Source organism: Hylobates moloch, unplaced genomic scaffold (genome assembly GCF_009828535.3).
Source record: "Hylobates moloch isolate HMO894 unplaced genomic scaffold, HMol_V3 SCAFFOLD_9, whole genome shotgun sequence".
In the NCBI taxonomy this organism is placed as follows: domain Eukaryota; kingdom Metazoa; phylum Chordata; class Mammalia; order Primates; family Hylobatidae; genus Hylobates; species Hylobates moloch.
The window spans coordinates 124,997,100-125,138,708 of NW_026652284.1; the positions used below are offsets into that span (position 1 = coordinate 124,997,100).

The 141,609-nt window shown below is 48.3% G+C and overlaps 4 protein-coding genes across 22 annotated transcripts in view; 1 reads left to right on the plus strand and 3 right to left on the minus strand.

Annotated features, from left to right (window-relative positions):
- Positions 1–7,190: 7,190 nt before the first annotated feature.
- Positions 7,191–23,269, plus strand: LOC116813721 (zinc finger protein 7). 7 transcript variants are annotated; one of them, XM_032760847.2, is made up of 7 exons: positions 7,191–7,257; positions 8,694–8,741; positions 9,129–9,255; positions 10,667–10,765; positions 16,639–16,728; positions 17,335–17,451; positions 21,033–23,269. In XM_032760847.2, exons 2-7 carry the CDS (start codon positions 8,739–8,741, stop codon positions 22,841–22,843), a joined length of 2,247 nt encoding a protein of 748 aa, XP_032616738.1. In that variant the 5' UTR covers positions 7,191–7,257; positions 8,694–8,738; the 3' UTR covers positions 22,844–23,269. The 7 variants fall into 7 exon arrangements, with proteins under 7 accessions (XP_032616738.1, XP_032616745.1, XP_032616746.1 ...); XM_032760845.2 differs by lacking the exon at positions 7,191–7,257 and adding an exon at positions 7,570–8,007; XM_032760854.2 differs by lacking the exons at positions 10,667–10,765; positions 16,639–16,728 and having other exon boundaries at positions 9,096–9,255.
- Positions 23,270–30,136: 6,867 nt separating this feature from the next.
- COMMD5 (COMM domain containing 5) lies at positions 30,137–34,476 on the minus strand. 4 transcript variants are annotated; one of them, XM_032760874.2, is made up of 3 exons: positions 34,433–34,476; positions 33,337–33,545; positions 30,137–31,352 (listed from the first exon to the last, which is right to left on the minus strand). In XM_032760874.2, the coding sequence occupies exon 3, from the start codon at positions 31,293–31,295 to the stop codon at positions 30,621–30,623; it is 675 nt and encodes a 224-aa protein (XP_032616765.1). In that variant the 5' UTR covers positions 31,296–31,352; positions 33,337–33,545; positions 34,433–34,476; the 3' UTR covers positions 30,137–30,620. The 4 variants fall into 4 exon arrangements, with proteins under 4 accessions (XP_032616765.1, XP_032616764.1, XP_032616767.1 ...); XM_032760873.2 differs by lacking the exons at positions 33,337–33,545; positions 34,433–34,476 and adding an exon at positions 32,952–33,045; XM_032760876.2 differs by lacking the exons at positions 33,337–33,545; positions 34,433–34,476 and adding an exon at positions 32,387–32,895.
- Positions 34,477–36,396: 1,920 nt separating this feature from the next.
- ZNF250 (zinc finger protein 250) lies at positions 36,397–87,345 on the minus strand. Of its 8 annotated transcripts, XM_058443775.1 has the most exons (11): positions 87,226–87,345; positions 75,904–75,999; positions 75,529–75,655; positions 75,177–75,290; positions 72,454–72,516; positions 67,245–68,474; positions 66,016–66,109; positions 62,147–62,271; positions 50,723–50,893; positions 48,186–48,250; positions 36,397–36,529 (listed from the first exon to the last, which is right to left on the minus strand). In XM_058443775.1, the coding sequence occupies exons 2-10, from the start codon at positions 75,943–75,945 to the stop codon at positions 48,189–48,191; spliced, it is 2,028 nt and encodes a 675-aa protein (XP_058299758.1). In that variant the 5' UTR covers positions 75,946–75,999; positions 87,226–87,345; the 3' UTR covers positions 36,397–36,529; positions 48,186–48,188. The 8 variants fall into 8 exon arrangements, with proteins under 8 accessions (XP_058299758.1, XP_032616753.1, XP_032616751.1 ...); XM_032760862.2 differs by lacking the exons at positions 36,397–36,529; positions 48,186–48,250; positions 50,723–50,893; positions 62,147–62,271 and having other exon boundaries at positions 62,282–68,474; XM_032760860.2 differs by lacking the exons at positions 36,397–36,529; positions 48,186–48,250; positions 50,723–50,893; positions 62,147–62,271 and having other exon boundaries at positions 62,282–68,474; positions 75,529–75,670.
- A 25,480-nt stretch (positions 87,346–112,825) lies between these two features.
- The window catches only part of ZNF16 (zinc finger protein 16), a 75,388-nt gene continuing 46,604 nt past the window's right edge, over positions 112,826–141,609 (minus strand). The window contains exons 1-5 of one of the 3 annotated variants that reach the window (XM_058443962.1): positions 135,478–135,561; positions 132,584–132,652; positions 130,907–131,111; positions 115,079–117,361; positions 112,826–113,709 (exon numbers count right to left, since the gene is read on the minus strand). In XM_058443962.1, coding sequence (XP_058299945.1) covers positions 115,509–117,361; positions 130,907–131,102 — 2,049 coding nt within the window. In that variant the 5' untranslated portion in view covers positions 131,103–131,111; positions 132,584–132,652; positions 135,478–135,561 and the 3' untranslated portion in view covers positions 112,826–113,709; positions 115,079–115,508. Of the gene's footprint in view, positions 113,710–114,608; positions 117,362–130,906; positions 131,112–132,583; positions 132,653–135,477 lie in introns of those variants that run through there. The other 2 variants (XM_058443961.1, XM_032760877.2) reach the window with 2 other exon arrangements.

Below are 141,609 nucleotides of genomic sequence, written 5' to 3' on the forward strand. Positions count from 1 at the left end.
GTGACATGTCAGGGCTGTTCTGGACCCAGAGTTACTGCAGTGAACCAGACAGATTGTGCTGCCGGAGCCGAGGAGGTTGCCCTGACAGGCCTGGAGGTGGCTTAGGCTTGGATCCTCCATCCCTGGGCACCTGGCATTGGGCAGACCAGCCTCCCTGGGGCAATTCCCACTGAGAAGCCGCAAAGCATCCTCCTGGACCATCCGTACCCTGGGGGGACATCCCTTGGTCCCTCTGTACCCTTCAGACCGGCTCCTCTTGAGGGACACACAGACTCGGGCAAGCCAGGAGCCAAGGGCAGCGAAGCAAACCTGTCAAGGTGCTGCCCATTCCCTTGGGTGTCTCCCGCCAAAAGGCCTCCATTCTCAAGGAAGGGAGCACCGGCCACCTGTATGCACCCACCGCGCAAGTGCGCAGAGGCAGGCTTGCCAGGACGGAGTGGCCCTGCCACCCACTGCCCACGAAGGCATCCTGGCACACCCAGCATGGTCTGAAACCCTCGTATGAAGGAAGAGCTCCTCACGGCCTGCTGCTGCCCCAGCCACAAGAAGCACAGGCGCACAGGTAGGGCCCACGGAGTCCTTGGGGCCTGCTACAGGGGGCCAGTATCTGTGTTCACGCCAGCAGCCGTAAGCACAGGGACACAGGCAGATACCGCCAGCCTGGGAAGGATGGGCACGGTAGCCTTCTTGCTGCAGCAGGCCTGTGGCCACTCTCTGGCTCTGCCTGTCCCCGTGCAGGCTGGACCTGTGGGGCACTGGTCCCTGGAGGACTCGAGGTCATGGGAGGATCTGGCCCTGCCCCCCAGGAGTCTAGGGGAGCTCAGAGGTGCTCAGCTGGAGACAGGCCTGTGAGGGAGAACTGTCATTCACCCCGCAGGCCACATAAAAGTGACCAAGAGGTCACAGGTCTGAAAGGACACTGGTGAGGAAGATCAGGAGGGCACCAGATGAGGACACCGGGGCCCCGAGGCCTGAGGACAACCTTCACTCGCCGTGAGACACACCTGACAGCCGCACCTGCCACTGAAGTGGAGGTAGCGAGAGCTGCGGCCAGGAGTTCAGGACCAGCCTGTCGGCAGCTGCCAGAGAGGCCCCACCAGGCACACCCAGCGCTGCTCACCTGCCACGCTCTAAGCTCTGGAGCTGTGTCTGTTCTGAGTCCACCCCAGGGGGGCAAGACACTGTTGGACCTCACAAGCCCTGTGCCCCGGCCGTTGCCTGCATCGACATGGCCCAGCAACAAGCCGGCACGTCCGGCAGCTCCAGGGCCCCTCCGCGTTCGTGGGTCTTTGTGAGCTGGGGAGAGCTGGTGAGAGGCCCCTCCGTGTTCGTGGGTCTTTGTGAGCTGGGGAGAGCCGGTGAGCAGGCTCCCCTTTTGTGAAACAATCTGGGCCTCAGTGATGAGTCAAGACTCAGGTCCAGTCTCGACGGCCGGCCACCCTCCCTCCTCTAGAACACCCTCCTCTTGTCCATCACACCAGGACGTCCCCTTCTCCTCCCTCTAACTTCCACTGAGAATGGCCGGCCCTCCATGGGCTCCACTCCCCTAGCCAGGGCTACAGTCCTCACAACCCTACTTGAGGTCTGAGCTACTGGCTGAGGGTTTCTGCCGTGGGCTCTAGCCGTGGCCTCCTGGCTCCTTTGTTTTCTTTCTTTCTTTTTTTTGAGACAAGGTCTGGTTCCATCACCCAGGCTGGAGTGCAGTGTCGTGATCTTGGCTCACTGCAACCTCCGCTTCCCAGGTTCAAGTGATTCTCCTGCCTCGGCCTCCTGAGTAGCTGGGACTACAGGCGCCCACCATCACGCCTGGCTAATTTTTGTATTTTTTATAGAGACAGGGTCTTGCCATGTTGCCCCGTCTGATCTAGAACTCGTGAGCTCAAGCCATTTGCCCTCTTTGGCCTCCCAAAGTGCTGGGATTATACGCACGAGCCATCATGCCCGGCTGACTCCTTTTTCTGAAACTCTTGAAAACTTCTTGTCTCTAGACCTGCTCAAATTCAAAATCTACTCCCAAATCCCAAGACTGCAAAGAAACAACAGTCAAATCTCAGCCATCCCCAGGACAAGCTCAAGGCTGATGGACAGACCCCCACCTAGACCCAAACTGCGTCTCTGTCCCAGGGGGACAGACCCGGCCTGGACCCCTCTGTGCTGAGCCCCTCTGGTCCTGGGCACCTCAGCAGTCCCACCAACCTCTCACCACACCATCTCTGTCGCCCGTCGGGCGCCCCAGAGTCTACAATGGTGGTTGACTGACAGCTCCCCCTCTCCTCCATGGTACAGCCCCCAGCAGCAACGCAGCTGTTCCCATTCAACAACAGGCCCCGAATGACCAACATGACAACATGGAGGTCCTAGCAGCTGCGAATCGAACCCCAGGTTTCTCCTGCTTGAACCCAGGGAAGGATCCCTTGCCTCCTGAGATGCACTTCAAACGGCCGTGTGCTGCTGAAGGGCCTGGAAACCCAGCCTCGCCTGGCCTCACCTCTCCTCACCCTCACCTGGAATGACCACAGTCCCTGCACCAGGGCAAAGCCAATCGCTGTCATTCAGGCTGCTCCTCCCTGACCGACCGTCTCCCCTCAGGACCCCTGGTGCCCTGCACAGCAGGCACAGAGAAGACCCTCCAAGGTCACGGCAGTAGATACCCTCTGCCAGCCCATGTCACTGGGTCCTCAAGCCAGAACCCTCACTGTTGACTCATAACCAGCCCGTGTGGCACTGCTTCCTGAGGCTCCCTCCCCCTGGACATCCCTGGTGTGATGTCTGCACGGCCATCCCCAACGCACAGCAGAGCCTCCATCTCCAGGGCCTCCGTGCCAGTCCTCCTCTGTGTGTGCACAGCAGCCACCACCGCTGTTCCCAAAACCCCAGTCCCATGGCTGCTCTGGCACTCGTGGGTCTCTGTATGGCATGGTGCCCAGGTGGGGCCAGCTGTCTGCCCCGGCCCTCCGTGAGGTGGGCGCTGTGGCTCTTGGAGGCTCCTGGCTCCTAGTTCTCTGAACCTTCTGAGCTCCCAGGCCCACTCCAAGTTGTGGCCTGGCCTATGGCAGTGGGGCTGTGGCCACCCTGTTCACACTCACCCACCTCTGCTAGGGTCCCTTGGGAGCACTCTCCCCCGTTTCTGGCTGGGTGAGGATCCAGGGCGCCTCCCCTCGTTCCAGCAGGGAGATTAGCTCAGGTTTGGAGGCTGGGAATCCTGCTTGAGGAAAACAGTCCAGAGGCCTGGAGTGAGCCTGGGGAGGTGCAGCATGCAGGGCCTGAACCGGGGGAACCTCCCACACCCAGCTAGCCAGGCGGGCTGCCCACAGGACACTTGAAGGGTAGGAAGCGTCTGCCAAGATCTCACCCCCAGAGATGCCCAATTGTGGCACAAGCCTCCAGTCTCTCTTGATTTGGCTGTTAGAGAAAAGCAAATTCTGCTTGTGGTTGTCGTCATGCGGTCCCAAACAGATCATCACTACGGGGAGATGCGATCTCCTCTTTACTCTGATGGGTGTGGTGTGGGTGAGGACTGACTGTCCAGGGGGCCCAGGGTGCCTTCCAGGAACACCTACAGCACCCCTGACCTGATGCTCACCTCACCCCTTCCCACAGCAGCCCAGTGCCCTCCTGGCAGTGCCTGCTCCTCCCCAGCTCGCCCGTCAGGCACTGTTCCTCCCTAGCTGTCCTCTCCACTGCATAGAGGCTTGGACCCGACTTCACGAAGACATTTTGAAACCATGCACCAGGGAGTGTGTGTATAGAATGAAGAACCTTTTGTTTGCAGGGCTCCGTCCCTGCTCTCCAGGGTCACCCAAGCATTTGGGGCCTTGATCCTGGAAAGGCTGCCCCCTCCAGGGCTAGCTAATTCCCAGAGACAGCAAACACGCCCCTTCCAGTGCACCCTTTTTTTTTTTTTTTTTTTTTTTTGAGACGGAGTCTCGCTCTGTCACCCAGGCTGGAGTGCAGTGGCGTGATCTGGGTTCACTGTAGCCTCTGCCTCCCGGGTTCAGGTGATTCTCCCACCTCAGCCTCCCGAATAGCTGGGACCACCTGTGTGCACCACCACACCCGGCTAATTTTTTTGTGTTTTAATAGAGACGAGGTTTCACCATGTTGGCCAGGCTGGTCTCACCTCAGGTGATCTGCCCTCCTTGGCCTCCAAAGTGCTGGGATTACAAGTGTGAGCCACTGCGCCCAGACCCAGTGCACCTTTGACACAAACCAACCAATCCAGAGTCCACAACTATCTCCCTCCCTTATCACACTGTCACTCACCAAGCCGGTATTTCTCCTGCCCTAAGTCACCCAGGAGCCAGGTACCAGACAAGAAGGGGCCACCCCTACAGCCCCGAGCCTGCCACAATTGTTCAAATAGTCCCATTGTGAGCTCACTCTGCATACCTACCCTGCCTGCCCTCTCCTTCCAGGGAAAATAAAGGCTCCGGCCGAACTCAGTCCTCTCCCCCTTTCTGCCTCCTGGCCATCCCTGGTCCTTCTCACGTGGCCCTGTGTGCCCTGCCCATTTTCCAGGGACCCATGCCTGTAACTTCTTCCTTCACGACAGTCATTCTTACGTATGCATGCCTTACTACACCTGATTAAAACAAATCAATGGGGCCGGGCGCGGTGGCTCACACCTGTAATCCCAGCACTTTGGGCGACAGAGATGGGCGGATCACCTGAGGTCAGGAGTTCGAAACCAGCCTGGCTAACATGGTGAAACGCTGTTTCTCCTAAAAATACAAAAAATTAGCCAGGCGTGTGGCGGGTGCCTGTAATCCCAGCTACTCGGGAGGCTGAGGCAGGAGAATCGCTTGAACCCGGGAAGCAGAGGTTGCAGTGAGCCAAGAGACTGCGTCATTGCACTCCAGCCTGGGCAACAAAAGTCAAACTGTCTAAAAATAAAATAAAATAAAATAAATCCAGAGTACATTTGAACTCACCTTGAGATGTGGGTGTCTGAACTCACCTTGAGATGTGGGTGTCTGCAGATGGCAAGGGACCTGTGGAGGGGCTCTGTGGATTGGAGGCACCATTGCTCTGGGCCGTCCACGCGGATACGGAGAGTGCTGTTGGAAATGCAGCACCTTGAAAGTGTCTTTGTAGTTGAGATTTTTTCCCTGGAAACATTTACAGCTTGGAACTGTTCTATCTGGCCAAATATGAGAAAGCTAGAGTTGCCCCAAAAGTGGCAGCAAGGGAGTCGCCTCAAAAGACTTCCCCAAACAGTCCCGAGATGGAATTGGCTGGGATTCCAAGGAAAGAAGCGAACGCCAGGGTGATCAGTCCAGAACATTTCTTCCGGAAATTTTCACATGGAGCTTCAGCTTTCTTGGGATCGATGGTGAGGCAAGGGATGCTCCACCCAGGTACGTCTGCAGCAAGGGAGTCTGGCTGTGGAGCTTAGATGAGAGTTTAAGGGATTGGGCTCAGGGCAGGGCCAGTTTCTACGTGTTTAGCAATAGGGTTGATCGTGTTTTTAAGCAACCTAAACAGCTTTATTAGGGAATGTGCCAGGCCCCGGACTGGGTTCCAGGCTGCAGGGAACACGCAGTGGCCAGGTCCCAGAGCAAAGGACTCTGTTTCTCAATCAGTAGAGAAAGAAAGAGGGGGAACTGGAAGACCCTGTGAATCTCAATCTCAGACAGGGATGAGCAATCCAGGCTGGCCCAGAGCATAAGCGCCGTGACCATGTGAGGGCCGGAGCGGGCCTGGCTGTGGAGGCTCTGCTTGCTCAGTGGCCTCTAGACGCAGCCAGGCAGGGGATGCAGTGGATAGAGGAAGGCCCCTCGCCCCAGACAGGACCTCAGGGCCTCGGAGCCCTGGCATCTGCACCCTGGACACAAGGAAGGTGCCTATGAGGTGGATGCTCTAGACAGGCTCTCTCCCCTTCCTGCTCCTGTGTTACCCTGGTGTGCCCCCCTCACCTGCAGCAGGCCAGGTTGGGGCATAGGGTTGCGGGCCCCTACCAGCCCAGGGGGTCTGGAGGGCGGCTGGGGAAGCAGGCCCCCTGTCCTTCCCTATCCTTCGGGACATGCTCCCTGAGCAGCTGGGGTCCACTTAGGTGAGCAGAGAGGATGTGGGGCTGAGGGAGCCGAACTCGGGGCGGCAGGGGCGGGGGTGGGAGTGCCGGGATCATCCGCACCGGGAGAGGCGAGGCCGGCGTCTGTTTTTCACCTGGGCCTACCTGGAGGGCTGGGGGGCTGCCTGACTCTTCCCTCCTTTGGTTTGCGCAAGTTTCCTCGCGCGGGTTCGCATCAACACGCCGGGGGAGCCCGGCTTACGTCCCTCCTGGACCCCCGCCCCGTTCTTCCCGTGGGGAGGGGCGCGTCAGGCGGACCCGTCACCCTCCGGCTGCTGGGCTTCGCCGGGAGCCACGCGGGGAGGTCCAGGCAGCCGGGACGCAGGCAGCGTCCTCGCCGAGGCTGCGAGTCCGTGGCCGTCCGGGGGAGGCGCGCAGGCTCTGCCGGACGCAGAAGGAACCCGAGGGAGGCGGGGTGGAGGGCGGTGCGGGGCCGGGGAGGGGCGAGGCGAGTGGCGAGGGGACGGCCTCGGGCAACTCTCAGGGGCGCCCTTCCTCGGGGTTCCGGAGGCTCTGCGACCCCGCGCCCGCTCCAGCCGCCCACTGGGGACAAGGCCCGAGCCAGACGTCTCCGCGAGGCGCGGCCCGGAGCGCGCCCAGCAGGCGCCTCCTGTCGCAGGGACTCGGGCGAGCGGCGCCTGAACAGCCTTGGTGGGAACCAGCGCCCTTAGCTGGTGATCCGAGGTGCGCAGGGTACAGCCGGGCGACCCCCTGATCTCCGCCAGCCTCGCCCCGACGCCGCTCCTCCCACCCGCCAGCCAGGCCCGAGCCTAGGAGTCCGCAACTCCCGGCCCGCGTCCCCAGCTCCCGGCCCCGGCCCCGGCCCCGCCCCGCCCCTGCTCAGGCACCGCCCACTCCGGGCTCTGGGCCCTCCTCTCCCTCGCGGCTCCGCCCCCTGCCCGACTCCGATTGTAGCCCCGCCCCCCAGGCACCGGCCCCGCCTATCTGGGCTTCTGGTCCGGCCCAGGCTCTTGTCCCTCGGGCCCCAGCCTCGCCCCTCCTCGGCTCTGACTCCACCCCTTCGCCGGAGCCTGGGAGGCGGGGCTGAGGACCACAGAGATGGCCGGGCCTCCGAGCGGCCCAGGGCGGCCGGAAGTTGGCGGGGCGGGGCGGGGCGGACGCGGGTGGCCAAGGCCCGTTTCCGGCGGTGTCGCGCGTTTGCGAGCCTCGGGTGGTCCTCAGGGAGGGTGAGTCGGCGCGGCGGGCGCGGACTCGGGTTGTCCTCGGTCCGAGTGATCCCTGGTCGCTTCCTGCACCCTCCCGCCTTCGGCACTGGGGTCCTCGCGTCCCCGGGGCCTCCAGTCGGGAAAGCGCGGGGGCTTTGCGGGGCCCTGAGCGCCTGGCGTGGGAGGTGGTCGAGCCCAGACACCCTCCCCCGCGGCGGCGCCGCGAGGTGGGCTTCGTTTGGCCGAGTCTCGCAGCTCCCCGCAGACCCCGCTCGTGGCAGCCACGGTGTCAGGGGCCTGAGTAAGGCGAGCTCCAGCTGCGGGCTTTTCTCCAGGCCTGGGCCTACTCCCGGGGCCCGGACTCTCCCTCCTGCGAAGTCACCTTCTTCTAGGCCCTTTCTCTGTTTATTGCCCTGGAGGGCCTAGGATAAGTGACAGTGGAGGAAAGAACGGTGCCTTGGGTGGGGTAGGCTGTTTGTCTTCTCTAAATTCTGGCTGCTATTCCGGGCATTCCTACTGTCAGGAGCCAGGTGGGAGGATCCTCCTCCGGGGGTCACTGCTGCTTGGATCAGCCCACCTGTGCCGGTGACCTGGGGCTTCCACCCACAAACCACTTCCTGGGCCAGAAGCTGCCGTATGAAGACTCTTTTTCCCATTCCGACCTCCCGGGGGAATGCCTGGGCAGGTAGAGGGTCTGGAGTCATTGGCTTGATTGAGGTGAACGATTTATGTCAGATTACATCCCTGTGCCTGGTTCCATCCTGGCGACAGGTGAGCTGGAGACTGGAATTTATGTACTCGAGGGCAGGGGTTTCCATGTCCACTCTTGTCTTCCCTGCAGTTTGTCATTTTTGCTCCTGCCTTCTCCAACCTCCAGTCGCTCACTGCCTTCCCTTGCTGCCGGGAATTTACCCACACTGGTTCATCCAACCCCATTTCTTCTTGCTTCAGGCCCTTTCCCATGCTATTCTTACTGCCTGGAGTGCTCTCTCCACCTCCATCACCTTGGCCGAGGTCCCTGGGGAAGTGACCCATTACACTGAACGTTCTAGTCTAAGTGGCTTTCATAGTTCCCTGTACTTCAGCGCTGTCGTGGTTGCAATGTACTTATTTGTGTGGTTATTTAACTCTCTCCACTGCCAGACTGCTTCGCGAAGGCAGGGTCCTCGTGTCCACTACTGTATCTCCATTACTCAGTGCCTGGCACGTGGCATCCACTCCTTACAGCTTTGTGGAGTGAGTCACACATGCCACACACACGTACACTCTAAAGAAGAACAAGAGTTCAGTGGGCCTGCTTCACTCAAGTGCCACGGCTGCTTCAGCCCAGCCCCATGTCCCTGCTAGAGAAATCTGGGGCTGGAGGTAAAGGAGCAGAGAGCACAGTACCTCCTTGATTAGCCTGGAAGTTGGGCTTCTGGCACCCTGACCTCTAATCCTTTCATAATTGCCAACAGGTCTCTCGGCCAGAACACGTGGATGCCCACCCACCACTGAGCCTCATGGTAGGAAGCTTGACTGCCTCCTTGCCCTCGCTTGTCCTGTGAAGGCCCACCTCCTGCTCTGCCCACTGGCCCTGGGCCCAGACCCTACCTTGGCCCTTGCTGGGCTTAGGAAGGCCCCCTTGCCCCCATCCCCAAGGTAGTGAGCAAACCCCTGCCCAAACCAGGGCCTAATTGAGGCTCTTGAGGGGGGAGGGTTGTATGACCACCATGGACTGGGTTCCTTCCTCCTCCCCGAGACTGCCCCTCCCCAGAATATTAGAGGCAGAGGAGTCCTGGTGAGCGTCTTGCCCAGCCCCATGGTGCACGTCCCTGAGACATGTCATGAGGCAGCGCCAGAAGGGGGCTGGCACCCAGGGATTCCTGGGGTGCTGGTGTGTGTCCTTTCAGGAGGTGGTAACATTTGGCGATGTGGCTGTGCACTTCTCTCGGGAGGAGTGGCAGTGTCTGGACCCTGGCCAGAGGGCCCTCTACAGGGAAGTGATGCTGGAGAACCACAGCAGTGTGGCTGGACTAGGTGAGGCTGCACCTCGGGGCCCCTTCCCCTGCATCATCAGTCAGCACCCACCCAGCCAGGCCTCCATCAGAGGCTGGGATATGCAGGCCAAACGCTCAGACCCTCGTGGGCTCCACAGGGGGCTTGGACTCGAGTGGTGTGCCAGGCTGGTTCCTAGCTTTGCCCATGTCATGGGGTTCAGCCCCCAGGGAGTGGGTGGGATTCTGGGAGTTAGTAAAGCCTCTTTTTTTCCTAAGCTGTTAAATTGTGAGAAATAGAATCCAAACTTGAAATAGCTTAGACAAGAAAAGAGAAATTATTGGGTGGAGGAATCCAAGGAAAAGGTTGTGCAACCAGAGCAAGCGGTGGCAGCGACGCCCACATGGCCACTGTGCAGATGCTGTTATCCCCTTGCCCTCTTGTCCTGCCGTTAGTCTAACTCTCTGAACTCCACCACTGCCACAGGCAGCCACTACGGTGCTGTTTATGTCCGTGCCTGTGTTCTCACAAGGTGTGTACTGTCGGATTGCAACTTGGTGAAGGGGGGGTGTGTCTAACTTGGGCCTTGCTGGGCCTCTTGCCTGTGACTAAGCCCTCTGCTGCATCAGACCCCCGAGAGAGTGCCTGGGCTGGAGGATCAGGAGTGGAACTGATGGGGGCATCGTTGGTTGGCGAGGAGCTTCTTGGGGTGTTGGACCAGGCCTGTACCCCTCTGTCCCGGCTAGTCTGGCAAAGTCCAGCTTTCTGTTTTGCCAGTCAGATAAGTGTACAGTGGGAGGCTGTTGTAGTTTGAGTTTGCGTTTCTCTGATTTCTGCTGAGCTTGAGCCTATTTTCACACCCTCATTAGCTTGCCAGGTTCTTCTGTAAAATATCTGCTCAGGGCATTTGCCCATATTCTAGGTCCGCTGTGCCTTATTGCTTTGAAGGTGTTGTTTCTTCATTCTGTCTAAGGTGCCTTACGTTGTAAAACATGGAATTATGTACACATCATTATTTTAAGAAAGTTGGAATGCTACTGATTACACCCATTTTTTAATCACTTAATTTTACTTTATACTTTTTAAAGAGCCCTCTTAGACTCATTTAGGCGTGGTTTACCCCGTCTCACTGAAATAGGAAAAGACACATGTAGTGAAGGTCCGTTTATGCTGGAGTGTAATGGCGCGATCTTGGCTCACTGCAACCTCCGCCTTCTGGGTTCAAGTGATTCTCCTGCCTCAGCCTCCCGATTAGCTGGGATTACAGGCGCGCGCCACCACTCCTGGCTAATTTTGTATTTTTAGTAGAGATGGGGTTTCACCATGTTGGTCAGGCTGGTCTTGAACTCCTGACCTTGTGATCCGCCCACCTCGGCCTCCCAAAGTGCTGGGATTACAGGCGTGAGCCACCATGCCCAGCCGGAGTAAGGGTACTTCTAATGTTTCTTCACAGCTTTTAGTGACCCCACTCTCTGGTTTGGTTATCTGTGTCCGTGCTTTCCACATGATGGCAACCTGTGGGCCTGGCCATCAAGAGGTTCTGCAGCCTTTCGTAAGTGTTGTTGGGGTTTTCTTCATCCAGTGAGGTTGGTGCTTGAGCTTTCTTGCTTGGCATGTAGCAGCCATCCCTTTTAACAGCTCCATCTGCTGTGCCTGTCCTCCTCTCTCAGGCCCTGTGTGTACACAGTTGCTGATTTGCCAGTAACTGGAATTGCAGTCATTCCCCCAGTAACAGTTTGCTTCTCCAGGCTCAAAGGTACAGCTGCTGTTCTTTTTCCGTGGCGTCTGTCTATTTATAACATCCTGCTGCTGTGCCAAGTCACAGGGTAAAGCTTTTGAAGACAGTGTAGAGAGCAGCTGAATTCAGCATGTATTGTATGATGGCGCTGGTGACTTAACTGAGCAGCTGGGCAAGCTCGTGTGCACAGGCAGTGATGGTGTGTCACAGCTGCCACCTGGCGGATGACATCAATTCCTAGATGCGTCCAAGAGATGGGAAAGGGTTTTATAAAAACACTATCTTCGGGCCGGGCACGGTGGCTCCTATCTGTAATCCCAGCACTTTGAGAGGCCGAGGCGGGCGGATCATGAGGTCAGGAGATCGAGACCATCCTGGCCAACATGGTGAAACCCCGTCTCTACTAAAAATACAAAAATTAGCTGGGCATGGTGGCAGGTGCCTGTAATTCCAGCTACTCGGGAGGCTGAGGCACGAGAATCGCTTGAACCTTGGAGGCAGAGCTTGCAGTGAGCCGAGATCACAACACTGCACTGCAGCCTGGGCAACAGAGCGAGACTCCGTCTAAAAAAAAAAAAGACTATCTTAGAATTTATCAAATGTGATAAATACCAGGTTAGTTTTGTGTATGATAAATCACTTTTTCAGCCGGACATGGTGTTGCACGCCTGTAGTCCCAGCTACTGGGGAGGGTGAGGAGGGAGGATTGCCTGAGCCTGGGAGGTCAAGGTTGGAGTGAGCTATGATTGCGCCACTGCAGTCCAGCCTAGGCAACAGAGTGAGACCCTGTCTAAAAAAAAAACTGCTTCTTTCGTGAATTTTATTTTTATTTTATTTTATTTTTATTTTGAGACGGACTTCGATGTCGCCCAGGCGGGTGCAGTGCGATCTCGGTCATGCAGAGCTGGGACTACAGGCGCCCGCCACCACGCCCGGCTAATTTTTTGTGTGTGTTTTTAGAAGAGACGGGGTTTCACTGTGTTAGCCAGGATGGACTCGATCTCCTGACCTCGTGATCCGCCTGCCTCTGCTTCCCAAAGTGCTGGGATTACAGGCATGAGCCACCACGCCCAGCCTGTTAGGTCAGATTTTAACGTAATTACTGTGTTTTTGCCTTATGGATTGTCTCTTTGAAGTTTTATTTAAAAGTTCTGTCCAGGCACGGTGGCTCACGCCTGTAATCCCAGCACTTTGGGAGGCCATGGCGGGCGGATTGCCTCAACTCAGGAGTTCGAGACCAGCCTGGGCAACACAGTGAAACCCTGTCTCTACTAAAATGCAAAAAAAAAAAAAAAAAAAAAATTAGTTGGGCATGGCAGTGTGCGCCTGTAATCCCAGCTACTTGGGAGGCTGAGGCAGGAGAATCACTTGAACCTGGGAGGCAGAGGTTGCAGTGAGCCGGGATCGTGCCACTGCACTCCAGCCTGGGTGACAGAGCGAGACTCCGTCTCCAAAAAAAAAAAAAAAAGTTCTTCCTTGGCTGGGCATGGTAGCTCACGCCTGTAATCCCAGCACTTTGGGAGGCCGAGGTGGGCAGATCACCTGAGGTCAGAATTCGAGACCAGCCTGACCAACATGGTGACACCCCGTCTCTACTAAAAATACAGAAATTAGCCAGGCATGGTGGCGGGCGGTTGTAATCTTGGCTACTTAGGAGGCTGAGGCAGGAGAATTCCTTGAACCCAGGAGGCAGAGGTTGCACTGAGCCAAGATCACACCAGTGCACTCTAGCCTGGGTGACAGAGTGAGACTCCATCTCAGAAAAAAGTTCTTTCCTCCTCCAAGGTCACTGAGATGGGCTTCATTTTCTCCTGTGGATTTTATAGTTTATATTTCTCATCTGTATCCCCGCTCCACATTTGTATTTGGGTTATGTAAAAATCCGTTTTATTTTGTCCACACATAACTGTTTTCCCCAACATCACCTATTAAACAGTCTCCTTGGCCAGGCTTGGTGGGTCATGCCTGTAATCTCAGCACTTTGAAGTAGGCCGAGGTGGGTGGATCACCTGAGGTCAGGAGTTCGAGACCAGCCAGGCCAACATGGTGAAACCTTGTCTCTACCAAAAATACAAAAATTAGCTGGGTGTGGTGGCACATGCCTGTAATCCTAGCTACTCAGAAGGCTAAGACAGGAGAATCGCTTGAACCTGGGAGGTTGAGGTTGCAGTGAGCTGAGATCGTGCCACTGCACTTCGGTCTGGGCAATAGAGCGAGACTCCGTCTCAAAAAAAAAAAAAAACCTATCTCCTTTTCCGGTGGACATGTGGAGCCACCATTTTCATCTATGAAATGGGGTGTTTCTGAACCCTGTTCTCTTCCCTGAATCTCTCTCGTGGGCCAGCTTCCTGCTTTTGGTTTGTTTGGGTTTTTTTTGTTTGTTTGTTCATTTGTGTTTTTGGCTTTTTTTGAGATGAAGTTTCACCCTGTCGCCTGGGCTGGAGTGCTGTGGTGCGATCTTGGCTCACTGCAACCTCTGCCTCCCAGGTTCAAGCAATTCTCGTGCCTCAGCCTCCTGAGTAGCTGGGATTACAGGCATGTGCCACCACGCCCGGCCAATTTTTTGTATTTTTACTAGAGACGGGGTTTGGCCATGTTGGCCAGGCTGGTCTGGAACTCCTGACCTCAGGTGATCCACCCACCTTGGCCTCCAAAGTGCTGGTATTACAGGTGTGAGCCACTGTGCCCGGCCAGTTTGGCTTTGTTTTTTATTTTGGGGTGGTTTTTGTTTTTTGTTTTAATTTTGTAGTGTTTCTTAATACTACAAAAATACTAAAAGAATTAAACTCACCGGCTTAATTCTTTTTTTTCTGGGTCAGAGTTTCGCTCTTGTTGCCCAGGCTCGAGTGCAATGGCGTGATCTCGGTTCACTGCAACCTCCGGCTGTTGGGTTCAAGTGATTCGCTGCCTCAGCCTCCTGAGTAGCTGGGATTACAGACATGTGCCACTACGCCTGGCTAATTTTTATATTTTAAGTAGAGATGAGGTTTCACCATGTTGGCCAGGCTGGTCTCGAACCCCTAACCTCAGGTGATCCGCCCACCTCGACCTCCCAAAGTGTTGGGGTTACAGGTGTGAGCCACCGCGCCCAGCTGCGTACAAATTTTAGAATAAGTTGAGTTCCTAAAAAATGGCACTGGAATTTTTATTTGGAGTGCTTTGAAACTGTTTTCCGTCAATGTAAAAGTTTTGATTTTTTTGCTTTGTGAATGTATTTTTAGCTGATTATTGCTGTAGTACAAAAATGTTGTTGGTTCTGGAGGGTGATCTTACATCTGGCAACTTTGTGGAACTCCCTGGGTAAATCAGTGTTGCTCGGTGATTCTGCTGTTTACCAGCAGGAGGATTCCTGCAAATGAGAGTTTGGTATTTTCCCTCCCAGCCCTCACTCCTCCCATCTCTGCCTTTGCAGTGGCCAGCGCAGTGTTAAACAGGACCCTGTGGACACGTTGTGTTCCTGATTTTAAAGGGAATGCATCTACATAACCACAGAATTTGGCTAAGGAGTTTTGTTGTTTTTAATCATAAAGAAATATTGAATTTCAAGTTCTTTTTCTGCATCATTTGAGACACATGACTTATTTTCTTTATTAATTCGGAAATTACATTGTTATATTTTCTTGTATTCCTGGAATAAACCTTAAATCATGATATTTATATATAAATTTTGATACGCCTTTGGATTCAGCTAGCCATTATTGTATTTTGGATTTTTGTGTTTCTGTTCATAAGTGAAATGGATATATATATATATATATATGTATGTATTTATATTTCCTTTTTTTTTTTTTTTTTTGAGACAGTCTCGCTCTGTCGCCCAGGCTGGAGTGCAGTGGCGCAATCTCGGTTCACGGCAAGCTCCGCCTCCCAGGTTCACGCCATTCTTCTGCCTCAGCCTCCCCAGTAGCTGGGACTACAGGCGCCCGCCACCACGCCCAGCTAATTTTTTTATATTTTTAGTAGAGATGGGGTTTCACTATGTTAGCCAGGATGGTCTTGATCTCCTGACTTCATGATCTGCCCGCCTCGGGCTCCCAAAATGCTGGGATTACAGGCGTGAGCCACCATGACCAGCCTATATATTTCTTTTTGTGTATTGTCCTTATATAATTTTGACATGTTTGATAAATGGCATTTGGCATACAAGTAGAACGAATCTGTAAAACCATCTGGAGCTTGGGCTTTTGGGGAAGGAGAGTCTTGGATTAGCATTTATGCATTTATATTTCCTTTTTTTTTTTTTTTTTAAGAGTTGGGGTCTTGCTCAGCCTAGAGTACAGTGGTGCGATCATAGCTCACTGCAGCCTTGAACTCCTGGGCTCAAGAGATCCTTCCATTTGAGTTTCCCTAGTAGCTGGGACTGTAGGTGTGCACCACCATGCCCAGCTGTTTTTTTCTTTCTTTGTAGAGTTGGGGTCTGTCATGTTACCCAGGCTAGTCTTAAACTTCTGGCCTCAAGCAATCCTGCCTCAGCCTTCCAAAATGCTGGGATTATAGGCCATGAGCCACCTTGCCTGGCATTTCCTTTTGTTTTTAATCTATTTGTAATTGTGTCTCTTATTCTCTGTTTTTTGGCAGTATCTTCTCACTATGTTGACCTTGATTGGTTTTGTCATGAGACTGTCATATTCATGTTTTCAAATAACTGGCTTTTGGTTTTGCCTTTTTTGGGGGGTTGGGTTGGAGGATGTTTTTATATGTCTTTGTTCTCTAGCTCTCTGAATCCTGCCCCAGATTTATTATTTTCTTCCTTTTTATTTATGTGAGTTTGATGTGTTGGTGTTTGTTTTGCTTTTTTAATTTTTTGAGACAAAGTTTCACTCTGTTGCCCAGGCTGGAGTGCAGTGGCTTACTGCAGCCTGGACCCACCGTGTTGGCCAGGCTGGTCTCGAACTCCTGACCTTCAGGTGATCCACCCGCCTTGGCCTCCCAAAGTGCTGGAATTACAGGTGTGAGCCACCACGCCTGGCCATTCTCAACTTCTTGAACTTACTATTTATCTCATTTGTGTTTTAAAATGATCATTTCTAGTAAACGTATTAAAAGTATAAAATTTTTCTGGGTATAGTGGCATATGCCTATAATCTCAGCTACTTAGGAGGCTGAGGCAGGAGGATTGTTTGAGCCCAGGAGTTTTGAGGCCAGCCTGGGCAACATAGCAAGACCACATGTCTGCAAAGAATTTAAAAATTAGCTGGGTGTGGTGTCACGCACCTGTAGTCCTAGCTACTCAGTAGGTTGAGGCGGGAGGATTGGTCTAGGCTATAGTGAGCTATGATGGTGCCACTGCACTCCAGCCTGAGTGACAGAACAAGACCATATCTCTGAATAAATAACATTTTATCTTTACATACTGCTTGGGCTGCATCCTATAAATTCTGACTCATAATAAATATGGTTGCCACTTAGTCATTTGTTATTTAGTTTCCAAGTAGCTAATGGCATCTAAGCACCATTTTGTGGTCAGTTTCACACTGAGTTGCATTTGCCTGGGCGCGTGTCCTGTGGTATGTTCTTTGGCATGTCTGTGACTCAGTTTGTGGCTTGACCCAAGGCTGTTTCTTTGTTCCACATGTGCTTGGAGAGAATATGCGTTTTCTGTTGAGTGTGGAGTCCTGCCTGCATCTGGGGGTTTGAGCTTATTGGCTATAGGCCTTTGGAATCTCTGCCTGCCTCTTTCCTTCCAGCTGGGGGAACCCTGAAGGAAGCTTCCAACCAGAGGCCTTGGCTGGCCCATGGATCAACTGCTCATCTCTGTACCGACCGGCACAAAGAGGGTATGGGGGCAGGTGGCCCCAAGAAGGCAGGGTGCCAGGTGGGCCCCCACAGGTCTCTGCCACCCAGTCTGCAGCAAGGGAGGCAGGCCCTGAGGCATCCTTTGTGCAGGGACTTGAGGCTGGAAGGACACTGGCTGAGGACTGGACCTTGGAGCTTTCTGATGCAAAATGTGCTTCGTTTGTGTCTATTTGTCGTTGTTTGTTATCTTATTTTGTAACCACCCCTGCCTCTTGGAGCATCTCTGCTCTCTGAACTGAGGGACAGGCCCGGCTCTGCTAAGTGAAGCTTGGGCTTCTTCTCTCTCCCCTGAGTTCCAGGGATAGAGGCGGACTGTCCTTTGCAGACTGTTTGGTGACAGGGTCGCCTGGAGATTGTGGGAGTCAGGTATCCCTTGCTGTCCAGCCACAGGAGCTGGACAGATCTGGACAGAAAGGGCTGCTGTGTCCCCAGATTCTCCCCACCCTCCACCCCCTCTCCCTGCAGGAACTTGGCCTGTGCCTTGTAGCCCCCCTGCCCCTTTCCATTTGGAAACTGCGGAAGGCTTAGCCCTGTGCTGCACGCTCCCCGTCATGCTGACACTGTCGTCTTCTCTGCCGCACACACAGCAGGATTCCTGGTTTTCAAGCCTGAGCTGATCTCCCGGCTGGAGCAGGGAGAGGAGCCGTGGGTCCTCGACCTGCAGGGAGCAGAGGGGACAGAGGCACCAAGGACCTCCAAGACAGGTGAGGCTTAGACCCCGTCGCAGAGAAGCCCTGGGGTGAGGAGAAGCTGCAGGAGGGGCCTCACAACTGTGGGTAGCTGTGGGTGAGTCGCGGGGGCTACGCTGGGATGCCTGGGAATGCCACTGGGGAAGCAGCATCCAGCACGTAGAAGGGAGCATAGACCCGTTGTGGGGCTGCCTTGGGAGAGGCCAAACTGCAGAAGAGCCGAGACAAAAACCCATGCATTTCCACAAAAACGGAGCTTGTTTCTGAATCATGTCACATTTTGTTCTATTTTTAATTTTACTCATACTTTTATTAAGCAAAGATACAAAGCTATGGATCCAAGGAAGGGTTAGGTCTGGCATTCAGTAACCTCTCCTCAGGGAGCCTCTCTCAGGCTCCAGGAGTGCATTACTTCCCTGTGGCTGCCGTAACAATGAACCACAGACTAGGAAGCTTGAAACAACAGAAATTTATTGACTCACAGCTGTGGAGGCCGGAAATCTGAAATCGGGGGGTCAGCAGGGCTGTGCTCCCTGTGAAGGCTTTAGGAAAGGACCCTGTCCTGCCTCTCCGGGCAGCTGGTGGTTTTCTGGCAGTCCTTGGGTTCCGTGGTTTGTGGATGCATCCCTCACTCTGATCTCTGACTCCTTCACACGGCTGCCTTCTCCCTGCGTGTCTGTGTTCATGTGGCCGTCTCCTTAGAAGGACACCAGTCATGTTGGGTTAGGGATCACCCCAGTGACCTCATGGTAACTAATTAATCTGCAACGACTGTGTTTCCAAACAAGGTCACATTCTGAGGTGCTTCAAGTTAGGACTTCAGCCTATCTTGGGGTCCTCAGCCCTAACCAGGGCACCTGCTGCCTCCAGCATCCGCTCCTGCTGGGCAGGTGCCTGGCTTGGTGCTCTGCTTCTCTGCTTCGCTGGTGTGCTGCCCAGCGTGACAAGGGAGATGGGTCTGCGTGCATCTCAGCTGCAGAAAGGAAGCGCCTCACCTCCCCTTCAGTTGCTGCTGGGTCATCACAGTCACTTCTGCAGCAGGGCAGGACCAGGTCCTACAGAGGCCACCGGCTTGTAGGGGCCTCGGGAAGCAAGTTGGACAGTCCAAAGGTGTGAAAAGTAGGGTCTGTGGGGCCGGGCGTGGTGGCTCACGCCTGTCATCCTAGCACTTTGGGAGGCCGAGGTGGGCGGATCATGAGGTCAGGAGATTGAGACCATCCTGGCTAACATGGTGAAACCCTATCTCTACTAAACATACAAAAAAATTAGCCAGGTGTGGTAGTGCACGCCTGTAGTCCCAGCTGCTCGGGAGGCTGAGGCAGGAGAATGGCGTGAACCTGGGAGGCAGAGCTTGCAGTGAGCCGAGATTGCGCTGCTGCACTCCAGCCTGGGTGACAGAGCGAGATGACGTCTCAAAAAAAAAAAAAGGAAGGTAGGGGCTGTGATCTTCCTTCCATTCATATGACCTTAGGCAGCTTCAAAGGACAAGGAGGGTTTCTGGGCCTCTTCACACCCTGTGGGCCTTGCAGCCGCCCAGGAAGGCTGCATGTGATGTGGGAAGAGTGGTCGGGAACCTTGGCCTCACTGGCTCTGCTGGCTCCTCCCATGTGATCCTTTCTGCTCAGCCTCCCTGAGAAGGAGGTTCAGCTATAAGGTGGCCCAGTTAAAACCCAGCTGCCCAGTAAAATGTCTCCAACATGGACTGGAGAGTTTAAAGAGGCTGCCATGGCAGAAAAGCCAGCTACAGTTGGCAGAAATAGTTCAGTGGGTTTATATGTAGCAGGTGGTCCTTACTGTGATAAAGCAACAACAAAAAATAGAATCCCACAGTAGGTGAGAGCTGCTATTGATGGACCCAGCACTTGCTCGAAGACCCGAGACTCCGGGGCAGAGATGTAGCCTCTTAGATAAAATAAGCAGCAGCACAAAACCCGAATACATTAAGCAAGGCAGCAATGCCCAGATGTGTTACTTGTCCCTAGCTGGTACAGTCAGCATCAGATACTGGAGGATATTGGCCCAGGGCAGTGGAGGAGGGGCCAGGTCCCAGCTGTGCACCCCCACGCTTTTGACCACCACTGTGCCCCCTGGTGGGTGGTTCCTGGCATCCCCCAACAAAGCCTTGCTGTCAGCCTGGCTCTGCTCTCTCTGCCACTGCTCTTTATTTTTTTTTGAGATGGAGTCTCTGTTGCCCAGGCTGGAGTGCAGTGGCATGATCTTGGCTCACTGCAACCTCTGCCTCCCAGGGTCAAGTGATTCTTATGCCTCAGCCTCCCAAGTAGCTGGGATTACAGGCGTGAGCCACCGCACCTGGCCACCCTGCTCTCTTATCTTCACAGCAGGGGAAGGCTTGGGAGGAGTGTCAAGCAAGCCCTGTTGAAAGAGCAGGCATGCTGAGGTGGTGAGGTTGTGTAGGGAAAGCAGCATATGAGGACCAGGCCTGGAGGTGCCTCCTGTCCTCACAGCCCTTGAGCACCCCTGCTGCACAGTGAAGTTGAAAGGGCTTCCTGCTCTGATTCTCCAGGACTGACAGGAAGATCTTTGGAGATCCCTGGAAGCTGGAGACTCACCACCAATGGTTAGGAGTGGGCAGGAACCGAAGCTTGAAGCCCTGTAACTGGGCTGTGCATTCATGTGGGGTAGACGGGCTGGTTATAGCTGTGGCCACGTGGTTGTGGTTGTGAACATGATTGTGTCGTGGTGGGGACTGTGGTTGTCATGACCACAGCTGTGTGTTGTGGTTGCGTCCTGTCACGGTTGTGATCACAGACATCAAGGAGATGTCTGACCTCAACAGAGGTGCCCTCTAGGGTTACAGAGTAGGACAGAAGCCAGTGCTTACTTGGAGAGTCCAGAAGGAACGCAGATGTCTGGAAGGCCTCCTGGGGGCCTCCAGAAACTTGCAGCACCAGGGAAGAAATCAGTGTGGTCTTGGGGGGTGGCCATGCACAGCCCAGGGAGAAGCAGGGGAGGTGGCCAGGTGCAAGTTGGCAGCAGCAGCCAGGAGGCAGCTGAGGGGGCTGGGTCCTGCTCAGAAGCCCACCCCAGGGAGTAGCCATGAACGGCATAGGTGCCCAGTGCTCTTCTGAGCTCACCAAGTAAGTCCCTTGGCAGCTCTTCCAGCCCTGTTTTCCTCATCACAATCCATGTCCTCCATTCAGAACTCAGACCCTGTACTGTTTCCTCACCAGCCTGGATGCTGGAGCCCCAACCTAATCTGTGGTAGCTTCCCACCCTTCCGGTCTTGCTTTGTCTTCTTTGCCTCTGCATGGACTGTGCCCTACACCAGTGCCCTGTAGGATGGATCTCTCTGCTCACAGATGCCAGCCCCGCCGTAGGCTGTGTTGCTCTCAGCACTCTGCCTAGTGCATAATGAACATTCATTGCTATTGAATGAGTGAACAAGGTAAAAAGTATGAAACCAGGTTTGAGAACCGTCCAAGGCTCCGCCTTCTCTTGCACGTTTCCACCTGGGCCTTGCAGTGCCCAGTGCAGCCATCCCGGGAGCCTCGAGCCCTGGCCCCACATTTGTAGTCTTATCATTTCTCTGAGCACAGGGCCTAAGGAACGTCTTTGTTTGCTCCTGTTTATTTCAGATTCTACGATTAGGACTGAAAATGAGCAGGTCTGTGAGGACATGGACATCCTAAAATCAGAATCCTACGGGACAGTGGTCAGAATCTCCCCACAGGACTTCCCTCAGAATCCTGGCTTTGGAGACGTTTCCGATTCTGAGGTCTGGTTAGACAGTCACCTGGGAAGCCCCGGGCCGAAAGTGGCAGGCTCTACCTTCCAGAATGACTGTTTGAGTGAGGAGACTGTGGTTCCCAAGACCTTCAAGGATTTAGCCCAGGGATGTAAGGAGCTGGGAAGCAGTGGCCTGGATTGTCAGCCTCTTGAAAGTCAGAAAGAGAGTGCAGAAGGGACGTCCCGGAGATGTGAGGGGTGTGGCAAAGGCGTCAGAGCCACTTCAGACATCGCTCTGCATTGGGAAATTAATACACAGAAAATCAGCAGATGTCAAGAATGCCAAAAAAAGTTATCTGACTGCTTGCAGGGGAAACATCCAAGTAACTGCCATGGAGAGAAGCCGTATGAATGTGCAGAGTGTGGGAAAGTCTTCAGGCTCTGCTCGCAGCTTAATCAGCATCAGAGAATCCACACGGGAGAGAAACCCTTTAAATGCACTGAGTGTGGAAAAGCCTTCCGCCTGAGCTCGAAACTTATTCAGCATCAAAGAATCCACACTGGGGAGAAGCCCTACAGATGTGAGGAATGTGGAAAAGCTTTTGGTCAGAGCTCAAGCCTCATCCACCATCAGAGAATCCACACAGGAGAGAGGCCCTATGGTTGTCGTGAGTGTGGGAAAGCCTTCAGCCAGCAGTCGCAGCTGGTTAGACACCAGAGAACTCACACTGGGGAGAGGCCCTACCCTTGCAAGGAGTGTGGGAAGGCCTTCAGCCAGAGCTCCACCCTGGCCCAGCATCAAAGGATGCATACTGGGGAGAAAGCTCAAATTCTAAAAGCCTCAGACAGTCCAAGCCTTGTTGCACATCAGAGAATTCACGCTGTAGAGAAACCATTTAAGTGTGATGAGTGTGGGAAAGCTTTTAGGTGGATCTCGCGCCTGAGTCAGCATCAGCTGATTCACACTGGAGAGAAGCCTTATAAATGTAACAAGTGTACAAAAGCCTTTGGCTGTAGTTCACGGCTTATTCGCCATCAGAGAACTCACACTGGAGAAAAACCATTTAAATGTGATGAGTGTGGCAAAGGCTTTGTTCAGGGCTCACACCTTATTCAACATCAGCGAATCCACACTGGAGAGAAACCCTATGTGTGTAATGACTGTGGAAAAGCCTTCAGTCAGAGTTCCAGCCTTATTTACCATCAGAGAATCCATAAAGGAGAGAAGCCCTACGAATGCCTCCAATGCGGAAAAGCCTTCAGCATGAGCACGCAGCTTACAATACATCAAAGGGTTCACACCGGAGAGAGGCCCTATAAATGTAATGAGTGTGGGAAAGCCTTCAGTCAAAACTCAACCCTTTTCCAACACCAGATAATTCATGCAGGAGTGAAGCCCTATGAGTGCAGTGAGTGTGGCAAAGCCTTCAGCCGGAGCTCGTATCTTATTGAACACCAGAGAATACACACTAGGGCCCAGTGGTTTTACGAATATGGGAATGCCCTGGAAGGGTCCACCTTTGTGAGCCGTAAAAAGGTTAATACTATAAAGAAACTGCATCAGTGTGAAGACTGTGAGAAAATATTTAGGTGGCGTTCACACCTAATTATACACCAGAGAATTCACACCGGGGAGAAGCCTTATAAATGCAATGACTGTGGCAAGGCTTTTAATCGGAGCTCAAGGCTTACCCAGCATCAAAAAATTCACACGGGATAAACCACTTACATATAAATGTGTATATATGTGAATAAACCTACAGCCTTAACTTACTTATTTTATATGGGATCATTTATACTGAAAAACGTAGAATGTTGGTAAAGGTTCAGAATTGCTCTCAAGAATATCCAACTTCAGGCTGGGCGCGGTGGCTCACGCTTGTAATCCCAGCACTTTGGGAGGCCGAGGCGGGCGGATCACAAGGTCAGGAGATCGAGACCACGGTGAAACCCCGTCTCTACTAAAAATACAAAAAATTAGCTGGGTGTGGTGGCAGGCGCCTGTAGTCCCAGCTACTCAAGAGAGGCTGAGGCAGGAGAATGGTGTGAACCTGGGAGGCGGAGCTTGCAGTGAGCCGAGATTGCGCCACTGCACACTCCAGCCTGGGCAACAGAGCGAGACTCCATCTCAAAAAAAAAAAAAAAAAAAAAAGAATATCCAACTTCAGGCTGGGTGTGGTGGCTCACGCCTGTAATCCCAGCACTTTGGGAGGCCGAGGCGGGATCACGAGGTCAGGAGGTCGAGACCATCCTGGGTAACAGGTGACAACCCCGTCTCTACTAAAAATACAAAAATTTAGCTGGGCGTGGTGGCAGGTGCCTGTGGTCCCAGCTATTTGGGAGGCTGAGGCAGGAGAATGGCATCAGCCCAGGAGGCGGAGCCTGCAGCAAGCTGAGATCGCGCCACTGCACTCCAGCCTGGGCGACAGAGTGAGACTCCATCTCAAAAAAAAAAAAAAAGAATATCCAACTTCATACAAAGTGTATGTTTATTTCCTGAAATGTTTGACCTTAACCTGTTCAATAAAGCCTGTGTCCCTCAAAATCAGGGTGCAGTCTGCAGTTTTGAGTTCACAGGTCCCTGTGAATGAGGAAGCAGCACAAGGAAGGCTCTACGAGCGCTGCTAGACTGAGTAGGTTAAAATAATTTACCTAAACTGTTTTCCCTTAAGGATCAATGGCTCACACTGGCTTCAACAATAAGGAAATGCATTAGCTCATGTGGGAGGAGGTCCAGGAGTGCCTAGAATTCCAACTTCACATTAGGTCCTTATCTTAGAACTTAACCCAGCCACCCAGGACCAGAGAGGCAGGCTGGGCTAGCAGGTACACGCCATCATTACTGGTGTGGTTGGCATTCATGGAGCACATACCAGTGCCAGGCACAGAAGCAAGGTGTCACAGCAAGGGTTCTGAGGTCACACTTGTGTCCCAGGGGCTTGCTGTGTGACCCAGGACATCATTGCCCTCCCTGAAACTCAGAGCCTTATTTGTGTATCTGAAAACATGCACTGTGAGAGGGTACTGAGCAGAAACAATGTAGAGGAACACGCCTTACTGTGCCTGTCAGAGAACGAGCACGCAAACGAATGCAAGTACCCCCACCCCTGTCCATGCCAGCACCTCCAGCATAACCGCGTGTGCACAGGCCCTCAGGCTGATGACTGTCTTGTAATGGCCTAGTTGCCCCACTTTTTTTTGGTGGGCGGGAATGCGGTGAGGAGGAAATAGACAGTGGAGAAAAAGACGAAAGGGGGCTGGGCGCCGTGGCTCATGCCTGTAATCCCAGCACTTTGGGAGGCCGAGGTGGGCAGATCATGAGGTCAGGAGATCGAGACCACCCTGGCTAAGACGGTGAAACGCCGTCTCTACTAAACATACAAAAAAAATTAGCTGGGCGTGGTGGTGGGCACCTGTAGTCCCAGCTACTCGGGAGGCTGAGGCAGGAAAATGGTGTGAACCCGGGAGGCAGAGCTTGCAGTGAGCCAAGATCACACCACTGCACTCCAGCCTGGGCGACAGAGTGTGACTCTATCAGAAAAAACAAAAAAAAGGAAAGACGAAAATGGGATGGAAAGAAGGTGGTTGGGAAACAAATATGGGGAGAAGAACCTGAGAAGAAGAGGTGATGAGAGAGAGTGGGGAAAGAAGATAGTGGGAAGAAAAGATGGTTGAGCGAAGAACTTGGGGTGAGGGAGTGGGTTAGGAAGAAGGTGGGGAGGGAGTGGGGAAAGAGGACTCTGGGGAGAACTTAGGGAGAGGAGGTGGGGAAAAACGATGGCAGAGAAAAGAACTTGAGCTGCAGTGGGGGTAGACCAGCAGACCATAGGGTGAAAGGACAGATGGGAAGAGAAACAGGGACAGGGTCAGGGAGGAGAACCCCAGTTGCCTTACTTTACAGGGGAGGCCACACAGGTCTGGATGTAATTTATGTTGCGGAACAGCTTTCCTTAAAACTCAGCCTGAAAGACTGCCAAGAACTGAGGGTCTGAGATTTTATTCTTTGTAGAAGCTCACGAGGAATCCGGTAGCCGTTCCACCTAGGGGACGGCAGGCAGATTACTCACCGCGGTTGTCAGGGCCCTATCAGTTCCTTTTGCCCACCATTCCCATGACGCAGAGGCCCAGCAGGTGCAGGCACAGCTGAGAAACTCGGAGGTGAGGAGTTAGCCTGCTCTGTTGGGAGCTGGGGGGCCATTACCTCACCCCTCAGGTTTTCTGCTGCCGACACGACCTTGAGAAGTGGCCCAGGTGGAGCACGGTGGGGTTCTTGGCACATGCAGGAACATGGAGGGAGGCGTGGCTGATGGCAGGTGGCTTGCTCAAGGCCTGATGCTTTTTTGCTGAAATTGAATTTTCACGTGAATCTCCTGCTCAACCCTAATCTAACAGGCTGGGACCTTGTCCATTTGACTTTCTCACACAGCATCTAATTAAGGCTGATATTCACAGGCATGAGGCCAACTGTAAGACAGACCTCAACCCTGTCTCCACAGTCCTGGTCATTCAGGGGGAACCTGGAACTCCTGACTGGTGACCTCCCACCTGCCCCTTCAGGGGCTCCTCCCGGTGTACAAGGGTGATGGTGCCCTCCACAGCCATGGAATCAGTGCGTCCACTGTAACTGCCTCTTCTCCAGCCACGCCCTACTCACACCGGAACTTCTGTGCATGTGGAGTATGTGTGCAGTGTCCCTGCCTTGGGCCGCGTGGCTGCTGAGGAGGGTCTTGGCAGGTAATGTGCTTAGCCAGGTGGTCACCTTCAGGTCTAGCACAGGGGTTGCTGTTGCTTTTTCTCTACTTCAGGCTTTCTGGGCCACCCAACCATGGGGACAAGAGCCAAGGCACCCACATGCACCACCTGCCACTCCTGTTCCTGGCCTTCCAAAACACTGCTCACAAAGACTGACCCTGCCTCCTCCTGGGCTCTTGTCATCACCTCTTGGCCACTTCCTGGTTCATGATCAGGACAGGAGGGGAACGTCAGCCATACGGATGGTCTGAAAATTCCAGATTCTGTGCTAACCATAATGCTGTATTCTTTCCACTAATGGCAACCAGCCAAAAAGGGGCTGGGGTGCAAGCTTCATTCTGCTTCAGCACCTGGATTCTCTCTGGATTGACATGGTCCTAAGTCAGGGGCTGGCAAACTAGGCAAACCATTCGTAGCTTTTTACATTTCTGAATGGTTGGGGAGAAAATAAGAGACTTGTGACATTTGAAAACTATGTTAAAATCAAATTTGACTGTGCACAGTGTCCCTGGGCTTGGTGATGCCCATGCGTCTTCATGGAGCCTCTGGCGGCTTTCCTGCTGCAGCAGTGTTTACCACACCAACCAAATCACCTTGAACTTGGAAAATAACTTCATGCCCTCCAGCCACTGAAGGATTATTTTTCCTCTCAGCCCTTAGTGGTTTCTTTACCTAAATGTCCGGTACAACAGAGTAAGGCAGCTGGGTCAGTTCAATAGAAGTAAATCTAAAGTCCAACAATCCAGGTTAGACATTAGCCACGGAGGGAGAGGAGGAGGAGTCCTCTTTTTTTTTTTTTTTTTTTTTTTGACAGTCTCGCTCTGTCCCTCAGGCTGGAGTGCAGTGGCGTGATCTCAGCTCACTGCAAGCTCCGCCTCCTGGGTTCACGCCATTCTGCCTCAGCCTCCCGAGTAGCTGGGACTACAAGCGCCTGCTACCACCCCTGGCTAATTTTTTTGTATTTTTAGTAGATATGGGGTTTCACCGTGTTAGCCAGGATGGTCTCGATCTCCTGACCTCGTGATCCGCCCGCCTCGGCCTCCCAAAGTGCTGGGATTACAGGCGTGAGCCACCGTGCCCGGCTGAGTAGGAGTCCTAGCTGCACGATGTGGAAACACATCATGTCCATGGGGCAGCTTGCTGAGAGCCAAGGGTGTGAGCACATGACTTAAATTCAAGCTACTGCACAGCTTTGAGATCTGAGTATCACATGGAAGCATCCAGGTGGCCCCTGGCACACAGGCTGGTGGTTCTTTTGTGGAGAGGGACAGGAAGAGGGGCTGCTCATGGGGTAGTGCAGGTGCTAGAATATCCTGTTACCTGTTCACATCACACTGCACTGCAATTCGGGCTTTGGTAAGCTCATCTAAAGAGTTTCCAGGCCAGGCACGGTGGCTCATGCCTCTAATTCCAGCACTTTGAGAGGCCAAGGAAGGATCATGTGAGCCCAGGAGTTGGAAGACCGCAGTGAGCTGTGATTGCACCACTGCACGCTAGCCTGGGTGACAGAGTGAGGCCCTGTCTCCACAATATATAAATAAATAAAAACATTTTGGGTTTCTGTTTTGGAGACAATAAATTAAATCTATAACCTAGGTGTGGAATTGCTTTTTATCTCAACTATCAGAATAATCTTTCATTTATGACACTGAATTGAAACTATTTGGAGTTTTCTGGAAGCTTCACAAAGAGGAGCAGAGCAAGGGCCGAGTCCAGGCCATTTTATAAATCTCCAAGTCCCCAGTGCATGCAGCTTGACTCAGAGCCCCAGAAATGTTTGCTGAATGAATGAGTGATGCAGGTGGGGAGGCATCCAGGCTTTGGGCTCAGGACAGTGCCACAGGAGAGGGAAATCACCAGCAAGTTTCCACAGAGAACTAAGGCCAAGAAAACCAAGCGAGTAATTTCCTAGATGCAGACATCCGTTCTCTGTGCAAGGCCTTGTGCAAGCCACGGGGACAAAGATGGACAGGGCTGGCCCCTGCCCTGGAGTCCAGGTCTAATGGAGACTGACCACTGACAAGGATGGACAGGTACTCTGTATTGGAGGGGTCCAGTGGGCTCATGGGGTTGGCGCCAACCATGCCTGGCCTAAGAATGGTTTTTCAATGGAAAAAAATACTTTGTGACACATGAAATTAAAATTTCATGGCTGGGTGCGGTGGCTCATTGCTGTAAAACCAGCACTTTGGGAGGCCGAGGTGGGCAGATCACCAGAGCCCAGGAATTCAAGACCAGCCTGGGCAACATGGCAAAACCCCATCTCTACAAAAAATATGAAAATTAGCCAGGTGTGGTGTGCCTGTGAGCCCAGGAGGTTGAGGCTAGAGTGAGCCATGATTGTGCCACTGCATTCCAGACTGGATGACGGGGAGACCTTGTCTCAAAAAAAAGGAAAATTTCAATATCCATTAAAAAAATGTTATTGGAGGCCAGGCTCGGTGGCTCTTGTCTGTAATCCCAGCTGCTTCGGAGGCTGAGGCAGGAGAATTCCTTGAACCTGGGAGGCAGAGGTTGCAGTGAGTCAAGATCGCACCATTGCACACCAGCCTAGGCAACAAGAGTGAAACTCCCGTCTCAAAAAAAAGGTGGTATTGGAACACAGCCATATCCATTTGTTTACGTATCGTGTGACTGCTTTCAAGCCACCATGGCAGGGTGGACAGAAACTTCATGGCCCACAAAATCTAAAATGTTTACTCTCTGGCCCTTGTGGGAAGAGTTTGCTCACTGCTGAGTCAGAGGAAGTGGCCTCTAAGTCTGCTCCACGCTGTAGGGATCTCAAGTCCAACTGGATCATGCCTGCCCTGATTAAAACCCCACTGCTCCCCCTTGCCCCAGTGGAATGACCAAAATCCTGCGTGTGGCCTTGGGGCCAGCTGCTGTCCCTGCACTTGCTCCCTCTGTCTCTCAATCCCCTGCACTCGGGCAGTGCCAGCCCCAGTCCCCGGAATGGCCCACTCCCCTGCCTGTGTCTCATAAGCTGTCTTTTCATGGCTGTGTCTTGATTTGCCTGGGTCCCCGCTTGAGACAAGCCCAAGGGTTCACAGAGGAATTGAGGCAAACACAGATTCCCAACGAGAGACGGCGAGAGATCAGCCTGAGGACCGAGGGCAGGTCCGTGCTCTGGGCTCCACACAGGCTTTGCTAAGCAGCTGGGAGAAGCAGAAGGATGGGGCTGTCCCTAAAGCTGCTGTTCCTGCAGGGCCAGGGCCGGTGAGTGAGAAAGGCAACATGGTCCCAGCTGCCCCAGCCCCAGCCACATCCACATCTGGGGACAGAGAATGCAGGAAGTGGCTGGTCATATTCCTGATCCGATGACAGTGGTGGGGACAGTGCCTTCGGGGAGAGAGAAGGGCTGTACCTGGAACTCAGTGAGGGTGGGACAAAGCTGGATGAATGACCAGATGGCAGTACCCACAAGCATGCGCCTTAGAGGGCACCTGGGTCCCTCCCAGAGTCTACTGACCCCGCCCCCAGGTACTCCTCTGCACCCGACATGTCAGAACTGCCCATGGAGGGATGAGGAAGAAATCCAGGCTAGTGGAGGAGACAAACCAAAAACTGCAGACAAGACAAACAGCCAAGCAACCCCAGGCACTCAAAGACAAGGGGAGGTTTCTCGGCAGAAAACAGACTAGACATGCTCCAGAAGTGCTCCATGGAGGCAGGAGCAGTCAGCTGGAACCCAGCTGACCGAAAATGGCTCTGCAGAGACTGAGCCCCAAGGCCCCTCCCGGAACACAGTTATGCTGGAAGCTGCAAAGCTGGCTACGACCCCTGCACACACCTGCCCTAGAGGCACCCTGGAGAGGTCCCTGCCACCAACTCCACCCTGGTGACAGCCTCTCTGCTGGGTTCTAGCCTCCTCCCTTGCACCCCTTCACACAGCAGCCAATCACCAGATCATGTCTCTCCTCTGCTGAAAACTCTCAAAAGGGCTCCTCTGTCACTCAGAATTGAGCCAGTCCTTTAAAGTCCCTCAGGTCCTGACCTCTGTACCCTCCCCAACGTCGCCTCCCCACAACGATCTCCACCTGCTTGGCTGCAGCCAGGCGGGCCTTAAGCACGTCAGGCCTCCCCACACTGGCCGCCTGGGTCCTGTCCTCCCCCCCTTGTGCTGCTCCCCTCAGAGCGCTGTGCCCCCGGCTCCTTCAAGTCCTCGCTCAGATGTCACACCCTCAAGGAAGGTCACCCCATCAGCGCGCAGACCCCACCCTACTTGCTGCATCACGCGCCATCCTCTGACGAGCTATTCCAGTTAATTTTTATTATTTATTTTACAATGTTTCCCCTCCCCTCAGCTCCACTAGAATGTCAGCTCTGTGGGGTCAGGGATTTAAGGCAGAAGAATGAAAATGCCCAACGTAAAACACAAGATCTACAAAAGCACCTGGCTACACGGGGCCAGGCTGAGCAACTGTATGGTGTCTACAAAGGGCCTCAACCTGGCCTCACATGGCCACGCCCAGCAGCAAAGACAAATGTACAGGGAAGGGGAGGGTGTGAGGTTCAACGCCCACCTAGAGAAACATATTTTTAGCTGCTTTACTTCCAAAAAAGAAAAAAAAGACATAACTCTCTTTTTCAATTAAACAGAAAACTACACAATTACGTTCAAACACTCACTGAAGAGCCTGCCTCATGGGAAGGGCAGGGCTGTCGTGGGAAGAGTCAGCTGCACTTTGGCACCATCTCGGGTGCCTGTCCAAGCCTGACCTGAACGGGACTGGTCAACTGAGGGGTCAGTCCTGCAGTCTGCGCTCACACCTCTTCTCCAGATCTGCCATCTCCTTTAGGACCAGGGCCACGCTGTACCGCAGCTCCTGGAACTTGGCTGTGGGGACCTCGAAGCGGTATGCTGACCCATCTGAAAGCTTCAGCTGCATCAGGACGCTCGGCTGCAGGGAGCGAGCCAGGGCACTGGTGGAGATGGCTACATCCACCCGCCACCGAAAGTCAGCAACATGTGGCAGCCAGGCCCCCTGCTGCTGGGCCACGGAATCAAGGAGGGGCCGCTGGCTCCCAAATACCACGCTGGCAAAGTCCCCGACCAGGTCTTGGGGGATGCAGAGCTCCTGGAGCTGGTCCCTGAAGGTGTCAGGCTTCAGGCTGGTGGGGGGCAGACGGAGGGCCTGCTGGAGTAGCGTGTGCATGCCTGCCAGCAGGGCACCCAGCCGCTCCTCCGGCAGGTTGGCACTGACCCCAAGACGCTGCACAGCCTCTCGGCAGTCCTCCCCCTGCAGGCTGCTGACCACAAGCTTCAGCAACTTTCTGAACGTGCTCCTGTCTAGGTCCCCTAGTAGCCGGGCCATTGCTGCCACCTCTGGAGGAAGCTGGGCCCCCAAGAAACTCACTCGGCCACTGTGACTATCACCAGGATGATGCAGGTATGGAGCTGAAGCCCCCACAGCAGACATTGCTGCTGCTTCCTCCTTGATCAGCCAGCCCAGGAGGTCGGTCCCAGATGCAGATGCCTAGAGTGGGGCGGAGGGGAGAAGACCAGTGACTCTCGTGTCCTTTGGGCCAGCGAGTGAGGGTTGATATGGTCCCCATCATTAGGATGCTGACAGTGTGAACTACCAATGACAGTCAGTGCTGTGGAGGTGGCCCTAGGAGTAGGTGGCAGAGGGGTCCATGTCAGTCCCAGGAGGAGTGGAGGCCTCCCAGAGGAAGTGACATCTAAGGCATGAAGGACAAGCAAGAATTGGCAGAGAAGTGGGGGGCAGGGAGGAGGACCAGGAAACAGCACAAGTTCTCCAAGTAAATTAATAGATGAAAGAATGAACTAGGGGAAAGGTCCGGGGAACACAGGGACACGGCAGCTGGCGCCACAGACCACACTGAGACCATTTAACTATTCAACCTTGAATCCTTCACAACAGTGGGCAAGAATTACCATTCTCACCTGACAGAGAGAGGGGGGCGTAGATACGGCTCTAGGCCAGGTGCTGTGGCTCAAGCCTGAAATCTCAGCACTTTGTGAGGGTGAGGTCAGCGGATCGCTTGAGCCCAGGAGTTGGAGACCAACCAGGGCATCATAGCAAGACCCCGTTTCTACAAAAAATTAAAAAAACTAGCCAGGCGTGGTGGTGCACGTCTGTAGTCCCAGCTACTCAGAAGGCTGAGAGGACAGAGGATCCCTTGAGCCCAGGAGGTCGTGGTTGCAGTGAGGCGAAATCGAGCCACTGCACTCCAGTCTGGACAACAGGCAGATGCTGTGAGGAAGGAAGGAATGGAGGGAGGGGGGAGGGAGGGGAGAGGGAAGGGAGGGAGGGAGGAATAAAAGAAAAGTAAAAAGAAATCAAAGCTCTAAACACAACTGCCAAAGTCAAGGACTGGAGCCTAGACCTGTCTATTCAGAAGTCCCAGCTGTTTCCACCATAGCCCCCAACCCCCAGGCTGGAGGAGCTGAGCAACAGGTGGCAAGTGCGGCATCTAAAGAGGGTTCCGACGCACCTGAAGGGGCAGCGCAGCAGCACAAGCACCTGCTGTGCCGGAGGAAACGCACCTGCCCACCTCAGCACACCAGGTACTGGAGCAGAGCTCAACGGGGCACAGCTCCTGTCCTCGAGGCACTTGTCAGACCACTCTGCACAGCGCTGGGGGAGCCCAGGAGCTCCCCACGGGCTTCACGGCGCCCCATTCTCCTGAGAGTCAACGACCACCCACTGCCAACTCCACCGCCCCGCCAGCACCAGGAGCCACCCCAAAGAGCCATCCGGGAAGGCCTCTGAGCTGCCCGCTTCCGGTCACGCGGCTTGGAAGGCCGGGTTCGCACCCCGACTCGGTACCCGCGGCTCTGATGGGGACGCGGCGTCGCCCGTTCCGCGTCGCCCGTTCCGGGGCGCGGGGGCCTTGGTGCACAAAGTCAAGCTTGGCGCTAGGCCGTCGCCGCCCGCACGGTTCGCGGCCAACCTACAGGCGGGCCCTTCTCCGCGGAAAAGCCCCGCAGTATCGAGAGCTCCCGGAACGCAGCGGCGAGGCAGCCTTTCCTAGGCCCCCACACCCAGCCCGGGAGGGAGACTCCACCCGACTCCACCCCACGCTCCCGCGGCCCGAGTCGCCCCCAGCACCTGGCGCCGGCAATCCCCGGCTGATGCAGCCAAAAGCGGGCCTGGTCCCCGGAAGCGCCCCGAGAGACACTTCCGGGACGCTCTAGGAAGGCGGCAATGACCGCCCCACTGTGGTCCGCTGGCCCGAGGGGCGGAGCCGAGGCCGCGCCAGGCCCCGCCCCCTCCCCGCCTGGGGAAGTCGGGGGTCGCCGGCGGGGTCCCAGACCTCGTCTTAGACAGTTTTGTTTTTTTTTCTTTCCCCAAGGAAAAAGGAAACAGAAGGCGGTGTTGTGTTTCCGTTTCTGAGGTAGAAACTGCGGCCTGGGCCCGCGTCTCCCTCACCGCCCGCGCAGAGGAGGGTAAAGCGGAGACGCGTCCCGTGGTCGGGGGTCAGAATTCCAGTCACCTGAGGCCGAGGAGCTCGCTGGCTTTCGTCGGCGTCCGGGTGGGCGGCGGGGGAACGGCGGGACCTTGCGGATCAGCGCGGAGCGGAGCCGAGCGGGCGTCCCTGTCCCGTGTGGACGGTCTGAGCCTCCAGGGTTTTGAGAGCTGCCCGGTTTCCCCTCGGGTCGGGTGGCGTCCGGCGCGCGTGACTCGGTTCCGCTTTGGGCTGCTCTGTTGGGCCCCAGTGCAGGAGCTCGGTCCGAAACAATGGCCTCCCATACATTTTATTTAACATGTATTTTACCATAGTTAAAAATAATATGCCAAAATCATTGAATTGTACAAAATGGGTGAATTATATTGTATGTGAATTATAGCCCAATAAAGCTTTAAAAAAAAAAAACCGAAAAGAAGGGAAACAACCTAATTAAATGGGCAGAAGATTTGAGTAGACATCAAGGAAGATACAAGGTGGGTAATGGGTACATGAAGCCTTCAGCATCGTTGGCTATTAGGGAAATGCGAATGGAAGCCACAGAGAGGTGCCATTTCATACCATTAGAAGGGTTATAATAAAAATGACAGTTTGGGCGCGGTGTAATCCCAGCACTTTGGGAGGCCGAGGTGGACAGCCAGATCTCAGGAGAACTCTATCATGAGACCATCACTTAAGGGCATGGTACTAAACCATTCATGAAAAGCCACCCCCACGATCCAATCACTTCCCACCAGGCCCCACCTCCAGCATTGGGTATTACCTTTCAGCATGAGATTTGGGTGGGGACACAGATGCAAACCACAACAGCCATACAATGGAATAGTGTTCAATAATAAATAGGAGTGGAGACTTGGTGCGGTGGCTCATGCCTATAATCCCAGTACTTTATGAGGACAAGGTGGGAGGACCACTTGAGGCTAGGAGTTCAAGACCAGCCTGGGCAACATATCAAGGCTTCATTTTTACAAAATTAAAAAAAAAAAAAACAGCCAGGTGTGGTGGTGTGCCGCTATAGCAGGGGTCCCCAACCCTCAGGCTGTGGACTGCTACAGGTCAGTGGCCTGTTAGGAACTGACCTCACAGCAGGAGGTGAGGGTAACCTATAGTCCCAGCTACTTACTTGAGAGGCAGAGTGAAGACCACTTCAGTCCAGGAATTTGAGACCAGCCTGAGGAACATGGCAAGACTCCATTTCTAAAACAAAACAAGTCAAGTCTAAAAACGATGCTGAGGGAGGATTGTTTAAAGGGAATGGATCTGGGAAGTTTAGAAAGAGACTGCATCTGTAAGGTGTTATTTCTCTTTAAAATATCTGAAGCAAAAAGGTGAAGTGCTATCACTTGTGAGGTCTGGGTGGTGGTTACATGGCAGACCCACCTCCTCCTGAAGTGAGGAGAGCCAGGAACCTGGGGGTGAGTTTTGGAGACAGTTCCCACCCAAAGGCCAGAGTGCCTGGAGAACTGTCATCCTATTGTAGCAGGACGAGCCACAGACAAAACTTCTCAGACACTGGGTTAAAGAAGGAAGAGGTTTTATTTGGCCGGGAGCTTTGGCAGACTTGCGTCTTAAAAGCTGAGCGCCTTGAAAAAGAAATTACTGGCCCTTTTAAGGGCTTACAACTCTAAAGGGTCCACTTGAAAGGGTTATTATGATAGATGGGGCAAGTGTGGAGAACGTGACTGGGGGCTACATGCATCAGCTAACAGAACAGAAAGTTTGCAATGCTTTCTTATACAATGTCTGGAATTTACAGATAACACAAGTAGTTTAGGTTAGGGGTTGATATTATTATTATTATTATTATTATTATTATCCACCAGGGCCAGGTGATGGCACCAGGGTCATCTGGCTATTTATCTTGTGTTTCTTTCTAACTTTTTGTTTTCTCCCGTGTCTCCTGTCTTATAAACTAGGCAAGACAGGGGGAGAGGAGGGCAGCAGGAGAAGTGGTGGTCTCCTTCCTTACTATGACCAACATTTGTAAGTTAATTTAGCTTGAAACAATTTCAAGCTTAGATAAAAGGTTGCATGAATAGTGCACCTTCCCAGAGACCCCCATTCAAGGGTCACCGGGTGTCCCTGCAATGTCTCTGAAGGAAAAGAGCCTGTTGCCTGGCAAGAGTGGTGTCATCTTGAAGCAAAATCACTGTGGTGGCCGATGTTAGACTCCTGCATACCAAGGTCTTCACACAAGGCCTGTAGCATTGATAACCCCTCAGAAAGATGCTTACCTAACTTCCCCAGCAGTCATGAATTTTGCAATTAAGTCTAAGACACCACCAGCTGCACATGTTTTTACCAAAAAGCTTGCTATGTAAAGGATGCTTTCTGGAGGGCAGGTGCAGGGATCCACTGTCTTGTGGCTGCCTGAGATACTACTTTGTTCATAAGTTTCTATTAAATGTTTCTTTCAGAGAAACTGCGTTTGTCAGCCTCTTTTTTCAGCCTCTCAGCTCCCTTGGCCTTTGGGGGTAGGTTTGTGTGACCTGCTCACTGCGGAGCAATCCCTCAGAGCATGAGGACTCAGCCGAGGGTCACGAGTTGCACCCACTTGTCCTGTTTCTTGTCTCCTTCAATCTAGAACAGCCTCTCCATCTCCTGAACTTTCAGGACCCTGAAGTTTAACATTTATATGCAGTCCTTTTGGAAAATGTTTCTCAAATTATCATCATTCTCTTGGTCAAGGCAGTGACTGAGCCTGCCCAAATTCAAGAAGACATTGAAGACATTGCTCCTGCTCTCAAAGGGAGGGAGGCCAAAGAACCTGTGGCATCCTCAATCAGCCACAGCAGCCACCGTGATGGTAACTCAGGCAAGAAGCACCAATACCTGTGAAAGCCAGGTGTCTCCAGGGCATGAGGCTCAGGATGCTTACACAGTGTCAAAACATCACCATGCAATGTAATTATTATCAATTACAAAGGGGAATAAGGTAACTTCACAGGAGACAAACCAGGCAAACAGCACCCTGGTCAAATGATCTAAGACAAAACCACAAGTAATGGCACAAACCAATGTCATTCTCCAACTGTCAGCTGCAGTGGGAAGACATCACTGCACAGCTGCCTGAGACACTTCCACGCAAACTTCTCTCCACTTGGTGTCAAGCTTGAAGCCATCTGATGTCCCCTCCATCTTCCTGGTTACCTATTTTCTACCCCAGGCATTTCTCCAAACACGACGTTTGTATCCTTAATCCTGTCTTGGTGTCTTCTTCCTGGAGGACCCAGACCAACACAAGTGGGCCAGAAGCAGCTTGGGAAAACCGGTGATCAGATGGACTTTTGGGATTGGCCCACCCACTGTCTGCAGGTGAAGAGGGTGCTGTTCTGGTTAGGAGGTGGGGCACTGACGGTCCCTGGCACAAGGTGGTGGCTCCACTGCTAAGCTTTCCCTTGTGGTGACCTGGCAAAATGTCTCAGCAGAAGGGAGTCTGTGCAAGGGACAATGATGCAGGCATTTGAAAGGTGCAAGGATGGCCACGCAGGCCCCAGGATCCCAGAGCAAGTCTGCACCGCCCGCAGCAGAGAATAGAACACATGTCCATGGGACCCCCAAATGGCCCTGCATCCACACTTCCCAGTATGAGCTGAGCTCCGTCAGGCCTCCCCAGGCATGAAGTCAGGCAGCCCAGCAGCATCCATCAGAAGGTGGCAATGGCATGGCCAGGATGGCGTCCACGCAGGGCCAGAGCGCCAGAGTGAGCTGAGGGAGCAGGCAGCCCAGCCCACATGCCTCCCTCAGCTCAAGCCTATGGCTGCTGAGGGTTCCTGTGTGGCTAAAGGAGTTTGATTTGTAGATGGATGAGCCCAGCCCCATGTGCCTCCCTCAGCTGAAGCCTGCGGATGCACAGAGGTTCCTGCGTGGCTGAAGGAGTTTGATTTGTAGATGGATGGGTTCAGTGCATGCCACACGTAAAATGCAGCTCAAGCCTACAGCTGCAGAGGGTTCCTGTGTGGCTGAAGGAGTGCGATTTGCAGATGGATGGGCTCAGTGCATGGCACACGTGAAATGGACAGGAGCAGCTGTGTTACAGCCACTCTCAAGGGTGGGAAGGAAAACCTTCCCAGTGGGCAGAACTGCAAGCAGCATGCCCAGCCACCTCACCATCTGCAAACAGAAGTGGCCTGAGGTGAGAATGTCCAGACTTCTGGACAGTGGCCTTGTGTCCCCACCTTCTGTGGGGGCCAGAAGGAAAAGGAGCCTGCAGACCACGTCTGGGTTGAGGCAGTGGTGAACACAGAGGAGGGGCACAGAGTGGGGAGGTGTTCACACATATCAGTGCCCACCAAGGCATCCAGTACACTTGAGGCACCGAACAACCAAGTAGACAAAATAACTCACCAGTGGACACCAGTCCTCACCGTCAGCCACTCTGGAACATGAAAGGGGTGACTCTGGTGACAAAAATAAAGACTCCATATGGAAGACCTCCTTCACCCTGGGTCTCACGCTGCCGGGGCAGTAACTCATGCCTGTAATCCCAGCACATTGGGAGGCCGAGGCAGGAGAAGGAGCATGAACTCCCTTACCAGGGCCTGTCTGGCAGCTGCCACCTCTGGATGTCCAAATTTTCCATAACAGAGTTGATGCCATCATGCCCTTTCTGTCCTGGAAAGGCTGGCAGCTTGTTCTCACATGGATGGATGCCTATTTCAGGCACCAGCTGGCCTTTCCTACAGAGCCTCAGCCCACACCACTGTCTGGGGCTTAGGTTGCTTCATTCAGAGGCATGAATCCTCACACAGCAGCATCCTAATGGGACCTACTAGTACCTGTATTGTAGCAGCCAGCCTCATGCAACTCTGCACTGGCCTTCTAGAGGCTCAGCTGAAGGAGCAGCTTGGAGAAGATGCTCTGAAAGGATGGCACCATCCTTTGGGATGCCATGCATCAATTTGGATACTTTTTATGGTGCTGTGTTCCCAACAGAAAGAACACATGAGTCTGGGAAACTAAGATTTGAAGCAGGAGTGACCCAACTCACCCAGACTCTCCCATAACCTACTGGGAGATTTTGTGTTTCCTCTCTACATGGTTCTAGACTTTGTAGGGTTGGAGGTCCAGTTCCCCAGGAGCACACAGCAAAGATCCCACTGAATAAGCTACAGTTGCTACAAGGACATTTGGGATTCTCAATCCCAGGGACACACTGAGGTCCACTGTGTTGACAGTTGAGGTAATTTTAGGATGAGTAATGAACAGAAGAGAACATTTCAGCCCTGAGACCAGTTCCAGTGATGAAGACTGTAGCTAATCCGACTAACCACTTCCTTCTGAGTTTCTTTTCAGGAAGAAAGACCCATGGGAACCAGGGTTCTCTGAACTGGTAAGAATTAGAACTGGCTGGGTGTAGTAGTTCACACCTGAAATCCCAGCACTTTGGGAGGCTGAGGCAGGAGGATGGCTTGAGTCCAGGAGTTTGAGACCAGCCTGGGCAACATGGAAAACCCTGTGTCTACAAAAAATACAAAAAATTTAGCCAGGCATGGTGGCACGTGCCTGTAGTCCCAGTTACTCGGGAGGCTGAGGCGTGAGGATTACTTGAGCCTAGGAGGTGGAGGTTGCAGTGACCTGAGATCGCACCACTGCACTCCAGCCTGGGTGATGTTGGGTTTTGAAGGGAAGATAAGGGTTAAAGAATGACACACACACAGAGACAGAGGGTGGCTTAACAGCAACACAGGTATATTGCAAAAACCTGTGGAGATGGGAGACCAGCTTAGTCCCAGAGCCCATTGCCGCTTACAGGCTGGGGCAATTTATAGGCCTGGGTGGGAGGGGTCGGGGCAGGGGGTCATGGCCTGCTTCCTGGGAAAATGTTGATAATGTGTTCTTAGGATGAGGTGGTTCTGGCCCTTGTTCCGGCAGAATGTGGTGTTTCTTGCACTTTCTCCCAGCAGAATATAAGAGCCAGGCTGATTTCTCACCACCCAAACCCCTGTGGAATGTTTCATTTTGACCAAGGTCTGCGAAATGGTGGGGGACTTACAGAATTGTGCAGGTTGGACTAACATTCTTGCTTTATACTTTTTTATTTTTATTTTTTTGAGACAGAGTTTCACTCTGTCGCCCAGGCTGGAATGCAGTGGTGCAATCTCGGCTCATTGCAGCCTCTGCCTCCCGGGTTCAAGCGATTCTCCTGCCTCAGCCTCCTCAGTAGCTGGGAGTACAGGTGGCCGCCACCACACCCGGCTAATTTTTGTATTTTCAGTAGAGACGGGGTTTCACCATGTTGGCCAGGCTGGTCTCAAACTCCTGACCTCAAGTGATCTGCCTGCCTCAGCCTCCCAAACTGCTGGGATTACAGGCATGAGCCACCGTGCCTGGCTAACTTCTACTTTAATATAAAGGGAAGAGGGTGGTTGTTGATTATCTGGCTGCTTCCTGCTGAATAGTGGTGCTGTAATCAGGGTTTGGGTTTTGAAGCAGTGGGTGTCCGACTTCAGTCGCTTTCCTGGCAGCGCTGATACTGGACTTGGCTGAATGGGATGGTATCAGTGTCTTTCTGGGTGGCTGCCTGGACAAGGGAGTTCAGCCTTTGGGAGGTAAAGTGGGATATGAAGGTGAGTACACACAGGCCAACTGTTAGGAGGAAGAAAATTAGGGGCCCTAAGAAGAGGTTACCCAAGGCATCCACTTTAGGAGGGACGACCCCTGCCTCCAAGAGTTAGTGGCTTGATGTTGGATTTCTGCAGCCCTGTCTCGGAGCCTGGGGGCTGTGTCTCAAACAGTGCCATATTCCTGAACATTTAAACAGCCTCCTTCTTGGAGATACACACATGTGCGCCCCTTCTCAGTGGCTGACAGGTCTACAGCCCTTCGGTTCTGGAGAACAACTCCCACAGGGGAACCTACCTGCCTTTGGAGGCTTGTGATGGAAGTAGGCATGTCAAGAGGACTGCAGAGATCTATATATCTACATAAGGCAGCTGAGGCTGACACACCCGACCCGCCATTCTGGTGCCAAGTGAGACAGAGAGGCTTAATCCTGTTACCAGAGGAAGGAGATGTAGAGCCGGCTTAGCGTGCGGGGAGGAGGAGGAAATAGGGAGAGCCTGAATGGTTTGGTTGTTAGGCAAAATGTTAATGTTTGGAGATTGAAACACCAGGGTGTATGTTTGTACCCACCTGCCAGCAGACAAAGATAAGCTTGTTTCATACAGAAAGAAAAGCGGGGGTCGGGGGGTTGGCAGGCAAAAGTTGTAAACAAAGGTAGCGAGCTATGAGAAGATGGGGGGTGAATCCTGGACAAACGTTTTGTTCCAACTTTTTGTTTTTCCAGGTTGAATAGATGTTAACAAGGGTAACCCCTGTGAGGGCCGGATAGGGGATGTTGGTGGGGGAGGAGGTGAAGGCTGTTTTGTTTTGGAGAGAGAGAGAAATAGGTTTTCGTTAACAAGTAGCTATTGCAGTACGGGTAGGGCAAAAGGATATAGGTTGCAGCTGAGGGAATTGTGTGTGCATTTTTCCAGGGAGCGTCCTTGAGTTGGTTGCATGGAGAGCGGTGCTGGCGGAGAGGGGAGGGGTTGGTAAGAAGTGTTTTATGGAATCTAGCTTGTAACATGTTTAGATGTTAAGAGGCAAAGGAGGGTGACAGCCCTGTGTGTGACAGTATGGGTGGATTTGATGGATTGCGGGGAAAGGTGTTTATAAACAGGACAAGATTATAAACAGGTTTTGGGAATGAATTGGCAAGTAGGTGAGATGCAGGTTTATTTTGGACCAAGTTTCTGCAGTTAGGTTAACAGGAAGGGCTGTGAACTGCTGGATTTGTGTGGACAAACAAATTTGCAGTTGGAAGAAAGAGGGGAGTGTGACTGATTTAAGAGAAATGTGTGAGGCTGATGAAGGGGGCCCAACTGCCAGAGGTTGGGGGTGAGGACTTAGCATATCCCACAAAGGACAAAATGAAAAAAGGCAATTTGAGTAGGAGTGAAATTCTGAAAGGTGCCCTGTAGTCATAGCTCCTGGATTGATGTGAGGAATTCGAGTGGAGTATCCAGGGACGTGGGGAGGGAAAGATCTGAAACAAGGTATGAGATAAAAGATTTGAAATTGGAGGCAGAGAGTGTTACGGACCAGGGCCTTCTGGATAGGCAACTTCTGCACTCTTGTTAAGTGCAGTGAGGTTGGTCCTGTGAGGGAGGAAGAATAGTTTTTGCGGGGGGATAAAATTTCTGGATGTGGATCTGGAGTTTTTTTTAGTTCGGAATTGTGTATCCAGTGTGGGAAGGGTGTTAGCTTTGCTGCCGTGGGAGTAGCTAGAATAACCTGGTGAGGACCCGTCCACTTTGGTAGGAGAGGGGAGGAGGAGGGGTCTGTGATCTAGACCCAGTCCCCGCTGGTTGTAGGGACAGGGAGTGTTTTGAGGATGGACTTTCAGGTGGGGGCAAGTAAGCGTTAGTGTACTGTCTATTAGATGGTGAGTGAGGTGTAATGCTGGCCAAGTATCCCATGCAGAAGGGCGGGGAGATACAGGGAGATTTTGGAGGATAAAGGGATGTCTATACATATGTTCAAATGGGCTTACGCTGAGGGGCTTGTGAGGAATGGCTTATAAAGGCATGAGGGCCATGGGGAGTAGTAAAGTTTAGGCCATTTTAACCTCTAGGGAGAGTTTGGATAATTGTTGTTTTAGAAGGGCATTGGCCTATTCAATCTTACCTGAAGATTAGGGGCAATAAGGAATATGGAAGGCCCATTTAATGTTTAGAGCCTTTGCCAGCTGTTGGTTAACCTGTGAAATATATGTTGGCCCATTGTCTGACTGGATGAAAGAGGGGAGTCCAAACCGGGGGATAATATGGGTGAGGAGAATAGAAGCGACACTGTGCCTTTTCAGTAGTAGTAGTGGTGGTAGGAAAACCCTCTATCCATCCAATGTATCTACTATTGTCAGAAGGTTCTGGACTCATTTTACAGGGGACATGCTGGTGAAGGCGATTTCCCAGTCCTGCCCTGGCAGGTGTCCTCAGGCCTGGTGTGTGGGGAAAGGGGGTGATTTGATAGCTTTCTGAGGGGAAGTTTGAGTGCAAAGGGAACATGCCTTAGTAGTATCTTTGAGATTGGCGGCCATGGTGGGAGAATGTATATGTTTTTAAGAGCTGAAGTAGGGGGAGGCAACCAGCATGGAAATGGTTGTGCACATATAAAAGTACAGAAGGTTTTTTTTTTTTTCTCCAAGACAGAGTCTTGCTCTGTCACCCAGGCTGGAGTGCAGTGGCGCGATCTTGGCGCAATGCAACCTCCGCCTCCGGGGTTCAAGCAATTCTCTGCCTCAGCCTCCTGAGTAGCTGGGATTACAGGCGCCTGCCATCACGTCTGGCTAATTTTTGTATTTTTAGTAGAGATGGGGTTTCACCATGTTGGCCAGGCTGGTTTTGAACTCCTGACCTCAGGTGATCCTCCAGCCTCAGCCTCCCAAAGTGCTGGGATTACAGGTGTGAGCCACCATGCCCGGTCCAGAAGGTTTTAAAAATTTGGCCAAGACAATTTTAGCACTGAGGTATAACCATTTTTTCCTGAATGGCACCAGCCAGGGCAAGTGAGGTTTGTTCCTCCTGGGTATATACAGGGTATATGCTGGGAAAACTGGGCAATAATGATGGGGTTTAAGGGCTGCCTGCCGGGCTGCCTAATTTGCTAAAAGATTCCCCTTGGTGATGGCATTTGTAGTCTTCTGGTGTTCCTTACAATGGATAATGGTGGCCTGTAGTGGTAGGTTAGCTGCCTCCACCAGCTTGTGTATGAGTTTGCCATTTACTATGGGGGTTCTTTTTAGCTAGAAAACCCGTTTCCTGCCAGGTTAAGGTGTGAGAATGTAGGATGTGGCATGCATATTTGGTATTGGTGTAAATTTTTTTTTTTTTTTTCCTGTAACGGAGTCTCACTCTGTCACCCAGGCTGGAGTATGGTGGCACAATCTTGGCTCACTGCAACCCCCGCCTCCCAGGTTCAAGCAATTCTCCTGCCTCAGCCTCCTGAGTAGCTGTGACTACAGGTGCCCACCACCATGCCCAGCTAATTTTTGTATTTTTAGTAGAGACGGGGTTTCACCATGTTGGCCAGGCTGGTTTTGAACTCCTGAGCTCAGGTGATCCGCCCGTCTCGGCCTCCCAAAGTGCTGGGATTACAGGCGTGAGCCACCTCACCAGGCCAGGAATCAGTGTAAAAGTTATCCCTCTTTCCCTTTGTTAGGGTGAGCGCCCTGGTTAGGGCAACTAACTCTATCTGTTCAGAGGTAGTTCTGCCTGTTGCGAGGTAGTATGGGGTGGGAGAGCATTGGATTCTAGTTTATTTTGGCAATGATGTTGTAACCACATGGTGGACATGGCTCCTTTAAAGAGCTTCTATTAGTGAACCATGTAGTTGTTCCCTGCAAAGGGGCTTCTGAAATGTGTTGGAAGGGGGAGGAAAGGGAGTCTAAGAGGTCCAGGCAGGAGTGAGACAGCTCAGAGTCAGAGGTGTTTACAGGGAGGACAGTGGGAGGGTTGGGAGCTTTACCTTTCTGGAAGGTGATTAGAGGATTTCCTATGAATAAGGTGTGTACCTGCTGGAAGCAGGATGGTGGGAAGGATAGAAGAGACTGATGGCTCATGAGGTCCTGTAGGTTATGGGAGGATGAAATAGTAATGTGTTGGTAGAGAGTGAGTTTCTGTGCCTCTGACGCCAGCAATGTGGCCGCACCCAAGATTTTTAGGCAGGGTGGCCAGCCTTGGACGACAGAGTCTGGTTGTTTTGAGAGGTATGTGATGGCTTGTGTTTGGCAGGGCAGTTCAAGAGCAAGGCCTTATCAGAATGTACATGCAGAGTAAAGGGCCTGGTGGGGTTGGGCAGTCCCAGTTCTGGGGCCATTAAAAGGGTATTTTTTAGTTTTTTTAAAGTGTGAGTTGATGGGACAAGCTGGGTTCAGAGGCTCTAGGCTGGGCCCAAGTGAGGCCATGTAGAGAGACTTGGCCAGCAAACAGAAGTTGGGAATCCACAGCCGGAAGTATCCCATGAGGCCCAAGAAGGAGAGGAGGCCCCAGAACTGGGACTGCCCAACCCCACCAAGCCCTTTGTGTGGGGAAGGGGCAATGTCTTGAATTAGCTCCTTTTGTTGGGTTGGGATGGCCTGAGAATTAGGGGTTAGAACTCAGGTGAGTGATCTGGGTTTGGGTGAGTGACCTGGGTTTGGGCTACCTGAGTCTTTGTTGGTGAGACCCAATATCTTTACCTATGGAGGAAGTTTAAAAGCTGAGTGGTGTGTTGGATGGACAGGTTAAAGGAGGGGCTACAGAAAAGTAGGTCATTGACTTACTGGGGGAGGGTGCTAGGAGCAACGGGAAGGTCAGCTAGGTCCTTGGCAAGGGCCTGCCCAAATAGATGGGGGCTGTCCTGGAACCCCTGTGGGAGTATGGTCCACGTTAGTTGGGTGGACGTGTGGGTATTAGGATCTGACCAAGTGAAAGCAAAAATACTTTGGGAAGCTGAATTTAAGGAAATAGTGAAAAAGGCGTCCTTTAAATCCAATACAGAGAAGTGTGTGGTAGAAGAGGGACTATGGGAGAGTGGAGTATGTGGGATGAGAGTGGAGTGTTGGATGGATTGGTATTACCACCTGGTTCACAACTCAGAGATCCTGGACAAGTGGTAGGATCTTCAGAATATTAGCTTGTAAAAGTTTACAGATAATAGGTTTGAGGCCCCTGACGCTGCCTGGGTTAGGGGATATTGAGACTGATGATGGCAAACAGAGTGGTTTTGGAGGGTTATTTTAACTGGGATGTGATGTGTGGCTATTGTGGGTTTAAAAATGTTCCAAATTTCAGAATTAACAGAAGGTAACAGGGTGGATAACGAGGATGAGGGGGAGAGGGAAGCATCTGGCCACAGAGTAAAATAAAAGGAGCAGAATTGCAGGAGGCAGATTGTATGAAGGCCTGGGATTTACTTAGTATGTCCCACCCCAAGATAGGGGTAGGGCACTGAGGGATAATCAGGAAGGAGTGGGTGAAGGGGGTGTTGAATAGGTTGCATAATAGAGGACCAATCTGTTTGTGCCTAGAGGGGATTCCATCAACTCCCACAATAGAAATGAAGAGGGGTCCAGGATATTCTAATAAAACTGAGTAACTAGTCCTTGTATCCAATAGGAAAGACATGGGCTTACCAGAGACTGACCCTGGGTTCCGAGGAGGTGATAGCAGTTGGGGTGGCAGGCCCCTGGCCCCATCAGTCTTCAGTTAGAGGTGGTGAAGCGGGATGAAGAGTTTTGCTGAGCACAGTCCCACTTCCAGTGTTCCTTGATGCCACAGATGGGGCAAAGTTTTGAGGGTAGGCCTTTGCCCAGTGACTCTGTTGGCTGCACTTAAAACAGGCTTCTGGTGGAGTTTGTTGCAAGGTTGAGGATTTCTGTACATGTTGGGAACCCTGTCGAATGGCAGCTGCCAGCATCTGGCATTTAGCCTGGTCTCTTTTTAGCTTTTGGACTTTTAGTTTTTCCTCTCTATTGTTAAAGACCTTAAAGGCCACTTTGATTAAGTCTCTTTGGGAGGTCTGAGGGCTATTCTCCAGTTTTTAAAGTTTCATTAGAATGTCTGGGGCTGACTGGAAAATGAAGTGTAAATGGAGGTAGATTCTTCCCTTATTGGCATTAGGGTTCAACGTGGCATATTTAGTTATGGCCTCTGAAAGGCAGGAGAAGAAAAGAGCAGGAATGGCTTTATTTATTTATTTTTGAGATGGAGTTTTGCTCTTCTTGCCCAGGCTGGAGTGCAATGGCATGATCTCGACTCACCACAACCTCTGGCTTCTGAGTTCAAGTGATTCTCCTGCCTTAGCCTCCCGAGTAGCTGAGACTCGGACTGGCTCTCCTTGCTCCTCAAGCTTGCAGACAGCCTATTGTGGGACCTTATGTTGTGTAAGTTAATACTTATTCCCCTTTATACAGGCATGCACCACCACACCTAATTTTGTTTTTTTTTTTTACTACAGATGGAATTTCTCCATGGTGGTCAGGCTGGTCTCGAACTCCTGACCTCAGGTGATCCACTGCCTCGGCCTCCCAAAGTGCTGGGATTACAGGTGTGAGCCACCATGCCTGGCCAGGAATGGCTTTATTTATGCCAGCTAGGAGGCATATCATATGGCCTTATTTCTATCTGTCTGCAGAAGTTGCCTGATAATCCCAACTGGGGTCAGTTCTGGGGACAGTTAGGGTCCATATTGGGTTATGGGCAGCATCTTGTCTATGGGAGGGTGTCTACATGGGCCTGGGCAGCTATCCAGATGCATTTCCTGTCCTCAGGGGTGAGGGTGCAGGAGAGGATGACATATATGACATGCCAGGTTAAGGTCATAAAATTGAGTGACATACAGAAATTCCTTGAGGAAGCAGGTGGGATCCGTGCAAAAAGAGCTGAGTCTCTCTCTCTCTCTTTTTTTTTTTTGAGACGGAGTCTCGCTCTGTCCCCCAGGCTGGAGTGCAGTGGCGCGATCTCGGCTCACTGCAGGCTCCGCCTCCTGGGTTCACACCATTCTCCTGCTTCAGCCTCCCGAGTAGCTGGGACTACAGGCGCCCGCCACCACGCCCAGCTAATTTTTTATATTTTTAGTAGAGACAGAGTTTCACTGTGTTAGCCAGGATGGTCTCGATCTCCTGACCTCATGATCCACCCGCCTCGGCCTCCCAAAGTGCTGGGATTACAGGCGTGAGCCACCGCGCCCGGCTGCTGAGTCTCTTTTTAAGCTGAGAGAGGTTGACTAGGGAAAAGGGAACATGAACTCAGATTATGCCTTTTGTCCCTGTGTCCTCCTGCAAAGGGAGAACTTTGGAGGACCTTTGGCCGTGTGCCTGGTTTTTGGTGGAAGGGGGCTGGGCATGTGCCTAGTTTGTTGGCTAGGTTGAAATTAGAGGAGGAAGGTTTGTCTGGAGGAGGAGGTGTTTTTGTGGGTTTTTTGTTGTGGGGGAAGATTTGAAAAGGTGAATGGGATTGGCAGAGAGTGAGCCAGGAGCACAGATAAGCAAAGTACTTCAGATCATTTACGATTGTGTTGGAAGAAGTCTTTTAGATTATGTCAGATCTGGAAATTGAATGTTTTGGTTTTTGGCTATTGACTATCATTGTCTAGTTTACATTGGGGCTGGGCAACATTACAGAGGAAAGTAAGGTGTTCAGTTTTTTTTTTTTTTTTTTTTTTGAGACAGAGTCTCACTCGGTCACCCAGGCTGGAGTGCAGTGGCACAATCTTGGCTCACTGCAACCTCCGCCTCCCGGGTTCAAGCAATTCTCCTGCCTCAGCCTCCTGGGTAGCTGGGATTACAGATGCCGGCCACCACACCCGGCTAATTTTTGTATTTTTAGTAGAGACGGTTTCACCATATTGGCCAGGCTGGTTTTGAACTCCTGACCTTGTGATCTGCCCACCTTGGCCTCCCAAAGCATTATTACAGGTGTGAGCCACAGTGCTCAGCCAGCAAGGCGTTCAGTTTTAATGGAGTCTGCTAAGCCCTGGGCTTGGAAGTTCTGGATGAAACATCCAAGAGTGGTGTCTTGAGGAGGTTTTGAGGAGTGTTGCCCCATACTGCTGGCCAGAGGGTGAGAAATTTAGAGGAAGTACCCCAGAGGGAAGTGAATACCATGGACGGGAGTGAGTACCCTGATCCCTCCTGGGAGAAGGGACCTAGGAGAGCCAGGGCATCCCTACAGTTCTCTGCAGTCCCCAGGAGGCTGCCGTGGCCAGAGTGGTGAGCATTCTGATGGCGTCCCCTGAGAGGGCAGGCCACGGTCACCTGGTGACCAGGGAGACCTCTCACCCAATACTGGAATTTTCTGGTGAACCCCCAGAAATATGAGAGGAATCTGGAAAGGAAACAAAGGGAGACTCACCCACTAATTGGAGACGGGTGTTGGATGTGATGTCCAGCAATGGGATTGATACTTGCTGGAGCTGCCTGGAAAGGGGAAGGAAGGAAAAAGAGGATGGAGAGTTTGATCAGGATCCGGAAGTCAGCCCAGGGCCAGAGAAGAAGAGAGAATAAAGGAATGGGGCTGGGAATAGGGAGTCCACTCAGGATCTGGAAGCAGGACTGGGTCTGGTTTTTGCTGCTTGCTGCTTTCCAGGTTGCAAGAAAACATTTACACATTTAGAACCCAATCCCTATCCTGGGTTTTGGCACTAAAATGTTAGGTTTTGAAGGGAGGGCAAGGGCTAAGTACACACACACACACACACACACACACACACACACACACACACAGAGAGAGGAGAGAGTGAGAGAGAGATTGTTGCTCAACAGCAACAACACAGGTATATTGCAAAAACCTGTGGAGATGGGGGATGAGCTTAATTCCAGAGCCCATAGCTGCTTACAGGCTGGGGAAATTTATAGGTGTGATGGTTAATACTGGAGAAACGTGAAAAGGCCAGACTGGCCTACCCTCCCAGCCTACATCTTTCTCCCATGATGGATGCTTCCTGCCCTCCAATATCTGACTCCAAGTTCTTCAGTTTTGAGACTTGGACTGGCTCTCCTTGCTCCTGAAGCTTGCAGAGAGCCTATTGTGGGACTTCGTAATTGTATAATTTAATACTCCCCTTTTTATATATATTCCATTAGTTCTGTCCCTCTAGAGAACTCTAACAGAGATTTTTGTACCAGGAGTGGTTCTGGAGGAACAGAATATTAAGGATGGAGTTCTGTCATTGGTTTTGGGGTTTCTGGATTTGGTTGGTTAATATGATTAGACCCCAAAATGTTAAGGACTCTACTTCTAATAGTATGGAGAACACTGATAGTCATTGCCATAAACTGTTCAGAGAGTTATGCAAAATAAATGCATTTGACACTCCTGATTCACTGCTCATGAGAGGCAAGGAGTTTAGTGACCCTATACATAATACCTTTGACTATATGTGGAGAACCAAGGAACATGATGAAGCTGGTTGGTTTCTCCTAAGTTCAGTGGACAAAGTGATGAAAGAAAATGGTGGCTGGGCCAGGCATGGTGGCTCACGCCTGTAATCCCAGCACTTTGGCAGGCCGAAGCGGGAGGATCATGAGGTCAGGAGATCGAGGCCATCCTGGCTAACACGGTGAAACCCCATCTCTACTAAAAATACAAAAAATTAGCCAGGTGTGGTGGTGGGCGCCTGTTGTCCCAGCTACTTGGAAGGCTGAGGCAGGAGAATGGCGTGAACCCAGGAGGTGGAGCTTGCAGTGAGCTGAGTTTGCACCACTGCACTCTAGCCTGGGCGACAGAGCGAGACTCCGCCTCAAAAAAAACAAAAAACAAAAAAACAAGAAAGAAAACGATGGCTGGGCATGGTGGCTCATGCCTGTAATCCCAGCACTTTGGTAGTGTGGGCGGCAAGCCACCCAGTTGCCGAGGCAAGAGACCGAGGGCACAAGCTGTTCCAGTATAATAAAATATATAAAACAATAAGAGTTATACTAGATCTAGATCATAGACATGATTATATATGAATATCATTAATCATTAGTTTGTAGCAATTACTCTTTATTCCAATATTATAATAATCCTCACTCTATAATCATAACCTAGGAGAAACCAGGCCATACAGAGATAGGAGCTGAGGGGACATAGTGAGAAGTGACCAGAAGACATGAGTGTGAGCCTTCTGTTATGCCTGGACAGGGCCACCAGAGGGCTCCTTGGTCTAGCGGTGACGCCAGCATCTGGGAAGATGCCCACTGCCAAGCGGACTGTGGTTTAGCGGTAGCGTCAGTGCCAAGGAAAAACACCCACTGCTTAGCAGACTGGGAACGGGAGTCTCCCTTTCCCTGGGGGAGTTTAGAGAAGACTCTACTCCTTCACCTCTTGTGGAGGGCCTGACTGATGTCAGGCCCACCCACAGTTATCCAGGGGCCTGTCTCCCTGTGATGCTGTGGTTCAGTGGTCATGCTCTAGTCCGCTTTCATGTTCCATCCTGTACACCTGGCTCTGCCTTTTAGATAGCAGTAGCAAATTAGTGAAAGTACTAAAAGTCTCTGATATCAGAAATAATGGTGTAAGCTGTCTCTCTCTCTCTGCCTAGGCTTCCAGGCAGGGAAGGGCCACCTGTTCAGTGGACAGGTGACCCACATGACCTTACCAATCATTGGAGATGGCTCACACTCCTTACCCTGCCCCTTTGTCTTGTATCCAATAAATATCAGTGCAGCCTGGCATTCGGGGCCACTACTGGTCTCTGCGTCTTGGTGGTAGTGGTCCCCCGGGCCCAGGTGTCTTTTATCTCTGTCTTGTGTCTTTATTTCTATAATCTCTCATCTCTGCACACGGGGAGAAAAACCCACCGACCCTGTGGGGCTGGTCCCTACGGGTAGGCCAAGGTGGGTGGATCACCTGAGGTCAGGAGGCAGAGGTCAGGTAATTAATGGAGTTTTAGATCAGGTCCAACTTACAGTGGGTCCAGTGGGTCCCCAGATTCATCCTGTGGTCATTTTCCAAGTGCCAGGATGCATAATTGGCATAGACATACTTAGCAGCTGGCAGAACCCCAACATTGGCTCCTTGACTGGTAAAGGCTATTATGGTTGGAAATGCCAAATGGAAGCCATTAGAGCTGCCTGTACCTAGAAAAGTAGTAAATCAAAAACAATATTGAATCCCTGGAGGGAATGCAGAGATTAGTGCTACTATCAAGGACTTGAAGGACGCAGGGTGGTGATTCCCACCACCTCCCTGTTCAACTCTCCCATTTGGCCTGTGCAGAAGACAGATGGATCTTGGAGAATGACAGTGGATTATCATAAGCTTAACTAAGTGGTGACTCCAATTGCAGCTGCCGTCCCAGATGTGGTTTCATTGCTGGAGCAAATTAACACATCTCCTGGTGTTGGGAACAGGCCCCCCAAAATCTGGCCATAAACTGGCCCCAAAACTGGCCATAAACAAAATCTCTGCAGCACTGTGACATGTTCATGATGGCCATAACGCCCACGCTGGAAGGTTGCTGGTTTACAGGAATGAGGGCAAGGACGACCTGGCCCACCCAGGGTGGAAAACCGTTTAAAGGCATTCTTAAACCACAAACAATAGCATGAGTGATCTGTGCCTTAAGTACATGCTCCTGCTGCAGTTAACTAGCCCAACCTATTCCTTTAATTCGGCCCATCCCTTCATTTCCCATAAGGGATACTTTTAGTTAATATCTATAGAAACAATACTAATGACTGGCTTGCTGTTAATAAATACATGGGTAAATCTCTGTTTGGGGCTTTCAGCTCTGAAGGCTGTGAGACCCCTGATTTCCCACTTCACACCTCTATATTTCTGTGTGTATGTCTTTAATTCCTCTAGCGCTGCTGGGTTAGGGTCTCCCTGACTGAGCTGGTCTCGGCAAGTGGCGTCCATCGTGGGGGCTCGAATCCAGGTTGAAGGGTCACTGGAGCGATGGAGAACGTGGAACTAAGCTGGAGGACACCCAAGTACTCTTAAAGCCATCCCTGTGGTGAGATGGGACAAATGTGGGGTCTGGTGCGTTCTCCCTTGGAACTTTTTCACACTGATGATGAGGAGGAAGGAGAGTAAAACGAAGTAACAGAAGAGGTTACAGAGCAGGTTTATTTGCCAGCTAAATAAAGCTCAAGCGGCAAAGGAGGGAGAGGTTCATCCCTACCCTTCTGCACCCCCTCCTTATTTTGAAGAAAAAGACCCTCCAGATTTTTCTTTTCCAGAGGACATTGGGTGAAAACTAGTTGCCCCAGTGACTGTTTGAGCAACGCCTCGAGCGACTGCTCTTAGTTCTATTCAGGCAGGAATTCAGCAAGCTAGACGAGAGGGTGATTTAGAGGCTTGGCAATTCCCTGTTAGAATACATGCCCCGGATCAACAGGGAAATATTATAGCTACATTGGAGCCTTTTCCTTTTAAATTACTCAAAGAATTTAAACAAGCTATAAATCAGTATGGACCAGGTTCTCCTTTTGTAATGGGACTGTTAAAGAATGTTGCTGTTTCCAGTTGGATGATTCCTACTGACTGGGATGCTCTTACTCAAGCTTGTCTAACTCCTGCTCAGTTCTTACAATTTAAAACTTGGTGGGCAGATGAAGCTTCCATTCAGGCTGCTCACAATGCCCAGGCCCAAATTAATATAACTGCAGACTGACTTTTGGGGGTTGGCGGCTGGGCTGGTTTAGATGCACAAGTGGTCATGCAGGATGATGCCGTAGAACAGCTTAGAGGATTGTGCATTAGAGCTTGGGAAAAATCACTTCAGGTGGAGAAAAATACCCTTCCTTTAGTGCTACAAAACAGGGACCAAAAAAACCCTACATGGATTTTATAGCTCTGTTACGGGAGTCTCTTAAAAAGGCAATTGCAGATTCAACTGCTCAGGATATAGTGTTGCAGTTATTAGCTTTTGACAATGCTAATCCCAATTGCCAGGCAGCTCTGCGACCTATCAGAGGGAAAGCACATTTAGTTGATTATACCAAGGCCTGTGATGGTATTGGAGGTAATCTGCATAAGGCTACTCTGCTAGCACAGGCAATGGCAGGACTAAGAGTGGATAAAGGAAATACTCCATTTCCTGGAGCTTGTTTTAACTGTGGGAAGCATGGTCATACTAAAAAAGAATGTAGAAAAAATCAGCGAGTCAGGCCACCAGATAGGGGAAAAAAGAAAACTGCTGAGCCCAAAATATGGCCAAAATGTAAAAAAGGAAAACACTGGGCTAGTCAGTGTCACTCTAAGTTTGATAAAGATGGGAACCCAATTTCGGGAAACGCCACGAGGGGCCCGTCCCGAGCCCCATTCTAAACCAGAGCATTTGCAGCTCAGGCCATTCCCTCACCCCTGTACAATGTCTGTCCTCCACCACAGCCAGTAGTGCCACAGTAGATTTATGCTGCACAAAAGCTGTGAGCCTTCTGCGTGGGGAACCCCCACAAAAGGTCCCAACAGGAGTCTGTGGACCCTTGCCAGCAGGGATGATAGGATTACTTCTAGGCAGGTCTAGCTTAAATTTAAAAGGGGTACAAATACATACAGGAGTCATTGATTCAGATTACAATGGGGAAATTCAAATTGTTATATCTACTTCTGTTCCCTGGAAAGCAGAGCCAGGAGAGCGCATAGCACAGTTCCTCATTGTGCCATATGTGGGAATGGGAAAATGTGAAATTAAATGAACAGGAGGATTTAGAAGCACAAATAAACAAGGCAAAGCAGCTTATTGGGTAAATCAAGTTACTGATAAACGTCCTACCTGTGAAATAACTATTCAGGGAAAGAAATTTAAAGGTTTGGTAGATACAGGAGTGGACATTTCAATCATTTCTCTACAGCAGTGGCCGTTCACGTGGCCAATTCAACCTGCCCGATTTGACATAGTTGGAGTTGGTAAAGCCCCTGAAGTATATCAAAGTAGTTGTATTTTGCATTGTGAAGGGCCTGATGGACAACCTGGGACTATTCAACCAATTATAACTTCTGTACCTATACATTTATGGGGGAGAGATTTATTACAACAATGGGGAGCATAAGTTCTAATTCCAGAACAATTATATGGCCCTCAAAGTCAACATATGATGCATAAAATAGGGTATGTCTCTGGTATGGGACTAGAAAAAAAATTACAAGATTTGAAAGAAGCGCTTCAAATGGAAAGGCAAAGTTTCCGCCAAAGATTAGGATATCATTTTTGATGGTGGCCATTGTTAAGCCTCCAGAACCTATACCTTTAAAAGGGTTAACAGATAAGCCAATTTGGATAGAACAATGGTTGCTAAGCAAAGAGAAACTGGAGGCTTTAGAGAAATTAGTTACTGAACAATTAGAAAATGGGCACACAGCACCAACATTTTCCCCTTGGAATTCTCCGGTTTTCGTAATTAAGAAAAAATCAGGTAAAAGGAGAATGTTAACTAACTTAAGAGTCATCAGTTCAGTTATACAACCTATGGGACCACCACAGCCAGGGTTGCCTTCTCCTGCTATAATTCCAAAAACATTGGCCTTTAATAGTCATAGATTTAAAAGACTGTTTCTTTACTATCCCTTTAGCTGAGCAAGACTGTGAACGGTTTGCATTTACAATTCCTGCAGTAAACAACCTGCAGCCTGCTAAGCATTTTCATTGTTTTACAGATGGGTCTAGTAATGGTAAAGCTTCCTATTCTGGCTCGAAAAGTAAAGTTTTCCAGTCACTCCACACTTCAGCTCAAAAAGTGGAGCTTGTAGCTGTAATTGAGGTATTGACTGCTTTTAATATGCTTATTAATGTGATTTCTGATTCTTCATATGTGGTTCATTCCACGCAGTTAATTAAAAATGCTCAGTTATCATTTTCATACAGATAAACAACTGATGACAAAAACAAAAAAGGGGGAGAAATAGGGATTATGGGACAGCCCATACACAATTGAATCTAGCATTATTAACTTTAAATGTTTTGAGCCTGCCCAAAGGCCAGATGTTATCAGCAGCTGAACAGCATCTACAGAAACCAGCTGCAAAGACAGATGCAGAACAATTGGTTTGGTGGAGAGACCTGATAACAAAAAGTTGGGAAATAGGTAAAATAATAACTTGGGGTAGAGGTTACGTTTGTGTTTCTCCGGGCCAAAATCAACAGCCGATTTGGATACCATCAAGACACCTGAAACCTTATCATGAGCCAGATGCTGAGGAAGAGATTCTGGGAGGATCCCGAGGACCCCCCGGTTGCAGCCATGTCGAGACCGATGCTGAGGAGGACCCCAACTATCACGAGCAACACCCGCCGAACACAGCCACCCACCTGGGGACAGATGAAGAAGCTGTCACAGATGGCAGAAGAAAACCTGAGGAAAGCAGGACAGCCAGTCACAATGAGTAATTTAATGGTAGCTATGATAGTGATGATTGCCGTGAGTATTCCTTCAACAAGGGCTGACACAGAGAATAATTATACTTATCGGGCATATTTATCAATCTTCGCTGGCAATAATGCCTGGAAGTAATCACTCTATGATGCAGTTACACATGCTTTCTGATCTCAGTATTTACATTATAAATCTGCTCCTATAATTGAGGCATATCGCCCCTAAAAACCTATTCGTAAACAAAATAGAACCTGGCCAGAAATAATGAACGTACTTGTTTAGGAAGACTGCATTGCAGAACAGGCAGAGATGCTGCACAGCAATTCCTATGGAATCATTATTGATTGGTCCCCTAAGGGGATGTTTAGCTTGAATTGCACCTCTCAGTCTGTGTGCCACGGTCACACTATGTTCAGCTGATCTAAACAAAATGGTCAGATGGTAGAAATGATTAGAAGTATGGCAAGAGTTCCTATTATCTGGAACCATGGCAGTATAGTGGCACCTCAACCTCAAATGACATGGCCTGCTGTAGAAGCTAAATACAAGGATTTGTGGAAACTATTAATAGTTCTTAATAAGATCAAAATTTGGGAAAGAATAAAAAAGCATCTAGAAAGACACTCTACAAACTTGTCTTTGGATATTGCAAAATTAAAAGAACAAATATTTAAAGCATCCCAGGCACACCTGAGCTTAATGCCAAGAACTGGAGTGCTTAAAGGAGCTGCAGACAGATTAGCAACTGGTAACCCATTAAAATGGATAAAAACACTTGGAAGCTCTGTGATTTCAATGATGATTGTGCTTTTAATCTGTGTTGTTTGTCTTTGTATAGTCTGCAGATGTGGATCCTGACTCCTGCGAGAAGTAGCTCACTGTGACAAAGCTGCCTTTGCTTTTATCGATTTGCAAATCAAAGAAGGGGGACATGTTGGGAACAGGCCCCCTCCAAAATCTGGCCATAAACTGGCCCCCAAACTGGCCATAAACAAAGTCTCTGCAGCACTGTGACATGTTCATGATGGCCATAACGCCCATGCTGGAAGGTTGTGGGTTTACTGGAATGAGGGCAAGGAACACTTGGCCCACCCAGGGCAGAAAACCGCTTAAAGGCATTCTTAAACCACAAACAATAGCATGCTTTAAGTACATGCTCCTGCTGCAGATAACTAGCCCAACCCATCCCTTTATTTTGGCCCATCCCTTCATTTCCCATAAGGGATACTTTTAGTTAATCTAATATCTATAGAAACAATGCTAATGACTGGCTTGCTGTTAATAAATATGTGGGTAAACCTCTGTTTGGGGCTTTCAGCTCTGAAGGCTGTGAGACCCCTGATTTCCCACTTTACACTTCTATATTTCTGTGTGAGTGTCTTTAATTCCTCCAGCGCTGCTGGGTTAGGGTCTCCCCGACTGAGCTGGTCTCAGCATCCTGGTACCTGGTATGCAACCATTGACTTGGCAAATGCCTTTTTCTCCATTCCTGTCCATAAGGCCCATCAGAAGCAATTTGTCTTCAGCTGGCCAGGCCAGAAATATACCTTTACTGTCTTGCCTCAGGGGTATATCGACTCTCCAGCTTTGCATCATAATCTTATTCAGAGACAGCTTGATCGCTTTTTGCTTCTATAATATATCACACTGGTCCATTATATTGATGACATTATGCTGACTGGATCCAGTAAGCAAGAAGTAGCAAACACACTGGACTTACTTGTGAGACACTTGGATGCCAGAGGATGCAAAATAAATCCAACTAAAATTCAGGGAACTTCTACCTCAATAAAATTTCTAAAGGTCTAGTGGTGTTGGGCCTGTTGAAATATTCCTTCTAAGGGGAAGGATAAGTTGCTGCATTTGGCCCCTCCTACAACCAAGAAAGAAGCATAATGCCTAGTGGGGTTATTTGGGTTTTGGAGGCAACACATTCCTCATTTGGATGTGTTACCCCAGGCTACTTATCGAGTAACCCAAAAGGCTGCCAGTTTTGAATGGGATCCAGAACAGGAGAAGGCTCTGCAACAAATCCAGGCTGCTGTGCGCACTCTGCTCTGCCACTTGGACCACATGACCCAGCAGATCTAATGGTGCTTGAGACGTCAGTGGCAGATAGAGATGCTGTTTGGAGCCTTTGGCATGCCCCCATAGGTGAATCACAGTGGAGGCCTCTAGGATTTTGGAGCAAGGCCCTGCCATCTTCTGCAGATAGCTACTCTCCTTTTGAGAGACAGCTCTTGGCCTGTTACTGGGCTTTGGTGGAAACTGAATGTTTCAAGTCACCATGCTACCTGAACTATCATGAACTGGGTGCTTTCTGACCCATCTAGCCATAAAGTGGGTCATGCATAGCAGCATTCCATCATCAAATGGAAGTGGTATATACATGATCGGGCTTGAGTGGGCCCTGAAGGCACAAGAAACTTACATGAGGAAGTGGCCCAAATGCCCATGGTCTCCCCTCCTGCCACCCTGCCTTCTCTCCTGCAGCCTGCACTGATGGCCTCGTGGGGAGTTCTCTATGATCAGTTGACAGAGGAAGAGAAAACTAGGGCCTGGTTCACAGATGGTTCTGCACGATATGCAGGCACCACCTGAAAGTGGACAGCTGCAGCACTACAGCCTCTTTCTAAGACATCCTTGAAAGACAGCGGTGAAGGGAGATCTTCCCAGTGGGCAGAACTTCGAGCAGTGCACCTGGTTGTGCACTTTCTGTGGAAGGAGAAATGGCCAGATGTGTGATTATATACTGATTCATGGGCTGTAGCCAATTGTTTGGCTGGATGGTCAGGGACTTGGAAGAAGCATGATTGGAAAATTGGTGACAAACAAATTTGGGGCAGAGGTATGTGGGTGGACCTCTCTGAGTGGTCAAACACTGTGAAAATATTTGTATCTCATGTGAGTGCTGCTCACCAATGGGTGACCTCAGCAGAGGAGGATTTTAATAATCAAGTGGATAGGATGACCCATTCTGTGGACAGCACTCAGGCTCTTTCCCTCGCCACCCCTGTCATTGCCCAATGGGCCCATGAACAAAGTGGCCATTGTGGCAGGGATGGAGGTTACTCATGGGTTCAGCAACATGGACTTCCACTCACCAAAGCTGATCTGGCTACAGCCACTGCTGAGTGCCCAATTTGCCAGCAACGGAGACCAACACTGAGCTCTCAATATGGCACCATTCCTCGGGGTGATCAGTCACCTACCTGGTGGTAGGTTGATTATACTAGACCTCTTCCATCATGGAAAGGGCAGATGTTTGTCCTCACTGGAATAGACATTTACTCTGGATATGGGTTAGCCTATCCTGCAGGCAATGCTTCTGCCGAGACTACCATCTGTGGACCTATGGAATGCCTTATCATCCACCGTCATGGTATTCCACACAGCATTGCCTCTCACCAAGGCACTCACTTTATGGCTAAAGAAGTGTAGTAGTGGGCTCATGCTCATGGAATTCACTGGTTTTAGCATGTTCGCCATCACCCTGAAGCAGGTGGATTGCTAGAACAGTGGAATGGCCTTTTGAAGTCACAATTACAATGCCAACTAGGTGACACTACTTTGCAAGGCTGGGGCAAAGTTCTCCAGAAGGCCGTGTATGCTCAGAATCAGCATCCAATATATGGTACTGCTTCTCCCACAGCCAGGATTCACGGGTCCAGGAACCAAGGGGTGGAAGTGGAAGTGGCACCACTCACCATCACCCCTACTGATCCACTAGCAAAATTTTTGCTTTGTGTTCTCATGACATTACGTTCTGCTGGCCTAGAGGTCTTAGTTCCAGAGGGAGGAATGTTGCCACCAGGAGACACAACAACAATCCCATTAAACTGGAAGTTAAGATTGCCACCTGAACAATTTGGGCTCTCCTACCTTTAAGTCAACAAGCTAAGAAGGGAGTTACAGTGTTGGCTGGGGTGACTGACCCGGACCATCAAGATGAAATGAGTCTACTACTCCACAATGGAGGTACGGAAGGGTATGCATGGAATACAGGCGATCCATTAGGGCATCTCTTAGTATTACCATGCCCTGTGATTAAAGTCAATGGGAATCTATAACAGCCCATTCCAGGCAGGACTACAAATGGCCCAGACCCTTCAGGAATGAAGGTTTGGGTCACTCCACCAGGAAAAAAACCATTACCTGCTGAGGTGCTTGCTAAAGGCAAAGAGAATACAGAATTGGTAGTAGAAGAAGGTAGTCATCAATACCAGCTACGACCATGTGATCAGCTGCAGAGATGGGGACTGTAATTGTCATGAGTATTTTTCCTTTTTTGTTAAAAACATGTTTGTGTTGGCCAGGCACGGTGGCTCATGCCTGTAATCCCAGCATTTTGGGAGGCCGAGATGGACGGATCACAAGGTCAGGAGATCGAGACCATCCTGGCTAACACGGTGAAATCCCGTCTCTACTAAAAATACAAAAAATTAGCTGGGAATGGTGGCGGGCACCTGTAGTCCCAGCTACTTGGGAGGCTGAGGCAGGAGAAAGGCGTCAACCTGGGAGGCGGAGCTTGCAGTGATCTGAGATCGCGCCACTGCACTCCAGCCTAGGCAACTGAGCGAGACTACGTCTCAGAAAAAAAAAAAAGTTTGTGCATGTATACACTTGTACTAAGAATATTTTCATTTTGTTTCATTTTCCTTTATCATGTGACATAAGATTTATTGACTTCATATCAGCATTTAAGTATTGTTAACTTTATGTAATAGTATTTGGGTTGGGGATTGGTTTGTTTCCAGTTGTACAAAAGATAGTTGCATTATGTTAGGCATAATTATGACCTTAATAGTGTCTTTATTTGAAGATTATGTATGATCTCAGGAGATGTGTATGGGTTCAAGTTGACAAGGGGTGGACTTGTGATGGTTAATACTGAGTGTCAGCTTGATTGGATTGATGAATGCAAAGTATTAATCCTGGGTGTGTCTGTGAGGGTGTTGCCAAAGGATATCAACATTCGAGTCAGTGGGCTGGGGAAAGCAGACCCACCCTTAATCTGGTGGGCACCATCTAATCAGCTGCCAGTGAATATAAAGCAGGCAGAAAAACGTGAAAAGGAGACTGGCCTAGCCTCCCAGCCTACATCTTTCTTCCATGCTGGACGCTTCCTGCCCTGGAACGTCGGACTTCCAAGTTCTTCCATATATATATATATATAGCTATTAGTTCTGTGCCTCTAGAGAACCTTAATACACACTACTACCACCCAAAAGTTTCCCCCACTCCAGGGCAAGTCCAACTCCTAAACAAGAAACTCCCAGCCTCCATCACCAGCCCCTCTGTACACTGAGTGGCCGTTGGCCAGAGATTTCCCAGCCTGTTTTCTGGGAATGCCCCCTCTCTCTCAGGGATGCTTGAGGGCTGCCTGGCACATGCCAAGCCCAGTGTGCTGACATCTTCCTCCAGAGAAGGTGAGAGGTGACAGCGTGCTGGCAGCCCTCGCAGCCCTCACTTGCTCTCGGTGCCTCCTCAGCCTTGGCGCCCACTCTGGCTGTGCTTGAGGAGCCCTTCAGCCCACCGCTGCACCCTGGGAGCCCCTTTCTGGGCTGGCCAGGGCCGGAGTCGGCTCCCTCAGCTTGCAGGGAGGTGTGGAGGGAGAGGCGCAGGTGGGAACCGGGGCTGTGCACGGTGCTTGCAGGCCAGCACGAGTTCCGGGTGGGCGTGGGCTCAGCAGGCCCTGCACTCGGAGCGGCCAGCCAACCTGGAAGCCCTGGGCAGTGAGGGCCTTAGCACCTAGGCCAGCAGCTGCTGTGCTCGACTTCTCACTGGGCCTTAGCTGCCTCCCCGTGGGGCAGGGCTCGGGACCTGCAGCCTGCCATGCCTGAGCCTCCCCCCGCCCGCCAAGAGCTCCTGTGTGGCCCAAGCCTCCCTGACAAGCACCGCTCCCTGCTCCACGGTGCCCAGTCCCATCGACCACCCAAGGGCTGAGGAGTGTGGGCACATGGTGTGGGACTGGCAGGCAGATCCACCTGTGGCCCTGGTGCAGGATCCACTGGGTGAAGCCAGCTGGGCTCCTGAGTCTAGTGGGGACTTGGAGAACCTTTATGTCTAGCTAAGGGATTGTAAACACACCAATCAGCACTCTGTGTCTAGCTCAGGGTTTGTGAATGCACCAATCGTCACTCTGTATCTAGTTAATCTGGTGGGGACTTGGAGAATCTTTATGTCTAGCTAAGGGATTGTAAATACACCAATCAGCACTCTGTATCTAGCTCAAAGTTTGCAAACACACCTGTCAGCACCCTGTGTCTAGCTCAGGGTTTGTGAATGCACCAATCGGCACTTTGTATCTAGTTACTCTAGTGGGGACTTGGAGAACCTTTATGTCTAGCTAAAGGATTGTAAATACGCCAATCAGCACTCTGTATCTAGCTCAAGGTTTGTAAATGCACCAATCAGCACTCTGTGTCTAGCTCAGGGTTTGTAAATACACCAAATGACACTCTGTATCTAGCTAATCTAGTGGGGACATGGAGAACTTTTGTGTCTAACTCAGGGATTGTAAACGCACCAATCAGCACCCTGTCAAAACGGACCAATCAGCTCTCTGTAAAAGAGACCAATCGGCTCTCTGTAAAATGGACCAATCAGCAGGATATTGGTGGGGCCAGATAAGAGAATAAAAGCAGGCTGCCTGAGCCAGCAGTGGCAACCCGCTCGGGTCCCCTTCCACACCGTGGAAGCTTTGTTCTTTCGCTCTTTGCAGTAAATCTAGCTACTCCTCACTCTTTGGGTCCACACTGCCTTTATGAGCTGTGACACTCAACACGAAGGTCTGCAGCTTTACTCCTGATGCCATCGAGACCACGAACCCACTGGGAGGAACGAACAACTCCAGGTGTGCTGCCTTAAGAGCTGTAACACTGACTGCGAAGGTCTGCAGCTTCACTCCTGAGCCAGTGAGACCATGAACCCACCAGAAGGAAGAAACTCTGAACACATCCGAACATCAGAACAAACTCCAGACATGCTGCCTTTAAGAACTGTAACACTCACCGCAAGGGTCCGTGGCTTCATTCTTGAAGTCAGTGAGACCAAGAACCCACCAATTCTGGACACAAAGGGATGAGTCATACCATTGTCTCCTCACACCGGACATGGGATAGCCACAGCAGAAGCCACTTTATGGCCCAGAGAAATTCCAGGGAAAAAGGATTGTATTAATTGATAACATCATCAACAATGCATGAAAGCACACATCTCCTCATATCTGGTCATTACAGGATAATCTTTACTAACTGATTAGTGGGTAGCATGTTGTTATTTGTTTTGGGATTGGTAGACTTGCGCCTTTTCCAAGCTTCCATGGTTGTATATTCTCTTATTTGGAGTGGTCTGTTCATGTCCTATGGTCACTGATTTGTAGGAGATTTTTATGCCAAAGTTACTGATCTTTCTTCACTGCAAATACTTGTTCCAGTCATTACTTTTTTATTGGAAAGCGTCAGATTACACACAGAAATAATTTCCAGGCAGACTAAAATGTTTTCCAAAATAATAGAAAATTTGAAGAGAACCAAGTTTCAAATTCTTAGTACCTGTTAGGAGAAAAAATTTTAAAAGAAATATATATGTATTTTTTGTGACAAGGTCTCTCTCTGTTGTCCAGGCTAGAGTATGATCACAGCACACCAGTCTTGAACTCCCAATCAATCCTCCCACCTTAGCCTCCTGCGTATCTGGGACTACAGGCGCAAGCCACCACACCCAGCTAATTTTTTTTTTTTTTTTTTGTAGAGAGGGGTTTTCGCCATGTTGGTTTCGCTGGTCTCAAGGTCCTGGGCTCAAGCGATCCACCCATCTCAGCCTCCCAAAGTGCTGGGATTACAGGTGAGCCACTGCACCCAGCCAAAGAGAAGTATTTAAATACCTAAAATATACAGACTTCTGAATAAAACAAATCCAAAATAAAGGTGGAATGCTGCTGACAAATCAGGCAGAAGATAATGGTTGAGAAGACTGTTATCAGCATGTAAGTTCAGGGCCCTGGCCTTTGATGTTATATCCCAAAAAGGTAGACAGTCCACATGTTCCAGTAGGTCATGTGCCACCTCTTTCTCCTTGGAGAGGAGGAGGTGAGTGGCAAGAATATGTAGCCTGGGAATCCTCCTCAGAAAGCAGGGCACTGAAGCCCACTTCCTGGCCCCATGGACACCTGAGCCTGCATTCTCACCAGTGGATCAATGGCAGCCTGACATAGCAAGAACAGGCAGAATGATATTAAGCTCATTTTAAGACGGCAGGAAAAAAAACTATACTTTTTGGAAGGATTTCCCTGAAAACCCTAGGTTATTGGAATCCAGAATAACTTGTACTGTGTAACTTACGTTGTCCTGTGATACACAGTCTTTCTAAACAAATGTTCCTGTATATTGAATTTAATTATTCTCATCTTAATTGGAATATGACTTTGTCTTTAATGATTAGAAATTGGGGCCTGAATAGTAGTGGGCACTGAGCAGCTGCCACTGAGTCACATGCCAGCTGTGGATTCAGCTAACACGGGTTGGCAGCTTCCCTTCATAGAAGATTTAAGATAGCACCACAGTGTTCTCATTTTCTCTCAATTAATATTGAGGTGATCTCAGGTTTCTGGACTTTCATCTCAGTGATCTCATCTAGGTACCTGAGTGATCTCTTGGCTTTGCAGTAACACCTCAGTAATCACAGTTCCTCTTTCGATTGTTACCTCAGTGATCTCAGCTCCATTCTGAAGTAACTTCTCAGTGATCATAGCTTTTCCCTAAAGTAACCTCTTTCTAAAGCATCACCCCTAGTGATCTCAATCTTTCTCTGAAGAATCACCTTAGTGATTTCAGCCACCTCTGAAGTTAACACCTGTGTGATCTCAACTCCAGTGAACAACTCAGTTATTTCATCTCCTTTCTAAAGTTAACAGCTTAGTGATCTCATTTCCTTTCTGAAGAATCACATCAGCAGTCTCAGCCTCTCTTAAGTAACATCTCTGTGATCTCAGCTTCTAACACCTGAGGGATAACATCTTCGTCCTGAATAATACCTCAGTAACCTCAGCTCCTCCCTTAAGTAACATCTCATTGGTATCAGCTTTTCTCTGAAGCAGAACCTCAGTGATCTCAGCTCCTAAGTAACATCTCAGCATTCTCATCTCTTTCCAGCATGTACATCTCTTACGGATGGTAAAATATAGTGATTTCACTTCCTTTATGAAATAGCACTCAGTGACCTCCATTCTTCTAGAGTTTCACTTTAGTGATTTCAGCTTCTCTGAAGAAACACCTCTGTGATCTCAGCTTCTCTGAAGAATTACCTCAATGATCTAATCTCTAAAGTAATATCTTAGTGATCCCATTTCCGTTATTTCAGCTCCTCTGAAGTAAACCTCAGTGGTCAGAGCTACTCTGCAGTACCCATTAGTGATGTCAGTTCCTTTCAGAAGTCACACCCAGTGATCTCACCTCCTCTCTGATGAAACACCTCAGTGTACTCAGATCCTCTGAAGTAACACAAATTGTCTCACTTTCTTTCTGAAGTGACACCTCAGTGATCTCAGCTCTTCTCCAAAGAAACAGTTAAGCTCTTGTCCTCTCTGAAGTAACACCTTAGTTATTTCATCTATCCGAAACAACACCTCACAGAATGGCAACACCTCTAAAGTTAACACCTCGGTTATCTGAGCTATCTGAGGTTTCACTTCAGTGATCTCAGTCCCTCTGAAGTAACACCTCAGTATTAGTTCCTCTGGAATTTCACTTCAGTGGTTTCAGTTGCTCTGAAGTAAAACACCAGTGATGTCAGCTCCTTTCTCAAGTTAACAAATCAGTTACCAGTTCCTCTCTGGAGTTAATACCTCACTGTTGTCAGTGTCTGTACATAGAAGGGGGAACAAGCTCTTGTCTACATCGTGGTGTTTTGCTGTGGACTTAAGGGTCAATGCCTGGATGGGCACAGCAGATCATGCCTGTAATCCTAACCTTTTGGGAAGGTGAGGTGGGAGGACTGCTTCAGCCCAGGAGTTTGAGGCAGTGGTGAGCCATGATGGCACCACTGCACTCCAACCTGGTGACAGAGTAAGAACGTCTTTAAAACAAACAAACAAAAAAGGATCAATATCCTAGTGCCTATTTCCTCCCCACCAAGCTGACAGATGTTGGGGGCGGGGGCCTGGGGTGAAGACAGCCCTTCTCTATCTCAGGCACTTAACATGTTGAGAATTTCAAGTGGCTTGAATCTCATACATTTGTTTCGTTTGCAGGTGGCTGCTACTAGAAATGGTTCTGATTCGGTTTCGAGAACTGTGTCCTTGGCTGGGTGCAGTGGTGCATGCCTGTAATCCCAGCACTTTGGGAGGCCGAGGCGGGCGGATCACCTGAGGTCAGGAGTTCGAGACCAGCCTGGCCAACATGGTGAAACCTCATCTTTACTAAAAATACGAAAATTAGTCAGGCTTGGTAGCAGGTGCCTGTAATTCCAGCTACTCGGGAGGCGGAGGCAGGAGAATCGCTTGAACCTGGGAGGCGGAGGTTGCAGTGAGCCAAGATTGTGCCATTGCACTCCAGCCTGGGGAACAAGAGCAAGACTTTGTCTCAAAAAAAAAAAAAAAAAAGTATCCTTAAAACAGAACAAATAATTCTGAATACAAAATTTTAATTATGAATAAACTAGATTCATCTTCATCATAGTAATATGGCAATGGATACTAGACTCTTGAACCAGGAGTAAAAAAATGAAAAAAAAAATCCTTCAAATATAGGAATAGAAATATTAGAGATAGTAAAAAAGAGCTTTCTGAATTTGAGAAATGTATGTTTTAAATATATCTACCAAAGAACAGTATTTTCAGCATTTTTTGGGGGGAAATACCATAGATGTAAAGAGGTACCCACTTGGTGTAACAGCTATGAGGTCTGCTGAGTGTGAAGCTCCCCTCCTTTGCCTGCATAGGAATTGAGACATCCCATGGTTTCTGGGGCACAGGATCTGCAGGTCATAAGGGCAGGTTTTGAGGAAAACACCCAGTTTTGAGTTGAATTTTTACTAAAAAGTTAGGATATCCTTTCTGATCTTGAATAAAGTTAAAAGCTCCAGATAAAGTGTTTTCTAGGCCAGGCGTGTTGCCTCACGCCTGTAATCCCAATACTTTCGGAAGCCAAGGTGGGAGGATCACTTGAGGCCAGGAGTTCGAGACCAGCCTGGCCAACACAGTGAAACTCCGTCTCTACTAAAAATACAAAAACTAGCCAGGTGTGGTGGCGCATATCTACAATCCTAGTTATTTGGGAGGCTGAGGCACAAGAAAAGCTTGAACCTGGGGGGGTAGGCGGAGACTGCAGTGAGCCAAGATCATGCCACTGCACTCCAGCTTGGGCAACAGAGCAAGACTGTCTCCACACACACACACACACACACAAGTTTTTTAAATTTATGTAATTTCTCACTAATATATCTTTAGACTTTTTCCTTGTTTCATACAAAACAGGTGTTTCCACACTTAGGATTTCCATCCATTTTACATGATACTTGATGAAAATATCTTTTTATATCACTTTATCCATACAATAGTGTTTTAAGAGAATACTGAAAATAGTCCAACTTTCAAATTTTAAGTGCAATAATTAGTATGGTTAATTGATATTTAGGAAGGGCATGTAATGTTCTTAGAAAAAGAACTTTATTTGGAATGTAAGATTTTATTGGGATAATCATTCTTATGCCTTAAATTCCCTTAGTTCAAATAAACTAATGTCAAAGAAAGAATTATGGCTGTTTTTACCAAAATTCTCTACAATTGTATGATTACTCTCCAATATAACTTCAAGATGTTGAGGAAAATAAAACAGGTAGTCTCTGAAGTTTTTCCACAGAAACAGCATGCTAAGTGCTTCTTTCTGGAGTTATTTTGTGACACTGAATCGCCAAAGAAAGGCTTCCTATAGAGTTAACAGAGACTTCTCTTGGGCTGAAGGCTGCTTGTGGTTCCACATGCAGTTTCTGTGAGAATGGATTCTTATGTCAGCCATGGGTCACAACTTTCTGTGCACTTTCTGGTGCTGGATTAGGTGGCCATGCTGGTTGAAGGCACGCCCACACTCCCCACACTCGTAGGGCTTCTCACCTGTGTGGATCCGCTGGTGCTGGATGAGCACTGAGTACTGGCTGAAGGCCTTCCCACAGCTATTGCACTCATAGGGCTTCTCGCCCGTGTGGGTCCTCAGGTGCACAATCAGAGTTGCTTTCAGGCTGAAGGCTTTGCCACATTCTGTGCACTGGAAGGGCTTTTCACCTGTGTGGATTCTCTCATGCTGGATCAAAGACCGGCGTGCACTGAAGGCGTGCCCACATTCACCACACACATAGGGCTTCTCCCCAGTGTGGACTCTCTGGTGCTGGATCAGGTGTGAGTGCTGAACGAAGGCCTTCCCACATTCGTAGCATGCATAGGGCTTTTCCTCGGTGTGGATCCGCTCGTGATTCATCAGTGTGGAGCGGTGGCTGAAAGTCTTCCCACACTCACTGCACTCATAGGGCTTCTCCCCGGTGTGCACGTTGTGGTGCTGAATGAGGACTGAGCGGTCGCTGAAGGCCTTCCCACACTCGCTGCACGTGTAGGGCTTCTCCCCGGTGTGGATCCTCTGGTGCTGCAGCAGTGTCCTCTTCACACTGAAGGTTTTCCCACACTCATTGCACCTGTGAGGCTTCTCCCCGGTGTGTACCCTCTGGTGGCTCCGCAGAACAGTGCTATGGTTGAAGGCTTTCCCACACAACGGACACACATACGGCCTTTCTCCCGTGTGGATCCGCTGGTGCTGAATGAGATGTGAGAGTTGAGTGAAGGCTTTCCGACACTCAAGACATTCGTGAGGCTTCTCTCCTGTATGTATCTTGTGATGCTGAGCAAGATCTGAGCTCACTCTAAAGGCTTTTCCACACTCATTACACTCATAGGGCTTCTCACCTGTGTGAATTCTCCTGTGTTTACTAAGGACTGAGCTCTGGCTGAAGGCCTTCCCACATACACTGCACACATAGGGCTTCTCTCCCGTGTGGATACGCTGATGCTGAAGGAGGTGGGAACTCCGGCCAAAGCACTTCCCACACTCAACACACATGTAGGGCCTCTCTCCACTAGGCACTGCCTGGTGCGGAGTGAGTGGCATGCTTTGGCTTAAGACCTGAACTTCATGGTGGTCAACAGAGTTTGGACTCAGACAGAAGCTTCGCTTTGTTTCATTATTTTCTTGATCAATCCTCCCCAAGGGTGTTTTCCCCAGAATCACTGTTTGCTCTGAAATTAATGGCTTCGGACTCAAGTCTGTATTTTGACTCTCTCCCTTGGTTTCACATTCTGAAAGAACAAATCCAAAATGAAAATGTTAACACTACTCAAAACTGAAGAGCTAGTGCAACCCTGAAACTGGCCTTGCTGATGAAGGTGCAAAATCCCTCAATGCACATGTCGGTGTGAGCTAGAGAAGAACAGAACCACCATAACTGTGTCAAACAACTAGAAATCAGAAGATAATGTTACCAAACAGGAATGTGCCAAGGCGAGGTTTAAGAGAAAGGTGTAAACTCCAGTTTGAGGTCACACCCCTGTGTGGAGTACACAGAACAGCAGGGAAACAGCCCAGTGGTGCCTGAGCCCTGCCCTCCCAGGGGTCCTCATGTGGACAGAGCTGAAATGCAGGCCCACACAATGTGGGTGCCCTGTGGGGCAAACAGCAGCACTTGGCCAGGCAGGGAGAGGTGTGAGCTATTGTGAGCAAGTCGGGGGGTGCCATCTGGAGGCCAACAGACTTGTACATGAGGTAGGGGTGGTGATGCTGTCGCCTCTTTGTAGAAAATAATCTTTTTTTTTTTTTTTTTGAGAAAGAGCCTTGCTCTGTTATCCAGGCTGGAGTGCAGTGGTGCAATCTTGGTTCACTGCAACCCCCACCTCCTGGGTTCAAGCGATTCTCATGTCTGAGCCTCCTGAGTAACTGGGATTACAGACGCACACCATCATGCCTGGCTAATTTTTGTATTTTTAGTAGAGATGGGGTTTTATCGTGTCAGCCAGACTGGTCTTGAACTCTTGACTTCAAGTGATTCACCCACCTCGGCCTCCCAAAGTGCTGGGATTACAGGCATGAACCACCGTACTTGGCCATGTGGAAGATCATTTCATGTGGAGAATGCAGTGGCAGGAGGAGGGGAGGGAAGGACAAGACTGAAGGTGCAGAGGGGCATGATGGGAATCTGCTGCCAAGTTTAGGCTACAGATGAGGCCTTCAGGAGCAGAAGCACAAATGGCAGGAAAGGCAGGGGTGCAGACCCTTATGGGAGCAGGTCGAGCGCTCTACAGGCTGATTGTGTGTGAGTGGGTGGGAGGTAAGAGGTGCTGAGGACAACAGTGATATTTTTTTAGATGGAGTCTCGCTCTGTCACCCAAGCTGGAGTGCAGTGGCTACAATCACAGCCCACTGCAGCCTCAAGCTCCTTGGGGCTCATATGATCCTCCCGCCTTTGCCTCCCAAAGTGCTGGGATTACAGGCGTGAGCCATTGTGCCTGGCTCTCAACATTATTTTATTTTATTTAGTTATGCATGTTTCTGAGCTTTCTATAATTTCATGGAGCACAGTCTTCTGGAACTTGTTTTCCTGTCAGCATTATGTTTTTGAGATCCATCATGTTGTTGTACAGCAGTTAATCATTTTCACTGCAGTATATTCCATTAAGTTAAAATACCATAGTTTATTTATGTCTATTCTGTTTATGAACATAATTCTTTTTTTTGAGACGAAGTCTTACCCTGTCGCCCAGGCTGGAGTGCAATGGCACGAGCTTGGCTCACTGCAACCTCTGCCTCCCGGGTTGAAGTGATTCTCCTGCCTCAGCCTCCCCAGTGGCTGGCTAACTTTTTTGTATCTTCAGTAGAGACAGGGTTTCACCACGTTGGCCAGGATGGCCTCAAACTCCTGACTTCGTGATCTACCCACCTCGGCCTCCCAAAGTGCTGGGATTACAGGCATGAGCCACGGCGCCCGGTCCTGAATTCTTTTCGAATGTGTTTTTAAATCATGAAGCATGCTTCTGTGAAGATTCTCCTATGTTTCCTGGTGCTTACACACAAATGTCCTTGCTGTATACATATGCAAGAGTGGGAAGTGGTGAACATAGGAATTCATGTTTTCAATTTTTTTTTCCAGTTTTTTACCTCCATTCTCTCAGAATGTGATCATGTTTTCAATTTCATTGGATAATGCCAAACTTTTCCAAAGTGGCTATGTGAATTTATATCCCTATTAGCTGCCCTACATCCTCACCCACATGTTATATTGTCAGATCTTTCCATTTTTTCCATTCTGAAGGTGTAACATCATGTCACAGTGGTTTTGATTTCCACTTTACTGATGAATAATGAGGCTGAGCAGTTTTCTTATTTATTGGACCTTTGGCTTTCCTAATCTACACAGAAATTTGTGCCTACTTTTCTTTTTGGGTATTTCTGCGTCTTTTTATTCTATTCAGAGGAATTTATTTATTAAGTGTATTGACAAATTGAAACAGTGAGAATTTAACAGTTTTTTTAATGAAAAAAATTTAAATTCACTGTCTTCGGTTTAATACAATTTTTTTGAGACAGAGTTTCGTTCTTGTTGCCCAGGCTGGAGTGCAATCGCACGATCTCAGCTCACTGCAACCTCTGCCTCTCAGGTTCAAGCGATTCTCCTGCCTCAGCCTCCAAGTAGCTGGGATTATAGGCATGTGCCACCATGCCCAGATAATTTTTTGTATTTTTAGTAAAGATGGGGTTTCACCATGTTGGCCAGCCTGGTTTCAAACTCCTGACCTCAGGTGGTCCATCCGCCTCGGCCTCCCAAAGTGCTGAGATTACAGGCATGAGCCACTGCCCCCGGCCCAGTTTAATACAATTTTTAAGATATCTCATTTTAGAAAGTTACTCTATGTGGGTTTTTTTTGAGACAGGGTCTCACTCTATCACCCAGGCTGGAGTGCAGTGGTGTGATCATGGCTTACTGCAACCTCAACCTCCTGGGCTCAAGGAATCCTCCCGTCTCAGCCTCCGTGTGGCTGGGATTACAGGAATGCATCATCATGTCTGGCTAATTTTTAATTTTATTTTGTAGTGTGGGGTCTCAGTATCTTGCCTAGGCTGGCTATGTGTTTTTTAAACTGTTAGAAGTTTTAGTTCTTTCTATTTTTTTTAATGTATAAGCCTCATCTTCACGGAATAAAAGCCTATAGGCTAAAGAAATAGTTACTCATTTACCCTGAAAAGTATTATTTCTATTGTCTGAAGTTTCACCAGGTGTGGTGGCTCATGTCTGTAATCCCAGCACTTTGGGAGGGCAAGGCGGGAGGATCACTTGAGGCCAGGAGTTCGAGACCAGCTTGCGCAACATGGTGAAACCCCGTCTCTACAAAAATTAGCTGGGCATGGTGGTGTACACCTGTGGTTATAGCTACTCGCGGGAAGCTGTAGTGGGAGGATTGCTTGAGCCCAGGAGGTTGAGACTGGTGAGCCGTGATTATGCCACTGCACTCCAGCCTGGGCAACAGAGTGAGAGCCTGTCTAAAAAAAAAAAAAAAAGTTTCCTGAATGGGCGGCTTCTGACCTGATGCCAGGGTAACAAGATGGACAAGATGTCTTTAATAATAAAAACATAGGCCAGGCACAGTGGCTCATGCTGGTAATCCCAGCATGTTGGGAGGCTGAGGCAGAAGGATTGCTTGAGCCCAGGAGTTTGAGACCAGCTTGGGCAACATAGCAAGACCCTGTCTCTACACTGCACTCCAGCCTGAAAAAAAGAAAACACACACACACACTAAACTAACTGCATAAGAGATTACTCGCTCAATCATCCATGGCACGAAAGCATCATATGACTGTTTGTGAGACAGACTCAAGTTGCTGTGAAGGCCAAACTTGCCTGTACCTTGCATCCATACTGTGCAGAAGCTGGACTTCAGCCAAGAGTCACTTGCTTTTAGAATAATGGTTTCAGTTGTTAAGTATAAAGTAGGGAAGTATGTTTTAAGCATGACAGAACAAACAAAAGGAAACAAAATGATTTCACTGAAATAAATGTTTAATTATAAAAACCCAGTAATCTCTCTAGGCCTACTACGGCTCACAAGAAAAGGAAAAATGTTTTAAAAATTAAAAACACAAAAAGCCCCGCCCTGGTGTTTTGTAGCAATTGTGTGAGTTGTTTAACACGCTTCATAGCACCCTGAGTAGTCTCTACATTCTTGTAAAACATTAGTATTAACACCTTCAGAGATTGTACTGAATTAAAAAGATCAGGCATACACTTACCCCATGGACAAGATAAACTGTCTTGTTGTGTACAGGCTGTAGTGTGGTCATATTTGAGGTTGTCTGGAAAAAAAACAGCGAGTTGAAGTGACAACAAAATACTCCCTTCAAGAGTGGAAAATCCTGGCCGGGCATGGTGGCTCACGTCTGTAATCCCAGCACTTTGGGAGGCCAAGGTGAGTGGATCACTTGAGGTCAGAAGTTTGAGACCAGTCTGGCCAACATACAGTGAAACCCCATCTCTACTAAAAAACACAAAAATTAGCTGGACGTGGTGGTGCATGCCTGTAGTCTCCACTACTAGGGAAGCTGAGGCAGGAGAATTGCTTGAACCTCGGAGACAAGAGGTTGCAGTGAGCCGAGATCGCACCACTGCACTCCAGCCTGGGGGACAGGGCGAGACTCTGTCTCTCAAAAAAAAAAAAAAAAAAAAGAGTGGAAAATCCTTTCGTTGCTATTACAACATGTAATTTACTGAGTTATAAACAGCAGGGGCGGGGCTGGGCAGGTGCACACACTTATCCATCCTGAGGAACTGCCAGGACAAGACAAAGGCATATTCTACTCCTCACTTGCTCTGATGCCAGTGGCAGTGATCCAGGTTGTGGCAGGTGGCTTCTGCTTCTACGCACATCAGTAATCTAAAACTCAGTCCCATTGTCCTCTGTGGCCTGTGCTAGAGGTGAGGTGACCAGGTGCTTCCATGAAAAAACTTCTCATCTCCAACCAGCCATGCTCCCAGAGAATTTCACAGTCTCTGTGGTGTCAAATTCAAAGGGCACTCAAAGAGTTTAAGCTCTCCATCAGGCGAGTACATAGCTGGACACAAGGGAGCCCAGGACTGGTTTGGCAGTGGCGGCAAAACGCCCTCCTGTGTTTTCTTGCCTCCTACGGCTGCAGTCAGTAAGCAGAAGTTCTATGCAAGATTTCCAAGACATGATGATGTGTCTTCTTGTATACTCACTAGAAAATTAAATTCCTCTAAGGCTGGCATGTACCTTGTTCCTCTGAGGATATCTGATTTTGCAGGCCAGTAAGAGATAGACTGTAATACCTGGTGCCCTATCCACATAAAGCTACTTTAGAAATAAGGAGGAGCTTTCAAGGGGAAAACCACCACATCTGAAATGCTGAAGCTGATCAGCCAACGGAGAGGTGTTGCCCAAACTGTCCCTACTCTCCCCAAGTGGGGCACATTATGGCAGGACAGGCTGACTGAGGTTTTCCTAAGACTCAGACGTCACCTTACAGAAGTCAGAGGTTCTTTGCCTTAAGCAACCACAAACATGAACTTCAGGGTTGGACCTATGCACCATCTTTCCTTTTATAATTTTCTCCATCTAAAGGTCTTGTACATCTTTTGTTAGATTAATTCTTGGACACTTTATATTCCTGATGCTATTATAAATGTTATCTTTTAAAATATTACACCTTTGCTGGTTGCTGACAAATACAAATAAAACATTTCTGGCCAGGTGCAGTGGCTCATGCCTGTAATACCAGCACTTTGGGAGGCTGAGGCAGGTGGATCACTAGAGGTCAGGAGTTCGAGACTAGCCTGGCCAACATGGTGAAATCCTGTCTCTACTAAAAATAGAAAAATTATAGCTGGGCATGGGGGCGTGGACCTGTAATCCCAGCTATTTGAGAAGCTGAGGCATAAGAATTGCTTGAACCCAGACGGCAGAGCTTGCAATGAGCCAAGACTTGTGCCACTGCATTCCAGCCTGGGCGACAGAGCAAGACTGTCTCAAAAAAAAAAAAAAAAAAAAATTGTATCCAGCAAAACTGGTAATTTCCCTTGTGAATTTTAATCAATCATTTTCCAGGTTGACAATCACATAAACTGCAAACAATGCTTTTTTCTTTCCAATTCTTATAGCTTTGGTTTTGCCTTATTTTTATTTTTATTTTTTGAGACAGTCTCATGCTCTGTCCTCCAGGCTGGAGTGCAGTGGAGCGATCTCAGCTCACTGCAACCTCTGCCTCCCAGGTTCACGCCATGAACCCGGGAATAGCTGGGACTACAGGCCTCAGCCTCCCGAGTAGCTGGGACTACAGGTGCCCGCCACCACGCCTGGCTAATTTTTTGTATTTTTAGTAGAGACAGGGTTTCACCGTGTTAGCCAGGATGGTCTCGATCTCCTGACCTCGTGATCCGCCGGCCTCGGTCTCCCAAAGTGCTGGGATTACAGGCTTGAGCCACCACGCCCGGCTGGTATTTTATACATGGGATGCCCAGTACAACATTATATGGACATGGGGATGGCGGGCTCCTTTGTCTTGTCCTTGAGATGATACAGTGTGCTTTCAGCACTTCACCTTAAGTATCAGGTCGAGACACTTCCTTTCCATATTTAGGATGCTCTGTTATTTCCTAAATCATCAGGTAACTCTGAAAACCTGAATGTCCTATTAGGACCAAACCTGGCTAACCAGTCCCTCTGGTCAGGTACAGAATCACTGCCGCCATGCCCTAACTTCCTCTACATGGCTCTGCACATCAGCTTGTTGAAATTCACTGCTATGCTCACTTCCGGCCATGGGCTGCCACCTGATTCAGCAACCCCCAGTCCATAGACTCCTTTGCCAGATAAGGCCAGATAAGGTTTTACCCCAGGTGGAAGCCACTCCAGTCAGCGGCTCAGTATGAACTAGGTCCACAGCTTTGCTCAGGACCTGTTTAGCCCTCAGTGAGGGAGGGGCCAGCTCTCCTCACTCACCTGAGTAGTCACTCCACAGGCCCTGGCTCTTCTTAGCCCCCTTTCTGTCCAGGACCCAGGGATCTTCCCCTCGCTCCAGCTGGGAGATTATGTCAGGCTTGGATCCTGGAAGTCCTGCTCGTGGGGAAGGAAGTCTTTGTTTATACAACATTTACAGAGCCCCCTCCCCCTGCCCAAGCCACTTGTGGGGACATGAAAATGGACAGGACTGACCTTCTGCTGGAGCTGAGCACCCAGAGAGGTGATGAGAGCAAACCCCCAGGACCAGCCTGTCCCAGGCCCCGTACCATGAGAAGCCCCCACCCCAGTCCAATACACAGATACATGGACAAGGCCTGCTAAGGGGACTTACCCAATGAGACTACATTCCCATAGGTTTCCATCATCACATTTCTGTAGAGGCCCCTCTGAGCAGGGCACAGGCGATCCCATTCATCCTGGGAGAGGAGCACAGCCACATCCTCGAAGGTCAACTTGGCCTGGAATGACAGGGGCTGCTGCAGGTAAGATCAAATCCTGACCTCTGTGATGGGGAGTGGGTGCATGTGACATGTGACATGAGCAGTTGGCAATGGGGGGCTCTGTGAGCTGAGGTGGGTAATGGGAAGGGGCTGCAGAGTTCAGGGGATGCTGTGATGCTCTGGCTGCTCTCAGGAGCTCTACAGGGCATGGAAGGAACCACAGGGCTCTGGCTGGGGGCACTGCATAAGCATTGGGGACAGCTTACCTGGGGTCCTGCCGGCACTGGCAAGAGCCTGGCTGCTGCCATCACCTGGTCTCCTAGGGCCTCTGAGGATCACGGAAATTGAAGGAGCCTGTGGGGCTGAGGAAGAGGAGGGGGCAAGTGAGGGGCATGGCCTTGAGACTCTAACTTCCTGGGGGGCCCTCAGGGGATCCCTGGGCCTCATTCAGAGTCAGTGAGGGGCACACTGAGGTCAGGTGCAAGGAGCTGCTACTGTTGCAGCCTTGGTCTGCCTTGCCTCCCCCATGAACTTTGACCCTATGGTTCAGGAGCCTGTCCAGGCCCTGAACACACAGTTCCTGGGCCTGCCCAGCTAGTACTGTGCTCTCTGAACACCAGGTGCAAGGCACTTGCTGCACCCTGGTCCCGGCCCATGGTCCTGCCATACACAAGGATACCAGCTCACCAAGGCTCTGTGTGTTCTATACCTGAGGCACTCACACAAGTACCAGACTGTCCCCAAGTCATGTGGGGGATACAGGCATCAGGCCAAGCTGCTTCCCCAAACACCCTCCCAATTATGAAAGCCTTGGCCACCAGGGTGACAATAAGACTCCCTTCACCCCACCCTTAGGCAGCCCTAGGGCCCCAATGTGGCACCAGGTTCAACCAGGTATTTGAAGGGGAGGCATGAGAAGTGGTCAGTTCTGGACAAACTGAGTTAACAGTGGCCTAGGGATCTGGTCTGAGCAGCTGAAGGGAGACTTGTCATCAAGTGAGAAGGGGATGCTTGGGGTAGTGGGGCCGGTGCTGGAACGTAACAGGACAAGGTAAGCAAGGGTATCTGACACACACCCAAACGGCTGGGAAACAGGCGGAGCGGGGCAAGAGCTTTCCTGACACATTTGGTCCTGTACAGGATAGGGTTCACAGTCTTCTGGAGCATCAAAAAGAAGAGTCTGTGACAGGGATACAGAAACCAATCAGGTGACCAAAGGTGGTAGATCACTCTAGAAAAACGTGGTATAAGAAAGCAACCAACCCCCTCACATGCTTGGCTCAGATAGGCACCACAACAAACAGGGTGCTTAAGAGTGACAAAATAGGTGTCAGGGCTGGGGGCAGAAGTCAAGGGACATCATAATCCCACTGTCTACAAAACATCAGATATAGGCGGGCGCAGTGGCTCATACCTATAATCTTAGCACTTTGGGAGGGAGAGGCAGGTGCATCACCTGAGGTCAGGAGTTTGAGACCAGCCTGGCCAACATGGCGAAACCCCGTCTCTACTAAAAATACAAAAATCAGGCTGGGTGCAGTGGCTTATGCCTGTAATCCCAGCACTTTGGGAGGCCGAGGCAGGCGGATAACCCGAGGTTGGGAGTTTGAGACCAGCCATGACCAACATGGGGAAACCCCGTCTCTGCTAAAAACACAAAATTAGCCGGGTGTGGTGGTGCATGCCTGTATTCCCAGCTACTTGGGAGGCTGAGGCAAGAGAATTGCTTGAACTCGGGAGGTGGATGTTGCGATGAGCCGAGATCACGCCATTGCACTCCAGCCTGGGCAGCCAAGAGCAAAACTCCATCTCAAAACAAAAACAAAAACAAAAATCAGCTGGGTGTGGTGGCGGGTGCCTGTAATCCCAACTACTCAGGAGGCTAAGGCAGGAGAATCACTTGAACCCAGGAGGCGGAGGTTGCAGTGAGCTGAGATCATCTCAGCTGAGACTCTGTCTCAAAACAAAACAAAAAAACCACACATCAGATATATGTATATATTTGCACAGACAACTTTCAGGAAGATACACAATAAACTAACTGCCTGCCTCTGAAGAACAGGACAGGGAAACACGGTTGGAGAGAGACTGACTTTCAACCCTCCCCACCCTCCCCTGTGCTGCTGTTCTCCAAAAATGCCCATTCCCTCCAAATGTGTGTGTGAGCACATTTCTGTGTTAGCGCAATGCAACTCTAATTAGAATTCCAACAGAAGTCTTTTAAAGGAATGACTAAAACTACTTGAGAATTCATAAGAAGAATGGATGCTAGAGAATAGCCAAGAATTTAACTGGAAAGAACAGAGGGTGGTGCCTGCCTTGCCAGGAATCAGAGCCAAGGGTGGGTAGGAAGCCACTGTAATTAAACCAGCAAGTTGTCGACAGAGGAACAGATGAGGCCAGATAGGTATGTGGGAAATTGGAAGATAACAAAAATGGTACATTTTAGTTCAGCAGGAAATCAGTGGTTCCTTTAGTAGCTTGTGTGTACCCAGATGGGATACATCAATAACCAATTTTTTTGTTTGTTTTTTTTGAGACAGAGTTTCACTCCTGTTGCCCAGGCTGGAATGTAATAGCGGGATCTAGGCTCACCGCAACCTCCACCTCCTGGGTTCAAGTGATTCTCCTGTCTCAGCCTCCCAAGTAGCTGGGATTACAGGCATGCGCCACCATGCCCAGCTAATTTTTTTTGTATTTTTAGTAGAGACGGGGTTTCTCCATGTTGGTCAGGCTGATCTCGAACTTCCGACCTCAGGTGATCCACCCGCCTCGGCCTCCCAAAGTGCTGGGATTACAGGCGTGAGCCACCGTGTCCAGCCACCAATTTTTTTTTTTTTTTGAGACGAAGTCTTGGTCTGTCGCCCAGGCTGGGATGCAATGGCATGATCTTGGCTCACTGCAACCCCCGCCTCCCAGGTTCAAGCAATTCTCCTGCCTCAGCCTCCTGAGTAGCTGGGATTACAAGCACCCACCACCACACCCAGCTAATTTTTTTTATATTTTTAGTAGAGATGGGGTTTCACCATCTTGGTCAGGCTGGTCTCGAACTCCTGACCTCAGGTGATCTACCTGCCTTGGCCTCCCAAAGTGCTGGGATTACAGGTATGAGCCACTGTGCCCAGCCCAACAATAACCAATTTTGGATTAAGATGAAGACCAAGTGTGAGCATTAACAGTGGCCTCATGTGCTCCTGGTCCCCCTGTCTGACATCTGCCTACTCTCAAGGGCAGAAGTGCCTTCTCTCCTGCCCCACCATGACCCCTTCCATGGGTCACCCACCAGCGCACGGATCTGCCATTTCTTTATTTTGAAACAGAATCTTGCTCTGTCACCCAGGCTGGAGTGCAGTGGCATGTTCTCAGCTCACTGCAACCTCTGTCTCCCAGGGTCAAGCGATGCTCCTACCTTAGCCTCCTGAGTAGCTGGGACTACAGGCACCTGCCTCCATGCCCGGCTAATTTTTGTACTTTTTGTAGGTACGGGGTTTCACCATGTTGCCCAGGCTGGTCTTGAACCCCTGAGCTCAAGTGCTCTGCCCCTCTCGGCCTCCCAAAGTGCTGGAATTACAGGAGTGAGTCACTGCGCCTGGCCCTGCATGTGAATTTGACCTTTGGTGAATGCACAGCTCTGGTCCCCTGGAAACCTGCAGAGGTGGATGGTCATTCTCTCTATGGTCCAGCCACACCTGGGCTGCGACTCAATGATGAACAACCACAGGAAGTACATTCAGGGCCTCCCTAGCAGGTCTTGCAGCCAGTTCTCCTGACACAGGAGATGCTGGCTTGTATGACCACGAGGCTTTCGACTAGGCTAGCTCCTCCTCCTACCTGCATCTTGTGTTTATGCATCTCAGTACTCCCTGGATGGCTGCTGGATGATGCTGGCCAGCTTTTCCAAGAACCTGCTGCTAGGCATGGTTGTCCTGTGAGTCTGAAAAGTCAGTTGAGCCCAGTAGCTCTGGTACACTTGAGCTGGTGATCCCCCTTCCCTCTGACTCAACATTTCAATATGGGTGTCTCATAGCATCTCAGACACTTAACATCCCAAACCAAGCACCCCCTCTACCATCATTTCTACCCCCAGCTTGGTCTGCGAACCTGTACATAAGCCTCCTTCCTTCTTCACTCTCACACTTCTAATTCACCTTCCAAGCACATCTAGAACCTGACCATGTTGCCCATCTCGCCCTCCCTGCCCCATGACAACCACCCCTAGATGTTCAGCAGCTCCCAGCAGTCTGTCAGCCCAGCCCCTCCATCTACCTTCCTGTGAGAACACAGTGACTGTCCTCTGCTCCAAGGTCCTCCCAGGACCCCACTGGCTCCTATGGGCCTGCCCCAAACTTTGTGATTTTCCTCAGAGCCCTGCAGCCCTTTATCCCTTGGCCTGTGCTCCCCATCCATCTCTTAGAGACCTCTGCCCCACCCACCGCAGCAGCCTTGGCCTCACCCAGCTCTCATCCTATCCCTTTCTCCTGCACCAGCAGACCAAGAAGCAGGCCCAACAGAGTAATCAGTGGTCGACTTTTTTTTTTTTTAATTACTTCTAGGCTAATGATTACAAATTGCCAGGCAATGTACTTTTTTAAACTTTTAATTAATTTCTTAGAGACGGGGTCTCACTTTGTAGTCCAGGCTGGAGTACAGTGGCTCAATCACAGCTCAATGCAGCCTCCAACTCCTGGGCTCAGGTGATCCTCCCACTTCAGCCTCCCAAGTAGCTAGGAATACAGGTCACACCACCATGCCTGGATAATTTCTTATTTTTTTTTTTTGGTAGAGACGAGGTCTTGCTATGTTGCCCAGACTGGTCTTGAACTCCTGGGCTCAAAGGATCCTCCCTCCTTGGCCTCCGAAAGTGTCAAGATTACAGGCCTGAGCCACCACACCCGCCCCGTTTGTTGAATAAATGAATGAAGAGCAATGAGCTCACACTTTATGCCATTTGTAATAGCCAAGTACGGAGTCAGCACTTTCCACTGGCAGGCGTGGGAAAGTGGAGTTTCTCATACTCTTAAGAAGGCCACCTAGCAGTATTTAGGCGAATCAGACTGGCCCTTGGATAGTGGGTACCTTATAAGAATGGATGTGGGTGAGGGTGCAGATTCAAGGATGTTGCCGAGGCAAATGCTATGTTGGCCCTTCCACATACAAGTTACACACCTGCTAAAGAGAAAGATGTGTGGTATGTGTGTCACAAGGACCTAGGACTGGTTCACCTGCCTCACTTGGGCCAGCTGCATTGAGGCCCCACCTATAAATCCAGATGACACACTCCTCTGAAGGCCTGGAGATCATGTGGTTGGTGAGGGGAGAGCACTAAGAACAGGCTTGGCTCAGAGGAGGATGCTGCTGGATAAGGTGTTATTATCTATTTGATTAACACACAGAGGAAAAACTCCAAAGGACAATACCAGGCTGTCAACAAGTGTGTGGCAAGGAGAAGTGAAAGGGAAAGACTTTCACCTGGGGCGAGTCTTAGAAAAGCATAAACACAAAATGCAGTATCAGGTCTCTATTGAAAGATGACCATCACATATTGCTAATTAAAAAAAAATCAGCCGGGTGCAGTGGCTCATACCTGTAATCCCAGCACTTTGGGAGGCCAAGGCGGGCGGATCACAAGGTCAGGAGTTCGAGACCAGCCTGGCCAACATAGTGAAACCCTGTCTCTACTAAAAATACAAAAAATTAGCCAGGCATGGTGGCGGGCACCTGTAATCCCAGCTACTCAGGAGGCTGAGGCAAGAAAACAGCTTGAACCTGGGAGGCAGAGGTTGCAGTGAGCCAAGATTGTGCCATTGCACTCCAGCCTGCGTGACAGAGCAAGACTCTGTCTCAAAAAAAAAAATAAAAAATAAATAAATAAATAAATAAATAAATTCCTATCACAAAGTCTGATTGTATTCTGGTCATAAATGAACAAAAATGGCTGGGCATGGTGACTCACACCTATAATCCCAGTACTTTGGGAGGCCAAGGTGGGAGAATCGTTTGAGTTCAGGAGTTCAAGAACACCCTGGACCACATAGTGAGACCCTGTCTCTATAAAAAAATTTTAAAAATTAGCTAGTCTGTAGACCCAGGTACTCTGGAGGCTGAGATGGGAAGATTGCTTGAGCCCAGGAGGTCAAGGCTGCAGTAAGCTGTAACTGCACCACTACACTCCACCCTGGGCAACAGAATGAATCCCTGTCTCAAAATAAATAAATAAATATTAAAAAAATATAATATATATATGAACAAAATACATTTTAAAAGTGGTATTAACTAGTTTAAATTTTTTCCTCACTTACACTATGGCAGATAAAGGTTTCAGTTTCCTGGAACAAGCCTGTAACAGGATACCAGGCCAGGCAAACACCATGGACCTCAACCTAAACCTTGCATACTCAAGACAGGAAAACATAAGAGCTATCTGGGGTGCCAGAAACTGGCTTTTAACAAGACACTTCATCCACACTTTGCGGGATTCTGACGTCCAACTCCAAGCTTTGCTCCATGAGAACACAGTTCAGGCAGGGAAGGAGGATGATGTGGACAGTTTTTAAAAATTAAAAGACAGGCTCATGACGAGTCCTCTATAGATGCCAGGCTCCTGGGCCAGGGGCTGGGACAGGCTGGAGATCACCGCCACAGAATACTGGAAGTGGAGTTTGAGGAGCCCCCTCTTGAGGCCATGCCAACAGCTAACAAATGGGCAATAGAAAGAACACCCACTCAGGGCACTGGCTGAGCAATGATCCCTCCCACCCACTGGTTACAAAGGTGGCAGCATGAGGAGTTCATTTTTCAAACTCAAGAATTTCAATCTTGAAAATTTCCCTAAGGAGCCGGGCGTGGTGGCTCACGCCTGTAATCCCAGCACTTTGGGAGGCCGAGGTGGGCGGATCACCTGAGGTCGGGAGTTCAAGACCAGCCTGACCAATATGGAGAAACCCCGTCTCTACTAAAAATACAAAATTAGCCAGGCATGGTGGTACATGCCTGTAATCCCAGCTACTTGGGAGGCTGAGGCAGGAGAAGCGCTTGAACCTGGGAGGCGGAGGTTGCGGTGAGCCAAGATAGTGCCATTGCACTCCAGCCTGGGCAACAAGAGTGAACTCCGTCTCAAAAAAAAAAAAAAAAAAAAAAAATTTCCCTAAGGAATAATCCAAAACAAAAACAATAGCTCAATGTTATTAGCAGCAACTGGCTTTCCAGTTTTTTTTAGGTGATCAAAAGCCACATCGCAGTCGCAGTGAGACATTCCTATCACTCTTTTTGGAATTCCTGACTGTCTTGATGTGACAAAGCAGTGTACCTGTCATTCCAGAGGACCCTGCACATGGTCACACACTGGGACAGGCACATTTGGAGTCTCCTGATCTGGGGTGAGCTTCCAGGATCTCCTCCAGAGCCACTGCCTTCTCCTGCTCCTCATCATCCTCACTCCCTGGACTTTCTGCTAACAAGCACTGCTCCCTCTTCATCACCAAGGAGCCCCTACCCACTAGGGTGAAAGCACTTTGAAGAGAGGCAGCTTCTGAGCCACCTGTGAGCACAAGGCGAAACACTGCTAAACTTGACCTAATCTAAACTAACCCTAACTAACCTAAACTAACCCTAACCTGCAACCTTTCCAGAATTAATGATCAGAAATATGTATCCACTGGTCGGGCACAGTGGCTCATGCCTGTAATCCCAGCACTTTGGGAGGCCAAGGTGGGTGGATCACCTGAGGTCAGGTGCCGAGACCAGCTGGGTCGGGGAGACCCTAACCCAGCGGCACTAGGGTAATTAAAGACACAGACACACAGAAATATAGAGGTGTGAAGTGGGAAATCAGGGGTCTCACAGCCTTCAGAGGTGAGAGCCCCGAACAGAGATTTACCCACGTATTTATTAACAGCAAGCCAGTCATTAGCATTGTTTCTATAGATATTAATTTAACTAAAAGTATCCCTTATGGGAAACGAAGGGATGGGCCGAATTAAAGGAATAGGTTGGGCTAGTTAACTGTAGCAGGAGCATGTCCTTAAGGCACAGATCGCTCATGCTATTGTTTGTGGCTTAAGAATGCCTTTAAGGGGTTTTCCACCCTGGGCTGGCCAGGTGTTCCTTGCCCTCATTCTGGTAAACCCACAACCACAACCTTCCAGCGTGGGCATTATGGCCACCATGAACATTTCACAGTGCTACAGAGATTTTGTTTATGGCCAGTTTTGGGGCCAGTTTGTGGCCAGATTTTGGGGGGCTTGATCCCAACAGTCTGGAGTTCAAGACCAGACTGGGTGACATGGTGAAACCCCGTCTCTACTAAAAATACAAAAATTAGCCGGGTGTGGTGGCACATGCCTGTAATTCCAGCTCCTCCCGAGGCTGAGGCATGAGAATTGCTTGAACCCGGGAGGTGGAGTTTGCAGTGAGCCAAGATCGTGCCATTGCACTCCAGCCTAGGCAACAGAGTGAGACTCCATCTCAAAAGACAAAAAGCAAATAAACAAAAAAAAAAACAAAACAAAAAACAAACAACCAAACTGATAGCTTTCTTATATACCAGTAACACCTAGTCAGAAAATATGACGGAAAAAAAATCTATTCAACAAATAGCAACAAGAAACAAGATTAAACCTTAGAAATGCACAGGATCCCTATAAAGAAAACTGTAAAACATCAAGGAAACACTTGAGGACACTCATCTGGAAAAACATTTTTTGGGTAAGACCTCAAAAGCACAGGAACAAAAGCAAACTAGACAAACAGAATTACACCAACTAAAAAGCTTCTGTACAGGAAACAATCAGCAGAGTGAAGAAACAACATACAGAATGGGAGAAAATATTTACAAACTATCCATCCGATAAGGGATTAATAACCAGAATGCAGAAGGGAGTCAAACAATTCAATAGAAAGAAACAACTAATCTGATTTAAAAACAGGTAAATGATCTGAGTAATTTATCAAAAAAAGACAATATGACCTAAAGTATAATAAAAAAGAAAAAAGAAAAAAAAAGACAATATGTATGGCCAACGGGCATATGAAAAAAACTAAAAATAGATCCACTATATGACCCAGCAATTCCACTGCTTGTTATATACCCAAAAGAAAGGAAGTCAGTATATCAAAAAGATATCTGAACATACATGTTGACTGCAGCACTATTCACAATAGCTAAGATATGGAATCAACCGAAATGTACATCAAATAAATGGATACAGAAAATGTGGTATATGTACACAATGGAATATGATTCAACTATAAAAATAAGGAAATTATGTCATTTGCAGCAACAGGGATGGAACTGGAGGTCATTACGTTAATTGAAATAAGCCAGGTACAGAAAGACAAATATCGCATGTTTTCACTCATATGTGTGAGCTAAAAAAGTTGGTCTCATGGAGGTAGAGGGTAGAATGATGGTTACCAGAGGATGGGAAGGGTGGGAATGGGGGGAGGTATGAGATGAATAGAGGTGGGTTAATGACTACAAACATACAGTCAGATATAATGAATAAGTTCCAGTGTTTGATACCACAGTAAGATGACTATAGTTAATAATTTATTGTATATTTCAAAACAACCAGAAGAAGAGATGTGAAATGTTTCCAATACAAAAAATGATGTCTGAGGTGACAAATATCCTAATTAACCTGATTTGATCATTATACATTGTATGCTATCCTTGTATCAAAATATCACATGTATCCCATAAATGTGTATAATTATTATATTCAATAAAAAAGAACTTTAATAAAAATACAGGTATATTTTTATTATTTCATGTGGGAAGGGCTGTTCTAAGCAAAATACCAAAAGCAAAAAGCAGAGATCCATAGATCTGCAGCTTATAAATCAAAATCATATGCGCATCAAAGCTACCAGACTCCAAAAATGGACCTAAAGGCATGCAACAATTTAGTATATGACAAAAGTGGTTTTTCAAATCAATGGGAAGATCAATGGTGTTAGAAATGGCTATGATTTAGGGGAAAAAAGGAATTCCAAAAGCTGGATTCCAAACTCACCCCACAATAAAATAAATTCCAGACGTATCCAACATTTTACAAGTACCACAGAAAAACAAGAGTTTATTTTAAAAATAGTCTTGGAGTGGGGAAAGCCCTTTAAAACACAGCACAAAGCCCAAAATGCCTTAAGGCAAAATATTTGACTCTTAAAAATTTTAAATTTTCTATTTTGAAAAAGCCCAAACCAGAACCAAACACCATGATCAGAGTCAAAAGACAAATTGAGAAGAATGTTTTCAACATACATGGAAAAAAATATGAGCTGGCAAATCATAAAGAAATACAAATGGCGAAAACACAAATGAAGGGATTTCAATCTCACCAATAAACGAAAAACGTCGACCTGGCAGGAATGCAGTGACCTGTCAAGCCCAGAGGACCAGAGCCCCGTCCAGGGCGGGAATGTCAATGGCAACCTCCCACCCTTACCCACTTCGTAGAGTCCACCGGACAGAGAAACCTATGTCCAGAAGACAAGTTACGAAAAATTTACGAGTACCCACCCGGCGGAGGACGAGCGGAGCGCCCCCTGCCGCCCCTGGTGTTAGTCAAACGACACCAGCTTCCCTTTGATGACAGAAAAAAGGGTGTGCGCGCGTGCCTAGAGCTCTAGCGGCATTCAAAAATTCTGAAACTGTTCACAGTTCCTGCCTCTTCATACACTGGCAGAGTGTTGGGGGGGATGACTTTTATATATTTCTGACATGCCTGCATTAGAAGAAGTATTGCATATTATTTTCAATTTTAAAATTAAGCCAATAAACAAGAAAAATATTTGCTGTGTTGGAAAGAGTTGGGCTCATTCATTAAAACAGGGCTCTGACACAGTAACAGAAAAGACAGCATCGACAGCAAAATGGGGAGAGGATAAGACACCAGGCAAGTAGCACACTCGACCAACTGCTGAGACGAAAGCAGCTCGTTTTCGTCTTGACGCGGGAAGACTTTTTACAGCTAAATAAAGTGGCGCTCCCGGTGCGCCGCCGGGGTCTTCATGGGGCTCCTCAGGATGTGCATAAAACAGGAAAAACCTCCATTTTTATATTTTGGGGAAGCTCCCCACCCCTTTCCGGGCCCATCCCAGGGGACACTAGACCCCGAGGAGCGCGGCAAGAAGAGTGGCCCGGGGGTCCGGACTGCGCCCCTAGGACTCCGGCCATCCCGGCCCTAGGCAGGGCGCCCGGTAGAAAGCGCGCGGGAGGGCACGAGGGGGAGGAACGCCGGAGATCTGAGGAGATCCAAGGTGGGAGGGACGCCGGTCTGAGGGGGCCCAAGGGGGGAGGGGCGGGGAAGGGACCGAGGCCGTCCGAGGCGGACGGGGGTGCGAGAGGGCCTGAGGGGGTCCAAGGCCGGGCGAGGGGAAGGGTGGGAACCCCGAACGGGGGAGAGGGCGCGGCCTTGGCCCTGAGGAGGAGGCCGCCGCGCGTCCGTGAGGGGAGGGGACCAGCGTAAACGCAGGAGGCAGTGCGTGCTCGCGGGGAAGAGTCCACGATTCGTGTGGAGGACGCACCGGCTCGGGTGTCCGTGATGGGAGAGGGTCCTGGCCGGCTACGACACGCGCCCCCCACTCACCGTCAGCGCCGCAGCCTCACGCGCGAAGGAACGGCATCCCGCAGCACCTTCAGACAAAGGGCTGCCCCGCCCCGTCTGCGCAGCCGCCAATCCCTGGGGGCTCCTGCCCCTCAGTTCCCGCCTCCACAGACGAGTTCGCCAATCCTGGAGGGCAACGCATGTTTACGTCATTTGGCCCGCCTGCCCGCCCGAAGCCTTCCCCGGTGACCGACTGCAGGGAGCGCTCAGTAGCCACCGAGAGCCAGACCTCCGCGATCCCTAGAGGGGCCGAACAGCTGTGGGCAATGGGCCCGGCCGGCTCCCCGGCCGCACTTCCGGGCGCGGGGGCTACAGCCCACCGCCGAACCTTACCCGCTCTCAGTTCCGGTTCCCGAGCTTGTGCCGTCGTCGCCCTGCGGAGGACACCTCTGCCGGCCCTGCAGTCTCTCCTCGACTTGCGCTGGCTTCAGCCGTCCTGGAACTCGAGCCCATTCCCCCCTCCGAGCCTTTGCCCTTGCGGTTCCCGCTGCTGGAAACGATCTTGCCCTCAGCCGCCTGGCTGGTCCCTGCGCCGCTGCAGTGCGAATGTCGCCTTCTCAGGGGCCCTTTTTCTTCCTTCGTTGCAACACTGGAGTCCTCTTGTTTGATGACTTGCGTGAGGTTATTCTTCCCACTTAGGAGGCTGAGTGCTGCGAGGTCCGAGGCGCAGCCCCTCTTCGCTGTGTCCGGCCCGGCGTGCTCCCGACAGGGGGCGTCACTGAACGGCGACCGCCTCCGTCGCCCACTCGGCCCTGGTGTTTGCTTTTTGGTGTGTTTACACCGCGCACCTTGGGGAGAGGGGCAGGCCTTAACGAGGGCGCGGGCCACACCCGTGTGGAGGCTTCGGGCACAGCCCAGGACCTGACAGCCGCGGCAGGGAGGGTGGGGCTGGTTTGGAGCGGTGTCAGGGGAGGGGAAGGCTGGCGCCTAGTCCACCTTCCGCTGGCCCCATTCCCGAAGGTCAGGTCCGCGTCGTCCGTTGAGTGCGTGGCCGGGCCCAGACTCTCAAGAGGCTTCTCCACAGGGCGGGGCTGGGGGCGGCGGGGAAGGCTTAAGGTTGGGGGGTGGGCTTGAAGCGAGTGCCCGGCCCGCGCTGTGGGAAGCGGAGGCCGCGAGGATGTGGCGATAATTCCGTAATTGCCACGCACCAGGCAAATGCCAAGTCTGTGCTACGCTTCAGCGAGCTTAACAGCAGCCCTTGCGGGCAGGAGTTCGTACTTCACGGAGCTTCCATCCACCACGCGCGTTTCGAGCAATGGGCCTGTTCCCTGGCGCACTAGAAGCCAATACTATGGCACCAGTTTTTGAGAAAAGAAGGCTTTATTATTTCAAGGTCGACGGCCAAGGAGACCGGAGGCACAGCTCAAATGTGTCTCCCACATGTGGGCTTAGGTCAAACTCCATGGGTTAGGGAGGACAGGTTGGCACAAAGAAGTGCTGGCGGGCAGGTTTCTATAGGAGGGCTTTAAACTTGGCCATTTATGGTAAGGTGTGGAATGGCAGGTTTCAGCACCACATCTTCCAGGATGATGGACCCTTTCTTTCTGAAAGCGTTCCGCCCCTCAAGCTCCGGTCATGTCCCCGTCTTCTTGGCTCCACAGGGAGGAAACGTTGGTTCCGAGTTATGATTTTCCTCCTTTGTGCATGTCCAGGTTACATGACTTTCACTTTTAGCTCTGCTATGCCTCCTGTTACCAACAGAATAGGGTCAGTTTGGGCCAGTCTTGTGGTTACACCACAGTGTCACAGGATTTCCTCTGCCAAAGGGCTGTGAAGCTCAGGACCAAGGTAATCGAAATTGGATTGTTCTGGATTGTTTTAGCAGTTGACAGGGATCAAGCTCTGTCCCAGCAACCTTGATCCCAACAGAGAACTGATGCTCCTAGGACCTTCATCTCAGACCTCAGTGCATCCTGGTTTTTGTTGTTCTCCCACTTCCACAACTTTATTTTGCAAATGTACATACATTCATAAAGGTTGAAAGAATAATACAATGAATACCTCCATGCCCTTCACTTAGATTTAGCAGCTGACATCCTCTCTAGCACGTCCCTTCTGTGTCTCTGTCACTCTTTTTCCTTCAACAGCACAATGTTTATTAAGTGCTTGTGGGCTAAGCATTAAGTGCCGGGGCTACATCAGTGAACAAGCAAGTGCCTAACAAATCCATGTCTTTCTGGACCATACATGTGAATGGAGACAGGCAATACGCAGAATAAATGTAGGAATTACAGGGTGTGTCCAGAGATGGTGAGGACTACAGAAGGTCTGGGTAGGTGCCATTGTGTCTGCTGGTTCATCTCGGCGACATGAGGCAGCAGCTGCCCCCTCTTCCTCTGGCTCCTTCAGCTCCAAGACTAAAGGCTCCAGCTTCTCCTATAGGGCAACAAAGGGGTTTCAGCCCATCCTGGGCTCAGCTTGAGGTCACAGACCTCAGCTTGTCCTTACTCTCCTCACTTTACATCCATCTTCTCTTCCCAACTGTCTGCCCTGTTCCAGCATCACATGCAAAGACAACAGCCTTACAGGAACTGTTAACTATGTACCACAATGGTGTGAGGCACAATCCCTGCAACAAATCGTATATGATATATGTAATATATATACACACAATTTACGTATCGTTCATGAGTATACAGTTTACTTTTTTAATTTTTTATCTTTTTTTTGAGATCGAGTTTCGCTGTTGTCACCCAGGCTGGAGTGCAATGGCATGATCTCATGTCACTGCAACCTCTGCCTCCTGGGTTCAAGCCATTCTCCTACCTCAGCCTCCTGAGTAGCTGGGATTACAGGCGCCTGCCATCATGCCCAGCTAATTTTTGTATTTTTAGTAGAGACGGCGTTTCGTCATGTTTTGACACCAATTGTTTTGGAGAAACTCAAACTGTTTTTTTTTCTGCTCTCACACTGCCACAAGTGGGATTCAAACCCACACCTACCTTAGGAGACCAGAAAATTGTTTCAGAAAAACTCTCAAACCCTATTTTTCCTCTGCTCTCATACTAACAACACAAAAGACTTATGTAGCCCCCAAATATATGGGGATTTCTCCTCATCAGCAAGCAAGTAATTCTACTGGGTGTCTTCCAGTTCAGCTCCTTCACTGTCTACCTGGAGATAGTGCCAGATCCCACAGGATGAGGGCTCAGTTCCTGACTCCCCAATCCCCGAAAGGAGTCACAGCCTGGGCCTCCAGAACTGATTGACTTCCTTCAAGTTGGGGTTTCCATGACTCCCTCTTTGGGTTTGATTTGCTAGAGCAGCTCACAGAACTCAGGAAAACCCTTATGTTTGCCAGTTTATAATGAAGGATATTACAAAGGATACAAATAAAGAGATGTGTAGGGCAAGGCATGGGGAGAGGGGTGCCGAACCTCCGTGCCTTTGCCAGGCACACAACCCTCCAGGAACCTCCATGTGTTCAGCTATCCAGAAGCTCTACAAACTCAGTCCTCTTGGGTTTTCATGGAAGCTTCATGACATCAATATTTTTTCCACTAGGCTATGAGGTGAGACCCTCTCTGGAATGATGGTCTTATGACCCACAATCAGAAAGGTAGGGGAAGATTAGGGTCCTGTGGGCAGGAGGTCAGAGAAATTTTGTTCCCTGAAGCCTAATGTATCCAATGTTATAACAAATGACTGTAACAAGGGCTATGGCAGTTATGAGCCAGAAACCATACGTGTGTGTGTGTGTGTGTGTGTGTGTGTGTGTGTATGGAAAGAGAAAGACCAGAAGTGCTATCTGGAAACTATTCTTTCGAGGTTGTGTTCACATTTTTTTTTAACCAATTTAACATATTACTGTCTCACTTAAGATTGGCATTGACTGTGCAACAGAAACCCGATTACAGTGGCTGAATCAAATAGGTGTTTGTTTGTTTTTTTAATGAGTCAATTTTTCTAGGAATACGGAGCCCATCCAGGGCCACACAATGCCACCAGGCCTCTAGGCTCCCCCTTTATTTTCCATTGGCCATCTTAATAAGCAGCTTTCATTTTTTTTTTTTTTTTTTGCCTCATGATTGCAAGAAGACTGCTTCATCACTAGAATCACATCCAGATTCCAGGCAGAATGAGAAAAAACAAAAGACAAAAGCAAATGTATGCTCAGTCAACCACACGTGTTTCAGAACTGCACCCTGTTTCAGAACTGTTTCAGAACTGCACCCTGTGACTTTTACTTATACCTTTTTGGCCTAAAGTGTGTTACAAGACCAGTTCTAGCTCCAAGGGTGACTAGGTAAAGATAGTTTTTCAGCTGGGTAAAGTGCCATGTTTAAGATTAAAAATTGCCAAAAATCGGGCCGAGCACGATGGCTCATGCCTGTAATCTCAGCACTTTGGGAGGCCGAGGCGAACGGATCACGAGGTCAGGAGATCAAGACCATCCTGGCTAACACTGTGAAACCCCATCTCTACTAAAAAAAAATACAAAAAATTAGCCAGGCATGGTGGCAGGCACCTGTAGTCCCAGCTACTTGGGAGGCCGAGGCAGGAGAATGGCGTCAACCCAGGAGGCAGAGCTTGCAGTGACATGAGATCGCGCCACTGCACTCCAGCCTGGGCGACAGAGCGAGACTCCATCTCAAAAAAAAGAAAAAAAAAATTGCCAAAAATCCCTGATAGTGTTTTTTTGATGCAACCTGAGAACTTACAGGTAATCAATTTGACGCCAGATAGGTGATAAAGAGTAAACTTAAAAATCAATTTAAAAGTCATATCCTCAGATCTGATTTCATTAACTATCATTCAGTTTATCCTCAACCTAATTAATATGTACAACTGAGGATATTTAGAAATACTCTGTTCAGAGAAGATAAACATTTCTTATGGGGAAATATACCATAAGGCTGATAATACATTGATCTTTAAAAATATATTTGACTGCTATATCCTTACTGCTGTATTTTTGTTGCTTTATTGAGGTATACATTGCACAGACAATAAATTGAACATACTTTAAGTATAGTTTGATGAAAATGTTGACATAAGTAGGTGCCTGTCAAACTATCCCCACAATTAAGATACTAAACAGGTCTATCAGCCCCAAATGCCCCCATCCCTGGGTCTGCTTTCTGTCACTCTCAGTTTGTACTTTGTATGATATTACATAATCATAGAAGTTATATTATTTTGGAGTATGGGTGGGTCTGGCCTCTTTCACTCAGCATAGTTATTTTGAGATTTAGCCATTTGCTGCATATATCAATAGTTTGTTCCTTTAAATTGTTGGGCAATACTCCATTGTATGTATGTACCACAATTTTTTAACCCATTCACCAGACATTGGACATGGGTTGTTTCCATTTTTTAGCTACAGACATTTGTATGTAAGTTTTTGTGTGTATCTATGTTTCCTTCTTTCTTCTTTCCTTTTTCTTTTTTCTTTCTTTTTCCCTCCCTCCCTCCCTCTTTTCTCTCTCTCTCTTCTTTGAGACGGAAGCTCACTCTGTTGTCCAGGCAGGAGTGCAGTGGCATGATCCAGGCTCATTGCAACCTCTGCCTCCTGGGTTCAAGCAATTCTTCTGCCTCAGTCAACTGAGTAGCTGGGATTACAGGCAGGCGCCGCCACACCAGGCTAATTTTTGTAGTTTCAGTAGGGATGGGGTTTCACCATATTGGCCAGGCTGGTCTCGAACTCCTGACCTCAAGTGATTCACCTGCCTCTGCCCCACAAAGTGCTGGGATTACAGGTGTGAGCCACTGCGCCCGGCCTGTTTTTGTTTTAAAGAAACTGTCAACCTCTTTCTAAAGTGTTTTTCACCACTTTACCCCCCTCGAGCAGTATGTGGCAGTTGCTCCACATACTTGCCTACCCTTAGTATTGTCAATCTGTACAAAATTAGCCATGCTGGTGGAAGTACAGTGGCATCTCATTGTGTTTTTCTTCTTTTGAGATGGAGTCTTGCTCTGCCGCCCAGGCTGGAGTGCCTTGGCATGATCTCGGCTCACTGCAACCTCTGCCTCCCGGGTTCAAGTGATTCTCCTGCCTCAGCCCCTCAACTAACTGGGATTACAGGCGCGCACCACCACACCCAGCTAATTTTTGTATTTTCAGTAGAGACAGGGTTTCACCGTGTTGGCCAGGCTGGTGGTGAACTCCTGACTTCAAGTGATCCGTCTGTCTTGGCCTCCCAAAGTTCTGGGATTACAGGCATGAACCACCGTGCCCAGCCTCATTGTGGTTTTTATTTGCATTTCTTTAATGCTTAATGGTGCTGAGGGTCTTTTCATGTGCTTGTTTGCTGTGTATGTATATTCTTTGGTGAAGTAGCTGTTTACATTTTTTGCCCGTTTTAAATAGTCATTTGTCTTATTGAGTTATGAGTTCTTTATAGGATTGGATACCGGTCCTACGTTGCAAATATATGTTTTGCAAATATTTTCTCACAGTTGTGCCTTTTCATTTCATTTTGAGGAGCAAAAGTTTTAAATTTCGATAAAGGAATTAACGGATTTCTTTCCTTCAAAGTTCATACTTTTTGTTTCTTATTTAGTAAATTCTTGGGTGGGCACAGTGGCTCACACCTGTCATCTCAGCACTTTGTGAGGCCAAGGTGGGCAGATCGCTTAAGCCCAGGAGTTCAAGACCAGCCTGAGGAACATGGTGACAAAAAATACAAAAGTTAGCTGGGCATGGTGACACATACGTGTAGTCCCAGCTACTAGGGAGGTTGAGGTGGGAGTGAACCCAGGAAGTCAAGGCTGCAGTGAGCCATGATCACACCACTGCACTCCAGCCTGAGTGACAGAATGAGACCCTATCTCAAAAAATAATAATAGCCTGGGTGCAGTGGCTAATGCCTGTTATCCCAGCACTTTGGGAGGCCAAGGTGGGAAGATCACTTGAGGTCAAGAGTTCAAGACCAGCGTGGCCAACATGGCGAAACCCCGTCTCTACTAAAAATACAAAAAGTAGCTGGGCATGGTGGTGGATACCTGTAATCCCAACTACTCGGGAGGCTGAGGCAGGGAGAATCACTTGAACCTGGGAGGTGGAGGCTGCTTGTTCACTGATATAGCCCCGGCACTTAGTGTTTAGCACACAAGCACTCAATAAAACTAATAATAATAAAATTAATTAATTCTTGCCAAGTCAAGGTCTCTAAGGCTTTCTGTTATGTTTTTTTCCCTTTTTTTTTTTTTTTTAGATGGAGTCTCGCTCTGTTGCCCAGGCTGGAGTGCAGTGGCGTGATCTCGGCTCACTGCAACCTCCACCTCCTGGGTTCAAGCGATTCTCCTGCCTCAGCCTCCTGAGTAGCTGGGACTACAGGCGCCCACCACCACACCTGGCTAATTTTTAGTAGAGATGGGGTTTCACCATGTTGGTCAGGCTGGCCATGAACTCCTGACTTTGTGATCCACCCGCCTCAGCCTCCCAAAGTGCTGGGATTACAGGCGTGAACCACGGTGCCCGACCTCCTATGTTTTCTTCTTCTAAGTTTTATACATTTAGTTGATGATACATTTTGAGTCGATTTTTATACATTGTATGAGGTAAGGACTGGAGTTCATTTGTTGGTATATTGTTACTCAGTAGTTTCAACATTTGTTGAAAATGATACCCTAATCTTTTTTTTTTTTTTTGAAACGGAGTCTCGCTCTGTCACCCAGGCTGGAGTGCAGTGGCGCGATCTTGGCTCACTGTAAGCTCCACCTCCCTGGTTCACGCCATTCTCCTGCCTCAGCCTCCGAAAAATATGGAACGCTTCACGAATTTGAGTGTCATCCTAATCTTTTTTAGACAGGGTTTTGCTCTGTTGTCCAGGCTGGAGTGCAGTGGTGCCATCATGGCTCACTGTATACTTAACCTCCTGGACTCAAGCAATCTTCCTGCCTCAGCCTCCAAAGCTGTTGGGACCACAGGAGTGTGCCACCACACCAGGCTAATTAAAAAAAATTTTTGTGTGGAGACAGGGTTTCCCTATGTGGCCCAGGCTGGTCTTGAACTCCTAGGCTCAAGTGGTCCTGCTACTTTGGCCTCCCAAAGTGCTGGGATTACAGGTATGAACCACCCCCACTTGACAACTCTGATCTTAAAATAATCTTTTGTATATTATTTTATATGTGCTAGCTGTAATATAAGTTATAAATATTTTTCTCAGTTTGTCGTTTTTTTACTTTATGTTGGTTTTGGTCATGTAAAAAAATTTCATGTGGTTAAATTTATCGATATTTTCTCTTTTGTTTCTTGATTTTGAGTAATAGTAAAAATTTCCCTCTCAGTTTCTAGAATAATTTATTCATGTTTTCATTTAGTACTTGTTTGGTTTTGTTTCTTTACATTTACCTCTCTGTTCCATTTGCAGTTTATTCTGCTACACGGTGTGAAGGATGGATCTAATTTTATCTTCCAAATGGCTAGCTGGTTATTCCAATACCCACATATGACATTTATCCTTAACCCATCATTTGCTTATATCAAATTTCCGTAGGGGAGCAGTCTCCACAGTTGATGTTCTGACATTTGGAACTGCTCAGAGCTTAGCCCATGGGCAGAGAAAACTCTGCACATAGAAGAAGCCACATGGGGTCTCTGGGGATCACGGTGCTCCCCACCCCTCCCCACACACAACAGGGGCCAGTGGTGACTGTGGTTCTTGCCCCTCAAGCCTTAGGCGAGTGGTCCAGCTGAAATTTGCCCAGTAAAGGCCCTATTTTACCCCAGGCCCTGGAGCTTTTTTTGGAGGGTTCTGTTGGACTCAACAATGACACATAAAGCAGCACAGCTCAGAGCACATGCTGGCCAGCCGGCAGAGAGCTGGTGAATGAATATGCTGAGGCAATGGAAGCCACACCACTGGGTGGGGTGGTCATCACCCAGACATCTGCTGACAGTGCCGACTGTGTGCTTACCTGCAGACTCAGATGACCCATCCACAATTTTGAGACTGATGATGTCACACAAACACATACACCCCAAGGGGGGTGTGAAAAGGTTTATTTTATACATAATTGAGGGCAGCAGCAAGGCTTCCCAGGCAGGTCCAAAATGGCTTGAGACAGCAAGGAAAGGAGGCTGGACTGGGTTTTTATTGTGGTTGGGAGTGGGACTGATGGGAGAGTCCCCACATACAGGCAGGGACTTGTGTGGTTCAAATCTTCTGGTGTCACCAAAGAGGGAGCACCCAGGCTTTCTTACCAGTTTCCCCAGATGTGAGCACAAAGGAAAGAGGGAGGGTGAGACTTAAACACTGACAATTACCAAACATCAAAAAATGGCCCCAGATTGCTCATTATGCCACGTGAGAAGCATGTTTTGCAGTGAGCAGGTCTATGCAAATCTACCGCCAAAGGCAGAGAGAGATGAGAGGTCAAAGAAAGAGGCTGATAAGTCCAGTTTCCCAGAAGAAAACATTTAACAGGGACTTAGAAACAGAAGCAAAGTCTTAGGCAGCTTTGAGATGATGGATCCTGCACCTGCCCTCCAAAAAGTAGCTTTTTTGGTAAAACATGTAAACATGTGCAGCTGGTTATGTCTCAGACTTTCCTGCAAAACTTGTGACCAATGGGGAGGTTAGATAAGCATCCTTATGAGGGGTTATCTATGCTACAGGCATTGTATAAAGACCTTGCCGCAGGACCCTTTGGTATGCAGGAGTCAACCACTGCTCATCATGGTTTTGCCTCAAGAGGGCATCATTCTTGCCAGGCGACAGGCTATTTTCCTACACTCCACTCTGTGAAACCCGCCCTTACAACCTGACATGCCCTCCTCTTCTGGAGGAGTCCGTGGGCATAGAGGGAGAGTGCTTGATATATAGCTTTAGCAGCAGAGCGTTGCCGATGGAAAACAGACTGGGCCCAGCAGGATTCCAAAGGAGGGAGATTTGCCAGCTTTATTGAATCATCTCTAGTCTTTGGAATACAGATATGGTTTGGCTGTGTCCCCACCCAAATCTCATCTTGAATTGTAACTCCCACAATTCCCACGTCATGGGATCAACCTGGTGGGGGTTGAATTATGGGGTGGGTCTTTCCTGTGCTGTTCTTGTGATAGTGAATGAGTCTTGTGAGATCCAATGATTTTAAAAATGGGAGTTTGCCTGCTCAAGCTCTCCTTTTTGTCTGCTGCCATCCATGTAAGATGTGACTTGCTCCTCCTTGCCTTCCGCCATGATTGTGAGGCCTCCCCAGCCATGTGGAACTGTATGTCCATTAAACCTCTTTCTTTTGTAAATTGCCCAATGTTGGGTATGTGTTTATCAGCAGTGTGAGAACAGACTAATACAGTAAATTGGTACCACTTGCTGAAAAGATACCCAAAAATGTGGAAGCAACTTTGGAACTGGGTAACAGCAGAGGTTGGAACAGTTTGGAGGGCTCAGAAAAAGACAGGAAAATGTGGGACAATTTGGAACCTCCTAGAGACTTACTGAATAGCTTTTTTTTTTTTTTTTTTTTTTTTTTTTTTTTTTTTTTTTTTTTTTTTTTGAGACGGAGTCTTTCTCTGTCCCCCAGGCTGGAGTGCAGTGGCGCGATCTCGGCTCACCGCAACCTCCACCTCCTGGGTTCACGCCATTCTCCTGCCTCAGCCTCCCGAGTAGCTGGGAATACAGGCGCCTGCCAACACGCCCGGCTAATTTTTTGTGTTTTTAGTAGAGACGGGGTTTCACCGTGTTAGCCAGGATGGTCTCGATCTCCTGACCTTGTGATCCGCCCGCCTCAGCCTCCCAAAGTGCTGGGATTACAGGCTTGAGCCACCGCGCCCAGCTTACTGAATAGCTTTGACCAAGATGCTGATAATGATATGGACAATGAAATCCAGGCTGAAGTCGTCTCAGATGGAGATGAGGAATTTCTTGGGAACTGGAGCAAAGGTGAGGTAACTGTTGTTATGTTTTAGCAAAGAGACTGGCAGCATTTTGCCCCTGCCCTAGAGATGTGTGGAACTTTGAACTTGAGAGAGATGATTTATGTTATCTGGCAGAAGAAATTTCTAAGCAACAAAGCATTCAAGAGGTGATTTGGGTGCTGTTAAAGGCATTCAGGTTTTTTGGTTTTGTTTTGTTTTGAGACAAAGTCTCCCTCTGTCAGTCACCCAGGCTGGAGTGCAGTGGCATGATCTTGGCTCACTGCAACATCTGCCTTCTGGGTTCAAGAGGTTCTCCTGCCTCAGCCTCCTGAGTAGCTGGGATTATAGATGTACACCATCATGCTTGGCTAATTTTTGTATTTTTAGTAGAGATGGTGTTTCGGCATGTTAGCCAGGTTGGTCTTGAACTCCTGACCTCAAGTGATTTGCCCACCTTGCCTCCCAAAATGCTGGGATTACAGTGGTGAGTCACCGTGCCCAGCCAAGGCATTCAGTTTTAAAAGGGAAACAGAGCATGAAGTTTGAGAAATTTGCAGCCTGACAATGCGATAGAAAAGAAAATCCCATTTTCTGAGAAGAAATTCAAGCTGGCTGCAGAAAATTGCATTAATAACATGGAGCCGAATGTTAATCACCAAGACAATCAGGAAAATGTCTCCAGGGCATGTCAGAGACCTTTGCAGCAGCCTCTTCCATCTCAGGTCCAGAAGTTTAGGAGGACAAAATGGTTTTGTGGGCTGGGCCCAGGGTCCCTCTACTGTGAGCAGTCTAGGGACTTGGTGCCCTGTGTCCTAGCTGCTCCAGCCATGACTGAAAGGGGCCAAGGTATAGCTTGGAGGCAGAGCTGCCCAAGACCATGGGAACACATCTCTTGCATCAGCGTGACCTGGATGTGAGACATGGAGTCAAAGGGGATAATTTTCGAGCTTTAAGATTTGACTGCCCTGCTGGATTTTGGACTTGCACAGGGCCTGTAGCCCCTCTGTTTTTGCCAATTCTTCCCATTTGGAATGGCTGTATTTACTCAATGCCTGTACCCACATTGTATCTAGGAAGTGACTAACTTGCTTTTGATTTTACAAGTTCATAGGCAGAAGGGACTTGCCTTGTCTCAGATGAGACATTGAACGGTGGACTTTTGAGTTAATGCTGAAATGAATTAAGACATTGGAAGACTGTTGGGAAGGCATGATTGGTTTTGAAATGTGAGGATGACATTTGGGAGGGGCCAGGGTGGAATGATATCATTTAGCTGTGTCCCCACCCAAATCTCATCTTGAATTGTAACTCCCACAATTCCCGTTGTGGGAGGAACCTGGTGGGAGGTGGTTATTATGCAGGCAAGTCTTTCCTGAGCTGTTCTTGTGATAGTGAATGAGTCTCATGAGATCTGACAGTTTTAAAAAAACGAATTTCCCTGCATAAGCTCTCCTCTTTGCCTGCTGCCATCCATGTAAGACGTGACTGGCTCCTCCTTGCCTTCCACCATGATTGTGAGGCCTCCCCAGCCATGTGGAACTGTATGTCCATTGAATCTCTTTCTTTTATAAATTGCCCAGTCTTGGGTATGTCTTTATCAGCAGTGTGAGAACAGACTAATACAAATACCATTTTTGTTTTCTCAGAAGAAGTAAAAATGAGAGATATGTAACAATAACTTGAATAGTAGAAATATAATGTGCAGAAGGATTACAATCAAAAAGAGAATCTGGGCTGTGTGTGGTGGCTCACACCTGTAATTCTAGCATTTTGAGAGGCCAAGGCAGGAGGAATGCTTGAGGAGTTTGAGACCAGCTTTGGCAATACAATAGACTCTGTCTCCACACACACACACACACACACACACACACACACACACACACACTAGCCGGGCATGGTAGCACACACCTGTAGTCCCAGCTACTGTGGAGGCTGAGATGGGAGGATCACTTGAGTCTGGGAGGTCAAGGCTGTAGCGAGCTGTGATTGTGCCATTGCACCCCAGCCTGAACAACAGAGCAACATCCTGTTTCTTTTTTAAAAAATGAGAGACAGAGAGAGGAGAGACAATTTGTATGACAAAATGGAAAAAAAAGAACCTATTCCATTAATGAGCCAACTAAAAACATCATGAAGAAACTTAAAACAGGCATGCGCCACCACAACTGGCTAATTTTTGTATTTTTAGTAGAGATGGAGTTTCACCATGTTGGCCAGGCTGGTCTCAAACTCCTAACCTCAGGTGAGCCACCTACCTCGGCCTCCCAAAGTGCTGGGATTATAGGCGTGAGCCACCGTGCCTGGCCTAGACATCATTTCTTTTTTTTTTGAGACAGACACCATTTCTTTTTTTTTTTTTTTTTTTGAGACGGAGTCTCGCCCTGTCGCCCAGGCTGGAGTGCAGTGGCGCAATCTCGGCTCACTGCAAGCTCCACCTCCCGGGTTCACGCCATTCTCCTGCCTCAGCCTCTCTGAGTAGCTGGGACTACAGGCGCCCGCCACAATGCCCGGCTAATTTTTTGTATATATTTTTTTTAGTAGAGACGGGGTTTCACCGTGGTCTCGATCTCCTGACCTTGTGATCCACCCGCCTCGGCCTCCCAAAGTGCTGGGATTACAAGCGTGAGCCACCGCGCCCGGCCGAGACAGACACCATTTCTTATTTGACAATGTTTCCTATATAATTTTAACGTACCAAATTAGCCTAATATGTCTCTCTTGGCCTTTCAGGGGACCTAATTTTTTTTTTTTTTTTGGAGACGGAGTCTTGCTCTGTCACCCAGGCCAGAGTGCAGTGGCATGATCTCAGCTCACTGCATCCTCCACCTCCTGGGTTCAAGCAATTCTCCTGCCTCAGCCTCCTGAGTAGCTGGGACTACAGGTGCATGCTGCCACACTGGGCTAATTTTTTGTATTTTAGTAGAGACGGGGTTTCACCGTGTTGCCCAGGCTGGACTTGAACTCATGAGCTCAGGCACTCTGCCTGCCTTGGCCTCCCAAATTGCTAGGATTACAGGTGTGAGCCATTGCACCTGGCCTGTTTTTTTCAAAATTCATTAATTTATGTCTTTGTAGAGACAGGGTCTTGCTATATTACCCAGGTTGATCTTGAATTCTGTGAGTGATCCTCCCACCTTGGCCTCCCAAAGTGCTGGGATTGCAGGCATGTGCCTGGAAACAATGTGGCAGGTTGTGTGGTTTTTTTTTTGAGACATGGTCTTGCTCTGTCACCCAGGCTACAGTGCAGTGGCACGATCTCAGCTTACTGCAACCTGTCTCCTAGGCTCAGGCATGAGCCATCATGCCTGGCTAATTTTTGTATATTTTGCAGAGACCGGGTTTCACCATGTCGTCCAGGCTGGTCTTGAACTCCTGGACTCAAGGGTTCTGCCCATCTTGGCCTCCCAAAGTGTTGGGATTACAGGCATGAGCCACCGTGCCTGGCCACCAGGGGCCCTAATTGTTATGTCCAAGTTAGTTCAGGTCAAAAAGATTTAATTTGAGAATTTGAAACGTGATTTTGGGAAGTGTGTCAAATATCAAAGGTTTAAAACACCAGATATTAAAATAAGAAAGGTTTAAAACACTTGATCAACATAGGATGACAGGTCACTGTAAGATAATAGTCATTCATTTAGCCGAAGTGATAATTCAAAGATTTCAGAAAGTAAAAACCTCTACTCTTCAATAGACAGAAGAAAAACTAAATAAATTAAAATAATAAAAAATAATGAGAGAGGAGACTCAGTTTTTTGAACAATTAAAAGACCTAAGAAAGACAGCATGAGACAGAATCTGTCTCTCCTCTCCCTATTTTTTTTAGAGTTTACTCAAAGGTGAACAAAAATATTTTGCTGTTATTAATATTATACATGAAATTATTGTTCAAAAGAGAAAACCAAATTTTATTTTTATATTAATCCATTATCAATACTAAAGCTAATTTTAATACAACCTTATAAACTAATCCATCCAATCTCAGCTTTTGACCACACAAGATTTCCATAACCCATTTATGACTTCTTACAAATTTTTTCTATTTTTTTCCTTTTCCCAGCTTTTTAGATCCATTTAGACTTATATGATTTTTCTTTCATTTTGAAACAACCTGTAAATAACCTCTAAACTAGAGAAAATTATTTTTTTATTAGCAAAAATGACAGAGTTTAAAACTTAGAAAGTAATTTTGAACTGTTCTGTATCAGTATTTGTAAATAAAAACTGTTTCATAATTTTTTAGGAAGACATTTACTCAATTTTTGCATGTCTAAATATACTTAGCTTTTCTGTACCTTATAAAAATAAGATGCTAGGCTGGGCGTGGTGGCTCACGCCTGTAATCCCAGCACTTTGGGAGGTCGAGGAGGGCAGATCACAAGGTCAGGAGTTCAAGACCAGCCTGACCAAAATGGTGAAATTCTGTCTCTACTAAAAATACAAAAATTAGCCGGGCATGGTGGTGCATGCCTGTAATCCTAGCTACTCAGGAAGCTGAGGTGGGAGAATTGCTTGAACCCAGGAGGTGGAGGTTGCAGTGAGCTGAAATTGAGCCACTTCACTCCAGTCTTGGGTGACAAGAGTGAGATTCTGTCTCAAAACGGGCACAGTGGCTCACGCCTGTAATCCCAGCACTTTGGGAGGCCAAGGAGGGTGGATCACGAGGTCAGGAGATCGAGACTATCCTGGCTAACACGGTGAAACCTCGTCTCTACTAAAAATACAAAAAATTAGCTGGGCATGGTGATGGGTGCCTGTAGTCCCAGCTACTCGGGAAGCTGAGGCAGGAGAATGGCGTGAACCTGGGAGGTGGAGCTTGCAGTGAGCTGAGATGGCACCACTGCACTCCAGCCTGGGCAACAGAGCGAGACTCCATCTCAAAAAACAAACAAACAAAAAAACATGCCAGCTAAAGTGTATAAACTTAAACTCATGTTTAATAATGTTTCAGTATTTTAAGTTACCTAGAAATGGATCAGATATTTTATGTATACTTAATGCAACAAAACATGATTTTTTTTTTGAGACAGGGTCTCACTCTTTCACCCAGGCTGGAGTGCAGTGGCGCAATCTCAGCTCACTGCAACTTCTACCTCCCAGGTTTGAGGGATTCTTGTGCCTCAGCCACCCCAGTAGCTGGGACTACAGGAGCAATGCCACCACACCCAGCTAATTTTTGTATTTTTTGGTAGAGATGGGGTTTCACCACATTGGCCAGGCTGGTCTCAAACTCCTGACCTCAAGTGATCTGCCTGCCTTGGCCTCCCAAAGTGCTGGGCAAAACGTGACTTTAAGATTTAAAATTACTGAAAATAATTTTGACACTATGACACAAGTACCTTCCTAATGTCTTCCCCAGTCATTCTGGGGAAGTACCCACATGGCACCCAGGGATGACTATGAAGAGCATGGCCCATCTGGGCCCCGAATTTACATATAGAGAGCTCATTACAGAGGACAGATGTGAAGATGATGTCTGACATTTCCCAGCATAGTCAGGAGGCACAGCTGAGGCAGACAGAACTCCACATATGTCACCAGGCCTCACCATGGCCTTTTGTTTAGAGCCCATAATCGAATGGTTCTAAGACCTAAGCTCACAGACAAGTTAAACAAGTATCAAAACTATCACAGGAGCAACAGTTTTATGACCTTAAAACATCTAGCAGAGATATCCTAAACCTGTCTGACTACCAGACCAAGGAGAACATGTCTAAATTCATACTGACAATCCTGAAGACATTCCTATCTTACCAACAACTTAAAAACTAGTTTTACTTACCAATGATTACTAAAGTCACATGAACTTGAAAAATATTTGGGCTTATTAACTTATGAGCACTTATTTATAAATCAATTTGGTACCATGTAAACACCACACACACACACACACACACACACACACACACACAAACACAAATAAAATACAAAGACTTTATAGCTTCGATTTTAAAATTTTAGCAACGAGATAGGTAAAACTCACTAGTTTAAAACAATAGTTGGATTCAAACTTTGAAAATGAAACAAGTTAAAGTTTATCTGTCCCACAAGACCAAAGCCCTTACTGAGTTTTAGAGGAAAAAAGGGTAACAAATTTACATCTCAAAGCACAGAGCAAGAATTTAAGCTTTTTTTTTTTTTTTTTTTTGAGACGGAGTCTCACTCTGTTGCCCAGGCTGGAGTGCAATAGTGGGATCTCAGCTCACTGCAACCTCTGCCTCTCAGGTCCAAGCAATTCTCCTTCCTCAGCTTCCTAAGTAGCTGGGATTACAGGCGCCCACCAACATGCCTGGCTAATTTTTGTATTTTTAGTAGAGACGGGGTTTCACCATGCTGGCCAGGCTGGTCTCGAATTCCTGACCTCAGGCGATCCACCTGCCTTGGCCTCCTAAAGTGCTGGGATTACAGGCATGAGCCAACGCACCTGGCCTAAGCTTTTTAAAAAGGAGTCTGAGTGTGTTATAGGATGGTAGAAAATGGATGCCAAGGTAACACAAAGAATTCACCATAGCATTTTAGATGGAAACTAATTTCATTTAGATAGGTAGCTTCAAATTGATCCTCCATTTTCCAACTGGACCACTGAGCTCAGGGTAGAGCCCATTAACTAATAGGGCCAAGAAAGCACTTGCAGTTTCCCGGCTCTAATACTTGCATATGTGAAAAGCAGGTGCAACTAGAAGGCAAAACACTTAGATCTCCCAAAATCAAGGATCCCATTTTACACAGAATCCTGGGTCCCTCAAAAGAGGGCAATGCCATGGGATGGGACAGAGTGATGCTTCCACAGCGCACCTCACAGCAAAGACATTCCCTGAGGTTGAGTGGCCTATCACCAATCAGCCCATCCCCCACAGGAGGCTTATCTCTCAGTGGCGAGTGTTTCCATGGCTTCTAGGTGTCCAAACCATGTTTTTCTTATCTAAACACATAAAGAAATGAGTAGCTCCCTACAGTAATAACCACTCATTGCAAACACTGTCAGCCATCTCCAAAACTGCAGCCCTCACCAGGGACTTGTCAACCACTATACACCCAAAGGTCCTGTTATCTCACAGTACAAAATAATTCCTGGTATCCCCCAAAGCTAAAGGATCAGGAACTCAATGCCAAAGACAGCAGAAATTTACACTTGAGAGAAACCTTCACATGACTTGCGACTCTGCAAGGAAGGCAGAGCACTCCCAAAAGGGGACACGTGATGCCTTTTTCTGTGTTCTTCAAGGGGTCTCAGTGCTGCTAAAAGTCTCTAGATTTCTGCATGTGGTATCAAAGATGGCAAAGGGAAGGAGAAGCAGAAGTGGAAGGAAATGGAAGAACAAGTCTTGGAGGAGCCAAATTGAGGAGCTTTTAAGCTTTCCAGAAGGCAACAGTCATGCCAGCATCAAACCAGAGGGGCCAAACATATAATATGAAAAAGGCGGAGGGTGTTTTAGCTGAATGAAAAAAAAAAATTCCCAGAAACAGGGTCCCAAACAGGAAAAAGCAGAAAGGTCTTCCCCCCACTGCAAAATATATGAGCCTGAATATCTGCTTTTAATTAAGCTGACTTCTGACCACAGAGCTCCTTTAAAAAGATCTTTTCTCTAATGACAATTCCTCCTCAAGCCATTTTACATTAACTTCTGCTGCTAGCTGGGCTCTGTCACCAAATGGGCAGCCCACAGAAGTGGCCACTGCACTGCAGCATAACTTGCCACCCTTCCTTACCACAGTGTGACATATGGCTCTCTATTCCCAATCCCTCTAAAGCCAGCTGCATTTTCAGGGAGTCCCCACACTCATGAGCTTGTCCACAAGTGTCTAAAAGGTGAGCCGCAGCACTGCATGTGGAAGTGACTGCCACTCTGGGGTTTCCCCCACCCATTTCTTTGTCTCTCAGCTGGGATTGCCAAATGTTCCATGTGAGCAGGTCTATGCAAACCTACCCCCAAAAGCTGAGAGGCTGAAGAAAGAGGCTGACAAATCCAGTTCCTCAGAAAATAAACATTTAATAGGAATTTGCAAACAGAAGTGATGTTTCAGGAGGCTTGGAGATAGTGGATCCCCACACCCGTCCTCCAGAAAGTATTGTTTATGGAGCAAGCTTTTTTGGTAAAACATGTGCAGCTGTCACATCTCAGACTTTCTTGCAAAATTCATGACTGCTGGAGAAGTTAGGTAAGCATCTTTGAGGGGTTATCTATGCTACAGGCATTGTGTAAAGACCTTAGTGCAGGAGTCAACCATTGGCCATTATGGCGATTTTGCTTGAAGATGACACTGCTCCTGCCCTGCAACAGGCTGTTTTCCTACAGTACAATCACAATGTGCAATCCTTCCTCCATACGGTATAAAGGGTATATCTCTGGATACAATGTGTAATCCTTCCTCCTTGCTCATGTGTATTTTTCTGTCCATCTAAACTTGCTAAGAATTCTTTCATGCTCCTGCCAAAAATGGTCCTAGAGAGCGCTTAATAGATGTTAAGTCTCAGTTTGGAAGTGGTGTCCCTAGGGAACGTGTTAAGTGGTGGAATTACGTGTGATACATATTTTCCCTTTTTCAAATTTGCATTTTCTAGAATTATCTTGATTTTAAAATTAAAAAAATTAAATTGGGCAAGTCACACTTGAAATCTGGGCCACAATCCTCTCAAGGGCTTCTGTACAGCATGTCATGACACCACCTCAGTGCTGCAGTCCTGGGTGGGCCCCAGCCCCTGCATGAGGTGAGAAGGGATCACACATGACAGTTGAGGATTGGCAGCACCAGAGTCGGCAGGGGTGGGGGTGGGCACCAGTTGTCACTTGTTCACTGATTAAGCCTGTTATAGGACAACAGGTTTGTATGCTGGCTGCACAGTAACAGCCCAATGACACAGACAGCAGGGATGCAGCAGACAGTTTAATTATTGCAGGGCACCAAGTGAGGAGATGGGAGGAGACCCTCAAATCCATCTGGGGTTTTTAAGGGGATCGCGGAGGGTGAGGGGCTGGAAAATGGGGGTAGTTGTTTGGCCAGGGCAATGGGATGACATCATCAGGATGTGGAAACTGCATGCTTTGGTGTGGTCAGCTCCTTGTGGCGTGCTTCGGACCAGCTCAGTCAGTAGTCTTAAAAGTATGCAGGACCTGAAGGCATATCTCAAAGGGAAAACTTAACATTTCATAATGTTCAAGTTGTTATCTATAGAGCAGTTTAAGGGAACTATCATCTAGGGTCTATGTGATTCTAGGGCATCGGCACCAAACGACTATGTGGAAGCATGTCAGGGAGCAGCTGACCTAATGATGAATGCTGAATGTGCTGCAAGCTTTGTTTATTTTCATTTCCCCCTTCTTCTTCCCTGATTAATTTGATAAAGTTTATAGGGGCAGTTTCAAGCCCTTTTACAAATACCATTCTGAGACATATGCAGCAGCTAGAGCAATGAGTGCATGGCAGGGGCCACGTGACTGCTGCTGGGAGAAAGGGAAGGACCTTTTACGGTGGAAGATTTGGGGGTCAATACTCAGACTGCCAGTCCCAGCAGACAGAATGAGTGTCTCTTCTCTCCACTCTCCCCTCCTTTTTCGTTTCTCTTCTCCTGTCTCCAATTTCTCTGTTTTGTGATCACGAAAGCCCAGTATTTGGTAAGTAATTATGATATTAAGTACTTATCTAAATAATTAAGGGTCTTCTGAGAAAAATAATTAGTCTACTAAGATTTTTTATTTTAAAAAAGAAAAGCCAGGCGCTTAAGCCTGTAATCCCAGCACTTTGGGAGGCCGAGGTGGGCAGATCATGAGGTCAGGAGATTGAGACCATCCTGGCCAACACGGTGTAACCCTGTCTCTACTAAAAATACAAAAAATTGGCCAGGCGTGGTGGCAGGCGCCTGTAGTCTCAGGTTCTCAGGAGGCTGAGGCAGGAGAATGGTGTGAACCCAGGAGGCAGAGCTTGCAGTGAGCTGAGATCGTGCCACTGCACTGCAGCCTGGGCAACAGAGTGAGACTCCGTCTCAAAAAAAAAAAAAAGGGCTTTCCTATCATCCTCCTCATGCCCCAGCCCCCACCGAACATAGGCATCTCAAGCTCATGGAGTCAGTAAATATATGACCTAGCCTTTCTCCACCATATGGACTTGGTATTTGTTCCCCGAGAAACACATTTCCAAGGACATCACCAAGGTCAAAAGGAAGAAACAAATTTGTGGTTGACAGAAATTTCAAGACTATTTCTCTTTGGAAACGTGACGATGTACTGAAATTAAAGTTCCCCAGGCTTTGGATGAAGCACCCCAACATGTGTCAAGTCTGGCTGGATGCTGGGCAGCGCCAGGGACCAGGAGGAGCTGGTCTTTTACTTGTCCTAGGCAGCGACTTCCTGTGGCCCCTGCACAGTCCACTGCATCCATCAGTGTGGCCTACCCTGTGCCTCAGCTGCAGTGGGTCTCCTGGTGGTCGTCTCCCAGTGGCATTGAGGTGAGGGGAAGGGTGGACTCATGGGAACAAATGGAGTCAGAAAAGAGCAAACACAGTCAGGAATGCACAGTTTCTTCTCCACACAGCAGTGATCAGATTCAGATGCAAGTCAGGTCATCCTCCTCTGCTCAGAACCCTTCAGGATCTCCTCATCTCACACAGAGTAAAAGCCAAAGTTTGTCATGGCCACAGACCTTCATGACACACCCCAGCACCTCTCTCCTTTGCTCACTCTACTCTTAGCCATGCTGCCCTGAAACACTCCAGGTCTCAGGCCTGGTGTCCCATTAACTATTCTCTCTGCCTGATACATGAATATCCTTTTATTTTCATTTGACACTCTCTCACGTGCTTTGCTCACTGCTCAAATGTCATCCCAGTGAGACCTTTCCTGATCATCCCCATTTAAAACCAAACCGCTCCTGGACCCCACATGGACCCCAATCCCTCCCCGCTTTAGTGTTGCTTTCCAGCAATCATCACCATTAGGTCATTTTCTCTTCCCACTGGCACATAAACTCCACAAGGCAGACACTTATGCCTCTCTTGTTCCTGTTGTATCCTTGCACCTTGGCCCCTCATGCCTGGCAGATAGAAAGCATTCAACAAGTATTTACTGGAACAATGAGTAATCAAATCCAGGCTAGAAAGGGAGAAACATGAGGCCAGAGGAGCCTGACTGAGGAGGCACATGTGAGCAGATTGGCCAGCATGATGTTGAAAGACTGGGCAGGCGAGGCCGGGTGGGGTGGCTCACGCTTGTAATCCCAACACTTTGGGAGGCCGAGGCGGGCGGATCACGAGGTCAGGAGATCGAGACCACGGTGAAACCCCGTCTCTACTGAAAATACAAAAAATTAGCCGGGAGTGGTGGCGGGCGCCTGTAGTCCCAGCTACTCGGAGAGGCTGAGGCAGGAGAATGGCGTGAACCCGGGAGGCGGAGCTTGCAGTGAGCCGAGATTGCGCCACTGCACTCCAGCCTGGGCGACAGGGCGAGACTCCGTCTCAAAAAAAAAAAAAAAAAGACTGGGCAGGCGAGTTAGGAGGGTAACAGGGCCATGCTGCTGTTGAACTTCTGGGTGTTGCCTTGGGAAAGGGCGCTGTGGTAGAGGTGATGGTGAGAGCTGGGGTGGGGTGTGTGGGCAGCCAACACCTTGTGGGTGGAGTGTTGGCCTCTGAGGTGAGCACAGGCTCAAGCCTGTGGGACTGACCTTCCCATCTTCATGTCCACACTTCCATGCTTTCTTCTCTCTTTAAATTTCTCACCACCTCTCCCGCCCCCTTTGCAACTGAGGACTTTGCCTCCTGCATCCTTGAAACCATCCCACCAAACCTATAAACTGACTACATTTGCCCCATTTTTCTCCTTTCTTCTTGGAAATGTAGGAGGTGTCTGTCTATCCAAGACTAACCCCTCAACCTCTAGGGGATCTTTGTTCCTTCTCCCTCCCTCTCGGCTCCACCAGCCCCCACCACCTTTGCTCTCCTTGACTGTGCAGACCTTTCAGTCACCCTCACATGCCACCCAGCCTCTGTCCCTCTGTTACACCGAGACGGGCCCTGCCAGGACCACCAGCCATTTCCCTGAAGCCAAGTTTCAACTCCCTCCTCCTCAGTGTTTGATGAGATGGTTCCTCTCCTGGTCACCTCTGTCTCTTCCCTTCCGGCACCTTTGTTGCTTCTCTTCCTCCACCAGAATGTTCAAAGCTGGGGAATCTTAGACCTTTGTCCCGAGTCCTCTTTCTAATGATCTTCCCAGAGTAACTCATGCTTTCCCAAAGATGCATATCTCATTTAAGAAAAATGCTAATGACTCCCAAATTTACATCTCCATCTCAAATCTGTCTTTAAGCTCCAGATTAATAGTTAACTGAGATCTCAACTTCTCTTGTATCTCACAGACACCTCAAGTTTAACATGCCCAAAAGAGAAATCTTGATTTCCACCCACTGGCACTGGCCTGTGGGCTGAGACCCACACCCTGCTGTCCTAGAGAGATGACTGAACTGGGTTACCTGCCTGAGGCTGGCCCTGTCAGACTTTCTCCTAGAAGCCATGAACTGAGGACACAGCAACTTTCACAGATTGGTTCTGTCCCTAGACGTGTGAGGACAAGTGAACTGGGGAGCAGACTGTGGGGCAGCCATTTCCTTGCCACATCTAAAGAGAAAAGAATGAAATGGATGCGGAGGAACAAAGAGCTTGCAGTTGTTCCTGACAGTACTCACTTCCTGTTCCCCGTGACAAGAAATGCGCTTCTAACTTATGCTAGTCGAGTGGGTGTCTTTATTTGCTACCAAACAAACATTAAGACACCTGCTACTTACATGTGTCTTTTTCTAGGTGAACTTTGAGATAATTTGGACTGGTTCCCAAATGCTTCCTATTTGGATTTTGACTGGGGATGCACTGAATTCACAGATCAATTTAGGAAAAATTTTCATCTTCATGATATTGAGTCTATGAACAAACAAGATAGACTTCAGTATTTATTCATGTCGTTCTTTTCCTAATGTCCCTCTGAAGAATTTTATGGTTTAAAAAGGGAGATCACTTACTCATAAAAAAAGGAAATCAACAAGGATGAGGGAAACCACTAATATGGAACACAACAAAAACAAATACAACTAATTGTTACATGTGAATAACACAGCCACCATGAAAGAGAAAAAAAAACAAGACAAAACCAAGACTCATGTATCTTTTGTATGCAGTATTTTGACTATATAGCCTCAAATCAAAGTGCAAAAGCCAGTAGACAGATATTGGACCATCAATAGGTTGTTATTACACAGTGGTTATGGATTAGCAATTCAAAAACTACTTTTAGTATATTCCAAGATTGAGAAAATCTATTGTGTAAATATACTGAGGATAATAGAGACCATATTTTTGTTTTAAAAAAAGGGGGTGTTGGGGGCTACAAGTATGGAGAAAGGGAAGGCTAGATTGAACCCTGTGGTACTGGACTGGAATTGGTGGCACTGGAATAAATTCATGGTTTTAAATACATTGATGGCTATGGAAATTGATACAAGATGGTGTGTTTACATAGATACACACGCATTTATTTCCTAGCTCTCTGCTGAGAGGGCCCAGAAGCAGTGACACCCTCATGACAGTGAGCACACCTAACACCCAGATCTTGTTTTCTAAAAACTATTCTCCACAGAAAGGCACTGGGCTTCTGGGAAAAGAACTTATTCCACAGTGGGGCCTTTACTGTGGGGAAGACTGGCAGTCAGTCTTAACCAAGTGATAAAGATCACATCACCTGAAGGGACCACAAAGCCCGTCATGGACTTCCTGATATGACACACCAAGGACACATCTCTTCTATATCATGGACCTCCTGATATGACACACCATGGACACATCTCTTCCGTGGTTCCTGGCAAAATCATCAGGAAACACTCGACAAACCCAAGGTGAAGAACACTCTACAGAACAACTGCCTCATGCTCTTCAACGATGGCAATATTTATCTTTGAAAGACAAGAAACTGGCTGGGCACGGTGGCTCATGCCTCTAATCCCAGCAATTTGGGACACGGAGGTGGGAGGATCACTTGAGGTCAAGAGTTCAAGACCAGCCTGGACAACTTGGTGAAACCCCATCTCTACCGAAAATCACACACACACACACACACATACACACACACACACACACAAAATTAGCCGGTCATGGTGGCATATGCCTGTAGTCCCAGCTACTTGGGAGGCTGAGGCATGAGAATGGCTTGAACCCGAGAGGTGGAGGTTGCAGTGAGCCAAGATCATACCACTGCACTCCAGCCTGGGCAACTGAGTGAGACTCTGTCTCAAAAAAAAAAAAAAAAGAGACTAAAGAAGTACTCCAGATGGAAGGACATGACAACTACATATGGGTGATCTCAGACTGGATCCTCAGCAGGAAATTTTTTTTTTAAATTTCTATAGGCTGGGTGCAGTGGCTCATGCCTGTAATCCCAGCATTTTCGGAGGCCAAGGCAGGTGGATCACCTGAGGTTGGAAGTTTGAGACCAGCCTGATCAACACAGAGAAACTGTCTCTACTAAAAAAAATACAAATTAGCTGGACGTGATGGTGCATGCCTGTAATCCCAGCTACTTAGGAGGCTGAGACAGAAGAATCACTTGAACTCGGGAGGTGGAGGTTGCAGTGAGCCGAGATCACGCCATTGCACTCCAGCCTGGGCAACAAGAGGAAAACTCCGTCTCAAAATAAAAAAAAAAAATTCTATAAAGGGCATTACCAGGACAACTGGCAAAACATTAATACAGTTTATAGATTATAGCATGTCACCAACACTCACTTTCTGGCCAGGCACAATGGCTCATGTCTATAATCCCAGCACTTTGGTTGGATCACTTGAAGCCAGGAGTTCAGGACCAGCCTTCGCAACATAGGAAGACCCCACCTTTATAAAAAACAAAAGTAACCTCCCGGGGGTGGTAGCACACACCTGTGGTCCCAGCTACTCAGGAGGCTGAGGTGGCAGGGTTGCCTGAGCCCAGGAGGTTGAGGCTGCAGTGTGCTGTGGCTGCACCACTGCATTCCAGCCAGGGTGAGCAAGACCCTGCCTCAAAAAAACCCAATTCGTTTTCCAACGAATACTATGGTCATGAAAGAGAACATCCTTCTTCTTAGGAAGCACATGCTGATGTATTTAGGGGTAAGGTGCATCACATCTGCAACTTAGTCTCAGGGCAAAAGTGTATCTACAGCAAGGGAGAAGATGATATGGCAAATGTGGCAAAATGCTAACTGGGGAATTTGAGTGAAGATATTTGGGTGTTCTTTATGGTACTCATAATACTTTTGTGTGGGAAATTATTTCACAATTTAAAAACTACAAAAATGTAGCTTATAGTGGACATATATCATTTATGACTATTCAAAATCTCACAAAACTTCATGTTTTAGAAGCTCTCTGCAGCCTTTCCAACACAGAAGCCACCATCTACACTTCCTGGCCTCCCTTGCTGCTAGTGGAGAACAAGAATTGGTTCGGGTGCTCAGATCTGTCTGCACAAGACTTAAAGCAGAGTTAGATAGGAAAATTGGACTTCCGCATGCTCACCTAGGTCACAGCAGAGCCGTGGGATTCCTAAGTAGTCAGCAGTTCTCTTGGCAGGGGAGCTCCATGGGATGATTCTGGATTCTTTCCTGGAAGCTCAGACTCCAGTCTATTTCATCAGCTCTCTTACTGCTTCTGTGAGATACTAATTTTCGGTTAATGTTAGTAATGCCTAGCAGAGATTGCCAAAGACTAGGTACAGTTTAAAATACTTTACATGGCCGGGCATGGCGGCTCACGCCTGTAATCCCAGCACTTTGTGAGGCCGAGGCGGGTGGATCATGAGGTCAAGAGATTGAGACCAGCCTGGCCAACATGGTGAAATCCTGTCTCTACTAAAAATACAAAAATTAGCTGGGCATGGTAGTGGGTGCCTGTAGTCCCAGCTACTTGGGAGGCTGAGGCAGGAGAATCGCTTGAACCCGGGAGGTGGAGGTTGCAATGAGCTGAGATCGCGCCATTGCACTCCAGCCTGGGTGACATAGCGAGACTCTGTCTCAAAAAAATAAAATAAAAACTTTACACGTACCATTTCATTCAATCTTCACAAAACTCTTAACTGCAGTAAGAACTCAGGTCAACACTTAGGTCTTGCATCTCTCCAGAGGGTGTACTGTGTGTTGGGGAGTGGTAAGAAGGATGGATGCTCTGTGGCTGTGGGAACTCTGCAGCAATCACCCACCTGCACACAGCCAACCACTCCACAGTACAGAATAGTCCCTTGGTCACAAAACACACTTCAACTCCTGCAAGAACTCTTGAGTCCCGAGAGGAAACTTAGGTCACAGGGAGCATCCTAAGGCAGGGTCAGCAAACTTTCCTATCAAGGACCAGAAGTAAATACTTTGGCTTTGTGCACCATATGGAATCTATCACAACTGCTCAATTCTGTGGTGCAAAAGCTGCCACAGCTATCTGTAAACAAATGGGCATAGCTGTATTACAACAAAACTTTTATCTACTAAAACAGGTCAGGGCTAGGTTTTCCATGAAACTGTGTCCTGACACCCCCAGACCTGCTGGCCAGCAGGGAGGGGCCTCTCAGCATCTGGGCTTTCTCCTTGTTCAGGGAACAGGAGCACAGCATCTGGGCTTTCTCCTTGTTCAGGGAACAGGAGCACAGCTCTGAGAACTAAGGATGGGGGTGAGTGAGCTGGGCCCTCAAGGCCCACTTACTAGGTGGAAAAAACAGCCTGGAAGCTCATGGGCATGAAAATGATGTGCATTGAGAGAGCTTCCTCTGTGGCCCAGAAACTAGAAGCTGGAACAGCCATGTGGAACTGTGCAGCAGCCCAGAACAGGATATGGGGGCCTAAGTCACAGCAGACCAGTGAGAGGAGAAAGCTGACCTCAAATTGCAGATCTGTATAAAGAAAAGTAGGGTGGCGGGGGAGCCTTGGGTTCAAGTTTTGGAACAGGAGGGACAAAGAAGGGCAGGGAATTGGTGGTGATGAGTAGGTACCACTTCTAGGGAAGATGACAGAGCAATTGGACCTGAAAAACTCTCAACTTACCTAAAATGTCAATCACAGCCAGTGACAAAGAATTCACCCCACACAACTCATTAGCAATCAAAAAAACTACTATGGTTATCTCAAACCAAATGTCACTTTACTTTTTTGGTAACTTCTGATTACAATAATAAACTCTATTCATGAATATGCAGCCTCCATAATCTTCTCCCTTGTAAAAAACGTACAGTCCGTTTGCAAGCTGTAAAAACAAGCCCAAACCTAAGACATCACAAGAGGCAAGAGCAGTGGCAGTGAGAAGGGAGCCTGTAAAGGATGTTTCAAAGGAGGGAACCAGGCTATGTGGCCACTGGACATAGGCAGTGAGCTGAGTCCAGGCTTTCAGTCTGGGAAGTGGCAGAGGCTGAGACGATGGCCAAAGAGGAGTTGGAGAGGAAACTACGCTCAGTTTCACTCCTGCCAGCCCAACAGGCTATTCCCTGGTGTGGATCAACTGGTGTTTGATCAACTTTGACCGCTGGCTGAAGGCTTTCCCACAAGCAGCACAGTCATAGGGCTTCACCCCAGTGTGAATCCTCTGGTGCTGGATGAGGACGGAACGCTGACTGAAGGCTTTCCCACACTCGCTGCATTTGTAGGGGCGCTCGCCAGTGTGGATTATCTGATGCTGAATGAGATGTGAGCTCTGGCTGAAGCCCTTACCGCATTCAACGCAGGTGTAGGGTTTTTCCCCAGTGTGAACTTTCTGGTGGTGAATGAGATTTGAGCTTCGGTTGAAGGCTTTACCACACTGGTTACATTCATGGGGCTTCAGCCCATTATGAATCCTCTGATGCTGAATGAGGGTTGAGCTCTGGCTGAAGGTTTTTCCACATTCAGTACATTCATAGGGCTTCTCTCCAGTGTGGACTCGCTGGTGAAGGATGAGGTTGGAGCTGCGACCAAAGGTCTTCCCACACTCGTGGCACTCGTACGGCTTGTCGCCTGTGTGCACGCCCTGGTGCTGAATGAGGGCTGAGCTGTGGCTGAAGGCCTTCCCACAGACACTGCATCTGTACGGCTTCTCTCCCGTGTGGATGATCTGGTGCTTTCGGAGCACTGAGCTATAACTAAAGGCTTTTCCACATACGTTACACACGTGAGGCTTTTCTCCAGTGTGAATTCTCCGATGCTGAATAAGGCTGGAGCTCTGACTAAATGCTTTCCCACAGTCACTGCATTTATAGGGTTTCTCTCCAGTGTGAACCCTGTGGTGCTTAATGAGGTTGGAGACCCGACTGAAGGGCTTGCCACAATCATTACACTCGTAAGGCTTCTCTCCAGTGTGGACCCTCTTGTGCTTCCTCAGATGTGCACTCTGGCTGAAGGCTTTCCCACACTCGCCACACTCAAAAGGCTTCTCTCCTGTGTGAGTCCTGTGGTGTTTGATGAGGTTTGAGCTTCGCCTGAAGGCCTTCCCACACTCACTGCACACGTACGGCTTCTCCCCAGAATGGATTCTTTGATGTTGGATGAGGTTTGAGCTCCGCCTAAAAGCCTTCCCGCATTCATTGCATTCATAGGGCTTCTCACTCATGTGAGACTTTTGGTGCTTTTTAAGGCTCGAGTTCTGGCTGAAGGCTTTTCCACATTCATTACACATATAAGGCCTCTCACTGCTGTGGTGACTCTGATGCCTAGAAAAGTCTGAGTGCCCTTGGAAGGCTTTCCCACATTCGCTGCACTGGTAGGCTTTCTCACTCATATGAGATCGATGACAGTTTTTAAGAACTGAGTTCTGGCTGAAGGTTTTCCCACAATCATCACACATAAAGGAAGCCTCCCCAGTATGGACTATTTGACACTGAATAAGGTCAGGATTTCCTTGGAAGGTTTTCCCACACTCATTACATATGAGTGGACTTTCAGCTGTGGGAACCCCCTCATGACCAGTTAGGTCCACGCTGTGCTGGAAACTCTGGCCACCCATGTCACGTGGATGTGGCCTCTCTTCTGTGGGGATTTCCTGACATGCCATCAGGTTTGGGCTCAGACTGAAGTGACTGTCAAAACCATTACAGTCCAGATCTTTCTCCCCAAAGGGGACCCTAAGGAGCCCCATGGCCTCTGGTGTGAAGTCCCCCTCCTGGGAGAGGGACTGTGGCAGCCTCCTGCCTTCAGGAACTCCCCAGTCTCTTTCTGATACATCATCACACAGATCTCCAAGCTCAGGTACCTGGGAAACATCACCAGCATAGTTTTCTGATATTTCTGACTGTGATTCCAAATCTTCATGAATGTCTTCCTTGTGAAGAAACTCCTTGTCTTCAGTCCTGGTGTCACAATCTGAAACAATAAATAGAATATCTCTTGGAAGGCAGTGCTGCAGCAGGAGCAGGAACATAGACAGTCACAGTTGCACCCACTAACTGTGGAGGAGGCAAGGGGAGCAGGGGACCCTCTGGGGCATCAGGGAGGGATGGGAGGAGCGCTGGGTGACAAGGCTCATGGGGCTGCAGATGAGTGAGAGCTCTTGATGGCCACTGACCTCCCCTCTCCAGGACTCTGCATCTCAGCAAATGTTACTGCAGTCTGCCTTCTGGCTCAGACCAAAATTCTGGGTGTCCCTTGACTCCCCTCTTCCTCGACACCCACACCAAACCACTGGCAAGTCCAGTCGGTGCTACCTCGGAGTGCAGCCCAAATCCAGGTGCTTCTCACCTCTCCCACCTGTACCAGAAAAACATCTCACACCACTCCTTACACTGTTACATATTTTACCCTTTTTTCTCTCCAGGTGTGAGCCTTACCAGCCTATCTCCAGTTCTGTCAGTGCACATGAATGGCACTGAGCTTGGCCTCAGGAGTCACTAGTGTGGAGAGAGAACCCATTGTACACAGAGAAGAAACCCAGCTGGCTCTTAGGGCCTGGCAAGTTGAGTTGCATGGAGGCATCATTCAACCACTTCTATGCAGCAGGGACCTGTGTGGAACATCAGATTCCATCCTGTTCAACAGAGGACCCTTTAGAGACTGCTGTGTCCTGTCAAAGCCACCTGTACCCCCAAAAACCCGCAATTCTGACTGGTGTTTGCTGATGACTTCTGGCCTAGTAACAATGTGTGTCATCTTTCTGCAGACAGAAATGCACACAAAGCTCCATGCCTGCCAGAAAAGGCTTCAGCATCTCCCTCTCCCCTTTTCACATCTGCAGAACAAAGAAACTCTCATGTCCCGGTGTCTCTTACTCAAGTGAAGATGCTGAGAGTCTCTCATTCAAACTGACATCCCAGGCCACACTGCCACCTGGGTGCTGAGCAGCCTCCCTGGCCCCCAACCTCCCCTCCTGCCCACAGCCTGGTGACATCAGACCTAGCGCCATCATCTACTCAAACATCCTCTCAGTGCCTCCTGGGCCTGTGTAGCCCAGGCCCTCCTAGACCCCACCTCTACCTCTGCTCTTGCTATACTCAGCAGGGCAGATGTGTCCACCTTTGGGTCTGCCTTGCCCGGAGCATTCTCCACATGGCTCTCGTGCTACCTGCTTCCTTTGCACAGGCCTTGCTGGAGAGCCCTTTCCTGATCATAAATGCCAGCACCCCACCTATTTTCCTTGCCCCCGCCCTGGCTGTCACCCACAGCCTGGATCACTCCCTGACATAGGACTGCATCCCGCAAAGTGGAAGACCTCTGGTCTATCTGTAGTCGGTAGTGCTGAGTGGGTGTGAAGGATGCCCCTCCAATGCCCCTCCCACCTTGCGGCATCCACCCTGCTCCCTCCCTGCCTCTCCCTGTCTGGGACTTCCAGAATCTGCCATAACAGCATTCCATTTCCACCTCCAGTCTGGAATTGTCTGTTCCCAAGGAGCTGTGATGTCAATGTAGATCCAATCCAGCCTGGCCCTCACCATGACCCTCCTGGGACTTGCCCCTCTGCCCACTGCACCCACGTGTCTCTTGGTGACACTTCATGTTAGGTCACTTGACACCTGTGGTGCAGACACATCGTGCTGTACCGCTTTCAGCCAGAACACCCTCTTGCAGCTCCCTGCTTGCTGGAGTCTGGGATCAGGACTCTCCTCTCCTACAAAGCTGCCCTACGTGCCAGCACACAGATGTGAGTGCCTTTCTTTACCACCCTGCTGCCCTTTGGCAGGCCTGCTGTTATACACTCCACATGGGCTGCAGGGGCTTCCCCAATGTCCCCCACAAGTTTCAGCTCTCCACGTCAGAAGCCCCAGCCCTGGATCCAGGGGGTGTCTGGGAAACATGGCATCTACATGCTGCTGCGCTCCCAGGAGCAAGGAGGAATGGGGGCTGCTGGGACAGGTGAGGTCTGGACAGAAGTCTTCAGCCCTGACAGGGATGTCCTGGGACTCGCTGTCCCCCATCCTCTGCCCCTGCCAAGACCCTGACTTGGGCAACCCTTGCCCTCTTCTGGCTGTGTGGAGAAGTGACCCAGGGAAGGATGAAGAAGGCTGTGGCAACAACACAGACAGGAGTCAGGAAGGTACTTCTGTGAAGGGTCAGAGAGGAGCTGTGTTACGTGTTATGGCGGTATGATCTCTGTCATATGGTCTTCTTGGTTGTTTTTAAAACCCTTAAAAAACACCTCAAAACCATTCTTAGCTTGCAGGACATAAAAACCAGCCCACTAGCTGGATTTGGTGACCTCCGGCCGAGATGAGATGTCACTGGTGTGGACGAGGAGATGGCGACCATGAGGAATGGGTTGTCTGGCCCAAGCCACTGTTCAGATAGATCAAAATTTTTTATTGAGACAGGAACTAAAGGTGAATTCTGTAGGAGAGAATAGTGAGAGATCACTTTTTGGACTGACTAAATTCAATGTAATTCTTTTCTGTAATATAAGAACTGTGGGAAAAAAATGAGTTCCTCTATAGAAAGGAAATACAAAATAAAAAATTTTATTTTCTTTTAAGAATTTTTTTAAGACAGAGTTTGGCTCTTATAACCCAGGCTTGAGTGCAATGGCACCATCTCAGCTCACTGCAACCTCTGCCTCCTGGGTTCAAGCAATTCTCCCGCCTCAGCCTCCCGAATAGCTGGGATTACAGGGATGCGCCACCATGCCCAGCTAAATTTTGTTGTATTTTTAGTAGAGACAGGGTTTCTCCATGTTGGTCAGGCTGGTCTCGAACTCCTGACCTCAGCTGATCCACCCCCCTCGGCCTCCCAGACTGCTGGGATTACAGGCGTGAGCCATCATGACCGGCCAAAGAAAATCTTTTTAAAAAGTCAGTAAAATTTGGGCTTAAAGGTGAAGAAAAAGATTTGAAAGCAAATACTGTTGCTTGCACTGTACTCTGTCACCCAATTGGAAAAAAGAACAAGGGCTCTGAATCCTTCCAGAACAAAACACACCTTTGTGAAGAGGAAACATCTTTATGATTAAAGACTTTTACGATGAGTGACCTCCAGGTTTGTGGAACAGCTTGGATAATTACCCAAGTCATAAACCATGCTTGTGTGAATGCCGAGTGTGGCTGTGATGCATCAGTGGTTGCACCATGACCTCCGTCAGTGCCTCGGCTGGGCTGTGTGTTGAACAGACCCTAGAGGCACCTCACACTCAGATGGGACGCTCCTTACTTCTTCATCTCCTACAGCAAGTTGTTTTCATTTGATTTAGAAATTTACTGAGGTGAAATGAACATAACATAAAATCATTCTAAAACGAACGGTGGCATTTAGTACATTTATAATGTTATGCGACCACTGCCTCTATTTTCAAAACATTCCCATCACTCCAAAGTAAAACCTCTTACCCATTGAGCAGTTTATCCCCATCTTCCTCTCCCTCCAGGCCCTGGCAACCACTAATCTGTATTCTTTCTCTATGAATTTACCTATTCTGGATATTTCATACAAATGGAATTACATAGTATGTGACCTTTTGTGTCTGGCTTCTTTCACTTGGCAGGTTTTGGAGGTTCATCTGTGTGTAGCATGTACAGAGCTTCCTTTTCATGGCTAAATTATACTCGTTTGTATGTAGACACCACAATTAATCATTCATCCATTGACAGACATTTGGGCTGTTTGTACCTTTTGGCTATCATGAGTACTACTGCTGTGAACGTGATATACATGTACTTGTTTGAGTACGTGTCTTCAATTATTTTGAGTATATATCTAGGAGTAGTACTATGTTCAAACTTTTGAGGAACCACCAAATTATTTTTCAGAGTAGTTGTGCCATTTTACATTCCAGCCAGTGATGTATAAGGATACCAATTTCTCCACATCCTCTTTTATCTTTTGGTTTTTTGATTATAGACATCCTAATGAATGTGAAATAGTAATCTCATTATGGTTTTGATCTGCATTTCTCTAATGACTAATGATGTTAAGCATCTTTTCTTTTGCTTGTTAGCCATTCATATGTTTTCTTTGGAGAAACATTTATGCAAGTTCTTTGCCCTTTATTTATTTATTTATTTATTTATTTATGAGACGGAGTCTTGCTCTGTCACCCAGGCTGGAGTGCAGTGGCATGATCTTGGCTCACTGCAACCTCCACTTCCTGAGTACCTGGGATTACAGGTGCATGCCACTACTCCCAGCTAGGTTTTGTATTTTTAGTAGAGACAAGGTTTCACCATGTTGGCCAGGATGGTCTTGAACTCCTGACCTCAAGTGATCTGCCCGCCTCAGCCTCCCAAAGTGCTGGGAATACAGGTGTGAGCCACCATTCCCAGCCCTTTGCCCGTTTTTAAATTTGGTTGCTTGTGTTTTGTTGTTGAGAAGACTTCTTTACATATTCTACATACTACACCCTTATCAAAAATATGATTTGCAGATTTCCTCCCAATCTGCAGGATGCTTTTTTCTCTTTCTTTCTTTCTTTTTTTTTTTTGAGACAGATTCTTGCTCTGTCACCCAGGCTGGAGTACACTGGTGCGATCTTGGCTCACTGCAACCTCTGCCTCCTGGGTTCAAGCAAAAGCCTCCAGAGTAGCTGGAACTACAGGCGCATGCCACCATGCCCAGCTAATTTTTGTATTTTTAGTAGAGACAGGGTTTCGCCATATTGGCCAGGCTGGTCTCAAACTCCTGACATCAGGTGATCTGCCTGCCTTAGCCTCCCAAAGTGCTGGGATAACAGGCTGAGCCACCACACCCGGCTTCTTTTCACTTTCTTGATAATATATTTTGATATTCAAGTTTTAAATTTTGATGAAGTCCAATTTACTTATTTTTTTATTTTGTTGCTCATGCTTTGGTGCCATATCTAGGAATCCATTGCCAAATCCAAGATTGGGAAGATTTACCCCTACACTTTCTTCTAAGAATTTTAGAGTTGTTAGCTCTTATATTTAGGTTGTTGATCTATTTGGAGTTAATTTTTGTATATGGCATAAGGTAGGGGTTCAACTTCACTCATTTTTTGAGACAGGGTCTTGCTTTGCTGTTTAAGCTGGAGTGCAGTGGTGATCAGAGCTGACTGTAGCCTTGAGCTGTTGGGCTAAAGTGATCCTCCTGCCTCAGCACCACTGGAGTAGGCACCACCACACCTGGCTATCTTTTTGTATTTTTTTGTAGAGACAGAGTCTTGCTATGTTGCCCAGGCTGGTCTCAAACTCCTGGCCTCAAGTGATCCTCTCACCTTGGACTTCCAAAGTCCTGGGATTACAGGCATGAGCCACCACATCCGGCCCCAACTTCATTCTTTTACATTTGGATATCTACTTGTCCCAGCACCATTTGCAGAAGGGCTGTCTTTTCTCATTGATTGAAAGGTCTTGGTACCCTTGTTGAAAATCCACCTGCCACATATGTGTGGGTTTATTTCTGGACTTTCAATTTGATTCCACTAGTCTGTATGTCTTTGTGCCAGTACCACATTGTTTTGATTACTGCAGCTTTGTAGCAAGTTTTGAAAGTGGCAAGTCTAAGTCCTCTGACTTTGTTATTTTTCATGACTGTTTTGGCTACCCAGGGCTCTTTGTAACTTCATATGAATTTGAGGATCATCTTTTGTTTCTGCAAAAAAAAGGCCATTGTAATTTTGACAGGAATTGCATTGAATCTGTAGAACACTCTAGGTAGTTTTGACGATTAATATTGTCTTCCAATTCATGAACACATGATGCCTTTTATTTATTTGTGATTTCTTTAATTCCTTTCCGCAATGTTTTGCAGTTTTCAGTGAACGAATCTTAAATCTCCTTGGTCAAATTTAGTCCTAGGTTTTAATTTTTCCTATTGATGCTATTGTATATGGAATTCCTTCCTTCATTTCCTTTTCGCACTGTTCATGGCTGGTATATAGAAACAACTGATTTTGTGAGTTGGTCAGTTGCTGCGACTTTCCTGGATTTGTTTATTAGCTCTAGTAGCTTTTTTGTGGGTTCTTTTGGATTTCATATACATGGAGTCACATCTTATGGAAAAAGAATTTAACTTCATTTCCCAGCTGGATGTCTTTTATTTCTTTTTCTTGACTAACTGTTCTGGTTAGAACTTGCAATACAAGGCTGCATAGCGGCATGTTTGTCTTGTTCCCAACCTTAGGGGAAAAGTTTTGTTCTTCACTACTGTGTATGATGTCAGCTTGAGGGTTTTCACAAATGCCCTTTATCATGTTCAGGAGGTCCCCTTCCATTACAAGTTTTATGAATGCTTTTTTTCTTTAATTGTGAAAGTGTTAGATTTTGTCAAATGTCTTAGTTGCACAAATTGAGATGATCATAGTTTTTCTCCTTCGTTCTATTAATGTGAGGAATTACAACACTAGGTTTTCTTATGTTGAACCACCCTTATATCCTGGGTTAAATCCCACTTGGTCATATGCTGTTGGATTCAGTTTTCTATTTCTTTCTTGGGAGTTTTATATCTCTAGCCATATAGGATACTGGTTTGTAATTTTCTTTTCTTGTCTTCAAGCCATATCTTCATCTGGCTTTGGAATCAGTGTAATGTTGACCTTATAGAATTAGGAAGTGTTCTCTCCTCCTTTGGAAGAGTTTGCGAAGGTTTGGTATTAATTCATTAAATTCACCTTTAAATCCATTTTGGGCCAGGCACAGTGGCTCAGTCTGTAATGCTAGCACTCTGGGAGGCTGAGGTGGGTGGACTGCCTGAGCTCAGAGTTTGAGACCAGCCTGGGGAACGTGGTCTCTACTAAAAATACAAAAGATTAGCCGGGCATAGTGGCACATGCCTGTAGTCCCAGCTACTCAGGAGGCTGAGACAGGAGAAATGCTTGAACCCAGGAGGCAGAGGTCACAGTGAACTGAGATCATGCCACTGCACTCCAGCCTGAGGAACAGAGTGAGACTCCATCTCAAAAAAAAAAAAATAAAAATAAATAAAAATAAATAAATAAATAAATAAAAGCCATTGTGGTCCTGGACTTTATTTTATTGGGAGTTTTTATTACTAACTCAATCTCTGTTAGAGGTCTGTTCTGATTTTCTACCTATGTTTGAGTCAGTTTTAGGAATTTGTATGTTTCTATTGATTTGTCCCTTTCATCTGGGTTATCTAATTTGTTGGTGTACAATTAGTCACAATATTCTCTTTTTATTTTTGTAAGGTCACTAGTAATGTCCCCACTTCCACTTCTGATTTTAGTTATTTGTGTCTTTTTGTTTAATCAATCTAAGTAAAGGTTTATCAACTTTATCTTTTCACAAAAGCAACGTTTGATTTTGTCAATTCCATTTTCTACTCTATTTCATTTAATTCTGTTCTAATCCTTACTTTTTTCTTCCTGCTGCTAGCTTTGGATTTTATTTGCTCTTCTTTTGTAGTCCTTTAAAAATGTATACTTTTAAATCTGATTTATATCTTTCTTTCCTCCTTTGAGACAGGGTCTCACATTGCTCAGGCTGGAATGCAGTGGCATGATCGATCTCAGCTCACTGCAGCCTCAACTTCCTAAGCTTAGGTGATCCTCCTACCTCAGCCTCCAAAGTAACTAGGACTACAGGCACAAGCAACCATGCCTAGCTAATTTTCTATATTCTTAGTAGAGACGGGGTCTCAACCATGTTGCCCAGGCTGGTCTTGAACTCCTGGGCTTAAGCGATCCACCCACCTCAGCCTCTCAGTCACACCTGGCCTCTCTCTTCCTTTTTAACAAAGGTGTTTACTGCTATAAATTTCCCTTCTGACATTGCCTTCACTGCATCCCATAAGTTTTGGTATGTTGTGTTGTCATTCATTTGTCTGCAGGTATTGTCTGTCTGATTTTGTCTTTGATCCATTGGTTATTTTATTTCTATACATTTGTAAACTTTCCAGTTTCCCCACTGTTACTGGTCGGAGAAGATACTTTGTGTAATTTCAATCTTTTTAAATTTATTGAGACTTGTTTTGTGGTCTAACATATGGTTTGTGTTACATGTACACTTAAGAAGAATGTATATCTTCTTTTCTGAATGGAGTGCTTTATATACTTCTGCCTTAGCCCATTTGGGCTACTGTAACAAGATACATTAGACTGGATAATTTATAAACAACAGAAATTTATTGCTCACAGTTCTGGAGGTTGGGAAGTTCAAGATCAAGGTGCCAGTGGATTCACTGCCTGATGAGAGGTTGTTCCTCCTAGGTATTGCCTTCTATGTGTATTCACATGGTAGAAGGGCAAGAAAAGAAGCTAACAAGCTCCCTCAGGCCTCTTATAAGGGGATAATCCCATTCACAGGGCTCTGCTCTCACGACCTAGTCACCTCCCAAAGGCCCCACCTCTTAATAATGACACACTGTGGATTAGATTTCAAGATATGAACAGAGAGGGGAGGGGGTTGGGGGAGAGGCACAAACATTTAGACCACAGTGATGTCCATTAGGTCTAGTTGGTTTATAGCGCTATACAAATCCCCTATTTCCTTAATGATCTTCTGTCTAGATGTTCTATCCATTTTTCAAAGTGGAATACTGAAGTCTCTATTACTATAGAGCTATTTCTCTCTTCCAATCTGTCTATGTCTGTTTCAGATAGTTTGGAGCTCTTTTTTTCTGATGTGCATCTGCTTATAATTGCCGCATCTTCTTGATGACTCTGCCCTTTTATAAATATATACTGTCCTTATTTGTCATCTATTTTGTCTAATATTGGTATAGTCACCTAAGCTTTCTTTTGGTTATTCTCTGCATGGAATATTTTTCCACCTTTCACTTTAAACTTATTGTGTCTTTGAATCTAAAGCCTCTTGTGGCATATAGTTGGACCATGCTTTCTTACACATTCTGTCAATATTTGCCTTTTGACTGGAGACTTCACATGTAATTACTAAAAAGGAACGACTTCTGCCATTTTATTTGTTTTTGATAAATCTTTTACCTTTTTGTTCCTCAATTCCTCTACTGCTGTATTCTTATGTATTACCTTTTTTGTAGTGTACCATTTTAATTCTTGCCTTACTTCTTGTGTCCACTTTTTTTTTTTTGAGACAGTCTCACTCTGTCGCCCATGCTGGAGTGCAGTGGCACGGTCTCGGCTTACTGCAACCTCCACCTCCCAGGATCAAGGGATTCTCCTGTCTCAGCCTCCCAAGTAGCTGGGACTACAGGCGGGTGCCATCGTGCCCGGCTAATTTTTTGTATTTTTAGTAGAGATGGGGTTTCACTGTGTTAGCCAGGATGGTCTCAATCTCCTGACCTCATGATCTGTCCACCTCAGCCCCTCAAAGTGCCAGGATTACAGGTGTGAGCCACCGCACCTGACCTCTTGTGTCTATTTTTAAGATTTTTTTTTTTTTGAGATGGAGTCTCACTCTGTCGCCCAGGCTGGAGTGCAGTGGCACGATCTAGGCTCACTGCAAGCTCCGCCTCCCGGGTTCACACCATTCTCCTGCCTCAGCCTCCCGAGTAGCTGGGACTACAGGTGCCCGCCACCATGCCCGGCTAATTTTTTTGTATTTTTAGTAGAGACACGGTTTTACTGTGTTAGCCAGGATGGTCTCGATCTCCTGACCTCGTGATCTGCCCGCCTCGGCCTCCCAACGTGCTGGGATTACAGGCATGAGCCACCGTGCCCAGCCCATTTTTAAGATTTTTTTTTGAGGTGGAGTTTTGCTCTGTCACCCAGGCTGGAGTGCAGTGGCACAATCTCATGCCTGTGCCTGAGTTCAACCTCTGCCTCCTGGGTTCAAGTGATTCTCCTGCCTAGCCTCCTGAGTAGCTGGGATTTACAACCACGCCTGGCTAATTTTTGTATTTTTAGTAGCGATGAGGTTTCGCCATGTTGGCCAGGTTGGTCTCAAACTCCTGACCTCAGGTGATCTGCCTGCCTTGGCCTCCCAAAGTGCTGTGATTACAGGTGTGAGCCACTGCGTCAAGCCCATTTTTAAGATATTTTCTTAGTGATTACCATGATGATTGCAATGAACGTTCTAATATCCTAAAACAATTTATACCAGTTTAACCACAGGAACATACAAAATCTTTGCTTCTCTACAGATGTTACCCCCTTTACGTTGTTGTCATCACAGATTACATCTTTATACATAATGGGGTAAAAAACATAGACTTATAATGCAGACCTTTTATGCATTTGTCCTTTAAATCACTTAGGAAATATGTAATGGCAAAAACCACAATTAATTTTGCACCAACCTAATACAAAGTGTACTTAGAAACCAAAATACAGGGATACTAACTTTTATACTTACCTATGTCGTTACGTTTACTGGAGGTCTTTATTTTTGTATGGCTTTGAGTTCCTGTCTAGTGTTCTTTCATTTCAACCTTTAGAACTCCCTTTAAAAGCATTTCTTGTGGGGCAGTCTATTTGTAACAAGCTTCCTCAGCTTTTATCTATCTGGATATGTTTTAGTTTCTCCTTCATTTTGAAGAATAATTTTGCCAGATAACAGAATTCTTTTTTTTTTTTTTTTTTTTTTGAGACGGAGTCTTGCTCTGTCGCCCAGGCTGGAGTGCAGTGGCACAATCTCGGCTCACTGCAAGCTCCGCCTCCCGGGTTCACGCCATTCTCCTGCCTCAGCCTCTCCGAGTAGCTGGGACTACAGGCGCCCGCCACCACACCCGGCTAATTTTTTGTATTTTTAATAGAGACGGGGTTTCACCGTGGTCTCGATCTCCTGACCTCGTGATCCGCCCGCCTCGGCCTCCCAAAGTGCTGGGATTACAAGCGTGAGCCACTGCGCCCGGCCGATAACAGAATTCTTAGTTGACAGGTTTTTTTTCCCCCTCTTAGAAGTTTAACTAAGCTGTCCCACTGCCTTCCAACCTCCATGGGTTCTGATGAAAAACTGGCTAGAAATCTTACCCAGAACCCCTTCTTCAGTGATAGGTCTCCTCTATTGCTGCTTTCAAGATTCCTTGTATTTCAACAATTTGATGACAAAGAGACCTGGTGTGGATCACTTTAAACAGACTCTACTCAGTTTGTTGAACTGCTTGCATGTGTACACATGTCTTTCATCACATTTGGGATACTCTCAGGCATTATTTCTTCAAATATTTTTTCCATCCCCTTCTCTACTCTTTTCCTTCTTGAACATCCCTACTATGAATGTTGGTCTACTTGATGGTGTCTCATGGTCCATTAAGTTCACTTTTCTTCTTTTTTTTGAGACAGAGTCTCACTCCGTCACCTAGGCTGGAGTACAGTGGCACAATTTCGGCTCAATGCAACCTCTACCTCCCCGGTTGAAGCAATTCTCCTGCCTCAGCCTCCAGAGTAGCTGAGACTACACGCATGCACTACCACACCCAGCTGATTTTTATATTTTCAGTAGAGACAGGGTTTCACCATGTTGGCCAAGATGCTCTTGATCTCCTGACCTCAAGTGATCTGCTTGCCTTGGCCTCCCAAAGTGCTGGGATGACAGGCGTGAGCCACCACGCCCAGGCAGTAAGTTCACTTTTCTTAGATCTTTTTTCTCCTCAGACTGAATGATTTCAATTGTCCTATCTTCAAGTTTGCCGATTTTTCTGCCTGCTCAAATCTACTGCTGAAACCCTCTAGCAAAATTTCCACTTCATTTTTTAGTTCCAGACTTTCTATGTTTCTTTTACGATTTGTATTTCTTATTGATATTTTCATTTTGTTCACACATCATTTTCCGGGTTCTTTTAGTTCTCTATGGTTTCTTTTTTCTTTCTTGAGGCGGAGTCTTGCTCTGTCACCCAGGCTGGAGTGCAGTGGTGTGATCTCAGCTCACTGCATGCTCTGCCTCCCAGGTTCATGCCATTCTCCTGCCTCAGGCTCCAGAGTAGCTGGGACTACAGGCACCCGCCACCACACCTGGCTAATTTTTTGTATTTTTAGTAGAGATGGGGTTTCACCATGTTAGCCAGGATGGTCACGATCTCCTGACCTCATGATCCACCTGCCTTGGCCTCCCAAAGTGCTGGGATTACAGGCGTGAGCCACCATGCCTGGCCTAGTTCTCTATGGTTTCTCTCACCTCTCTGAGCATATTTGAGGCAGCTGATTTAAAGTTTTTGTCTACTTAAGTCCAATGTCTGTGCTTTCTCCAGGACACTTTCTGTCAGTTTACTTTTTTCCTTTGAATGGGACATATTTTCTTGCTTCGTTATATGCTTCATGATTTTTGCTTTGTTAAAAACTTCACAACTGAATATTAAAATGTGGTATCCCCCCCGCCCAGGCTTTGCTGTTTTTGACTGTTGAAGACTAGAGTCACATGTTCATTTAGTGACTTTTCCAAACTATTTTTCCAAAGACTATTCTTTGTCGAGTACAGTCACTGAAGTCTTTTTCTTTAGCTTGTGTTCAACTAGTGTTTTGACAGAGATTTCTTTGAATATCAAGAGAAAAATAAAAACAAAACACTTCTCTCAGTCTTTGTGGATTGACTTTGTGTTGGGTACTTTTTAAACACTGTTTACAACTCTTTCTGAGTTGACTGCCTTCAGTGAGCCTAGAGATTAGCCAGAGTTTTTGAGAAAGCTTATGGTCTTAACAGGTCTTTTCTGAGCACACATCCAGTCCTGAGCATGCATGTGACTTCCTGGAGTCCCCAAAATATACAGGTGCTTTTTTTTTTTTTCAAATTTATTATTTTTTTTCTGAGACAGAGCCTCACTCCAATTGCTCAGGCTAGAGTGCAGTGGCATGATCTTAGCTCACTGAGACCCCCGCCTACCAGGTTCAAGCAATTCTTGTGCTTCAGCCTCCCAAGTAGCTGGGATTACAGGTATGTGCCACCACACCTGGCTGATTTTTGTACTTTTAGTAGAGACAGGGTTTTACCGTGTTGGCCATGCTGGTCTCAAACTCCTAGCCTCAAGCAATCTGCCCGCCTCGGCCTCTCAGAGTGCTGGGATTACAGGCAAGAGTCATCATGCCCAGCCTTTCTTAATTTTTTAGTAGAGATAGGGTCCTGCCATGCTATACTGCCTGGTCCTGAACTCCTGGCCTCATACAATCCTCCTGCCTTGGCCTCTCAAAGTGCGCAGATTATAGGTATGAGCCACCACACCCAGTCCAAGGGTGCTTTTGAATGCCTTTATTTCCCCACAAGAAACTCCTCAGCTTTTCTTCCTAGGCTTTAGATGGCCAAATGTATGGGTAACCATAGTACAAAGGCCTGGACCAGAGTAGAGTCCTGAGGGGAGGGGGCTGCCACTAGCCTGGTTGTTGAATTGGGAAGGGGTCAGGAGTATAGGGCAAATCAAAGGACCCTGGTGGCCATCATGTCATACCTCTTTATGTCAAGTGGTGAAATCACAGTTCTGCTCAAGGTGCCAGGGGCCAGGCCAGGTCAACTTCCTTGCTGACATCCAGCCTTGGCTCCTTGAGTCAGAGTACCCCCCTCACCCTCCCCACCTGTGATGACACAGATGCCTCCTAGGGGTAAGCACAGGGTTCCTTGGACATCACTTCCCCAGAATAAGGGCACCAGTGGAGAACTGTTCTTAAAGTACCTGGCTGCTGATAGTGAGGGCAGATGGCTTCCAGCTCAGTATCACTACAGCAGGGGGTACCACAGGCTGCAGATCCAGGGTGGGTCACAGCAGGAGCATCACTCACATGGGCCTGGGCTGCAGGGGTCCAAGGGGATGGTCCTGGAGCTGAGAGCTCCATCTCTGCCTCCTCACGGCGAGTTCTGAGGCTGGGCATGATTAGGACCTGAAGACCGGCAAGAACACAGGTGAGTATACAGAACACAGGTGAGTATACAGACAGGCTAGCTCTAGGGATTCACCCTCCCATCAGGCCAGGGTTTCTTCCTCCACCCTTGCAGCCCAAGACCTGAAGAGGGCCCAGTGCTGCTAGGTCTCAGGAGCTGATGCTATGTTCCCTGATCTTGGACCCAAAAAGAGGGAGTCAGCCATGGAGACACAGACTCACAAGCCAGGGCCACAGGTACAAAGGGGCAAGATGATGACCCTAAGGAAAAGTGGGGTCACTGTGCCCAGGCCTGCCATGCTAGGAGGGCAGCCCCCACAGGGTCTGTATCCTGCTATAGAGCTTGTGTACCTCTGTGGGGCCTGTATCCTGCTGTGGGGCTGTGTCCTGCTGTGGGCCTGTGTACTGCTGTGGGGCTGTGTCCTGCTGTGGGCCTGTGTCCTTCCTGCTGTGGGGCTGTGTCCTGCTGTTGGGCCTGTGTCTTGCTGTGCCTGTATCCTGCTGTGGGGCTGTGTCCTGCTGTGGGCCTGTACCCTGCTGTGGGCCTGTGTCCTGCTGTGGGCCTGCACCCTGCTGTGGGCCTGTGTCCTGCTGTGCCTGTGTCCTGCTGTGGGGCTGTGTCTTGCTGTGGGCCTGTGTCCTGCTGTTGGGCCTGTGTCCTGCTGTGGGGCTGTGTCCTGCTGTGGGGCTGTGTCCTGCTGTGTGGCTGTGTCCTGCTGTGCCTGTGTCCTGCTGTGGGGCTGTGTCCTGTTGTGGGGCTGTGTCTTGCTGTGGGGCTGTGTCCTGCTGTGGGCCTGTGTCCTGCTGTGGGGCTGTGTCCTGCTGTGGGCCTGTGTCCTGCTGTGGGCCTGTGTCCTGCTGTGGGCCTGTACCCTGCTGTGGGCCTGTATCCTGCTGTGGCCACTCTTCTCACTCTTTGTTGCTGACATTCAGAATGCTCTGAAGCTGGGCATACCAGACCCACCTAGAGTGGGAGAACAGCAGCTCCAAAGGGTGAGCAGCCAGGGGCAGCCTGTGCTGCAGCCCCACATATCATCATTATGTGTCAACGCCTACCAATCCTAGTGGTCAATTCTGTCTGAGTTGCACCATCCTGGCAGCATCCACAGCAGGTGTTCCCATCTTTACTTGCCTGGGACGTTCTCCCACTGCACCAGCTACTCCCTCCTAGCCTCTCATTCCCCATTTCATATTGGCATCCCAGTGTGTACTTCTGCACTGCCACTAACTTCCTTGGTGATTATGTCCAGTCTTGAGGCATCAACACCCTTGTTAAGACTCACAAACTTGGGCTCGTCTCCAGTCCTAACTACTCCCTGTGAGCAGGAGAGAGGACACTCCCATGTGGAGGCATGATGGGTTCCTCACATGGACCACGTTACTGATTCCCACTACCCCCTCACTGTGTAAATGCATCATACCCTGCCCGGGTGCCCACTGGGAGCACTGACATACCTCAGCACTTCACTCACATTGTACTGACATTGACTCTTCTGTCCTTCATGAGCACCAGCTGAGAATGAGGGTGTGGTCAAGGGGATCTGCAAAGGTGATGTGAGGAAAGGTGGCAGAAGGATGGTGCAGGGAGTCAAGATGATGGTAGGTGTCACCCATAGGCTATGTGGGGAAGAAAGAAGGGCTGGGTGGTGCTCCTGGACTCAGATCACTATCAAGGAGGAATGCACAACTAGTGGTCTGGGTGAAAAGGTCAGAGGACAAGTGTAGGGAAAAGCTAGAGGGAGAAGGCAAGGAGATATGAACAGAGCTCACAGGAATGGTCAGTATGGACCAATGATAAGGGGCCTTGGCTGTCAGATGAAGGTGAAGCACTGGCCACATTTCTGTGTCAGGAGAGACAAAACTAATATCTCAAGATTAACTTGGCAGGGTGCTCAGAGGAATGGTGGGAGATGAGATTCTAAGCAGATACAGCACTAAGGTGCCTACCATGTGGCAGCAGAAATGGAGGAGATATGGGGGATGGGGGTGACAAGGCCCTCAGTGACTGCATCTGCCTGCCCTTACAGTGCAGGTGCCCAGTTTCCTCGAGGGAAACCTCTCCCCATCCAAGGGGTGCTGTAATAATCTGCAATATTTATTTAGTTCATTTTATTTAAAAATACTTTAAATTCTCATTGTTTCTGAATCGGGGCACAGTCACCTCAAAATTTAAAAGGTAAGACGGATTTATGGTGAAAAATTCCCCAAACATCCACTCAGTTTCCCTTGTTTCTAGTGTACCATTCCAGATTAATCTAGGTTTACACAGCAAATATATAAACATACGTTTGCCTTTTAATGACAAATTACACCCAACTATGCTATGGTTTCACACCTTATTTTTCTCACTTCATTATGTGTGGGATCTTGCTTACCAGGACACAGAATAAATGCCCCCTCCCCCCCAGGTCCATATCCTAATCTCTGGTACTTGTGCTTATGTTACACTACATACCAAAGGGACTTTGCAGAGGGAATTAAGGTTATGGACGTGAATTACCCTGGTGGACCCAATGTAATCAAATGAGCCCTTAAAAGCCTGAGAAGGATCTGAGGGCCACGTGGAAGGACCTCGGAGAGCTAAGGGCCACTCAGGCTGGCAGCCAGCACTTCTGAGGACCAACCCCAAGAAAAACAGGTTCGGCCAACAGCCTGAACAAGCTTGGAAGTGGAGTCTCCTGGCTAAAGGCTAAGCCAGCTCTTCAGGAGTCAGACAACTGGAAGAGCCAGCCACCACCCTCCCACAGCAAGCAGCCACAGGATGTGCCCTGGCCGATCCCTCAGCACCTTCCCCCTTGGGGGAGAACTGGCCGAAACTCTCCTCCCTTCCCAGAGTACCTCCTCCACATGCAGAGCGACTCCACTACTGACTGGGCCTCCCAGGCAGGACATCTGAGGCCGAGCGAAACCCCCCTTCTCCCCCAGCTCTGCTCTGTGCATCTCCAACTTCACATTGAACACCAGGAACCGCGAACCCACCCTGTCTCCCACGCGCCGGGAACCACCCCATCGCACTGCTGCCCGGTGTAGGGAAAAGAAAGAGAGATCAGACTGTTACTGTGTCTATGTAGAAAGGGAAGACATAAGAAATTCCATTTTGACCTGTACCTTGAACAATTGCTTTGCTGAGATGCTGTTAATTTGTAACTTTGCCCCAGCCACTTTGCCACAACTTCGAGCTCACAAAAACATGTGTTGTATGGAATCAATGTTTAAGGGATCTAGGGCTGTGCAGGATGTGTCTTGTTAATAAAATGTTTACAAGCAGTATACTTGGTAAAAGTCATCGCCATTCTCTAGTTTCAATAAACCAGGGGCACAATGCACTGCGATAAGCCGCAGAGACCTCTGCCTTGGAAAGCGGGGTATTGTCCAAGGTTTCTCCCCATGTGATAGTCTGAAACATGGCCTTGTAGGATGAGAAAGACCTGACCATCCCCCAGCCCGACACCCGTAAACAGTCTGTGCTGAGGTGGATTAGTAAAAGAGGAAAGCCTCTTGCAGTTGAGACAGAGGAAGGTCACTGTCTCCTGCCTGCCCCTGGGAACTGAATGTCTCAGTATAAAACCCGGTTGTACATTTGTTCAACTCTGAGATAGGAGAAAAACCGCCCTATGGTGGGAGGTGAGACATGTCTGCAGCAATGCTGCCTTGTTATTCTTTACTCCACCGAAATGTTTGCGCGGAGAGAAACATAAATCTGGCCTACGTGCACATCCAGGCATAGCACCTCCCCTTAAACACGACACAGATTCTTTTGCTCACCTGTTTTTTTTGCTGACCTTCTCCCTGTTATCACCCTGCTCTCCTACCGCAATCCTCTTGCTGAGATAATGAAAATAATAATCAATAAAAACTGAGGGAACTCAGAGACCGGTGCTCGTGCCGGTCCTTGGTATGTTGAGTGCCGGTCTCCTGGGCCCACTGTTGTTTCTCTGTACTTTGTCTCTGTGTCTTATTTCTTTTCTCAGTCTCTCATCCCACCTGACGAGATATCCTACAGGTGTGGAGGGGCAGGCCACCCCTTCACTCCGTCGCTCCGCCTGAGCTCGAATGGTGGCATCGACACCCGGGAATGCCACCAGCCTGCAGGTGGAGTCCTGGCTCGGCCCCTCGCGGTGACCTTACCCCGGGCTTTCCCAGGAGACCCCCCTCCCGGAGGCAGCCCCCAGAGGCTCTGACCTCCAGCCCCCGCCTCGTCCCCCGGGGCGCTCCCACAACCCCCAGCGCGGCTCCGTCCCCGCCCGGGGTCCCCATCTCTCTGACCGTCCCGCCTGAGCCCTGAGAGGCCCCTGGGGCCCCAACCACAGGGGCATCAGGGACAACTGGACACGGGGTCTGAGGCGTGGAGCTTCGCGGAACTAACCTCAACCGGTCGCGCTTGGAAGGGAGGCAGCACCGCGGCACGAAGGCTTCTCAGCCAACGCCGGCTGATCCCCGGAAGTCCCGCCCCGAATTCCGGCCCGCCGCTCGTTCTGTCTGGGACAGCGTAGCCTCTCTAGACGGCGGGAGGCCGGGGCGACTCTGTGGTTCAGCCCCAGACCTGGTCCCGCTAACCCTGAGGCCAGAGACCCTTCTGTTCCCCGTTTTTCAGAGTGGACCCCTGCACTGAACAAGGCAGCAACTGAAGAAAAGGGGACACTACTAGAAATGCAGAGATAATGGGACATACTGTTGCAGTGGGAGATTTTAATACACAGGCCCCCAGAATCGGAACAGATTGTAGTTTGATAAAAACCTAAGGATACGTTTTTTGGAAGAACTGAATCATTCAATCAGTAAGTGATTAGATGGATAGATGGAAGAATTCAAATTCCTTCAGTAGATAATATGTTTTCGTGAGATTGCGCATGGATCATTTGTAATACAGAAATGAATTGTACACTTGGACGTAAAGAATACAAATAAGGCTGGGTGCGGTGGCCCACGCCTGTAATTCCAGCACTTGGGAGGCCGAGGTGGGCGGATGGCTTGAGGCCAGGCGTTTGAGACCAGCCTGGGCAATATAGGGAGACTCCATCTCTACAAAAAATACAAAAGTTAGCCAGGTGTGATGGTGTGTGCCTGTAGTCCCAGCTACTCAGGAGGCTGAGGTGGGCGGATTGCTCGAGCCGGGGAATGTGCAGCTGCAGTGAGCCAGGATCACACCATTGCACCGATGAGAGAGTGAGACTCTGTTTCAAAAAAAAGAAACAAACAACAACCACCAAAAAAACCCCACAAATATTTTAATGTTCATTTTGCAGGCAGATTAAACTATCAAAATCAGGAATACATAATAAAAAATACGTGACAAATTCTATTGGAATTTAAGAAACACTGCCTAGATAACCCTCTTTTATTTTTTTGAAGTTCAGGCTGAGGTGCTCTCAGTTGGAGATGAGGAACTTATTGGAAGCTGGAGTAAATGTCACTCTTGCTATGCTTTAGCAAAAAGATTGGTGGCATTTTGGCCATGCCCTAGAGATCTATGGAAATTTGAGCTAGAGAGAGATGATTTAGGGCATCTGGTAGAAGAAATTTCTAAGCAGCAAAGCATTCAAGATGTGACATACCTTTTTCTGAAAGTGTACAGTCATATGCATTCACAAAGAGATGGCCTGAAATTGGAATTTATGTTTATTTATTTTTTTATTTTTAATTTTTTTATTTCCATAGGCTTTAAAATTTTTTATTTCCATAGGTGGTGGTGTTTACATGAGTAAGTTCTTTAGTGGTGATTCGTGAGATTTTGGTGCACCCATCACCTGGGCAGTATACATTGAACCCAATTTATAGTCTTTTATCCCTCACGCACTTCCCACCCTTCCCCCCCACCCCGAGTCCCAGTCCCCAAAGTCCATTGTATCCTTCTTATGCCTTTGCATCCTCATAGCTTAGCCACCTCTCATGAGTGAGGACATACGAAGTTTGGTTTTCCATTCCTGAGTTACTTCACTTAGAATAATAGTCTCCAATCCCATCCAGATTGCTGTGAATGCCATTAATTCACTCCTTTTTATGGCTGAGTAGTATTCCATCATATATATATCATATACATATATCACATATATATGATATATATGATGGAATATTTTCTATATATATATGTATAGATATACACATATATACACACACACACACACACACACACATATATATATGCCACAGTTTGTTTATCCACTCGTTGATTGATAGGCATTTGGGCTGCTTCCACATTTTTGCAATTGTGAATTGTGCTGCCATAAACATGCATATACAAGTATCTTTTTCGTATAATGACTTATTTTCCTCTGGGTAGATACCCAGTAGTGGGATTGCTGGATGAAATGGTAGTTCTTGGTAGTTCTACTTTTTGTTCTTTAAGGATTCGCCACACTGTTTTCCATAGTGGTTGTACTAGTTTACATTCCCACCAGCAGCATGGAAGTATTCCCTTTTCACCGCATCCATGCCATCTATTATTTTTTGATTTTTGATTATGGCCATTCTTGTGGGAGTAAGGTGGTATTGTTTTGTGGTTTTGATTTGCATTTCCCTGATCATTAGTGATGTTGAGCATTTTTTCATATTTGTTGGTCATTTGTATATCTTGTTTTGAGAATTGTCTGTTCATGTCCTTAGCCCCCTCCCCAATTTTTTTTTTTTTTTTTGAGACGGAGTTTCGCTCTTGTTGCCCAGGCTAGAGTGCCATGGTACGATCTTGGCTCACCACAACCTCTGCCTCCTGGGTTCAAGCGATTCTCCTGCCTCAGCCTCCTGAATAGTACAGGCATGCACCATCATGCCCGGCTAATTTTGTATTTTTAGTAGAGACAGGGTTTCTCCATGTTGGTCAGGCTGGTCTGGAACTCCCAACCTCAGGTGATCCACCTGCCTCAGCCTCGCAAAGTGCTGGGATTACAGGAGTGAGCCACCGGGCCTGGCCGTTAGCCCCCTTTTTGATGGGATTATTTCTTGCTAATTTTTTTGAGCTCCTTGTAGATTCTGCATGTTAGTCCTTTGTTGGATGTATAGATTGTGAAGATTTTCTCCCACTCTGTGGGTTGTCTGTTTACTCTGCTGACTCTTCCTTTTGCTGTGCAAAAGGCCGTTAGCTTAGTTTAGTCCCACCTATTTATCTTTGTTTTTGTTGCATTTGCTTTTGGGTTCTTGGTCATGAAATCTTTGCCTAGGCCAATGTCTAGAAGGGTTTTTCTGATGTTATCTTGTAGAATTTTTATATTTTCAGGTCTTAGATTTAAGTCCTTGATCCATCTTGAGTTGATTTTTATAACGTGAAAGATGAGGATCCAGGTTTATTCTCCTACATGTGGCTTACCAACTATCCCAGCACTATTTGTTGAATAGGGTGTTCTTTCCCCACTTTATGTTTTTGTGTGCTTTGTTAAAGGTCAGTTGGCTGTAAGTATTTGAGTTTATTTCTGGGTTCTCTATTCTGTTCCATTGGTCTATGTGCTTATTTTTATAGAAGTACTATGCTGTTCTGGTGACTATGGCCTCATAGTATAGTTTGAAATCAGGTACTGTGATGCCTCCAGGTTTGTTCTTTTTGCTTAGTCTTGTTTTGGCTATGCAGGCTGATTTTTGGTTCCATATGAATTTTAGGATTGTTTTTTCTAGTTCTGTGAAGAATGATGGTGGTATTTTGATGGGAATTGCATTGAATTTGTACATTGCTTTTGGCAATATGGTCATTTTCTCAATATTGATTCTACCCATCCATGAGCATGGGATGTGTTTCCATTTGTTTGTGTCATCTATGATTTCTTTTAGCAGTGTTTTGTAGTTTTCCTTGTAGAGGTCTTTCACCTCCTTGGTTAGGAATATTCTGAAGTATTTCATTTTTTGCAACTATTGTAAAAAGGGTTGAGTTCTTGATTTGATTCTCAGCTTGGTTGCTGTTGGTGTATAGCAGAGCTACTGATTTGTGTACATTAATTTTGTATCCTGAAATTTGCTAATTCATTTATCATTTGTAGGAGCATTTTGGAGGCGTCTTTAGGGTTTTCTAGGTATATGATCCATCATCAACAAATAGTGACGGTTTGACTTCCTCTTTACTGGTTTGGATGCCCTTTGTTTTTTTCTCTTTTCTAATTGTTCTGGCTAGGACTTCCAGTACTATGTTAAATAGAAGTGGTGACAGTGGGCATCTTTGTCTTGTTCCAGTTCTCAGAGGGGATGCTTTCAACTTTTACTTGTTCAGTATTATGTTGGCTGTGGGTTTATCATAGATAGCTTTTATTACATTGAAGTATGTCCTTTGTATGCTGATTTTGCTGAAGGTTTCAATCATAAAGGGATACTGGATTTTGTAGGGTGAGGCCCTATGGGGCTTAGCGGGTATTCTTCCAGTATGTGGAGATGAGAGATTGTAATAAATAAAGACACAAGACAAAGAGATAAAGAGAAAGCAGCTGGGCCTGGGGGACCACTACCATCAAGACATGGAGACTGGTAGTGGCCCTGAATGGCTGGGCACACTGATATTTATTGCATACAAGACAAGGGGGGCAGGATAAGGAGGGTGAATCTTCTCAGTGATTGACAAGGTGAAGCAAGTCACGTGATCATAGGACAGGGGGCCCTTCTCTTTTAGGTAGAGGAAGCAGAGAGAGAAGGCAGCATACGTCAGCGTTTCCTTCTATGCACTTATAAAAAGATCAAAGACTTTAAGACTTTCACTATTTCTTCTACCGCTATCTACTATGGACTTCAAAGAGGAACCAGGAGTATGAGAGGAACATGAAAGTGGACAAAGAGCCTGATCATTGAAGCACAGCACCACAGGGAGGGGTTTAGGCCTCCAGATGACTGTGGGCAGGCCTGGATAATATCCAGCCTTCCACAAGAAGCTGGTGGAGCAGAGGGTTCCCTGACTCCTCCAAGGAAAGGAGACTCCCTTTCATGGTCTGCTAAGTAATGGGCATCTTCCCAGACTCTGAGGTTACTGCTTGACCAAGGAGCCCTCAAGCAGCCCTTATGAGGGCGTGACAGAGGGCTCACCTCTTGTCTTCTAGGTCACTTCTCACAATGTCCCTTCAGCACCTGACCGTATACCCGCTGGTTATTCCTAGGTTATATTAGTAATGCAACAAAGAGTAATATTAAAACCTAATGATTAATGTTTATAATAATGATTGATAATTGTCCATGATCATCTCTATATCTAATTTGTATTATGACTATTCTTATTCTAACTATTTTCTTTATTATGCTGAAACAGTTTGTGACTTCAGTCTCTTGCCTCAGCACCTAGGTAAACTTTTGCCCACAGGATTTTGCCAAATGCTTTTTCTGTGTCTGTTGAGATGATAATGTGATTTTTGTTTTTAATTCTGTTTATGTGGCATGTCCCTTATTGACTTGCATATGTTAAACCATCCCTGCATCCCTAGTATGAAACCAACTTGACCACGGTGGATTATCTTTCTGATATGTGTTGGATTCAGTTAGCTAGCATTTTGTTAAGGATTTTTGCATCTATGTTCATCAGGGATATTGGTCTGTAGTTTTCTCTTTTTTGTTATGTTCTTTCCTGGTTTTGGTATTAGGGTGATACTGGCTTCATAGAGTGATTTAGGGAGGATTCCTAAATTTGTATCTTTCCAGGAATTTATCCATCTCCTCTAGGTTTTCTAGTTTATGCACATAATGGTGTTCATAGTAGCCTTGAATGATCTTTTGTATTTCTGTGGTGTTGGTTGTAATATATCCTGTTTCTTTTCTAATTCAGCTTATTTGGAGCTTCTTTTCTTTTCTTTTGAAATGGAATTTCGCTCTTTTTGCCCAGGCTGGAGTGCAATGGCCTGATCTCAGCTTACTGCAACCTCTGCCTCATGGGTTCAAGCAATTCTCCTGATTCAGCCTCCCAAGTAGCTGGGATTACAGGCACCTGCCACCACACCCGGCTAATTTTTTGTATTTTTAGTAGAGATGGGGTTTCACCATGTTGGCCAAGATGGTCTCAATCTCTTGACCTTGTGATCCACCTGCCTCAGCCTCCCAAAGAGCTGGGATTACTGGAGCTTCTTTCTTGTTTTTTGGTTAATCTTCCCAATGGTCTATCAATTTTATTTATCTTTTCAAAGAGCCAGCTTTCTGTTTCATTTATCTTTTGTATTTTTTTGTTGTTGTTTCAATTTTATTTAGTTCTGCTCTGATCTTGGTTATTTCCTTTCTTCTGCTGGATTTGGGCTTGGTTTGTTCTTATTTCTCTAGTTCCTTGAGTGTGACCTTAGATTGTCTATTTGTGCTCTTTCAGACTTTTTGATGAAGATATTTAAGGCTATGAACTTTCCTCTTACCACCACCTTTGCAGTATCCCAGAGGTTTTGATAGGTTGTGTCACTATTGTTGTTCAGTTCAAAGAATTTTTAAATTTCTATCTTGATTTCATTGTTGACCCAGTGATAATTCAGGAGCAGGTTATTTAATTTCCATGTATTTGCATGGTTTTTTTTTTTTTTGAGACGGAGTCTCGCTCTGTCACCCAGGCTGGAGTGCAGTGGCATGA

Bases quoted from the DNA above. Each gene is read 5' to 3' on its own strand.
- ZNF250 (XM_058443775.1), bottom strand. From the start codon at position 75,945: ATGGCAGCAGCCAGGCTCTTGCCAGTGCCGGCAGGACCCCAG. The intron at 75,291-75,528 runs GTAAGTCCCCTT...CCCCACGAGCAG, and splicing joins TGGGAATGTAGTCTCATTGG to GACTTCCAGGATCCAAGCCT. The intron at 68,475-72,453 runs GTAAGTGTATGC...TTGTTCTTTCAG, and splicing joins CAGTTTATCTTGTCCATGGG to AATGTGAAACCAAGGGAGAG.
- COMMD5 (XM_032760874.2), bottom strand. From the start codon at position 31,295: ATGTCTGCTGTGGGGGCTTCAGCTCCATACCTGCATCATCCTGGTGAT.
- LOC116813721 (XM_032760845.2), top strand. From the start codon at position 7,873: ATGAAGACTCTTTTTCCCATTCCGACCTCCCGGGGGAATGCCTGGGCA. The intron at 9,256-10,666 runs GTGAGGCTGCAC...GTTTCTTCACAG, and splicing joins CAGCAGTGTGGCTGGACTAG to CTTTTAGTGACCCCACTCTC. The intron at 10,766-16,638 runs GTAAGTGTTGTT...CTTTCCTTCCAG, and splicing joins AAGAGGTTCTGCAGCCTTTC to CTGGGGGAACCCTGAAGGAA.